We start from the raw sequence: 144179 nt of genomic DNA, 5'->3' as shown, positions 1-144179 counted from the left end.
AGGCTTCCATTCAAGAAACCAGTAGGACTTTAGTAAACAAAGAAGCAATTCTTAACTGTCTGTCACCTCAGAGCTAAGCAAGCAGTGACCAGGCAAAATCTCTTAATGCTGTTAGTTCCCTGAAAAAGGTTTATCTACTTACCTTAAAAAATACTACCTTAGGGTAAGGCTTCTCATCTAGCAGGCATCAACAGGTTGGTTGTGATCTTCCCCAAAGACCAGGGCAGACTGAAGACATCTCTCAGGCTATCTCCCTCCAGCCCACTCCAATAAAACCAGATCACCAGTATCTCCCTGAAGGAGATTGTACAACATATTTAAGGCCACAACTTTTGTGACAGCCACCCAAAGAGTAAGTCTCCAGATCATCTGGTTCTAACAGCCAACGGAACTTGCATTCACGAGTCTCAAACAAAGAAATAGTTCTTAATGACCACAGAAACATAACCCAGGGGCTAGCACAGAGGACAGGCAAAAAGCTTATCTCCCAGTTTCTTCCTAGAAGGGGCTTAAATACATACATACTCAGCTGCTGCCTGATGCTGATGTTAAATACATACATACCCAGCTGCTGCCTGATGCTACCTGATAGCAATCAGGTGCTAACTGCAATCCTAACCACTGGGACAATGATGGGTCTTGACATACCATCTACTACTAAGAAAGACTAAGAACAAAGGAGACTTGGGTAATCACAAAAGTTTGAGAGACAACTAGGAGGCAGGGCCTAGCCTATCAATGAGATTTCCTTCATAAGACCATCTGTAAAAACTGGGAAAAGAGGGAGATTTAGGGAAGATCAAGAGGTAGGATGATCCTGAGTTTACCTCTTCCCTCAGACACAGCCCTCCTTCAATCTAGCTGGTCAGATACTTGCAAGAGCCAGTTCTGACACTATATACTTTGCCAGGTCCTGACCTGGCATTCCCTTGCCAATATGCACTACCTAACCCCCTGCACCAACAGGCTCCCCTCCAAAGCAGCTCCCACTCCACCACACCCAGCAGGCAGCCCCAGCCAGACCAGTGCCACTCCGAAGCAGCGCCTGCCCCAGAGAAGGGGAAGTCAATACAAGTCATCAGCATGCCCACAGCAGTTGCAGGTGGGCCTCTCAGCCAGCCATGCCAAGGGCCAGCACTACCCACCAGTGTGCCCACAGTAGCCAGGGCCAGTCACTGCAGACAGCTGGACTGAGGGCCAGTCCAACTATCAGGGAATCCACAGCAATCACAGCCCAATCACAACAGGAAGGTACATGCAGCCACAAAGGAGACACCCCTAGAGTGTCTGGTTCTTATGACCAGGAGTAACTACACTACTGAGCTCTATAGGATCCTTCTACATAAGACCACTAGTTTCAAAACCAGGAGCTGACCTATCCAATATATATAAACAAACACAGAGTCTGAAAAAATAAAGAGACAAAAGAATAAAAGAATGAAAGAACAAAATAAAACCACAGAAAACTAAATAAAATAGAAATATGCCATGTGCCCAATAAAGAATTGAAACTAATGGTCATAAAGATGTTCACTGAACTTGAGAGGAAAGCGGATGAACTTCAACAAAGAGAAAACATAAAAAATCATCAGAACTGAAAAATAACTGAAATTAAAAATAAATCACAGGGAATCAATAGCAGATTAGAGAATGCAAAAGAAGAGACAGCAATCTGGAAGACAGAGCAGTGGAAAGCACCCAAAAACAAATGAAAAAAGAACAAAAAAAATTAATGATAGCTTAAGGGATCTCTGGAATAACATCAAAGATAAAAACACTGATATTATAAGCGTTCCAGAGAATAACATAGAGACAGAATGGAGCGAAAAACCCATCTGAGAACATAATAGCTGCAAACTTCCCAAACTTGGGGAAAGAAAGAAGACATCCAGGTCCAGGAGGCAAAGAAAGTTTCAAATAAGATGAACCCAAGGAGGGCCACACCCAAAACTATAATAATTAAAATGTCAAAAGATAAAGATGAAGAAAGAATCTTATATGAAAGAGAAAAGCAAATGCTTACATACAAGAGAAACCACATATGACTATCAGATATTTTTCTTTAAAAAAAAAAAAAAAAAACAGAGACAGAGAGAGAAACATTGCAGCCAGAAATAAGTATATTACATATTCAAAATACTAAAATAGGAGAAAACTTACAACTAAGAATAATGTGCCCTGCAAAGTTATCATTAAGAATCGAAAGAGAGGGGCGCCTGGGTGGCTCAGTGGGTTGGGCCTCTGCCTTAGGCTTGGGTCAGTCTCGGGGTCCTGGGATCGAACCCCACATTGGGATCTCTGCTCAGCGGGGAGCCTGCTTCCCCCTTCTCTCTGCCTGCCTCTCTGCCGATTTGTGATCTCTTTCAAATAAATAAATAAAATCTTAAAAAAAAAAAAAAAAAGAATTGAAAGAGAATGAGATTCCAAGACCTACAAAAAAGGAGTTCATTACACTAAACCAGCCTTACAAGAAATATTAAAGAGACTTCTTCAAGTAGAAAAGAAATGGTTATAACAAAGAAAAATAAATAATGAAGGGGAAAAAATGCACTGGCAAAAGCAAATATAAAGGAAAGACACTAGATCTATCATTATAGAGCTTGTATGAAAGTCAAAAAACAAAAGCAATAAAATCAATTATATCTACACATTAGGAGATACACAAAATAAACATCTAAAATATAAAAAAATATACGTTTTAGGTATAAAATGTGAAAAAGACTTTTAAAATATACATAAAATGTGGAGGGGGCAGTAAATGTGTTTTATGAATGTGTTCTCTTTTTTTTAAGATTTTATTTATTTATTTGACAGAGATCACGAGTAGGCAGACAGGCAAGCAGAGAGAGAGGAGGAAGTAGGCTCCCTGTGGAGCAGAGAGCCTGATGCGGAGCTGGATCCCAGGACCCTGGGATCATGACCTGAGCTGAAGGCAGAGCTTTAACCCACTGAGCCACCCAGAAGCCCCTATGAATGTGTTCTGACTTAAGTCACACCCAAATTAAGAGAGGCTACTATATATACAGGATATTATATATGAGCCTCCTGGTAACCACAAACTAAAAAACCTGTAATAGATGCACAAAGAAAAGAGAATGAAATACAAGTCCCTTTGGGAAAGTCAACAAATCACAAGGGAAGAGAGCAAGAAAAGAATAAAGAAGAAGTACAAAACAACCAGAAAACAATGAATAAAACAGCATAAGTACACACCAACCAATAATTACTTTAAGTACAAATGGACTAAATGCTCTAATCAAAAAACATAGCCTAAATGGATGAATTAAAAACCCATCTATACGATGCTTACAAAAGGACTTCCTTCAAACCTAAAGACATACACAGACTGAAAGAAGAGAGATGGAAAGATATTCCACGCAAATGGAAGCAAACAAATAAACAAAAAGCTAGGGCTGCAATACTTAGACAAAACAGACTTTAAAACTAAGATTGTAACAAGACACAAAGAAGGGTATTACATAATGATATAGGGATTGATCCAAAACCACAACATAATCATTGTTAAATACCTGCACCTAACATAGGAGCATCTGAACACATAAAAGCAAATATTAAAAGACACAAAGGGAGAAATTAACAGTAATACAATAACAGTAGTGGGTTTTAACACTCCGCTTACATCAAAATCATCCAGACAGAAAATCAATTTTAAAAAACAGTGAACTTAAACAACACATTAGAGCACAAGGGTTTAACAGACATATATATAGGGCACCTGGGTGGCTCAGTGGGTTAAAGCCTCTGCCTTCAGCTCAAGTCATGACCCCAGGGTCCTGGGATGGAGCTCCACATCAGGCTCTCTGCTCAGCAGGAAGCCTGCTTCCTCCTCTCTCTCTCTGCCTGCCTCTCTGCCTATTTGTGATCTGTCTGTCAAATAAATAAATAAAATCTTAAAAAAAAAAAAAGATATATACACAAAACATTCCAAAAACAGTGGATTCCACATTCTTTTCAAGTACACATGAAATGTACAATATGAGCAATAGAAACGATGTAAATTACAAGAAAAAACCTGGAAAAAAAGCAAGTATGCGAAGGCTAAACAACATGTTACTAACAAAAGCAATAGATCAATGAAGAAATCAAAGAGGAAACCAAAAAAATATCTGGAGACAAATGGAAATACAACAGTTCAAATTCTATGGGACAAAGGACAGGGAGTTCTAAAAGGGAATTTTATACCCATATAGGTCTACCTCAAGAAACAAGAAAAATCTCAAATAAACAATATAACTTTATACCTACAGGAGCCAGAAAAAAGAAAAAAGCTGTATATTGGTAGAAGGCAATAATAAAGCTTAAAATGGAAATCAATAAAACAGAGACTATTTTAAAAAAATACAACAAACAAGGAACTGAGAGCTGGTTCTTTGAAAAGTAAAGCAAAAATTAAAATTAAACAAAACAAAAAAGACCCGGGGCGCTTGGGTGGCTCAGTGTATTGGGCCTCTGCCTTCAGCTCAGGTCATGATCTCAGGGTCCTGGGATTGAGCCCCACAGGGGGTGTTCTGCTCAGCGGGGAGCCTGCTTCCCTTCCTCTCTCTCTGCCTGCCTCTCTGCCTGCTTGTGATCTGTATCTGTCAAATAAATAAATAAATAAATAAGATCTTTAAAGAAAAAAGCAAACCCTTAAACTAGATTAAGAAAAACAAAGGAGTGCAAAAAAAATATAATACCAGAAATGAAGAAGTAAAAACTGATATCACAGAAATACACAGGATTGTAAAAGGCTACTACAAAAAATTATATGGCAACAAATTAAAAACCTAGAAGAAATGAATAAATTCCTAGCAATATGAACAGGAATAAATAAAAATTCTGAACAGACCATTACTAGTAACAAATAAAATCAGTAATCACAAAACTCAACAAAAGTCCAGGACAAGATGGTTTCACAGGAAAATTCCACCAAACAGTTAAGTAAGAGTTAACACCTATCCTTCTCAAACTATCCCAAAAAACAGAAGAGGAAGGAATACCTCCAAATTTGTTCTAAGAGGCTAATATTACCCTGACACCAAAACATAACAAAAAAACTTTTAAAAGTTCATTAAATGAATCACTCACCAAAATCAACTGCATTTCATCTCAAGTGATGCAAAGACCATTCAATGCATACAAATTAACCAGGATACATCACATTAACAAAATGAAAGATAAAAATCATAGGATTTTCTCAATAGACGCAGGAAAAAAATGGACAAAATTCAATCTCCTTTCATCATAAAAACTCAGAACAAAGTAGGTTTTGAGGGTACATAAATCAACATAATAAAAGCCATATACGACAAACCCACAGCTAAAAACATAGTCAATGGTGAAAATCTGAAAGTTATTTTTAAAATGAAGAATAAGACAAGGACAGCCACTCTGTAACTTTCATTCAACCAACTATTAGAAGCCCTGGCTCTGGTAATCAGACAAAAAAAGACATTGAAATCAGTAAGGAAGAACACAGCCTGTCACTACATGCAGATGACCTGACACTATACGTAGAAAACTCTAAAGGCTCCACCAAAAAGCTATTAGAATAAATGAATTCAATAACTTTGTCGGATACAAAATTAATATGCAGAAATCTGTTGTGTTTCTATGTACTAAAAAAAAATAGCAGAAAGAGGAATTAAGAAAACAATTCCATTTACAATTACATTAAAAATAAATAAATAAATAAAATAGAAGCACCTGGATGCCTCAGTCAGTTAAGTGTCTGACTCTTGATTTTTGGCTCCAGTCATAATCTTATGGGCTGTAGGATCCAGCCCGACACTGGGCTCTACCCTCAGCAGGGAATCTGCTTCTCTCTTTCTCCTTCCCTCTGCCCCTCCCCCTGCTCACAGTCTCTCTCTCTCTTTCAAATAAAGAAGTAAATCTTAAAAAAAAAAAAAGACCAAATACTTAGGAATAAATTTAACCAAAGGGGCAAAAGACTTCTTTGTACTCTGAAAATGATTAAGACCTTGATGAAAGAAATTGAAGACAGCACAAATAAATGGAAAACTACTCCATGCTCATGGACTGGAAGAATTCATATTGTAAAAATATCCTTACTGGGGAGGACATTGGGAGATGGAGAGAAGAAGTGAATTGGGGGAAATCGGAGGGGGAGACAAACCATGAGAGACTGTGGACTCTGAGAAACAAACTGAGGGTTCTGGAGGGGATGGGGGTGGGAGGTTGGATAAGCCTGGTGGTGGGTAATAAGGAGGGCATGTATTGCATGGAGCACTGGGTTTGGTGCATAAACAATGAATCTTGGAACACTGAAAAAACAAAATAAAATTTTTAAAAAGTGGGAAAAATAAATATCCTTACTGGGATGCCTGGGTGGCTCAGTCATTTAAGTGTTTGCCTTCAGCTCAGGTCATGATCCTGGGATCCTGGGATAGAGCCCTGCATCAGACTCCCTGCTCAACAAGAAGTCTGCCTTCTGCTTCTCTCCCTCCCTCTGCCTCAGCCCCCTCTCTGTGCTCACTCTCTCCCACAAAAAAGAAAAAAAAAAAGAAAGAAAAAATTTTACTACCAAAAACTACCTACATATTCAATGCAAACTCTATCAAAATACCAACTGTATTTTTCAGAGAATTGAACAAATAATCCTAAACTTTGGATAGGACCACAAAAGACACCAAACAGCCAAAGCAACGTTGAGAAAGGCGAATGAAGCTGAAGGCATCAGAATACCAGATTTCAAAGTACACCACAAAGTAAAGTAATCAAGACAATATGATATTGATACAAAAATACATCACGAAGATGAAAGAGAGCCCAGAAACAAACAAACAAACCCATGTTTATATTGTCAACTAACCTACGGCAAGGGAGGCAAAATATATAATAGAAAAAAGACAATCTTTTTGATAAATAGTATTGGGATTAATAGTATTGGGACAGCTACATGTAAAAGAATAAAATGGGACCACTTTCTTATACTACATGCAAATATAAACTCAAAATGGATTAAAGATGTAGATATAAGACCTGAAACCATAAAACTCCTGGAAGAAAACAAGCAGTAAATTCTTAGACCTCGACCTCGGCAATATTTTTCTGAATCTGTATCTTTAGAAAATGAAGTAAAAGCAAAAATAAACTGGGACTACCATCAAACTGAAAAGCTTTTGCACAGTGAAAGAAACCAACAACAAAATAAAACAGCAACCCAGTTAATGGGAAAAGATATTTCCAAATGATGTCTCCAATAAGGGGTTAATATTCAAAACATGTAAGAAAACCTCCTGCAACTCAGCAACTCCCCCCCAAAATAATGCAATTAAAAAATGGGTGAAGCAAAACAAACTGAGGGTTGCCAGGGAGAGGGGGTGAGGGAGAGGAGGTTGGGTTATGGACACTGGGGAAGGTATGTGCTATGGTGAGTGCTATGAAGTGTAAACCTGGCGATTCACAGACCTGTACCCATGGGGCTACTAATACATTACATGTTAATTTAAAAATTTAAAAATTTAAAAAAAAATTTTTTTTAAATGGGTGAAGGACATGAATAAAAGTTTTTCCAAAGAAGACGTCCAAGTGGGGGAAAAAAAAAACATGCAGATGGCCAAGAGACACATGAAAAGATACTGAAAATAATAATCATCAGGAAAATGCAAATCAAAACCACAATGAGATATCACTTCACACTGGTGAGAATGGCTAGTATCAAAAACAAAACAAAACAGAACACAAAAAAAAAAAGGTGTTGGTGAGGATGTGGAGAAAAGGGAACCCTTATGCACTGTAGGTAAAAATGTCAATTAGTCCAATCACTGTAGAAAATAGTATGGAGGTTCATCCAAAAATTAAAAGTTAAGAAATCGTATGATCCAGTAATCCCACTACTAGGCGTTTACATGAAGAAAACAAAAACACTGACTAAAAAAGACATACGCACTCTTATGTTTATTGCAGCATTACTTACAATTGTCAAGATATGGAAACAGCCTGAGTTTCCATGAATATAAAAGATGTGGTACATACACACAACAGACTATTACTCAGCCATAAATAATGAAATCTTGCCATTCACAACAACATGGATAGCCTACAGGATATTATGCTAAGTGAAATAAGTCAAAGAAAGACAAATATCACTTGATTTCACTTACATAGGAAATCTAATAAAACAAATTTAAAAAATCAGAAGCAAACTCCTAATTACATAGAACAAACTAGTGACTGCCAGAGGTGTGGGGGATGGGGAAAAAGGTGAAATAGATGAAGAGGATCAAGAGGTACAAATTCCCAATTATAAACTAAATAGGTCACGGGGATGTAAAATATGGTATAGGGAATATAGTCAATAATACTGCAATGACTTTATATAGCAACACAGAGTAACTACACTTACAGTGATTAGCATTTGATAAGTATATGATTGCTAAATCACTACGTTGTATACTTGAAACTACTACAATACCGTATGTCAACTAAACTTTAATTAAAACTCTTTTAATTAAATTACAACATATTTTTTTAAACTGGGAGATGGCTATTTAAACTTATAAACAGAAGCCAAAACAGAGAATGAAGGAACATTAAGAAACAGAGGAACATATTTCAAACAAAGAAACAAAATCTCTAAAACAGATCTTAATGAAATGGAGATAACAGATTTAAATGATTGAGTTCAAAATAATGGCCATAACAATGCTCAAAATAATGGTCATAACAATGATCATAACAATGCATTTCTCTGCTGACCTCAAGGTGGTCAGCAGAGAAATGCATAAACAAAATGAGAACTCCAACAAAGAAAAAACTTAGAAAGTACCAAACAGAAATAACAGAGTTGAACAGTATAATAACTTCACTGAAAAATTCAACAGAGCAACAGAAGACTAGATCAAGTAGAAGAAAAGATCACTGGGCTCAAAGACAAAGCAATGGAATTCAACGAATTAAAAGAGCAGGTTTAAAAAAAAAAAAAAAAAGAATTGAAAACAACAGACTATTAAGGGACATACAGGTCAACATTAGCTAAACCAACCATACCCATGATAGTGGTCCCAAGCTTATTCAAAGAAATAATGACTGAGAACTTTGTTAACAAGAAAAAAGAAACAGACTCACATTCAGGAAACTCATAAAGTATCAAATAAGATGAATACAAAAATAGAAACACCAAGACACAACATAATGAAACTGTCAAAGTTAAAGACAAAGAGAGACTTTTAAAAACAGAAAGAGAAACACAACTTGTCACTGACAAAAGAACCACCAGAAGACTATCAGCAGATTTTTTTCAGCAGATGGCCTGCAGGCCAGAAGAAAGTAGCACAGTATGTTTAAAGTGCTAATAGAAAAAGACCTACCAACCAAGAATACTCTTATCAGCAAAGCTGTCCTTCAGAATTAAAGAAAGATGGAATTTTCCGAACAAAGTTTACAGAGTTTGTTACCACTAAACCAGCCTTACCAAAAATGTTAAAGGGAATTCTTCAAACTGAAATGAAAAAAATACTAGTAACAAGAAAACATACTAAAGTATAAAACTCACTAGGAAAGAGAAATATATAAATAAAGTCAGAATATTCAAATTAAATGGTTGTGGGTAATCATAATTCTCTTATAGAAGAAATATGATTATATTACTATAATAATTTGGTAAAAAACATAGAATGATAAATTGCAAATTGTGACATCAAAAAACTGTGGGGGTGCCTGTCTGGCTCAGTCAGGGAAGCGTGAGACACTTGATCTCAGGGTTGTGGGTTCAAGTCTTACACTGGGTGTAAATATTACTTAAAAGTAAAGTCTCAAACACACACACATTCACAAATATGGAAGTGGGAGAACTTTGATATACATCTGAAGTTTGTTATTATCAGCTTAAAATAGACTGTTATATTTTATGTAAGTCTTGTGATAAACACAAAGTAAAAGCCTATAGAGAAAAATAAAGAGAAAGGAATCAAAGTATACACACAGAAAATGCCAAACCACAAAGCAATAGAGTAAGAGAGAAAAAAGAGAATAGAGGAATTAAACTAGCAAAAAACACTTAACAAAATGACAACAGTTAAGTCCGTAACTATCAATAATATATATAACTATATATATATATATAGTTCTAAAAGATTTTATTTATATTAAGAACTGAAGTAAGAAGCAGCAATAGAATAAAAGAATAAGACTTCAATATCCCACATTCAACAAAAGACTGATAATTATGATACTCTGATATACAAGAAAAGTATATTTGTATACTTGGTATACAATATATTTGGCCTTCATCCCCAATCTCCAATCTTGGCACATAGCTCCTAAAACCCTTAGAATTTCCTAATGAGAGCAAAATTTAAAAATAAATAGATAGAAAGAAAGAAAGGAAGGAAGGGGGGGCTCTTTTGTTATGATAATGAAATGGTTTTTGGAACACACCTGAGGGTAGGGACTAGCTTCCAGGAGAACCAACCATGTGATTGGAGAATTGGAAATTTCAGTCCCACCCCCTTAACTTCCTGGAGGGAAAAGGAACTAGAGGTTAATCAATCAATAATAACGAGTGACTTAATCAACCACACGTATATAATGAAGCCTCCATAAAAACCAAAGAGACTGAGATTGGAGAGCTTTCAGGTTGGTGAACACATGGAGATTTGGGAGAGTGGCACTCTTGAAGAAACCATGGAAATTCCATGCTCTTTCTCCATATTTGCCACAAGTAATTCTTCTGTCTGGCTATTCCTGAACTATATCCATTTAAAATAAAACTACAATCAAGTAGGTAAAATATTTCTCTGAGTTCAGTGAGCTCCTCTAATAATTGAACCCAAGGAGGGTCTCAATGGAATCTCCAATCTACAGCTGTTGGTCAGAAGCACAGGTGACAACCAGGACTTGAAACTGGTGACTGAAGTAAGGGGCAGGAACAGTTTTGTAGGAATCTAACATTATCTCCAGCTAGATACTGTCATGAAAGAGTTTAATTTTATGACACTAACTATAGGACACCAACCTGGTTTTGGAGAATTGCTTGGGGGAGGGGGGTAGGGAGGACAGATACATCAAAATCAGATATAAAATCACTAAGAAAATATTGGCCTTAAACTATACATTAGATGAGATGAATTTAATAGGCAGAACATATTACAGAACATTCTATTCAACAGTGACAAAATTTATAGCCCGCATAGATTATTCTCTAGGGCAGATCAAATGTTAATAAACAGAATAAGTCTTAAATCTAAGAAGACTGAAATCATATCAAGGATCTCTTCCAACTACAATGGCATAAAATTAGAAATCACAGGGTACCTGAGTGGTTCAGTCAGTTAACATCCAACTCTAAGTTTCAGCTTGTAGTGATCTCAGGGTCATGAGATCTAGCCCTCTCCCACCTCATCAGGGTCCACGTGCAGCCTGGAATCTACTTGGGATTCTCTCTCCCTTTCTTTCTGCCCCTCTCCCTGTTCATGCATAGTCTCTAAATAAATAAATGAATAAAATCTTTTTTTAAATTTAATTAATTAATTAAAAAAGCTAAAATCACTTCCAAGTGGAAAACACATTTATGAGGAAACAACATCCTCCTGAACAACCAATAGGTCAAACAACAAACTGAAAACAAATAAAAACATATCTTGAGACAAATGAGAATGAAAACACAACATAAGAAACTTATGGGATGCAGCAAAAGCAGTTCATGATAGCAATAAATGCTCATATTAAGAAAAAGAGAAAGAGCTCAAGAAAACCACCTAACTTTACACCTCAAGGAGCCAAAACAAAACAAAAACAAACTAAGCACAAACTTAGCAGAAACAAGTCGATAGCACAGAGAGTGAAAATAGGTTAAATAGATACTAAAAAGACAGCAGAAAAGATCAATGGAAATAAAAGTTGAGTTTTTGAAAAGATAAAATTAGCAAACCATTAGCTACATTTATGCAAAAAAAAAAAAAAGATAAATGAAATAAAAAATGGGGGGGGCGCTGGGTGGCTCAGTATAAAGCCTCTGCCTTTGGTTCAGGTCATGATCCCAGGGTCCTGGGATCGAGCCCCACATTGGGCTCTCTGCTCAGCAGGGAGCCTGTTTCCTCCTCCTCTCTCTGCCTGCCTCTCTGCCTACTTGTGATCTCTGTCAAATAAATAAATAAAATCTTTTTTAAAAAATTAAAAATGGAAGAAAAAACATTACAACTGACATAATACAAATAAAAAGCATCATAAGAAACTACCATGAACAGTTATAAACCACAAATTGGACAACTGAAAAGAAATGGATAATTTCTTGAAACACACAATCTACCAAAACTGAATAATGAAAAAACAGAAAATCATAACAGACGAATACTACTAAGGAGACTGAATCAGTATTCAAAAATCAACCAATAGAGCATAAAGACTAGATGGCTATACTGGTGAATTCTACAAAACATTTAAAAAATAACTAGTATCACTCCCAAGCTTTTCCAAAAAACAGAAAAAGGAAAAAACACTTCTCAACTCATTTTACTAGACCAGCACTACCCTGATACAAAAACCAGACAAGGACATACAAGGAAGGAAAATTACTGGCCAATATACCTGTTGAATATGAATGCAAAAATCTTCAACATAGTATCAGCAAACCAAATTTAATATAATGGCAAAAATATCCTTCACTATGATTAAGCTGGATTCATTCCAGGGATGCAATGATGGCTCACCACATGCAAATCAATGTGATAAACTACATTAACAAAAGGAAACTTAAAAATCATACAATCATTTCAATAGCTACAGAAAAGTGCATTTGCCAAAATTCAACATCCTTTCATCATAAAAACTCTAACAAAGTGAGTACAGAAAGAACATACCTCAACATAATAAAGGCCATAGATGACAAGCCTATAGCTAATCTCACATTCAACGGTGAAACACTGAAACCTTTTCCTTCATGATCAGAAACAAGGGTCCTCACTCGCATCACTTTCATTCAACATAGCAAGGAAGTCCTAGCCAATCAGGAACAAAAAAGAAATAAAGAATATCCAAAACAAAAAAGCAAGTAAAATTGTATTTATTTTCAGATAACATGATATACATACAGAAAACTTCCCACCTCCCCCCAAAAAAACCTGTTAAAATAAACAAATTCAGTAATTACAGTACATAATAGCAATATACAAATATCAGTTGTTTCTATATACTAACAACAATCTATTAAAAAGAGAAATTAAGAGAATCCTACTTACAATAGCAGCAAAAAAAGACTTTGAATAAATTTAACTAGGGAGATGAAACACCTGTATACTGAAAACTATAGGATATTGACAAAAGAAACTGAAGGATACACAAATAATGGTGAGAAGTTTCATGCTTATGGAATGGAAGAATCAATACTGTTAAAATGTCCATACTATTCAAAACATCTACAGATTCAATGTAATCCCCATCAAAATTCCAATAGAATTTCTCACAGAAATAGAACAAACAATTCTAAAATTTGTATGGGACCACAAAAGGCCTCAAATAGCCAAGGTGATCTTGAGAAAAAAAGAACAAAGCTGAAGTCATTACACTTGATTCAAACTGTACAGATCTTCCTTGACTTACAACAGGATTACATTCTAATAAAGACATCCGAGGCTGAAAATATTGTAGTTGAAAATGCATTTAATACACCTAACCTACCAAATTTTATAGCTTAGCCTAGTTGACCTGAAGCATACTCAGAATACTTCATATTAGCGTACAGCTGGGAAAATAATCCAACACAAAGCCTATTTTACAATAAAGGGCTGCATATCTCAGGTAACTTATCGTGTGCTCTATTAAACGTGCACAACAGAATGGCTGTATGGGTACAGAATGGTTGTCCGTGTATCACTGTTTACCGCCTTAATTGCTTGGCTGACTGGGAGCTACAACATGCTACCATTATCTAGCATCCTGAGAGGGTATCATACTATGTATCACTAGCCCAGAAAAAGATCAAAATTCAAAATTCAAAGTATGGTTTCTACTGAATGCATACCACTTTTGCATCATTGTAAAGTCAAAAAATCTTAAGCCAAGCCATCATCAGTCAGAGACTATCTATATTACAAACCTATGGTTTGTATCAAATGGTATGGTATTGGTATAAATGTAGACATACAGACTGAGATTCTGGGACAAAATACCCTAGCATGCATATATAGTCACTTAATTTATGACAAAAGAACCAAGAAAACATAACGGTGAAAGGCCAATAAATTGTCCTAAAATAAATGGTAAGGAAAACTGGGTGGTCACATGCAAATGAAGGAAATGAAAGTGGACCCCTATCTTATATCATACACAAAAATTCAGTCAAAATGAAGTTAAAGACTTGAACATCAGACCTGAAAACATAAAAGTGCTAGAAGAAAACACAGGGGTTAAGCTCATTGACATTGGTCTTGGCAATAAATTGGTTTTAATTCAAAACCAATTTTGGTTTTTAATCCAAAAATGGATTAAACCAAAAACAAAGATAACAAAAGGAAAAATAAATAGAACTCTATTAAACAGAAAAGCTTCTGCACAGCAAAAGAAATCATCAATAAAATGAAAAGGCAACCTAAGGAAGGGGAGTAAACATTTACAAACGTTATATCTGATTAAGTGTAAATAGACACAATCTATAAGGAACTCATTCTACTCGATTACACAAAAAAGAAAACATTAACTCAATTTAAAAAGAGGCATGTGTCATGGACAGCGTAGCAAGACCCTTAGCTCCCTTCATCCCACAGATACAACTAGATAACACCCACATCAATGTAAATAACCCAGAAAATGATGCAAGACTAGCAAAACAGGCTCTCAACAGTTAAATGTAGAAAAGAGGGCCACATCGAAGAGTAGGAAGGGCAGAGATGATGGAGTCCAGAGCTAAATGGACCTGTGGGACTGTTGCCTAGAAGGAGGAACACAGCCCATAAGAAGAGGAGAGAGGAAATGAACCCAAACCAGGCACCCCAGGCATGAGGGACCCACACTGAGACAAAGAATCCCTAAATATTTGGGTTTGAAAACAAGAGGGGCATAGTTTCATGAGTTCTTACCATCAGGGGGTGCTTAACATATACAACTTTCAAAATGAATTGGCTCAGCTCTGGGAAAGCCAGGAGGGCAAGAGGAAACTGAGTCCCCACCCTTAAAGACACAGTACAACAGCCCAGTGATGATACAGCATAGAAGCAGCAGTTTGAAAAAAATACCTGAGGTATATGGGAGGGAGATTTGTTCACTAACCTCAGAGTGTATGCTGCAGGAATGGGACTCATTGGGAGATTTTTCTGGAAACAAACGATCTGGCAGGTGCCATTTCCCACCCCAACACTGCAGCCTAGACCCTCAGACATTCACAGGAACCAAGAGTGCCAACACTAGCTACCTACCTTGCCAACAGCATATATGCCCCTGAATTCTCCTGCCCAATTAGCCCCTCCAATACACCCTTGGCCAGACCCCCCCCCAAAGTGGTGCCACAAGCCTGGCAGTGTGCAAGCAGCCCCAAGAAGGGCCAGTACCACTCCAAAGTGACTCCTCTCTCAGGGAGAGGCAAAGATAACCACACACACCAGTCAGATTACAGCCCCAGCAATGGGCTGGAAACAGCCATCTGGTCTGACAGGCTCTGCCTACCAACAAAAGCTTCTCCAGGGACAACACAGGAAAGCACCCTGCAGTTCAGTGCTACTGCATCTCTGGAAAATGCCTAGTCTGACTCAAATCAAAGCTAAGGCAACTCCAGACAGGCCCACTAAAAACACACAGACCTAACCTACCTACAATAGGCAAAGAGAGCCATTTCACATGACTGGACTGAATGAAACACTGGCTCAACCACAACAGCAGGGGATACACACAAACACAGGAGACATCCCTGAAGTACCAGGTTCTGCTAAACAGGGAATGCTGCACTGCAGAGCATTACAAAAACCTTTTTTTCATAATGCTACTACCTTCAAGAGCAGGAGATGTATCTTATTTCCTAACACACAGAAACAGATACAAGGAGTTAGACAAAATGAGAAGACAGAGGAATATGTCCCAAATTAAAGAACAGGACAAAAATCACAGCCAGAAAGCTAAATTAAGCACATAATATCCTTGAAAGAGAATTTAAAGTAATGGTCATAAAGATAACTCACTAGATTTGAGAAAGGAGTGGAGGACCTCAGTGAGACTCTTAACAAAAAGAAAACATAAAAACGTGCCTGGGTGGCTCAATCATTTAAGCATTGGCCTTTGGCTCAGGTCATGATCCCAGGGTCCTGGGATTGAGTCCTGCATTGGACTCCCTGTTCAGCAGGGAGCCTGCTTCTCCCTCTGCCTGCTGGCCCCACTTCTTGTACACATGCACTCTCTCTCCCTGTCAAATAAATAAAGTCTTTCAGGGTGCCTGGGTGGCTCAGTTGGTTGAGCAACTGCTTTCAGCTCAGTTCATGATCCTGGTAGAGTCCCAGGACTGAGTCCCACAGTAGGTTCCCTGCTCAGCAGGGGGGCTGCTCTTCCCTCTGACCTTACCCCTCTCATGCTCAATCTCTCTCATTCTCATTCTCTCAAATAAATAAATAAAAAGATAAATAAGCTTAAAAAAAAAAGAAGAAAAGAAAACATAAAAACCAATCAGGTATGAAAAAAATCAGTAACTAAAAATTAAAAATACACTAAATGGAATAAACAATAAACTAGAGGGAAGAGAAGGACACTGCTTTTAATGGAAAGCAATCAAGCTGAATAGGAGAGAAGAAAAAAAAATAATGAAAACAGACTGTGAGAACTCAGAAACACCATCAAGTGTAAGAACATTTGCATAACAGGGATACCAGAAAGAGAAGACAAAGAAAAGAGTGCAGAGAATACTCTCTAGAAGAGATCACATGTTGGGCCACAGAATAAGTCTAAACAAATTCAAAAAAATCTCAGTCATTCCATGTATCTCTTCTGACCACAACACTAAGAAACTAGAAATCAACCAGAAGAATAAACAAAGAAATCAAAGAAAGCCAAAAAATAACAAATGAAAATGAAAACACAACAGCCCAATATCTTTGAGATACAGCAAAAGTTTTCTATGAGAAAAATTTATAGCAATATAGACTTACCTCAAGAAGCAAGAAAAATCTAAAATAGACAACCTAACTTTACACCTAAAAGAGCTAGAAAAAGAAAAAGACAAAACCCAAAAACAGTAGAAGGAAATAATAAAGATTAGAGCAGAAAGAAAAAAAAAGACTACAGCAGAAATAAAAGAAATAGGAACTAAAACAAAATCAGTATAACAGTTCAATGAAACCAGGAGTTGCTTCTTTGAAAAGATAAAAAATTGATTAACCTTCAGTCAGTCTCATCAAAAAATTAGGGGAAAAGAATGTTAAAGAAAAAGAGAAAAGTGTCAAAATCAGAAATGAAAGAGAAGTAAAAACCAGCACCATAGAAATACAAAGAATTAGGGGTGCCTGGGTGGTGCATTCAGTTAAGCATCTGACTCTTGGTTTTGGCTTAGGTTGTGATCTCAGGGTCATGAGATCAAGTCCCATGTCAGGTTCCACGCTCACCATCGAGTCTGCTTGAGATTCTCTCTTCCCCTGCACCTCCCACTTGTGTGTGCATTCTCTATCTCAAATAAATAAATAAGTCTTTAAAGGAAAAAAAGGAAACTGGCTTACCTAGGTGGTACAGCTGTCACGTCTACAACCCTTGGTTTCAGCTCAAGTCATGATCTTGTAGTCAGGGGATCAAGCCCCACGTGGGGTCCTCACTCAGCAAAGAGTCTGCTTCAGATTCTTTCTCCCTCTCCCTCCTCCTCCCCTTTTGTTCTCCCAGCTCATTCTAACTCTCTCTCTCTCTCTACATATGGAAAATTCTTTGAAAAAAATATAAAGGATTATAAGAGAATATTTTGAAAAATTATATGCCAACAAATTGGATTACCTAAGGAAATGAATAAATTCCTAGAACATATAACTTCCCAAACCTGAATCAGGAACAAATAGAAAATTGAACAAACTTTACCAGCAATGAAACTGAATCAGTAGGGAGCCTGTGTGGCTCAGTCATTAAGCATCTGCCCTCAGCTCATGTTATGATTCCAGAGTCCTTGGATCAAGCTCCATATTGGGCTCCTTGCTCAGTGGAAAGCCTGCTTCCTCTTCCTCTGCCTGCCGCTCTGCTTACTTGTGCTATCTTTCTTCAAATAAATAATATTTTAAAAAAGAAAAAAGAAATCGAATCAGTAATCAAAAAACTCCCAACAAACAAAAGTCCAGGACCAGATGGTTTCACAGGTCAATTCTACCAAATATTTTAAGAAGAGTTATTTCCTATCATTCTCAAACTTTTCCAAAAAAGTAGAAAAGGAAAGCTTCAAAATTCATTCTATGAGGTCAACTTTACCCTATCCCAAAACCAGATAAAGACAGTACCAAAAAGAGAAAACTAAGGCAGTATCTTTGATGAACACAGCTGCAAAAATCCTTATCAAAATGTCAGTAGACAATACAACAATACATTAAGAAAAAAAAAAGTTTATCACAATCAGGTGAGATTTATTCCTGGAATGCAAGGGTGGTTTCAGTATTTGTAAATCAATCAACATCACAAATCACATCAACAAGTGAAAGGCTAAAACCATATGATTATTTCAATTAAGGAAAGGGAATAAAAGGCATCCAAACTAGTATGGATTTTTATATTTGCAGGTTTTCTATATGTAGAAAACCTAAAGACTCCACCAAAAAACTGCTAGAACAGACAAATGAATTCAGCATGATCACAGGATACAATGTCAGCATACAGTTGTGTGCTGCATTTCTATACACAAATAACAAATCAGCAGAAAGAGAAATTAAGAAAAGAACTCCATTTATAATTGTACCAAAAATAATAAGATACCTAGGAATAAACCTAGCCAAAAAAGGTGAAAGACCTATACTCTGATAACTAAAACATTGATAAAAAAAAAATTGAAGATGACACAAAGGAAAAAGATTCCATCTCCTGGATTAGAAGAACAAACACTACCTACTACCCAAAGCAATATATAGATCTCATGAAATCCCTATCTAAATACCAATAGCATTTTTCACAGAATAGAACAAGTAATCCTAAAATTTGTATGGAACTACAAAACACCCTGAACAGCCAAAGCATCCTGAAAAAGAAAACAAAAATGGAGATATCACAATCCCAGATTTCAAGGTAGACCACAAAGCTGTAGTAATCAAAACAGTATGGTACTGGCACAAAAAGAGAAACACAGATAAACAACACAGAACACAGACCACAACAGCAAGTCCAGAAACACAGGCCACAACAGCAAGTTCAGAAAACAAACCCACACTGATATGGCAAATTAATCTAGGAAAAAGGAACAAGAACATGCAATAGGAAAAAGTCAATCTCTTCAACAAATTGTGTTGGTTAAACTAGATAGCATGATGCAAAAGAATTCAACTGGACCACTTTCTTACACATTCACAAAAATAAACTCAGAATGGAGTACAGATCTACATGTGAGACCTGAAACCATAAAAACTCCAGAAGAAAGCTCAGGCAGTAATTTCTCTGACATCAGCCATAACAACATTTTTCTAGATAAGTCTACTGGGCAACGGAAACAAAAGCAAAAATAAAGTACTGGTGGGGCGCCTGGGTGGCTCAGTGGGTTAAGCCGCTGCCTTCGGCTCAGGTCATGATCTTGGGGTCCTGGGATCAAGTCCCACATCGGGCTCTCTGCTCAGCAGAGAGCCTGCTTCCCTCTCTCTCTCTCTGCCTGCCTCTCCATCTACTTGTGATTTCTCTCTGTCAAATAAATAAATAAAATCTTAAAAAAAAAATAAAAATAAAAATAAACTACTGAAATTATATCAAAATTAAAAATTTCTGCACAACAAAGGAAACAATTAACAAAACTAAAAGATAACCTACTAAATGGGATATATCTGCAAATTGTATATCTGATAAAGGATTTGTATCCAAAATATATAAAGACCCCCCCCCCAAAAATTAACCTAATTTAAAAACAGGCAGAAGACATTTCTCTAAAGAAAACATACAGATGGGCAACAGACACATGAAAAGATGCTCAACATCACTGATCATCAGGGAAATGCAAATAAAAATTACAGTATCACCTCACACCTGTCAGAATGGCTAAAATCCAAAACACAAGAAATGACAAGAGTGGACATGGATATGGAGAAAAAGGAACCCTCTTACACTATGGGTGGGAATGCAAACTGGTACAGCCACTGTGGAAAACAGTATGGAGTTTCCTCAAAAAGTTAAAATTAGAACTACTTTATGATCCAGCAATCACACTACTGGGTATTTACCCCCCAAATACAAAAACACTAATTCAAAGAGATACATGCATGTTTATATCAGCATATTAACAATAGCCAAATTATGGAAGCAGCCAAAGAGTCTGTCAACAGATGAATGGATAAAAAAGAGATGGTATGAACCATCTCATTGGTCAGAATGGTTAGAACTAACAACTTAGGAAACAACAGATGATGGTGAGGTTATGGGGAAAGGAGAACCCTCTTACACTGTTGATGGGAATGCAAACTGGTGCAGCCACTCTGGAAAACAGTATGGAGGCTCCTCAAAAAGTTAAAAATAGGGATACCTTAAAACCCAGCAATTGCACTACTAGGTATTTATCCAAAGGATAAAACATAATTCAAAGGGGGCACATGTACCCCAATGTTTATAGCACCAATGTCCACAACAAACTATGGAAAGTACCCTGATGTCCATCAACAGACTGATGGATAAAGAAGATGTGATACACATACACACACACACACACACAGGAATATTACTTGGCCATCAAAAAGAATGAAATCTTGCCATCTTCAATGACACAGATGGAACTAAAGGGTATTATGTCAAGTGAAATCAGTCAGTCAGACAAAGACAAATACCATAGGATTTCACTCAAGTGGAATTTAAAAAACAAAACAGATGAACATAACAGAAGAGAAGGAAAAAATAAAAGATGAAAATAAGAGAGGAAGGCAACCCTGACACTGAACTCTAAGAAACAAACTGAGGGTTGCTGGAAGAGAGGCTGGTGGGGGGGAGGGATATTTGGATAATGTGCATTAAAGTGGGCACTTGATGTAATGAGCACTGGGTGTTATATGCAAATGATGAATCACTAACATCTATCCCTGAAACTAATAATACAGTATATGTTAACTAAATTGAAATGAAATAAAATAAATTTTAAAAAGAGATGGACTGTATATACAATGGAATATGATATAATCAAAAAATAATGAAATATTGCTATCTGCAATGACATGGATTCTTCTAGAGAGTATAATGCTAAGTAAAATAATCAGTCATAGAAAGATAAATACCATATGATTCCACTTATGTGTGGAATTTAAGAAACAAAGAAACAAAATCAAAAACAGACTCTTAACTATAAAGAACTGATGGTTGCTAGGGAAAGTAAAACAGGTGAAAGGGATTAAGTGCACACTACCATGATGAGCACTGAGTAATGTATAGAACTGCTGAATCACTGTATTGTACACCTACATTAATATAACATTACTTTATACTGGAATTAAAACTTTAAAATCATAAGGGTGCCTGGCTGTCTTAGTCAGTAAAGGATGCGACTCCTGATCTTGAGGTCATGAGTTCAAGAGGCCTGTGTCAGACATGGAGCCTACTCAAAATAAAAAATAAATAAATTTTTTAAAACATAGGAAAAAAACATAAATAGACACTTTTCCAAAGAAGACACACAAATGGCTAACAAATGCATGAAAGGTATTCAACATCACTAATCATCAGGGAAATGCAAATCAAAACCACAATGATATATCACCTTAAACCTCAAAGAATCTTATCAAAGAGAAAAGTAATCATAAATGGTGGGGAAGAAGCAGAGAAAAGGGAACTCTTCTGCACTGTTGGTGGGAATGTAAATTGGTACAGCCACTATGGAAAGCATATGGATTTCCCTCAAAAATTTAGACATAGAACTACTATATAATCCAGCAATACCGCTTCTGAGTACATATCCAAAGCAAATTCAATGTTTCAAAGAGAGTTCTACTCCCATGTTCACAGCACCATTATTTACAATACCCAAGATATGAAAGCAACCTAAGTATCTGTCAGTAGAGGAACAGATCAAGAAAATATGATGTATTGTGTGTAAATGTGTGTGTACACACACACACACACACAATGGACTATTCGCTTTTAGAAAGAAAAAACATCAAAACCACCTTTGTGGTAACATTACAGGGCATAATGATAAATTAAGTCAGACAGAAAAATATCTCACAGTATCACTTATATGGGAATCTTTTTAAAAGTCAACTTCATAGAAAAAGAGAATAGAAAGGTGACAGATGGAGGTCTGGGGAAACAGGGAAAGATTTTTTTTAAAGGTTACAGTTTTTATCAGATGAATGAGGTGAAGGATCTAATGTATAACAGGGTAGCTATAATTGATAATATTATAATATATAATTAAAATTTACTGAGAGTAGATTTTAAATGGCCTCACCCAAAGAAATTATATGTGTGGTGATGGATGTGGTAACTTGATGATGAGAATCCCTTCACAATGCATACATATATCAAATCATCAGGTTGTATACTCTAAATATCTTATAATTGGTCACTTTCACCTCAATAAAGCTAGAAAAAAATAAGATAGCAAAGGGAAAACATAGCCCCTAAATAAAGGGGGAACTGGAATTTTACATCTGACAAAGAAAAATGTGCACTTAATTAAGACAGTTTGCCATTGGGCGCCTGGGTGGCTCAGTGGGTTAAGCCGCTGCCTTCGGCTCAGGTCATGATGTCAGGGTCCTGGGATCGAGTCCCGCATCGGGCTCTCTGCTCAGCAGGGAGCCTGCTTCCTCCTCTCTCTCTGCCTGCCTCTCTGCCTACTTGTAATCTCTGTCAAATAAATAAATAAATAATCTTTAAAAAAAAAAAAAAGACAGTTTGTCATTATGTAATATGAATCCCTAGAAGTCATTTGTTACTTTGACAACTGAAATATTAAGTATGTAGCTAACTACCATAATTATATTTTAGAATTTCTGAGATTTTATTCAAATGTTCCCCAATACATTTCACTACACTGGAATCCCAATAAACACAGCTCTGGTTATCACTTAGGGACATGACTTCCATAGTCTGTCTCCAACTCAGATTTCAACCTGATTTTCATTCTTCTACTACATGTATTCTAACACCCAACCAAATTAAGGTATATGTTTCTATTCTCCTTATATGGACACCTCTCTCACCACACTTCTGAATTCAAAACTTTCAATATCTTCAAGGCCCTAATCATAGGAAAGTGTCTTCATGAAATTTATACACACTTTATAAAAAATAATTTCAAGATTTTGTTTAAATTTTTCCTTTAAATTTAAACCATTAGATAATTAAAATCTTTTAAAAATAAATAAATAAATTACTAGATAATTAGAGGTGTGGAAGTAGGAATGAGGCTAATCTTTTTTTTTTTTTTTAGTAAAGATTTTATTTATTTACTTGACAGAGATCACAAGTAGGCAGAGAGAGAGAGGAGGAAGCAGGATCCCCACAGATCAGAGAGCCTAATGCAGGGCTCGATCCCAGGACCCTGAGATCATGACCTGAGCTGAAGACAGAGGCTTTAACCCACTGAGCCACCCAGGTGCCCCAAGGTTAATCTTTTTAAAAGCAATTACTACATTATCCAGGGAAATGGATTTTTAGAAAAATATATTGCAACCATCTCTTTCAATAGAGGAATGAACAATATTAGTTGCCATTATAGCCACATACTAAAAGACAATCAGTAATAGTCATAACCTGTTCACAGAACACTCTGCAAGTTATCAATTCTGGGATGCAGGAATATAGATATTTGTTACACTATTCATTGTAAGAAAGAATACAGTAAAATAGAGAGATGTAAAAAGGTTAAGGGAGGGAACGGAGTTAAGAGATGGGAGAAGAAAGGAGGAAAAAGGATAAGAAGTGAGAAGAGAGAGACACAGAAACACCCAAAGAAATAGAAAGTATGTTGACTACAGTAATGTATCATAGCCCTTTGCTATGTTTTCTTGCAAGGAAAGATTTAAAGGAAAAGGCTAAAGAAATACTTTTTTAAAAAAAGACACAAAGGCAACAGGTTTATAAAAACAAAAAACACTAACATACATTTTACATGGAGCATGCAGGAGATATTAAAACTACTATATAAATTAAATACTATGGGGACATGCCTTAATGGTCTTGAATTGTTTTTTGTTTCTTTTGTTATGCTTTTTAGTTTGCTGCTTAGTTTATTTTTTAGTGGCATGGTGCCCTGCAAAACAAACTGTTTCCAGATTGTTAAGATCTTACAACAGTATCTTAAGTGTGATTAAAAGTGGGAAATGCAAATAAAATAAATAGAGCAATAACTAACAAATAAAAACAATATTTTATGGCTTGTATTACATTGAAATTAATTTAATCTAAAACATCATAATCTAACATTGTTAGCTAGCAAACTTATTAAGATTCAGGACAGTAACTAGCCTAGAAAAAGTACTTACATTGGCTTTCCACAAAACTAAAACAGGTCTACCTGATGTGTCAGGAATAGTAATGATATATGTAGAACATTATAGATTTTACATAACTTTTTCTCTTATTAAACAAGAAAGAAGTTTTTAGAGATGTATGAATTATAAATGGTAAGGTATTGAGAAAAGAACTGTCAAATCAATAAGGCAAAAACCTAATACTCAAAATATGGAGCCTAAGTAAAATAACTTCTTTCGGACTAAATTTTTATAGTATTTCCACTAAGAAAACACTATTTCACAGTTACAGGCTTTAATGATAAACATGAGCAGCCATCTCCTGAGTCACATAGTGGAAGAGATTTTAAAAAGTGAATGATACTGGGGTGCCTGGGTGGCTCAGCTGGTTAAGCAGCTACCTTCAGCTCAGGTCATGATCCCAGAGCTCTGGGTTCAAGCCCCATATCGGGCTCCCTGCTCAGTAGGGAGTCTGCTTCTCCCTCTCCTGCTCCCCCTGCTTGTGCTCTCTTTTTCTCACTCTCTCTGTCAAATAAATAAATAAAATCACTAAAAACTAAAAAGAAAGAAAGTGAATGATACCCCAACATGAATGTATGTTTCAGGCTATCACAATTAAATCTTAAAAACTTTATTTTCAATAATTTTAATTCACTAAAGCTTCAAATGTTGAAGTTTTCCCACTCTATTAATGGAATAAAGACTTATTTATTTTGAACAAATATTTTTTTTTCACAGAATGTCACCAAAATTTGGAGGACTTCCTTTCAAAAATGTTCAGAACAACATAGGACACATGGATTGCTTTTCAAAGTAATTCTTCAAAGACTCATATGTTAACGAAATTCAAATAATGAAAGGCAGCAAAGAGAGAAAGCTTATAATGACATGCCAAAGTAGTTTTCAACATTAGTATTGTCTCAGAAACACTGTAATTCAGTTACATTAACTGCACATATATAAAATTGTTCAAAATTTTGACAACTGCAGTTTCCGTTTGGTAAAATATCAAGCTTCTTTGGATGCAACTATGAAATACATGTAAACCACAATCAATTCAAGTTTATCTTGGTCACACAGGTTATATAATTTAGTAAGAACACTTTTTAACACATGATGCTATAATCCACCAAATGTGTATTCATATTATTATAGATATAATTTTATCTTCAATGTTCTACAGTTACATGTGTCAAATTATTGTTGGCCACTATATTTTCCTCAAAATAACTACTAAACATGAAAGTAAATCCTGATGCTTTTTCAGATTTTCTTCAGCTTCTCATGTGGTCAATGATATAACCATGAGAGATGCTAAATGTTAGTAAAAATTCTGCACATAACTTATAGGTTCATCATCAACTTAAAAACAAAATATCACTACTTAATTTATTTTTAAACATTAGTTTTCTTTTAAGTTCTCCACTACCAAATGAATTACAAAAGCATTACCAAACAATATTAAAAAAAAAAAAAAAGCTGACAAAAGCCATTACAGCAACAACATTCCTACTACTCTTTGTATGTGCTCTGACAGGACAGGAGCTTAGCTTCTATTCCTTTCAATTTCACTTACATATAACCTAAAATTTCCCGTTTCATATTGACTCCACCCCCCCAGGTATGGCAGCTATACAAATCTCTCAAACTTTAGCATGCTACAACACTAATTGGTAAAACTGGCCAGCAGGAATAGCAGCATTTAATACTTCTGCTAATTGTCCCTAGCTGCTCATGTCCCAAAACACTCTATCAACTAGTGCCCTCTATTCTGTCCTTTAAAGGACTGGTTAATTATTTTCCATCTGGAAAGTGTTTTTCCCGAGTTATCACTGGATGTCTTTAGATTTAACCACATGTTAAAAGAGAGAACTCTCTTCACTGCACACTCAGCTCATGGTAGCAGAGGTTAAAAAAAAAAAAAAAAAAAAAAAAAATGGCCACTCACGGACTCTATCTGGGCTCATTTTAACAGAAACAGTGATGGTAGTTTCTTTAGTTAAAAAACAAAAACTAACTTTGCTAACCTGGGCTTGCCTCTAGGACCACAAGCATAAGTCATGACTGCATCAGGCAAACAGAACAATGTTCACAGTGCTTTAACAGATAAAGAAAAGATGCCCAGAGACTAACTTAATTATAAAGAGAATTTATTGTAAAACTGATTAAGGTTAAGTTTCAGGGCTCTTAACATAAAAATGCCCCTTCTACACCCTGTATCTAATTTTATAGTCGTGATTTTGCATTCTTTTTCCATATAGAAAGAAGGTTCTACCCTTGTATGAAGAGGTTTAATAATTAATCCAAAATCACATAACCCATGAAACCTACAAAATGAGTTAGGACTTGTGTTGATTTGATTTGGAGAATATACAATGATACCGGAAAATGGAAAAATAGTATTTTTTCCCCCAGCAGAATCCTAACTGGTAGTATTATCTTAAAGTTTATTCCCCACCATTTCCAAACTACAGAACACTAACCACAAACAATCATAAAATATCAATTTGATTGTGTTCCTTCCAAACTTGTATGACTCAATAACAGATTAAATTTCAACTTCTCAGTCTGGCTTTCAACCTCACTATTAAAAAGACACGTATACATATTTTTAAATATTTAAATATATAATCTTATCTCCAACTACTTATGTAATGTTTATTTGCATCTTTATTTTCCCCATCTCAACTATCCTTTATTCTTGTTTCTGAATGCCAAAGCTTCAACTAAAACTATCTTATATTCTGCTATCGTTCTGAGTATCTATTCCTTAAAGCATGTATTTTGGCCCCTTATCTTAAACATTTTCAAACTTAATGACATGTCATATCCACACCCCCAATAAAATATAAATCTCTCATAAAGGGGCTAAATTTCATTATTTTTCATGCCCACCTGGCACAGTGCTTGGTACACAGCACTCAACAATTATTTTGCATAAACGTTCTAGGCCTACATTTACAAATGCACACTTCTCCCTTAACTAAATTTAAACAAAATTTTATCTGTGTCCATCTTATGACACCGGTTGCTGTATTCAATCTAAGTTGCAAAATAAATTTCCCCTAATTAAAAATAAATGTTTTCTTATACTTCATATGTAGTGCAATATAGTCCACCTATAGTCAAACTCATAAAATGCATATTATAGCCCAAAGACTGTATACATCTTTAGATTCTCCTTCCTCTCCTATCTTCCTAACACCTTCATGTCTGAGGTGGCTATGAATTTGGTGAAAAAAGTTACTGATCAATAAATAGGAAAATGAAAGAGGATCATTTCAGTGAGTATACCTGTCCTGTCTCAAATGTATACCTCAATCTAACAAGGAAAATACAGGGTCTAAGCGACTTATAAAAACTATAAAACAAGAACTAGAGTTCTACAGCAATGATTCCCAGACAAGTAAAAGAAAAAAAAAATTTTAATTGGCAAGACTGACAAATGACTGATATTGTAACTGTCAAAAAAGGACTTAAATGAGGAGCATTTTAAAATAATATATATATATGTATATATATATATGTGTGTGTGTGTGTGTATAAAATCTTTGAAAAAAAGAAAGAACAGACCATTATATTGAAAAACCTGACATTACCAATGATTAGCAAGTTTCAGAGACAGTTGATTGGGAATTGCTATTATAGCCATGTAAATTACTCTCAGCTTAGACCAAATCTCTAACCAAAATGAGACTCTTTTAAGTGAAATGGTATCTTGTAAAAATGTCCACGAACTTTAACACTAAAACCAAACCAAATAATTTTGAAAAGGAAAAAATAAGGGAAGCTTACATCTTCCCTAGCCACCAAACCTTTCCTTTTTATTTCACACACAAAACAAGACACTTCATGTATGACTGGTAGAGTCCCCAAACTGAAGAGTAGCAAAAAAATCAAATGCCAAGTTTGTTTTATGCCAAGAAAAACTGTACAGAACTTAGCCATAATAAAGATTTTCCTACTGGGGCGTGTGGGAGGCTCAGTGCGTTAAGCGTCTGACTTTTGGTTTTAGCTCACATCATTATCTTGAGGTGGCAAGATCGAGACCCTGCACAAAGGCTCCCAGCTCAGCAGGTAGTCTGCTTCAGATTTTCTCCCTCCTTCCTACCCACCCACACCCCACCCTCACTCCCTCTCTCTTTAAAATAAATAAAATCTTTTTTAAAAATTAAAAAATAAAAATTCTTCTGTAAATTAATTCTGCAATTAAACTTACATCAAGTTCCTACAATAAATAAGAATACTCTGCTTCCATCTTGTGTATACAATCAGACTGCTATGACCAAAACAAAACTGCTATAACCTGCTTTTTTAATTCTCTTATCAAAAATGTGTAAAGCCCCTTACTAGCTTCCTGTGTTAATGCAGACCCACCTGCTGTCTGACAAATAACCCATCCAATTTGTTTAATACCACCCCCATCCATCCCTTCTAAGCCTTGCTAAAAACTAGGTCTCTAATTTGACCAATTATTTACCTCACCTCCTTTTCAAATTTTAAGAACCTGTGCTTCATTGTTTCTCTGTGGTGCTTGTTCTGTGCAATACTGCTATCCTTCAAGGCTTCATGGAATTTGTTTCTCTGTTCTTTAAGTATCCACAGCCCTTTATGTGTGCCACTTTTAGAAAACTTGTTTCTATACAGCACAGCAGAGTGGTTAAGCACATTGCTCTCAAATCCTAACTCTGCTACTGATTAGCTGGGTGACCTTGAGCAAGTCACTTAACCTTAACACTGCATCAGTAAAATAGGAATAACATTTGTATATACCTCATGAGATTCTTGTTAAGAGTAAATGAGCTAATATGTGAAAAGCACTTAGAACAGTGCTTCTTTTAATAGTAAGTGCTATTTAACTATTCAGTAATAATGCTATACTATTCTCACCATTCTACCACAGATTATTTTTGTGGATCAAAATTACATCTTTTTCAGGTGCCTGGGAGGCTCAGTGGGTTAAGCCGCTGCCTTCGGCTCAGGTCATGATCTAAGGGTCCTGGGATCGAGTCCCGCATGGGGCTCTCTCTGCTCAACAGGGAGCCTGCTTCCATCTCTCTGCCTGCCTCTATCTACTTGTGATCTCTCTGTGTAAAATAAATAAATAAAATCTTTAAAAAAAAATTACATCTTTTTCTTTTCTGCATTTTCCTCCCCCACCTCATACAGAGATTAACAATGCCCTAAACAGGAAGGCATGTGACAACCTGTTTGTTTAATGTTGAATGCTCTGAGAGAGAAGTTCTGATAGAGCTCTGTAAATGTTTTCCAATTATCTCATCTGTCTGTATTTAAGTTCTTAACATTTCTCAAAATTTTCAACCAAAAAACAGGATAAGGGAGGGTAATAAACAAGTTCCAGAATGGACTGGGATACAGATTAAAATGTTTATTCTCTAACAGCTCTCATCAGCTGCTAGTAGTCATTACTAAGCACTGTCTTGGATTCTGAGGCCCTTTAGGCCCTCATGATCACAATACCATGATCAACTAATCTTTCACACCCTCGTCTACTGTCATAGTAGAAAATGGAAATACTGTTTCGTTACCAATCTGGGGTTTGACCTAAGGAGTCCATTCCCCCAAGAAAATATATTTATATTTGCAGATTTTAACTTAAAATATCACAGGATTTACGTACTTTAATCCATAATGTATCCATGTTTGTTTAAATTTACAAATATTTTTTTCCTCTAATCCCTGAGTAAAACTGTTGCTCCAGGGAGAGGTGTCATGTTACTTCTGTGGTTTCTTAAGCCCCAGTGGTACCTAATACTTCCAGGCACAGTTCTACTTCATTTTTGAAAAACACACTGCTAGACTATTCTGCCGTATATTGCTTTTGCATCCTCCCAATAGGATGAAAAATATTACTCTCTGAAGAGCCAGAAGCTTTACATATAGGAGAATAATGGCACCTACGTTTTAACAGTATTAAGCATTTGCAAAATTATTTCGTATATCACTTAATAATTTTAAAGACTGTCAGATTCAAAAACATCAAATCATAATCACATATCACCTAACTCATGTGAAGCCTGTAAGTGAATTTTCCATTTTCTACAAAGTAGAAGTGTGACGCTAGAACACCAGCCAGAAATAATTCAGAGACATTTCTAAAATACAATGCTAACATATTCTTCAACAGGATAATATGCTTCTGCTAAAATTACTGGGCATAGTTACAATACTTGGTGAACACAAAAGCTGTCTCCTTACAAAATCCTTTAGAACGCAAATGTGTTATAGTCTAACCCTATCACCACTGCTCTGGGTCTACCTGTGACAAAAATCATATTTAACAGATTAGTATTTCAATTCTAAAATTTCCTTTTGTCAAGGACTTTCATCAAATGAAATTACAGGCCCACATTATTTCTATCCAAGTGGACCGTAGGCCAGTAGTAATGAAAATGTTATAGAGAACTACATTGTCAACCAGTCATGCTTTATGATTAATGCTAAATACAAAATAAATTGCCAATTCTCTTGTAAGTTATTGCAGTTAAAAACTGTTCACTTCGGGGACACCTAGATGGCTCAGCTGGTTAACCCACAGATTCTTGGTTTCAGCTTTGGTCATTATCTCGGGGTCTTGGGAGAGACTCCCATGTTAGACTCCCTGCCTGAAGATTCTCTCTGCCCCTCCCTTCGCTTGTGAGGTCACATGCACGCATGCGCATGCCCGCCTTCTCTCAAAAAAATAAATCTTCAAAAAAAAAAAAAATGTTCACTTTACCTTCCTTTATAAAGCAAACTAAATTTATAACTGATACTGCCACTGCCCTCTCCCCCGACAATGGACTTAGGGACAGCAAGGCATGATCTCTTCCATAGTACTTTACACATTCATACAGAAGCTATACAGTACCTGAGAAAAAACTTCTCCTGAGAGATGGGCAGAAGCGGGAAGAAGGCAGAAGAGGGCTCAGGTGCTGAGAGGCCTCATTAGAGAAGGAAGACATGGGACACGGGGGAGGGAAGGCAAAGAACTTCACCCACTGTGCGCCCCACACGCGAAGCCCTTGGAAAGACTGTGGGGAGAAGCTGATTTTCTTTTGGTTTAGAACAGAGAGGTAGTGACTAAGGTCTCCCAGTTGGGCTACCAATGAAAAGACCCACGCCTACCAAGGTTCCTCCGGCTCAGGCTACGCCCGCCCCTCCAGGGCTTAGGAAAAAGGCGCCATTTTGGGAATGAATGTACGTGGACTCACGGCCTACGGTCTCAAGCTCCAGAAGCACAACTCACCGAGATCCCCCGACCCAATTCATCGCTCAGAAACTTCTGAGGCCCCCAAAGATGGGAGCTCAGACGTCTTGGGTCTGTGCCCCGCCACAGCTCCTTTAGCCTCAGCCTCCTGCGGCGTACCGCCCAGCCTCCCGACAGCCTCTGCGCCCAGGCTGGCTTTTTGTGAGCCTCCCAAAAGCCTCTGCGGTTTCTGCGGAGACAGTGGCCTGATAGGGCCGCAAGGGACGCTGTGGGAAAGCAGCCAGTACGCATAAGGGAAGAGGAATCAGCAGTTTTAACCGCTCAGGCAAGGGAAGCCTAAGTAAATGAAGTTTCGGACTGTGGCCACAGGGTTAGTGTTTCAAGCCACCTCCACCATAATTATGTTTAGCCTTGTATTGGTCTCAGCCTTCTTTTTCAGATCAAAGATCTGACTTGGGGGAGAAAAAGAAGGCAAAGACAAAGTTATACGATCCCTAATCCTAAAGATGAAGCTTGCATTCTCACTTATCACTCCCCATCCAAATCCTTTAAGTATCTTTCACATACTGTTTTCCTTTTTTAAGATTTTTATTTATTTATTTATTTATTTGACAGACAGAGATCACAAGTAGGCAGAGAGGAGGAAGCAGGGTTCTCTGCTGAGCAGAGAGCCCCATGCGGGGCTCGATCCCCAGGACCCAAAGATCATGACCTGAGCCAAAGGCAGAGGCTTTAACCCACTGAGCCACCCAGGTGCCCCTCACATATTGCTTTAATATTAAGTAAACAGTTATTAGGAATGCTGCCCTGTAGTGATTTACTATTACGTACATTTTGTGAGTTTCTGAGTGATCAAAGTTTTATTTAAGCTGCAAAGTCCCAAAGACTCAAATTCTTATCAGAAATACTCAAAACAAAAATTGGATTTTGCTGTTTATTTCTGTGTTATGTTTGTATAGCCTCATAAAGCATATATCCTACAAACTATTCTATAATATTTTGGTTGGAAACTAGAAATCTCTTGTCCCAAATAAATCCACAAAGTACCCTCCCCTCATTGTCATGACTGTTTTCCAGAATTTAACCTATTCAAATATAATATATTTTCTGTTAAGTCACTGGGAAAAAGTACATAAAATAGAATTATGTCCCAGGGTAGATATCTTATTTAATCATATAAATAATAAAAATTCACCAGAATATACCTATTATTGGTTTGAATTAGACCAGATGAATACACCATTTCAGAACAAATTAGTCTTCCACATGAACTGGTCATTTTTCGGTATCTAAATTATACAGCCAAGTCAGAAGTAACAACCTAGAGTTATTAGCCTTACTATTTTCTATATATATATATATATATATATATATATATATATTTAGGATTATTTATTTATTTATTTATTTGACCGACAGAGATCACAAGTAGGCAGAGAGGCAGGCAGAGGAAGCAGGCTCCCGGCTGAACAAGAGCCCGATGTGGGGCTTGGACCCAGGACCCCTGCGATCATGACCTAAGCTGAAGGCAGGTTCTTAACCCACTGAGCCACCCAGGCGCCCCAAATTTCAACATTTTTAAACAGGTACAAACTGACTAAATCAACTAAAAGGGGGAAATAATTTGCTAAAGGATTAACTGACTCTTTTGATATATCGTATGTGAAAGAACATAAAGAAGAGATGGATCAATTTACTGAGAAATCAAGAACATTAACAGAAAGGCAGTAGAAGTGGTAAATTAGGCTAAGGAAAAAATTAACCTATAAGACACATCTTCAGACAAGATAATCTGCTGATTTTTCCTTCACCCCAAAAGCCATTTCGTTATTAACTAGTTATTAGGTGGTTATTTGTAACAGCTGAAATGCTGACCTAAGATCTCATCTTTAGTGTTGTTTATGCCTCTCATGAATAACTAACATGATCGATAGTTAATGAGTCAAACACAGTGCTATTTTAGGGCCAGGAGGGCAATTAGGTAATCTCTTGGGTCAGGAAACAGTTCAAGAAAGGAATACAGCACAGATGAAATACTACTTAGCATTTGGTGAAAGAAAATCCAAGATTCTTAAATCTTAATCTACATTACTAAAAAAAAAATCTACTTTCTGGTGATTTACTATATAAACTCATAACATATATAGTATCTATATTATATATTTTTTATTTATATCCTTGTATATGGAGATCTATTATAAAAAATCACTTCTGATATTTTACAATTTATAATACATATGGTTTAATATGTTTCTTATATATTCTGAATATGTACAAAACCTCTTTAATCTGGCTCTTCCATAGATGTTGGTTGTGTTCACTTTGGCACTGACATTAAGAAAATCACCTAGGGGCACCGAGGTGGCTCAGTTGGTTAAGCATTTGACTCTTGATCTCAGCTCAGTTCTTAATCTCAGGGTCATGAGTTCAAGACCCACACTAGGCATCACACTGGACACAGAACCTACTCTTAAAAAAAAAAAAAAAAAAAGACGGGGCGCCCGGGTGGCTCAGTGGGTTAAGCCGTTGCCTTTGGCTCAGGTCATGATCTCAGGGTCCTGGGATCGAGCCCCGGATGGGGCTCTCTGCTCAGCAGGGAGCCTGCTTCCCTCTCTCTCTCTCTCTGCCTGCGTCTCTGCCTACTTGTGATCTCTGTCTGTCAAATGGATAAATACAATCTTTAAAAAAAAAAGAAAGAAAGAAAGAAAACCATATGAGGGGTGCCTGGGTGGCTCAGTGAATTGAAGCCTCTGTCTTAGGCTCAGGTCATGATCCCAGGGTCCTGGGATCAAGCCCTGCATCGGGCTCTCTGCTCAGCAGGGAGCCTGTTTTCCTGCCCCCTCTCTGCCTGCCTCTCTGCCTACTTGTGATCTCTCTGTCTGTCAAATAAATAAATAAAATCTCAAAAAAAGAAAGAAAGAAAGAAAACCACATGAGAACAGAGTAATTTGGAAACTATTACTTATTTTTAATTTTCATTCATTTTCTAAGATTATTCTCCCCCTTAAGAAAATTTTAACACTTTTCCATACAAACACATGTAAAATTGAGACACTTGAGTAGAAATTAGGCTGAATTTTGTTTAGTTTAGTAACAAGTGATTTTTTTCAACATCCTTTTTCTCACTTAATTTGGAATTCAAAGCAAATTAACATTATCTTTGTTTTAACTGAATATTGCCAGTATAAAAAATGAAAGAAGTATCTTGACATTCTTTGTTTCTTACTTAAATGGCATATATTTCCAACTGGAATTACCTTTCTGGTTTTCTTTCTTTTTATTTTTTTTATTAGATTTTTTCTAAATTTATTTATCCAACAGAAAGAGAGAGAGATCACAAGTAGGCAGAGAGGCAGACAGAGGGGGAGAGGGAAGCAGGCTCCCTGGCCCAATGCAGGGCTCGATCCCAGGACCCTGGGATCATGACCTGAGCCAACAGTGGAGTTAAATGGTTTTAGTTAGTCTGTACTTAAGGGGCTCAATATCAAGTCAAATCTCACAATGACCTTTTCCCCAGTTCTAGTAACTAGCTTTAAATGTTGCTTGTACACAATTCTAGCAACCAAATTTCTATCTTATTTTCCTCATACCTACATCCTCATTCTAACAAGTCTTTCACTCCACACATTAAAATCTTGCTCCTGTACCCCAGCCTCAGTACCAGTTTGTAAACTGACCTACCCATAATTATGTGTGGGCCTGTTTGGATCTCTAATGTTCTTTGCATCTAGATTCCCACTGCACTGCTCCTTCTAGGAAATGGCTGTCCTCTGCCAGTGATGTAAGCCACTTGCCTCAACTACCAGCTGCTTTCTGACCTACACCTACACATGCCTCTGTGTAACATGCTCTGCCTGGCTGAACATCCTCCTGTCATTCCCACTTAAGTTTACCCTGGCCTTTCACTTGTCCTGTCACAGTGAGGAGATGAGATGTAAAGAATTAAAATTTGTAAATGTCTGACACCCTATTTTGGTACATAAAAAGCATAAGATTAAGAATAAAACATGTTGAAAATAATCACTATAACACTATGATCTCTACATACAGACTTAGTCTTAATGAAATGATTGTGCCTGCTAATATGGCCAACCATCAAAGAGACTTGTAGAAATTTGCCACTCGTTCATTATACATTTGCTGAATGGAATGCAAACAAATGAAAAGAGACCTGTGATGATTCTTAGAATTAATATAGGTACACGGGAAAAGAGTTTTTAAAGTTTATGAATACTGTTACTTATAAAAGTCAGAATAGTTCTTTACTCATAGTCAAATGAATAATGAAGATCATTCAACACTGAGACCGGTTTTATATTCTATCAGAGGGGTTGGCAAACTTCTTCCGAAGGGAGTGAGTTAGTAAATATTTAGGCTCTGTTTCACCTACTCAATTCTGTCACTGTGGCTTGAAAAGTATAAACAAGTAAATTAAAGGGTATGGTTATGTTCCAATAAAACTTTATTTCTAGATGCCGAAATAAAAATTTCAGTAAAGTTTCATAACACAAAATATCACTCCTCTTTTGATGTATTTTCTTTTTAGAGTTTAATTCTTTATTTGAGAGAGAGCAAGAGCACAAGCAGGGGAGGGACAGAAGGAGAGGGAGAAACAGTCTCCTGGCTTAGCCAGGAGCCTCATATGGGAGCTGGGTCCCAGGACCCTGAGATCCTGACCTTAACCCCAAGGCAGACACTTAACCAACTGAGCCACCTAGGAGCACCTCTTTTGATGTATTTTCAACCACTTTAAAATGTAAAATCTATTCTTGGCTCAAGGGCTGAGTTTGGCTCACTGGTTAGGTTGTAATTTGCTGACCTCTGTTTAATGCATATTTTCCCAGACTTTCAGATGACTAAAATGTGTATGTTGTGTATGGGGGAGGAGCACATGGGAAAGAAAAAATGTTTTTGCATATTTGAGAATATACCCATCCTTACCTTAAAAAAAAAAAAAAAGGCCCTTTACATTGTTTAAAATATGTAGAATTTTCTTGACAATTTAGCAGTGTAAGTCCTCCATTCATGATGTACAGAGTTTTTCATTAACACACTTGGCTTTTATCAAATAACCAAGATGGAAATGGGAAGTAACCAGAAGATTATGTCTAAGCCTAAACAAAAGGAACAAAACGAAAGCTTGAAAAAGACAAAAACAAACAAAACTCTTGAAAAATAAGTAAGGTTCTGGAGAAGTTATTTGCACCATCTAACTCCAGTTGGATTCCCAAATAGTAACTTTTGATTATAGAGTCACATACCTCCAAGTAACAACTATCTAAAGGACACTAGGAGATGGAAGAAGTGAAATATTGTACTGGTTTAACAGTCACATTGTAAATAAATACGTTCCATTGCTAAAAATAGCAGTTAAGGGGCTGGAAGATTTTTATTATTATAAGGACAAGTAAACACTGGGATGAAAGTACAGCAAATAATTATTTTTTTTATAATACAGAAGACTTACATTTATTTACCAAAAACAAAACAAAACAAAAAACATACCCTCAACCACAGCTTGTGTTATAGGTTTTGGGACTTCACGTGCTATCACAGAGAGAGGAAAACAAAATACCCCAGGGAAGGGGAGCGGCACCAAAAAACAGACCTAAGTATTTGCTACTTTGTTCTTTCCAGTGCCCTCCAAACTTGTCACTTTCTTCTCTCTCCGTTTTAGATTCATTGCATATCCTTTTCAGATTCTTTTTCAGCTCCCTAGTTCCTTCTCCTTCATCTCGTTTTATAGCTCTTGAAAATCTCCCTTTCTTTTTGCTCTTCCGCTTATGGTACCTACTAAAACCTTAGAAAAGAGATGTAGATTCTAAAACTTCTGTGGGCTTCTAAGTGACGCTGAGCATGCTCAGTAGCTAGGTCAGGTTTTGTCGCCAGCAGCTGCCCTGATTCGACCTCTCCAAAAATAGACGTTTAACTCTTTGAACGCCTGTTTAAAGATGTAATTCGTTTTGCTCTCTCCTCATTCAAGGTTCAAAGGGAGGCAGCGAGGATTCCAAGGTCCCACCGCTCCCTCAGCCAATGAGGAGCCTGAGAGGGAGGAGCCTGGGGCGGCTTGGTGCAGCTTGAGCTTCTGAGGGATTCATCCCCGTAGATGCCGTGGAGTCTGAGCTCTGCTGCATCTGTCACAGCAGAGCAACATTAAAAACAAAAACACAAAACAAAAAAACAGAAGAGGAGAAATGCTGCAGACTATGGAACGCTGTAGGACTTTCTGAAACATTTGCCGGGGATTCCCGTGGAGCATGATCTTTTAAAAACCAATTCTTTTCGAAGCCTGTTTGGGTAACTGGGAAAATGACAAATATGCTAAATGCAGCAGCTGATCGGGTGAAATGGACCAGATCGAGTGCTGCTAAAAGGGCTGCCTGCCTGGTGGCTGCGGCATATGCTCTGAAAACACTCTACCCCATCATTGGCAAGCGTTTAAAGCAATCTGGCCACAGGAAGAAAAAAGAAGCAGTTTATCCGGCTGCAGAGAACAGAGAAATACTGCATTGCACCGAGAACACTTGTAAAAAACCTTGTCCTGGAGTTAACGCAGATTTTTTCAAACAGCTCCTAGAACTTCGGAAAATTCTCTTTCCAAAACTTGTGACCACTGAAACAGGCTGGCTCTGCCTCCACTCGGTGGCTCTAATCTCAAGAACCTTTCTGTCTATCTATGTGGCTGGTCTGGATGGAAAAATCGTGAAAAGCATTGTGGAAAAGAAGCCTCGGACTTTCATCATCAAATTAACCAAGTGGCTTATGATTGCCATCCCTGCCACCTTTGTTAACAGTGCAATCAGGTACCTGGAGTGCAAACTGGCTTTGGCCTTCAGAACTCGTCTGGTAGACCATGCCTATGAAACCTATTTTACAAACCAGACTTATTATAAGGTGATCAATATGGATGGGAGGCTGGCAAACCCTGACCAGTCTCTTACTGAGGATATTATGATGTTCTCCCAGTCTGTGGCTCACTTATATTCCAATCTGACCAAGCCTATTTTAGATGTAATCCTGACCTCCTATACGCTTATCCAGACGGCTACATCCCGAGGAGCCAGTCCTATCGGGCCCACCATATTAGCAGGACTTGTGGTATATGCCACGGCTAAAGTTTTGAAAGCCTGCTCTCCCAAATTTGGTAAATTGGTGGCTGAAGAAGCTCACAGAAAAGGCTATTTGCGGTATGTGCACTCCAGAATTATAGCCAATGTCGAAGAAATTGCCTTTTACAGAGGACATAAGGTAAGATAGAAATTAAGGTGATGAGTGAAATGTGAGACTCTTCCAGCTGCCACTGCAGTGCTAGATACCATCTGTTGTCCTGTTGATGGACCCACTTCTTTAGCGTTTTAGATTTCTATGACATCTAAACCTATATTGAAATATATGCTTCCTTACCTTTCTAATTACAAGCTGTTCAAGAACTGTGAAGTGCAAACTTCTCTGAAGATTCATGGGGATAAGATTTTCAGCAACCTGAAAAAGCAGTCTACTTCCCTCAGCTACCCAAATATGCTCAGAATTCTCTCCAAAGCATTTGCCTAAAACATAAATTCCAACTGGTTGGTCTTAGCATTAGAGGGAAATATTTGTTTGGAAACTCAGTAAACACATTTTCACCAGGATAGAAAATTTAGGATGGTATTCTTGCTGTTGTTGTTGTCATTGTTCCTTTGTTTTTCAAGAGGGGGGAAAAAACCATGCTTTTATGTGAAAGACATGTTTGACAGTTTTGCATGTCTGGTCAATGGAGTGACCTCAGTCCTCAGAATTGCAGGAGAATGTGTCTCACAAATAGCATTTGCATTAGTCTTAGTTAATGTTCAGCACCATAGTTTGAGACAAATAAAAAAAGGCAGTGAAATGAAATTTTGCCTAGCTTTGAGGGAAAAACTAAGATTATAGAAGAAATGAGGATAAGAAAAGGCGTTCCAGAATGTTATTTTTAAATATTAAAGATTTTCAACATTAAGTAGGTCCCTAAAATAGTTAGCCTAATTACATAAGCTTGCAGTGCATTAAAGTAACTTCAGAATATTAACTATGATGGAAATTTTTAGGTGATCCATTTGAAATCTTAATACAAATGAATTTGCAAATGAAATATTAGGGAATTCTAAAGCTGAAAATGGTATTTTAATTACCAAAGAGAATCATTTAATTTTTGAAGCTTCTTCAATTATCAAAAAAATTTTAAAGTAGTAGCATCCTGAAGAAGAAGATTTAAAGCAAATATAGGACTTCTATTTCCACTTGAAAATTGGCCTCATGTGTTATATTAATCATACTGATTGGTCATTCCTCTTGACTCATTGAACTCAGTGATGTAAATTACAGCATGCCGTAGGCTTCTTGCATTTAAAACAAAATCCAGTAGAGTTAGTTCAAAAGTGGAGTCTAATTACACATGTATGTGTCATGTTTTTATTTTTAGGTATTTTTGGTTCAATCAAAAAACGATAAGGTTCTAACATTGTTTATTCTTTTACAGGATATTATTTAATTTTAATATCTTATACATATCATTTTGAAATCATGATTATAAATCACTTATGTGTATTTTATACTTAACATTATATTGACTATTATGTTTTTTTAAAAATAATACAGGTTACCCAAACTAGATAATAATGCTTACTCCTGATAGTTATCTGTATTTATTACCTTTATAATCATAGATAATACTATACTAAATAAAACAAAATAGTATGTTCTTATCTTTTAAGAAAGTCCTCAAACATACACTATTTAATTTTATAGCTCATACTAGGTTAATTCTTATCTCTTTTTCCCTCCGTAGGTAGAAATGAAGCAACTCCAGAAAAGTTACAAAGCTTTAGCAGATCAGATGAACCTCATTTTATCCAAACGTTTGTGGTACATCATGATAGAGCAATTCTTGATGAAGTATGTTTGGAGCAGCAGTGGACTAATTATGGTGGCTGTACCTATTATCACTGCAACTGGCTTTGCAGATGGTGGTAATGACATTTATGCTTAATCTCAAGTATATGTTTAAGATTAGTTCTCTTGAAGGTGTCACTGCTGGTTTTGTGTGAGTGAAACTGTGTCTGCAGTCGTTATTCTATGGTCATTACTGGTCAGAAAAAACTCACAGACCTTGAACATCCAATAATAAGATCAGCTATGTTAAAAAAAAAAAAAGACAAAGAGCTCTAAACACCTTTCTAGCTCTGAAATATTTCAGAGATCTCTGATGCAGTGTTTCTAGGAGGTCACCTTGAGCAATTTTAATTATTATTCTGCCTAACACACAATGATTCTCTAGTTTGCACTTAAATTCATAACAAAATAATACCTTCAAAACGAGTATTATACAAGTTCTCCCCATGTGTTGTAAACTTCAGTTCTGCACATTCTATAACTGGATTGGTCCTGACTTGTGATTTGAAGAACTGGTTGACTACATGAAGGAACCAGGAATATTATATCAGGGAATGTTTCATGCCATAGAACAAGGTCTCCTCTACTTACAGGTAATACCAGTAGCAACCTATGTAGCATGACTTAGTGGCACTGTGGAGGTAGAAGTTAGCAAGTTGCAGGCATCTAATTCTATTCTATTACTATTTCAGTAGTTTTTCCCAACATTTTCATCCTTTGGAATAACTAAAAAAGATAAGGGCAAGAAGGACAACATTAAAATGTTGTATAAAAACCTAACATGGGAGTTCGGGTTGTAATTGGCAAGGACGGGGAGAATTAATTAAAGGAGGATTGTTTTCTCTTCTTCTTCCAAAATATTCTTCCTCCTCTTTAAAAACCACTTGACCAAAATTGGCCTTGGTGTGGAAGGCGCTAGAGAAAAGCATGGGCTTTGTAATGAGACAGAGATTTGCTCAAATCTTGGCTTTCCCTCTTCCTGCCTGTATCCTCTAAGTCATGTTAATTAAACTTTATAAAAATCAGTTTCCCCATCTATAAAATGAAAATCAGAAAGGCTACTTCAGAGAGTCATTGTGAGGATTTAGTAAAATAATATTTAGAAAGTACAGAGCATACTTTTGCTGTTCTTGATCTATGGTGACAATTGTTACCTAGAAAACAAAAGACTAATACTAATAACAGTGTGACAGAATCCACACTATATTACAGTTATTTTAGGTACAGAATTGAGAATCAGTAGTTATTTGTTTGAAGTCATCTAATAAAAACAAAGACAAAATTACCTTTTCTTTAATATATTGAAACTGTGCTTCAATGCTTTACCCAATTCTTACAAAAATATTTGTCAAATTTGAGTCATTCTTAACCTAAAATTGTTCACTTTAGTAAATTAAGATTTGTCCGTCCTTTGTGATGAGTACTATACATACACCAAATATATTCTACATCATAACTCTCTAATAGCCAATGTATTAAGACTGCTGGGAAAACTAAATTTCATCTATTTTCATACTTTATTTTTTTAAATAATTTTATTAAGTTTATATTGAAAAGAGCATTGTTAGTAATAATATTTTTAGATTTAATCCTTCCATAATGAAATGATTATTTTTTCAGAAGAGCATTAGAGAAAAAAAAGACACACTTAAAAACCTATGGTTTTAAGATTAGTTTTACTAAGAAACTTGAAAAAATCATCAGATATTCATAGTGAGTCTCTTTAAATTTATGAATAAAAGTTTCATACATAATGTATATTAGAGATAACCCCAATGACAAGATTATGGTGTAGTTATGTTATTCCTTGGAAGCACTGGTCTTATTAGAAAACCCTGAAGTATTCAACATAGAACAGAGAAAATGTAGCTATTAATGGTGACAAATTAACCCCACTGGTGACAAATTAACCCCACAGAGACAAGTTAGAAGTAAACAGTGTGTGCGAAGGATCTAAGAGTCTTACTTCTACAGGTGATGTAATAAGATGTTTAGAAATAAATCTTATAAATCCTGAAAATATCTTATTAACCTAAAGAAACATTAAAATTTTAAATAGAAATTATGATAATAATTACATTTATGCAAATGAACAAGGTAATTCTTAAAGCTTCCTTTAGAAGAAAATTTTATACAAAGAGAAGCAATAAGACAATTACATAGACAAAAAGTAAATTCATATGTCAACATTATGAGAGTACACTTCAAGATCTTTTTTTTTTTTTAAATATTTTATTTATTTATTTGACAGACAGAGATCACAAGTAGGCAGAGAGGCAGACAGAGAGAGGAAGAAGCAGGCTCCCCGCTGAGCAGAGAGCCTGATGCGGGGCTCGATCCCAGGACCCTGGGATCATGACTCGAGCCGAAGGCAGAAGCTTTAACCCACTGAGCCACCCAGGTGTCCCCACTTCAAGATCTTCTATAATTTCTTAAGTTACTACCTGTTTGCTTATCATGTTTATGTGCATATTTTTACTAAATATATTTGACCTATAATAATTTAACACATGAAAATATTAAGTTACTATTCTACTGGGATAAAATTATTTATTTTTTTAGATAATGATATGTCTTTGATGCTGTAGGTCTTGGAATTACATACCCTATATATATATTTTTTTTTTAGAGATTTTATTTATTTATTTGACAGAGAAATCACAAGTAGGCAGAGAGGCAGACAGAGAGAGAAGGGGAAGCAGGCTCGCCGCTGAGCAAAGAGCCCGATGCAGGGCTCGATCCCAGGACCCTGGGATCATGACCTGAGCCGAAGGCAGAGGCTTTAACCCACTGAGCCACCCAGGCGCCCCATACGCTATATTCTAATGTTGTCTTCAATCTTAATTTACACATATGCCCTGCGTTGTCCCTTATGTTAGAGATGAACCCAGTACATGATACTGTGTATTTTAAGGCAAAAATACATGGAAAAAAAGTGGGTGAATAAAACAGATATGGCAAAGAGAAAAGGAGAAAAAGTAGAATAGATAAAAGAAATAAAAGAATAGAGAAAGAAGCAGGCCCCTGCTCAAATTTTGACTCTGCTGTTTAATACTTATCCATCCTTGAGAAAGTTACATAAATTTTTATGTCCCAGCTTTCCCATCTTAACTATAAGGATAAGAATATATATCTCACAGAATTGTTAGGAAATTATATATAAAGCATTTAATGTGCTTTGAAACAGTCCTTGATGTAAAGTTGAAACTTAGGTGGAAGCAATTGTTAATATTTTTATATTCCTACTGTGTGGGTACTGGAGTCAGATTTTCTGGGTCAGATGCTGGGTTATTTTCTTACTATGTAAAGCTGTGACTATGGGCAAATCATTTAACCATTTTGAGCTTCAATTTTCTCAGTTCCAAAATGGGGGAAATTATAGCAAGGTAGTTACAAGGATTAAGGAAGATGGCATGTGTGAAACTTAGAATATTGCCTGCCTCATAAGAAAGGCTCAATAGATGTTTGCTGGCATGGTTATTGTAGTTAAAGGAGCAAGGCATTTGGAAATGATTAGCAAACCAGAGGTAAAAACGCCAATAGGAGGAAGAGCATGCATAATTTTTTATTTTTGGAGGAGATAAGAAAAATGGTTCTACAATAGTTTTGTAATACTATTTACCTACAACTTTAAGTGAAATCTTATGGTAAGGACAGGATTATGTTTATATTTAAGTTCCCATTATGAAATTGCAAATGGAATCATGCTATTTTCACATGAAAAGAGGAGCTTCCGAGTCATCTAGTGTGGAGCCCCAGAATTGCACAAATGGTTAGTGGAAGCATGAAGGATAGAAGACACCATATAATTCCTAGTGCACTGCCTTTTTGCCCTTCACAATGCTGCCTCCATATTACCTGCATTGGAAATTGCTCTAGAAGGTATTTAACTTAGTTTGACACTAAGTAATCATGTGACCAAATGGTTGAAAAAGAGGCACTGGAATGGTTAATTATGTATATTTTCTATTTTGTTTTTTATAAGGTATTACCCTCTTTATTTTATATTAAGAGAGAGACTGAAATTATATGAAGAAAATAGTTACCTGGGAGATATCATCTCAATTTTTTAAATTTAAAGTTCCAGTATAGTTAACATAGTGTTATATTAGCTTCAGGTGTTCAATATTGTGATTCAGCAATTCCATCCATCACCTGGAAGCCATCAAGCAAAGTGCACTCCTTAATCTCCATCACCTACTTCACACATCTCCCTCATCTGCCTCCCATCTGATAGCCATTCAAGTTAAGAGCTTGTTTCTTGGTTTCTCTCTCCCTTTCTCAGTCTTCTTCTTTTTCTTTGCTCATTCATTTTCTTTCTTAAATGCCACTTAAGTGAAATCATATAGTATTTGCCTTTCTCTGACTGACTCATTTCAATTAGCATTGTAATCTCTAACTCTTGTTGTTGCAACTCAACTGTTGTTGCAAATGGTAAGATTTCATTCTTTTTTATGGCTGAATATATTCCATTATGTATGTATACCACATCTTTTCTATCCATTCACCAGTTGATGGACACTTGGGCTGCTTCCATACTTTGGCTATTGTAAATAATGTTGCTATAAACATAGGGGTGCGTGTATCCCTTTGAATACATTTTTTTGTATTCTTTAGGTAAGTTCCCCTTACTGAAGATTACTAGATCATATGGTAGTTCTACTTTTAATTTTTTGAGGAACCTCCATACTGTTTTCCACAGTGGCAGCACCACTTTGCCTTCCCTCCAACAGTGCACAAAGGTTCCTTTTCCTCTACATCCTTGCCAACACTTGTTTCTTGTGTTCCGGTTTTAGCCATTCTGACAGATGTGAGGTGATACCTCATTATAGTTTTGACATGTATTTCCCTGATAATGAGTGATGTTGAGCATCTTTTCTGTGTCTGTTGGTCAAATAGTATCCCCTCAATTTTGTTAATGTTATAGGCCACTTTATATCAAGAACAGTTCTGGGCAAGGCGAGAGAAAGCTGTTTATAGGTCCCTCCTGCCACTATCATCACCTAGTAACATGGGTGATGTTTTTTATTCCTAAAATGTACCTCTAATAAGGCTATATCCATAACTCTTGTTGTATTAGTGTTTCATATTCTAATGTAAAATTATTGGAATATAATTTTATATTATGGGTCAATTTGAATATACTTCTCCTGTTGACCAATTATTATAACAGTAATTAGCAAAACACATGAAAGATATACTTTTAAGCTATAATTAGCTATCCCTATTACATAGCTATTGGCAGATGGAATTTTTAAAGTATAACATATAGGCCATAGGGACCCAGTTGCTAGTGTACCACTCAATGAACTGCCACAAAGTTAACACATATACATAATCACTAGTCACAAAAAATAGAAACATACCTTCATCCCAGAACCCCTAGCTCCTTCCAGTTTTATCCCCATCCTCAGTCCACTATTGCATCCCTAACTTATTCCTGCCCCAAACATGCTGCAGTAAAGGTAATTATTTTACTAACCATTGATCAGTGTTTGCTGGGTTTGAAACTTGTATAAATAGTATCATACAGTATGTATGAGAGTTCTAGTTGCTCCACAAGCATTTGTTAATGTTTGATATCAGTCTTTTTCATTTTAGTGTTTCTGTGAGTGCATAGTGGTACATCATTGTGGTTTTAATTTAAATTTCTCTGATGACTAATGAAATTAAGTACTTTCTATTTGTTTACTTGCTATTTGGGTAGCCTTTCTTATGAAGTATCAATGATTTCTTTGTTCACTTTTAAATGGACTTATCTGTTTTTTTTCTTATTGGTTTCAAAGCTCTTATGTACTCTGTTATGTGACTTTCATCAGACATAAACACACACACAAATACCAGTTTTCCCATTCTATTTATACTTTTCAGTCTGTTAACAGTGTGTAAGAGGAGTTCATAATTTTAACATAGTTCAATTTATCAATCATTTTTTTTGTGTGGGGTTAGTGGTTTTATGCCCTGTTTAAGAAATACTTTCCTAATCTAAGGACATAAAGATAATTTCCTATTTTATCTTCCAGAATTTTATTGGTTTTTTCATTTCACATGGGGATCTTCAAACCAATTAGATTTGATATTTATATATGGTATGAGGTAGGAGAAGACCATAAGTTTTTGCTGAGATTTGTCAAGGTGATAGTTTTCAATTAGCAACTGCTGCACCTGGGATAAACCTCATTGGTTAGGATACTGCCATTGCACAAAGCTTGAGATTTGTCAAGATGATAAGGGTAAAGTGTAAATGAAAAGAAATAAACTCAGGTTATAAGTCCAAAGAAAAATCACAGACGAATAACCAACTTTTTTTTTAACTTTTAAAAAATTAATACACTTAATTTTCTTAGAGCAGTTTTTAGCTTATGGAAAAAAATGATCAGAAAGAATTCCAAATGTCTCCTCTCCTCCACAGTTTCTCCCATTATTTACATCCTGTATTTGTGTGGTACATTTGTTACAACTGATGAATCCATGTGTATGCATTATTAACTGAAGTGCATAATTTACGTTAGGGTGTATTTCTTTGCATTGTACACTTGCATGGGTTTTGACAAGCGTCTAATGACATAATTTTAGTTCCTAAATCCTTTCTCACCTTTTCAGTGAGTAATAGCAGATGTCACCATTTTCAATACAATACCTTTTATTAGTGGAGCTGGAAAGTAGCGGTAAGATGGGCAGAATGTTAAATATTATATCCTCAAGTGAGAAACATTTGACAAAACGTTTAAAATATTTGGTGAGGAAAATAAAATGGGTTGACCTATGATACAAAATAAATGAGTTCCTGAGGCCATGAATTTATATTCTGAAACTAAGGAATCTGGTTTTTTCACAGAGGTTATGCAATTGACTGTTGAGTGCATGACAAAATACTACGGGCACTGTTCTCATAGTACCTGCCAAAAAACAACCAGTAGAAAAAAAGTCAGATGAAATCTGTTCACAGCGATTTGTAATTTTGTTGCTAAAAGCATGAAGAAAGCCCAGTAGGCATTAATCTGCCAAAGCAACATGGAAAGTACCATGCCATATCAAATATAAGTCCATCTGTGCTCATGTTTCTCCTTCTTAACAGAGGCTGTCGATGCAAGCTGCTACTCAAACCCCTTTTAACCCAAATTCATAAAATGCCATAATTATTTTAGATCATCAGTCAGATTCTCTGTGAGCCAAAACTATTCTTAGAACTTTAACTGACACAGCAATTCATTATTTTGGTAGTTTGCTGAGAATCATTTGGTAATTATTTTGTAGCTATCTAAATTTTATCACACACTTAAATGTATTTAAGAATATCTATGTTCTATTCTCAATCTATTTATTCAGTCACATTTTTCACTCCTCACTTCTACCAGCACTCAAAACCTTTTTTTTTTTTTTTTCATTCTTAGGGAAACTAACTAACTTCAAGGGAACTAAAGGTAGTTTGCAAAGCAGTGACTGACAGTAGAACGAGGAGGGGCCATACTGGACTATCATAGAAGGTCCCCATGAACATATGGTGATTTTGATGCTCAAACGAAACTTGTGCCTGACACCACCCATACTGTTACATGACAAGGCTATTTATCATTCAATTGACATTGCTTCAAATTTCCTTTCTCTGTGCCATTGCTTATGCTGTACTTGTAGTCACTTTAAAATTGTACATAGTCTTCAAGGCCTTTCTCATAGTATGCTCCTCCATGAGGCATTCCCTGTCTCTTGCAGCTACAAATTATTTTCTGCCTTCTGCAAACACTTCACATTAACTCTCTTCATAGGCTGCTCTCAACGGTTAGTTAGAAATTTGTCTTCTCTTTCTTACCAAACCATGAGGCCCTTAAGGAAAGAGTCTGAAAATCACATTTATCCTTATATATCTTATAACACCTTGCCTAAATTCTTGCACATCTAGTTGTTCAATAAATATCTGCTGAGTGAATTCTACCTTATATTATGCATGGATCCCTTCCCAACTCAGCTGAGCAAGTAAAGGTAAAAGTAGCTGGTAGTTCTAGGAGGGCACAAGTTAAATATCTGCATTGTTATAGAAAAAAAAAAAAAAAAACAACTTCCACACTGAGATAAACCAGAAAGAAATATATATCAAAAGGGGCCTATGGCTATCTATATCATATCATTTTAATACTTTCACTAGTTTACAGTATTTAATTTAGAACTTTGGAGACAATTTATAGAAGAACCAAATAGAGAATCATATTGATGGGAAGTTTAAAGTAATGACTGGGGAGAATAATTTAGAAGAATAAGACTGAATTGAGTAATATGCAATAATAATAATAATAATAACTAGAGAAAGTAATACTAGCTAACATTTAGAGAACTTATTATGGGCCAAGGGTTGGGCTACTACTTCATTTGTATTTCACCTTTAAGCCCCACAACAATCCTTTGAGATAGAATTGTTTCAGATATTAGTATTAATTCCCTCATTTACACATGAAAAAATAGGCATAGAGAGGATAACTGGCTTGTTCTACTTATCTTACCATTTGTCAATAAGTGGTAGAGCCTGGATTCAAACCTAGTCTAGGGGCACCTGGGTGGCTCAGTGGGTTAAAGCCTCTGCCTTCAGCTCAGGTCATGATCCCAGGGTTCTGGGATCAAGCCCCCCATCAGGCTGTCTGCTCAGCGGGGAGCCTGCTTCGTCCTCTCTCTCTGCCTGCCTCTCTGACTATTTGTGATCTCTGTCAAATAAATAAGTAAAATCTTAAAAAAAAAAAAAAAAAACAGTCTAACTCCTACTCTTGACCATAATTCTGCATTGACAGAAATTTAGGATGTTCATCTACCTACCCATTTACTCACCCATGCATTCATTCAGTATACACTGAGGAGTACCATGTGCTAGACACTCTGCTTGGTACTGGGAATAAAGAATACAAAACATAGTCTTGACTTTTAAGGAATTTATAATCCATTGGAAAAGCCAGACAAGGTTTTCCACTCAAACCTATATTAAAGAGTTAACTTTAAGGAAGAAAGAACTAGGCAAGAAAGGAAGGAAGTATTTTAAACTCAGAAGAAATGGTATATGCAAATACCAAAGGATAAACAGAATATTGCATGTTTGAGGTGCTGTGTAATGTAGGGGCAGCTTAGGTGAAACAGATGAACTGAGTCTAGATTATGAAGGTCAGCTAATCTGCAGTTCAATTGAAAGAACCACACTAGAAATATTTGCTTATATTCCAGTTATTAATATTTTTTGACCAAATCTATAGTATTTTATTACCTAACCATAAGAGGGGTAGAGAATTGGGCGCCTGGGTGGCTCAGTTGGTTAAGAGGGGTAGAGAATTGAATTTGGAAAGGGTTAAATGAATGCTAAATGAAAATAGACTTAATTTTTAATTAAGTGTATTAACTCTCCTCCTAGAAAAATAATAAAACAAAAGGAAGCTTTAAATAAAATCTGGTACAAATACTCTATTTTCAATAATTCATTAAATTTCTAGGAAATTGCTGATACTAATGAAATATTTACAATGTGGGTTTTTTAGCTGCAATTTCATTTGTAAAAAGAAAATAGTTCACCTGAAAAAACTCAATAGTTTTGTAATTTGCTTTTAGATCTAGAGGATGGCCAAAAACAAGCTATGGTTAGTGAACGGACAGAAGCCTTTACCACTGCTCGAAATTTACTGGCCTCTGGAGCCGATGCTATTGAAAGGATTATGTCTTCATACAAAGAGGTACTGGTATAATTTGTTGTCTATTTGATTAAAATAATACATATTAAAATCAAGAAAAATGTAAATTATCAGATATACTTAGCAATTTGGAAACATATCTTTTCTCTACTAAAAATTCCTAAGAGTATAATCAAGATAAAGGGCAGCAACTCCCACATGTATTGCTGCTAATACTCTAGTTTTTACACTCTTAATTGCTCTTAATTGTAACTCCTCTTTTTCTGTCTATAGTATGACATATTTGTTTTCTGAAAAAGTCTATTAGGTATGGATTCTGGAACCAGAGCACCTAAATTTAAAATCTTGCTCTAGTATGTGCAAATTATGTGAACTTGATCAAGTTTCTTAATCTGTTAGTCTCCTTATCTGTAAAATGCATATAATGTAGCATTACTTGGTAGGGTTGTTGTGAGTTAATAGATGTAGAATATTTAAAACAACACATATTTAGAACTCAATAAGTATTAGCCAATAATATATACCTTGCAGACTTTTACTCATCCTTCATGTCAAGTCAACCCTCACTGACCACATCTAAAACCTTCTTGTGATTCTACTTTCTCTGCAAAGTCGGGTCTTCCTTCTCTGTGTTCTGGTGCAATACCATGTTATAATTGCCCACCAGACCCTGAGAGGAAAGCAACATCCATTTACTTATCTTTGCATTTTAATATTTGTTTTAATGTGTGGAATATTGCATGTGGTCAAGAAATATTTGCTGAAAAAATGGTAATAAGATTTGCAGATATCAGAGGGTTAAAATTAGAAATTATTCATTTCTGCTATTATATGATATTCCCATGACCAGTTATTTTCACCATTAATTACTCTTGTGACTTTTGTATCAATATGAATCGCCGGAGCATCATTGTAAATTCCTCTGCCAATTAAATCATTCTTGAATAGACCATATAAAAGAGTAACAAAGTTTGTGATTTGCTCACAAAATTTTTAGTGTCCTTCAACAACTGATTTATCCAATTGGGGCTCCTTAAAAAAGTAAAACCAGGGTGCCTGGCTGGTTCAGTTTGTTAAGCGTTTGGCCTTAAGCTCAGGTCATGATCCTAGGGTCGTAGGATTGAGCCCTCACTGGGCTCCCTACTCGAGGGGAAGCCTGCTTCTCCCTCTCCCATTCACCCTGCTGTTCTCTCTCTTACTGTGTCTCTGTCAAATAAATAATTAAGATTTTTACAAAAAATAAAAATAATACAAATAAAAAAGTAAAACCAATTGTTTAGGGTCACATACCAAAACAACTCTGTTTTTTAAAAAATTTTTTCAGTGGCCTGGGTGCCTTATTCAGTTAAGTGGCTGACTCTCAGAGTCTGCTGAGGTCATGATCTCAGGATCCTGGGATCAAGCCTTACCACCCACCCACACCTCCCCACCCCTATCACCCCCACCCCTTGCCCAGCCCTTGTGTCTGCTGCAACTTCAACCTGAGAGTTAGATTGTGGATTCTCTCTCTCCTCTGCCCCTGCCCCTGCTTGTGCTCACACATGCTCTCTTTCTCTCTAGCTCTCTCAAATAAATAAATAAATAAATAAATCTTTAATTTTTTTTTTCAAGTAGTAATTTTGATAATCTATAGATAGAGTTTTAGGGATAGGTTTTTTTTTGATGTAACAAATCCCTTATTAAAATTAAATGACAAATCAAAATTTTATCCATCTCATATTAAAATACTTTGCTATCTAAAATATTTCACAGTCAATATTCACAGAAAGAATATTGACCCGTTTTTCTATATTTCTATATCTAATACAAGAAATAATTGCATTTTGCTTTATTTTCCCTGGGTGTGCTTGGGATCATAGAATGCTTACTTCCTAAGAATCTTACTACCACCGTGACAGCACAGGAAAGCCCCAAGCCTTCTCTCTGCTAGTTCCACAGGGAACAAGATCTCTTTTCAGAATAAGAGTCCCAGGGCAAACTCCCTGCCATGTATACCAAAGTCATTTGGCCACAGTCACATTCTCTGATTTTTTGAGACGCTCTGCCCACTCCATCCTACATCCTACTGTATTAACTCATTGCCTCCTGCCTTTCTTTGACCCGTGCATTTAGTTTTTGGATTTTTTTCTCTATGCAAATATATTTACCCCAGTTTCTTTTGAATCTGTGTTTTGTTAATTCTTAGCTGTTTTCCTCCACTAGGGAACTAAAGAGATCCTTCAAGATAACACTTTAGAAATTACCTCTTAAATTGTTACAACATTAATATATAGAAATGCAATGCTAATGACAGTGGAGACATGCAGTGGAAGGCTTTTGATAAAAACACCTACTCATTTATGGCTTCAGTCTTGCACACCCCTAAATCTTACACAAATGTCAGCATTGTATTGTATTATTCCACGGTTTGTTAGTGACATGCCTTGCTTATTGGTGCCAATTTCCTGGTAAATATTCCTAAAAGGGAATGGTTTTTGTGTTTTCCTTTTCACTGAGGAAGATGGTCTTGACAGGAGATGAGTCAGCTTTCACATTACCCTGATAACAAGGTGTTCTTGTAACAGAAAAACAGCAGGAGTTTTCTTCTAAATTGGATAACTGGCAGAATAAGAGCAAGACCCCATTCTACTGAGCCTTATGGACTAAAGCAGAGATTGATCTCATTTTATAATCTCACCTAGAATAAAAGTCATATTTAATGTTTTTCTTTGGCCGTACATCATGTTTGGCTTGAAAAGAAGCTGAGCTGTGGGATTTGGACTGAAAAGGATTTGAATCTTTTCACTGAGCTTACTCCCAATATTGATATCTACTGAGGGGTATTTCCTTTGGTAAAGTTCAGGAATGTTGACAATCAATTAGACTCAGAAACATTCATTTCATGATAAGGAAAAAAATGTGTTTTTCTTATATTTAAAATTTTCTGTTTTGTTTTTTTTTTTAAGATTTTTTATTTATTTATTTTACAGAGAGAGAGATCACAAGCAGGCGGAGAGGCAGACAGAGAGAGAGGGAGAAGCAGGTTCCCCGCCAAGCAGAGAGCCCAGTCCCAAGACCCTGAAATCATGACCTGAGCCGAAGGCAGGGGCCAACCCACTGAGCCACCCAGGAGCCCCAAATCTTGTTTTAAATTGAAAAAAAAAAAAAAAAAAAGATGTCAAAACAAAGGATCATTATGACATTAAGTTTTCACAAAATTTCTAATTTTCTGGAAACGAAATTTGTCATGTAAATGGAGCTAAATCAGAAATTTGACTGTTAGAAGTCACTAACATTCAAAATCTTTACATTTTATTTTGAACCCTGGCTTGAACGAATAATTTTTTACAGGTTTTGTAATTCCAGTCAAACTGACATCGACACCTTGCTGTGTTTCTCTCTTGGTTTCTCTCTTTTACTGTTAATTGTGATAGTTATCAAATATATATTTTTTTCATGTAGAGTAAAATAAGATCTGTAAGATTAAATCAGGAAAGCTGATAGGGTTGCCTATCTTTTTTAAAAAGTCTGTCTTGGATATATTAACTCTATTTTATCCCCTCTGTTGGTTTTAGATCACCGAATTAGCAGGCTATACTGCTCGAGTGTACAATATGTTTTGGGTCTTCGATGAAGTGAAAAGAGGCATTTATAAGAGAGCTGTTGTCATGCAAGAGTCTGAAAGCCACAGCAAGAATGAAGCTAACATAGAAGTACCCCTCAGTGATACGCTGGAGATCAAAGGTACTGAATCAAATGTTTTAAATTTTCCTATACTTAAACATTTACTTTAGCAACAGAACCAAACATTTCTGGAAGATACCTTTTATCATTTACAAAGAACAAATACTTGCTTATTTAAACAGTTCTTCCTAAAATTAGTGTTGCAATTTGAGGAGTGGTGACTAACATTACCATAAGAAAATTATGCTACTTGTATTTAGGACAAATTTCTAGAATTATTTTTGGAAACTGCCCATATGGCAGAACAAATTGTTTGCTTTTAAAATTCAAACACAGAATTAGAGCTAGCATCTTATTGTTCTTCATCCTTCCATGTTTTTAAACTTAAGTTTGGTTATCACATTTTTTAAAATTGTACTCTTCTTTGCCTTAATTCCCTTTTTGCTGTGCTGTATCTTTTTTTTTTTTAAATAAGAAAAGTCTTTAGTGAAATAAGTAATTGTAAAGAATATGGCCTGGGTTCCATCAGATAGAGTTTATCTCATCTTGCTCTCATTATGACATTGACATTAGATTATTGTAAAATCATGTTTCTGAAAAAGATTTTCCAAATATATGCATCAGAATGTCCACATTTACATTAAAATTTGCTCTAGATGTAGATGCAACGTGCAATTGCTTTTATAACTTGAACTATTCCTTAACTTTTAGGAAGAGTTATTGATGTGGATCATGGAATTATTTGTGAAAATGTTCCCATAATTACACCAACGGGAGAAGTGGTGGCTTCCAGGCTAAACTTCAAAGTAAGATGATATTCAAGAATCTTCTGATTGTTGCCATCCCACTAATACAAAACAACTCAGAATTCATGTACCTTATGTTAAATACTTGGAGGAGCGTATGGAAAGGAGGGGAAATCAAGAAAGGTATGCACAGTGGCTCAATTACAGAAGCAGTTACTTCCTCAGAAAGCAAAGAGAAAGAGAAATTTGATTTCTACTGCTTTTTTGCCAGGTTGAAAATCAAAATTTCTCAGTGCACTGAGGGCCTGTACAAGGTAACTTCTGGGAACAAAAGAAAAATTCCTCAGAAATTAATATGTGGAAATAAATTTTAATTTTTTCCTTATAGGGATGACTCAAAATATATAAGCCTCTACTGTAATATATTTACAATATAGGGAAAGAGGTCCTTAGCAAGTTTACTTCTGTTATTGTATATTACCTAAATTCAATTTATATTTCCAATAATCACATCTTCCATTTGGAAAAAAAGAGAAGATTCATGGATTGACATTTAGTTTTTAATTTTGTTGAAAATAAGAGATATCTTTTTATTTATTGTTCTATGTCTTGATTGCAAAAACCAAGATGTAAAAATTGCTTAACAAACCTGAAGCCCTAAGTTAAAGCATGTACAAATTTAAACATACATTTTGGAATTCAAGTTACAAAATAATTTGCAGATAAGCATAAATGATTATAATGCAGGCATTTAAGCGTAGTTCAAAGACATGATTGGACTTGGTAACAGAATCATGAGCATGAGAATACATGTACAAATTATTTTAGTATGGACCTCAGTATAGGTTTAATTTAAAGGATGGGTTTGCAAATGAATACGAGTGCTGGAAGATGATAAATACTGAACATAGGGAAATTCTGCGTTAATAAATATGAGAAATTGTGGGTTTTTAAAAAGATTTTATTTACTTATTTGACAGAAAGAGAGAGATCACAAGTAGGCAGAGAGACAGGCAAAGAAAGAGAGGGAAGCAGGCGCCCTGCCAAGCAGAGAGCCCGATGCAGGGCTTGATTTCAGGACCCTGAGATCATGACCTGAGCCAAAGGCAGAGGCTTAACCCAATGAACCACCCAGTCCCCCGAGAAATTGTGTTTTAACTACAACTTGGTTAGACTTTATTTTTCCATTTATAGACCTACAGACTGATTTAATTATTTGGATCTGGTCATGAGTACCTATTAGGTATAATGATGTACCATAATCTTAAGTAGATTTGAAATAAAACATTTGAAGAGCCATGCATGGAATGTTTAATTACTTATTAATAGTTTGTAATTTATAATTTATGAATTTTTATATGGAATTTGTCAGGTTAGACTTTGTAATATCAATTCTCATTGCTCCATTTATTAAGCACATTAAGTCTTAAATTCTGCCACCTACTAATTGCATTATTGTGGACTTATCACACTCTTCCTGTGAAAAAGCTCAGGGCTCAGTGTATTTTTTTATAAAAAAGTAAATTTTAGAATACATAATCTAACAAAAATGTTATGAATTTTGAACTTCTACAAAGATACACGTTATTATAGTACACTTTATGATAACTGGTATTTTTCTGACACTTATTTAAAGTGTCAGGTCCCAAATGTAATGAAAGTTCTGTTTCCTCTGTATGCATTGACAAATAAGCAGGTTTCTAGTGGAAAATGTTCTCAACCTTTTGTAGATATTGTGGAATTTAAAAACTGTTTGGAGAAGAAAATTCAATGAATGTGGGAATTATTTTTGCCTCAGACTTGCTATTTACTAAACATGGGAAAATTTATGCCAGTAAAATAATTTGAATGTGGAAAAGGCTTCAATTAGGACTCAAAATGTGTTAAATATCTGAGAATTCCTGAGAATGATGCTTTTAAAATATTTTATGAATATGCCTTTTGCCATGGCATGTACCTTTAAAAAAATCATTTGCGAAGTATTGATGCTTCTACAAATTACATTTCCTTAACTAACTTCTCTCTAGTAAAAGAGCATAGCAAGTCACAAGATTAATTCTTTTGGGGCTTTTCCCAGGATTTTCAAACTTTATTCTATTAAAATAGCTTTTCGGTTTGGCTAAAATTAGGGAGAAAAAATACCTATAGTAAAATGTTAGACTCAAGCTTACTCCCATCTTACATCCTTGGGGTAGCTGTGTCCAGTGTCTGAAATATTCTTCTAGCTCTGGGTTTTCTCTTGTCACCCAGGTTCAGGAGAAATATAACCTCCTCAAAGAGGATTTTCTGACCACTCAATCAAAAGGAGCACTGCTCACTACCGCCACTGCCACTAACCCCACAATGCCACCATCTTTCCCAAATGCATCTTTCTTCTTTTGCTATTATAATAGCATTTATCACTACCTAATTTTTCATTCATGTCTTTTTTTCCATCTTTCCCATTGAAATGTAAACCATGAGAACTGAGAGTTTGCCTTGGGTAGCCCTATATCCCTTGTGCCTAGAAGAATGTCTGGCACATGGTAAATAATCAGTGTTTACAGAGGAAATGTCTAATTATTTAGATGGAATATATATATCAACAATTTTTGGTTTACATATACTTATTATAAATTCTGTCATAGAATTCTGTTCTCTTAACCCTATCCCAACCCTATTCTTTCCCTTCCTTTCCTCCCTCTTTCTACCACCTTCTTTCAACAAAAAGTTTTCAGCTTATGTTATATACAGTTTGCCGACATGGAGTGGACTCCTTATACTGGCATAATCCAAATAATACAATGTTTTTCATCTTTGAATTTTCAGTATGATATATTCTATATCATTAATACTTAAATATTTGTATCGATATTATACAAAGCTTTATCTACAAGCATACTGTAGAGTTCTGTCCCTCATACTTTTTTTTTTTTTTTAAGATTTTACTTATTTATTTAACAGAGAGAAACACAGCCAGAGAGGGAACACAAGCAGGGCAAGTGGGAGAGGGAGGAGCAGCCTTCCCACTGAGCAGGGAGCCCGATGGGGACTTGATCCCAGGACCCTGGGACCATGACATGAGCCGAAGGCAGATGCTTAACAACTGAGTCACCCAGGTGCCCCCTGTCCCTCATACTTTGATGCTGTATTCACTTTTTAATCACCATTACAAAATATCATTTGTTCTTAGAAATGTTATCATTGTTCTTAGAGCAAATTTTTAAATGCTGTTCCTTTTCCTTGTTCTTTCTAATACTCTTCAAATACCATACTAAGACAACTTCCTGAACCTATTGGGTGGAATGGGAACTCATGAAATTCAACTGTTTAAATTTAAATGACAAAAAAAAAGGAAAATTCTAAAGAGAACCATCCAGTTGATAATGGATAAATGACTTCTGACATATATATATATATATATATATACATACACACACACATATATATATATATATAGGTTTTAAATTCATTCCTAGACATAAGACAAAATTATAATCCTGTTGCTTTCCTCTGTCTTGGTTTGGTAAATGTATTTTCTCCATCTGTGAATAAAACAGAATTAGAATCATTTCATCTGACTGATTATGGGCCTTTGTGACTGTGTAACATTTCAGACTGCTGAAGTATAAAATTAAGCTACCCAGCTGGATCTTAGAATAGCTTTGTAGCTAATAACTCCAACTGACAAATACAACAGAGTTCTATTTGAATTCAATATAAATTTAACCAAATATTAAAATAAATAAAGTAAAATTAAATGTATTTTAATTAAAAATTGTATACTTTCTTATTTCCCATGTGGCTGTGTTTCAACATATGTGTGTAGTATCTGATGACAAGACCTCAATTAAAATTTTAGAAAGGCAGTGCTCATTCCAAGAAGATTCATTTCCTTTGGAGTTGGATTATTTTATGATGCTTTTAGTTTTAGTTTCAGTTTTAGCTTCAGAGCAAAACTGGAAATTCTCCATCCTGATTTTTTTTTTTTTATCCTTGCCCTCCCTGGGTTATCATGTGTTTGAAAGTTTTTAAAAAATGAATCACTTTTAAATGCTGCCAAATGAAATTATTTTTAAATATAGCAGTTTATCATTTTATTTCTTACTTCAGGTACAAGAAGGAATGCATCTTTTGATAACTGGTCCTAATGGTTGTGGGAAAAGTTCTCTCTTCAGAATTTTAAGTGGGCTCTGGCCTGTGTATGAAGGAGTCCTCTATAAGCCACCTCCCCAACATATGTTCTATATTCCACAAAGGTAGGTATATATTTTATATCACGAGAAAATTTCAGTTTGCTTTTGAATTATCTTGATTCCTTAAGCTCCTCAGTTTATAATCTTTAAACTTGTTTTCACTGAGAGAAACTATTAAGAAAATAAAATTCAGTTATTCAAAAAAGTTTCATTATTGCTTTGATTTTGGGAGTTTCCAGGATAAAACCACTTCTTTTTATTTTCACATCTATCTAGATATATGGAGCATTCAAAGACCATAGATGTTAGTCTCAAGGAAGAGCAGCCTAATCAAAGGAATGATTTGATTGCTTTAGATGTCAGATTATCTCTTCTCACAGACAAAGCTGTATTTGTATAGTATACCAGTCTTTTCATCAAACTGTATACATTCATATGTTCTAATATTGTTCATTTGTATCTGAAGAGCCTCCATAAAATAGTCTTTATTACAGTTATCTATATTATTAATTAATGATTTGAAACTACCTTAATTTAAAAAATTACAAATGAGCGCAAAGTAAGCATAGAGATATTTTAAAAGAATATTGTTTCTTTTGAAGTCTTTAGCCATCTTTCCTTGTAATAATTTAGGAACATCTAAATACAAAGTTATATTTGAGAATTTGGAATATTTATTGTGGGTGAGAGAAAATGAAATTTGAGGAAGAGGCACACTCATGCTCATCTTTTCCATCTGTCATCACCCTGGGCTAGGTGGACATCACAGAGCACTCCTGTATTGGATGGCTATTCTGTGGAACATAATAGAGCACTTAGACTGGAAGTACAGAAACAGAACAAATATAAAACTTACATCAAGTAAGGTACTATCACATGTCTCTCTTGCCCCTTTTCTCTTGTCAAAAAGTGTTTGTACCATCCTGCTCCCTGGTCTAATTTTTAGACCACATGTTATATTTAGGAACATGAGGGTTTGTGAGGTTCTTTGCTTTAAAGTAAAACTTATGTTAGTAGTAGGAAGCTACTTCAAGTATGGGAGAATGAATTGCACTGGCAATAAGAAAATGTTGGATGTGAGCAGTGTCATGAATTCTTATGTTTAACATAAAGTAGATAACATTTTATGACACCAGAATCATTGTCTCTTCCTCTGTATGCTTTTGGGAAACCTTTTGAATCTGACAATTAAATTATACAGACAATGCTTAAGTTTCAGACATTAATGTGTTAAGTAGACTGATTTTAAATTTTTAATTTAGGTTATAAGGTATAAAATCATGAGGAAAATATTCTGTCATAGAATTCTATTCTCTTAATCCAAATAAAATCATATATATAAATTTTATATTTTTAGCTATTTTAAATTTCCTAGATAATATGAAAGATACAATTCTTGAACATAGCTGTGACATGAGCAATACAAGATATTTCCAAGGAATAGAAAAGTACATAATCCTATAAAATTATCCTTCAGAAATTAAGGAGAAATAAAGTCTTTCCTAGACAAACAAAAGCTGAGGGAATCCATTGCCACTAGACCTGCCTTATAAGACATGCTGAAAGGAGTTCTTGGAATTGTAATGAAGGTAACTTGTAACATGAAAAAACATGAAAATAGACAGATACACCAGTAAAGGTAAATATATATAGTCAATTCAGAATATTCTAATATGACAGTGTATCAACCACTTAAATATAATTATAAAGGACAAAGTATAAAAATAACTATTTATAAGTAGTATAATTCCAATATAAAAAGAGATAAGTTGTGATGTTAAAAACTTAAAAGAAGGAGAGTGAAAGGGTAGAGAGTTTGTATGCAATTGAAGTTAGGTTGTTAACACAAGGCAAAAACCCATAGTAGATTCATAAATAAAGAGAAAGTTATCAGAGAGAGAACTACTATGGAAATCACCAATTCACAAAGGAAAGGCTATAAGAGAGGAAGAAAGGGGCCAGAGAACGCAAAAAAAAAAAAAAAAAAAAAGTCAGAAAACTGGCTTAGTTTTGCATTAGTAAGTTCTTGACTATTAACACTTACTCTAAATGTAAATGGATTAAATTCTCCAGTCAAAAGGCATAGAGTGGCTGGCAAGATAAAAAAACAAGACCCAACTCTATACTGCCTATAAGAGACTCACTTCAGCTTTAAGGACACACACAGACTGAAAGTGAAGGGATGGAAAAAGATAGTCCATGTAAATGGAAACCAAAAGAGAGCAGGGGTAGCTATGATTTTATCAGACAAAATAGACTTCAAGTGAAAAATGTTAACAAGAGACAAAGAAGGTCATTATATAATGATAATGGGGTCAATTTGTCAAGAAGATACAATAGCTATAATATATATGCACCCAACAAATGGAGCACCTAAATATACTAAGCAAATACTAACAAATCTGAAGAAAGTTATGCAACTATACATTATTACCTGGGGACTTTAGGGCCCTACTTTCAACCACAAATAGATCATCCAGACAGAAAATTAACAACAAATATTGAACTTGAACCATACTTTAGACCAAACAGACCTAACAGACATATATAGTCATTCTATCCAACAGCAGCAAAATAGATATTCTCAAGCATGCATGGAACATTCTCTAGGAATATCATATGACACAAAAGAAGTCTTAGCAAATTTAGGAAGATTGAAATCATACCAAGTACTTCTTTTCCCATTACAATGGTATGAAACTAGATATCAATAATAAGGGGAAAGCTGGAAATTTTACAAATATGTGAAAATTAAGTAATACTCCTGAGCAACCAATGGGTCAAAGAAGAAATCAAAAAAGAAATTTTAAAAATTTTGAAACAAATGAGAATGGAAGCCCAAATGTATGGGATGTTACAATGGCAGCTCTTTTTTTTTTTTTTTTAATAAAGATTTTATTTTATTTATTTGACAGAGAGAGAGAGAGTACAAGCAGAGGGAGCAGCAGACAGAGGGAAAGGGAGAAGCAGACTCCCTACTGAGCTGGAAGCCCAATGTGGGGCTCATGATCATAGGTCCAGAGATCAAGCCTGGGATCAGATTCCCTGGTCAGCGGAAAGTCTGCTTCTCCCTCTGCCCCTTCCATACCTCTTATGCTCTCTCTTTCTCTCTCTCTCAAATAAATTCTTTAGGGAAAAAAAAAGACAAGAGATAACAAGTGTTGGGAAGGATGTGAAGAAAAGGGGACCTTGTACACTATTGGTGGGAATGTAAGTTGGTTCAGCCACTATGGAAAACTATAAGGAAGCTCCTTAAAAAATTAAAGACCGAACTATCATCTGATCCAGCAATACCACTTCTGGTTATATATGTCTAAAGAAAATGAAAACAGGATCTTGAAGGGATTCCTGTATTCTCATACTCATTGCAGCATTTTTTACAATAGGCAAAATGTGGAAACAACCTCAGTGTCCAGTGACAGTCAAATGGAAAGAGATATGTGTATGTGTGTGTGTACACACACACACATATATTTGTACAATGGAAACTTCTTCAGCTAAGACAACATGTGAAAAGACTTTGAGGACATTATACTAAGTGAAAATAGTTATACTAAGTGAAATAAATATATAATACATTATACTAAGTGAAATAATTCTGACAAAGAACTACAAATATTGTATGATAGCACCTATATGTGAACTCTAAAAAAAACCAAGCTTAGAGAATCAAATGATGGTTACCAAGAGCTGGCAAGTAGAGGAAATGGGGAGATGCTGGTCAGATATACAAAATTCTAGTTAGAAGTTGAGTAAGTTCTGATAATCTAATGCACAGCATTGTGGTTACAGTTAGCAGTAAAATATACTTGGAGGTTGTTGAGAGAGTAAGTCTAAAATGTTCTCGCCACAATAAAGTCATGGTAATTATGTGAGGTGATAGAGTCATCAGGTAATACTTCAGTGATAATCATTTTGCTATATAATATATGAAATCAACTTGTATACCTTAAACTTACTTGTATACCTTGTATAAACAACTTGCATACCTTAAACTTACACAATGTTATATGCTAATTTTATCTCAATAAAGCTGAAAAAAAGAAAAGAAAAAATACCACTGAACTATGGACATAGAAATGGTAGAACAAATTTTATGTGTATTTTATCAAATTTTTAAAAAGTAAGGGAAAAAAACAAAGTACATAAATTCCAATATTTGCCCTCAGAAAGACCTGTGTTATTTTGCAACAAACATAAATCACTGGGAACTTTTTCTTCATTATTAAATTTACTGTTGCCTAAGCAAAAGGTCAACTGCAACTTAGGGAGAAATGAGAATGAAAACTATTTTTTAATGTTAAAGTATTTTAAAATAATTACTGTTAAAAGTAATTTTATTTTATGTAGCTTCTAGAAACATGAAGATTTATATTTATGTTTAAAATTTAATTAAACTTATCTTTCAAAAAAGCATAAAATATATTTAAATGTATATATAAACCAAGAGAGTCTAAATGTATATTTCTTATATTCTAAATGCTGTTTTCTTCAAGAAAGCTTGAAAATAATCTTATAAGTGTTTATGATTTCAAAGAAAGCTGCTACAACCTCCTTCAAAATATTTGTCAGTAGGCATTCTTAAACACTTCTTTAAATATTCTCATTAATGACTTATCTAATGGTTTATTGCATTAATTTATAGTAATATAGAATGGTTAAGTACTAGTTTGGTAGGAAAAAAAATTGTAAAGTGAATACAGAATTGAGTCTTATGTACCTACAGAATAAGTATATAATATAATAAGTATAAATTCATAAGTTATAAACAGACTTTATAATAATCTCCCTGCTTTCACTTTTTATAACTGAAAGACTTCTTGATAGAGGATGTTGTCTTCATGCAGTGATCAAATGTACATTAGTTGTTATCTTCATGGGGAAAAAAGGAGTAGATTTTGTTTAAATGGGTTCCCAGTAATGTCATTTGTATACAAAAGAAAAAAGAACCACTGAGGAAAAAAAAGTTGAAATTAAGCAAATTAGGACACTTATATTTTAAACCATGTCTTCAGAGAATGTAGCTATGGCTCATTTTGCAAGCTGGAAAACCTGAATTCCTAAGAAATTGTGAAATGTCCTCAGTATTATCCTACTTAATGTCTCCTAATACTTTAACAATGTTAATAATGAGAACCAGATAAGCAAAAATCTGGGCCTTAGTTCAAGGATACAAATAAAAAGTTGTGCTAGATAAACTAGTTTCAAAACAGTTTCCTGTTAGCCTGTTTCATTAATTGGGTATGATAACTATTAGAACATTTGATAAGTTTTAGCAAAGAAAAATTTCATCTCTAATGTAGATTTAACTGCTCTAAATCTATGGAATAATATATGGTAAAATGCTTAGTGTTGCTTAAGTGTGACTTTAAAAAAAATATTTGGGCAATTTGTTCAAGACCGAATTTCCTCAGCAATGTGACTGTACCGTACTCTTCAAACTGATGACTAAAACTTGTTGTTTCTTACTATTAGCTATCTTAACCCTCAGGAAAAGTTTTCCAGTTGGATACAGATCCTGAATATCTTTTGTCAATTCTTGATGTAGTTTTTCTTGTTTTCTCAACCACCTAAGAGTAGATTGTGATTTCCTGCTTTTGGATTCACTAATCCACTAATTTAGGATCCATTAGTCATGTAGTAACTCAGTAGAATGTCTCTATCTTCAACCATTAAAGCCTCAAAAGCTCGGTCCTTTATTTGTTTAGTTCACCTGCTAACAAAACATTATTTTAGGGGCGCCTGGGTGGCTCAGTGGGTTAAGCCGCTGCCTTCGGCTCAGGTCATGATCTCAGGGTCCTGGGATCGAGTCCCGCATGGGGCTCTCTGTTCAGCAGGGAGCCTGCTTCCTCCTCTCTCTACTTGTGATCTCTCTCTGTCAAATAAATAAATAAAAAATCTTAAAAAAAAAAAAACATTTTATGCTAACATTCACCACAATAGGCAATTGAAATATCCTGATGGGGGTTGAGGACAAAGAGTGAGGAGAGGAAAGGAGAAAGTGGGGAGGAACAAAGAAGGAAGGACTGGAGGGAAGGGAGGAAGAAAAGAAAGAGAAGAAATAGTTGTTTCTTGACAAAAGGTAGCGAAATCTTGTGTTCCTTTATATTACTGTGTTGTTGGTTGTTTTTTTTTTTTATATATATATATCATTCAGAGGATCATTTGTATACATATCTCTCCTCAGCAACAGTCTCCAGTTGGGCACCAACCCACTGTATAATTCTGTTTCCAGAGCTCTTGCTCTCACTACCCTTTCTTGGTACAAATATCTTGGGAATGAAAATTTAACCATGATCTTCTTACTACTCAGTCCCTATGCCTTAATACACCTTCAACAGATCTGAAATAGATTCAGACTTCCCATAATTTTGTATGAAAAGGTAACTTGTGCAAATTTCTGACCATCCTTGACTTTGGAATTTAAGAAGTAAAAGGTTAGGAAAGTGAGAGGATTGTATTATAAGGGTTGAATTAGATTTAACTAAACATTAAAAAAAAAAAAAAAAACAAGAGAAAAGGGATGAGATGGCTAGGATATGGTACTTCATATCTTGGGAACATTAATGTACTTTATTCTTTGTTAAGACTCGACTCTTTTTTTAAAATTTTAAGTATTTATTAAAGTCCTGCTATGGGGCACCTGGGTGGCTCAGTGAGTTAAGCCTCTGCCTATGGCTCAGGTCATGATCTCAGGGTCCTGGGATCGAGTCCCGTTATTGGGCTCTCTGCTCAGCAGGGAGCCTGCTTCCCTCTCTCTCTCTGCCTGCCTCTCTGCCTACTTGTGATCTCTCTCTGTGTCAAATAAATTTTTTTAAAAAACTTAAAAAAAAAAAAGTCCTGCTATTAGATGCTACGGAGGATAGACAATGAAGAAAACACAGTAACTTTCAATGTGGAACTTGTTAAATTTGATTAGGAAAAAAAATAAGCAATCAACTTCAATACAAGTTAGAATAAGTGGCTCAAGAAAGGCAGGAATTGCTGTAGATGTTCAAAATGAGAAAAATCACAATATAACACTGTGTCTTTTGATTTAGGTTTTGAAAGTTAGTGAGGATTTTAATAGCTGTCATGATTTGGATGTTTCTCCAGTGACTAAATAGATCAGAAATGCCTCAGATTCAAGTAGGCATGCAATTTTTGTTCTTGCTTTTGGATGCTGCTTCTAAGCAAGGTTTTCCTATTCACCCTCTCTCTAATACACCAATTTCAGAAAAGCAAATATTTATTAATTCAACTCCATGAATATTCTGTCATTGGTACATACTGGAAATAATAGTGCCCATTAGCTAGGTCCTTAAACATTGCTAAAGCTTTTCATGTTGAAGTTCTCTGAATTACTTTTTAAAGTTTTTAAAACTTTTAAAAGGTTTTGTAACTTTAAAAAAAAGAAAAAACTTTTTAAAGTTCTCTGTTGCTTTGTGGATCTGCTATTTGTCCAGTTTCCACCCAAAGAACTTATCTCCTCTCTATAAATAAATGACACATTTTTCTTATATTCAAATATATATTATTATATTTATATCATATAGAGATAGCTTAATATGTTAAATTTTAGTCTATTAATGCTCCTCAAGAAACATACCAAAAGATGACAATAACTTCTCTTACACTCATTGATTCTCATTCTTTTTTGCCAGAAGATATTCTGAAATCATAAATAACATTTCATTTATCAACTCAGTATTTGCTTGCCACTTCATTCACAGTATAGTATGTTCAAGTACCATGCAGTTTAATCTTCTAGGCTAAATGTGTAATAAAGTAGTTATGAACTACATTTTTAAATTAAATGAAACATGAAAATCCTAAATTTGATTGCATGCAGGAATGATAGCACAACTAATTAGACTATAAAGAAAATTAAATATAGATAAGGCTACTTCTGTCTTTTAATGTAGCAAGAGTATATATTGATCATGCTCTGAATAAACCATGTTAAATAGAATGTTTTAAATAATTAAACTGGAGTTCAAAGAGACCAGAGACTTTAATACTTTGAGTTACATAGCATTTCAGAGCCAGGGTTAGAATTCATCAAATCTCTGGTTCTAAACCCTCTACATTCACTGCTTCTTATTTTCAGATTAATAAAATAATCGTATTAAAAACATCTACCTGTGATTGAAAAGAAAAAAACAAACCACTGTTTGACCTTAAATGTTTTCTCAGACAATCATAGTAATTAAAGCCTCTCCAGCATTGTCCCAAATTTATGGGGGATAACAAACTATGGTTCTTGTATAGTTTGCATTCACTTTCCAAAAATTTCTGTATTTGTCTATTGCTTTTCTTAGTCAGAAGAGCTTATGACATGAAACCTCAGCTTTAGCGGTGCCAGCATTTAATCCATGCTCCCTTTGTTGGCATTTCTATTCATGCATGTAATGATACAGCTTGTGCATTTTTTTAACTGAAGTATAGTTGATCAGCCTATGTATTTTTAACATAAAGTGAATTAATATTGATTTTTATGTTGGGAATCATATGACCTCTTAAAATAATTGATGGATCCTGGAGCATCTTTAGCAAGAGCTAAACATCTCTGGTCTTATTACTTTGTTTTTGTTTTGTTTTGATATTTTACAAGGTGACAAGTGATTGCTGTGCATTACTCAACTATTCTACACATATGTTTCTAATTTTTCTGTATGAAAACTCATAAAGTTGGTGTTAGTGTCCCTATCTTTAGATGAGAAAACTTAGGTTGAAGTCATCCAGCTGAGTGGAGCTAACATATGAACTTAGGCAAATCTGACTCTGAAGTTATTTTGTCTTGATGGTTGTTGGCAGCAGGGCACATTTCTCTGAAAAATTACTACTCCCTTGCAAATACTCCCTTGCTAAGGTTGTTTGCTCGGTACGCTAAATCTGTACTAATATCAAGCTATTGTTTGGAAGCAGAGGTCATTTATAATGCTGGGGGGTGAGGAAAATCCGAGACAATTTTAACATAACAGGAACTGGTGGGCCTGGGTGACTCAGTCACTTAAACGTCTGCCTTTGGCTCAGGTCATTATCCCAAGGTCCTGAGATTGAGCTCTAAACTGGGGCTTCTACTTCTTCCTCTCTCTCTGCCTCTCTTCCCCTGATTGTACTCTCTCTCTCTCTTCCTGTCTCTCTCAAATAAATAAAACCTTTAAAAAGAAATAAAATTTAGCATAGGTACTGGCTATCGTTCATTTATGCTAACGTGAAGAGAGATATTCTTGTTTAACATTGAAATTCATTTAAACTAAGTTCAAATTACTTTCAAATTAGAATATGTTCACTAGTCCTTCTAATCTTCCAAAACCCACCTATCTATAAAATTTTATATAATCTGTAAAAGTATTTCCTTAATTTAATATCAGGCTTCTGGTGTACCTGGGTGGCTCAGTCAGTTAAGTGTCTGCCTTTAGCTCAGATCATGATCCCAGGGTCCTGGAGTTGAGCCCCGTGTTGGACTCCCTGCTCAGAGGGGAGTCTGGTTCTTCCTCTGCCTCTCCCCTTCAGCCCGTCCTCTCTCTTTTGCTTACTCTCTCTCAAATAAATAAGTAAAATCTTTAAGGAAAATTAAAAAATAAAATCAGACTTCCTGCAGAGATATAAATTTTAGTTTTCATAATGCATTATGACATTAAAAAATCATCAGTTAACCTCTATGTTGTCAAAAGAAGAGACTGTCTCACAACAGAATAAAGACTTTTGGTTCAAGAAGTACATTAGAATGAAATAAACACATAACACCAATAACACCAACATTGACACAACTGCATTGCAGAATGTATTGTGTCAAATGAGTTTTGTAGATACTTAAAAGTTTGAACATCCTTTTGAATTGTTTCTATATAAATACTTTCCAAATCCAGGATTTCCTATTTGGAGGGGTAGAACTGTTATTGAAGAGTGTTGTTTAACCCATACATATAAAACCAAATAATGACTATTAAAGAACCAGGAGTGCATGAGATCAGGACCGAGGTTAGAACACCCTAGTTTGCCTCCTTGAGAGGCAACTTGAAAGGGTGCTCTCATAATCAACCAAGTATTGTTAGTGAGATCCTTGATTTGCTCTTCCTTTCTTTCTTTTCTTTTCTTTCTCTTCTCTTCTCTTTTTTTTTTTTTTTTTCCCCCTTAGTCTCAGATCTCAAATTAGAAAATGATGATGTGGCCTGGAAAACAACCTAAGTAAGAATATGGAGGAATGCTAGTTTAAATATCTTGATTACTGTTTTACTCTTGGTCTCTAGTTTTTGGGTTTTTGATTCTTAATGGAACTCTAGGTACAAATATGTAGAGTACACCAATATGGAGAGCCTCTGAAGGACAAAGAGTGTGTTTATTTAAGTAAGATGCAGGCTTCCCTGGGGCCATTGCCTGAGTGGAATGTTGGTCTGAAAGGGCCGCTGGAATAAAGAATGTGATATGGCTTAATTCAGGCCTACTCATGGAGCCCCATACACAGTCAGTTACACATACACTAGTCTTGCTGCCCCCAAATTAGACAAATCTTAGGGAGTGTGATTTGTTACTAGAACAGACTTTGCCTATGTTGACTCACTGTTGCACAAATTTTCATAGAATATAAGCTAGAAAGGGCATCTGAATATCTGTACCACACTGGTAGTATACTACTACATCTATAGAATCTCTAGAATGTTATATTACAACAATGCAATGAACAGACAATGAATGATTGAACAAGTGAATGAATGAACATCTCCACAGATTTGGTTTCTACTGCCAAATCAGTCTGGCCCCATATACTAATTAGGAAGCAAACTTTTGTTTCTTGTACTAGATATGTTATCTAATCCTCTTTATGATGGGGATAAATATTTGTCATTTAACATGTCCTTTGTTTGTTTGTTTAAGATTTTTATTTATTTTATTTACAGGCAGAGAGGCAGGCAGAGAGAGAGAGAGGTGGAAGCAGGCTCCCCGCTGAGCAGAGAGCCCGATGTGGGGCTCAATTCCAGGACCCTGGGATCATGACCTGAGCCCAAGGCAGAGGCTTTAACCCACTGAGCCACCCAGGCGCCCCTAACATGTCCTTTGTAAAAGAAATTATTTTAGCCATGAGGAAGGCTAAGTAATATGCTGTAACTAAATTACTTCTATTCCTTTGCTTTCTGTAATATGCTGTAACTAAATTACTTCTATTCCTTATGCAGCAAGTGAGCTGCATAAGTATCTTCAAGGAATTGGCTGACAGAATTATAAATTATACATTTTGGTATCTCCTGTGTAGTAAAGGGCACATTCATTAAAAACAAACAAACAAACAAACAAACAAAAACGCTCTCTTAAAGAAATCTATCAATGTAAATAATTTCCTTTAGTTTCCTGTTACTTGGAAAAAAATGTTTAGGATGCATTTTTTTTCATATTTAAGTCTTCTATTTATATATAAAAATAACTTCTATTCTTTTATAAAAATAGCAATGGTGAAAAGTCTTCCTTTGCATCTGAAGTTTCCTTATTTAATGATCAGTTATTAAGTTGAATCATATGGAATTAGAATTTTCATAGATCAAAAAGTCAAGTAACAGAAATTTCATATAGTAATCTAATGATAAATAATACTTTTAACAAAAGTTGAGTTTTAAGAGGTTTGCATTTTTTTTTAAAGATTTTATTTATTTGACAGAGAGAGATCACAAGTAGGCAGAGAGGCAGGCAGAGAGAGAGAGAGAGAGAGAGGAGGAAGCAGGCTCCCTGCAGAGCAGAGAGCCTGATGCGGGACTCGATCCCAGGACCTTGAGATCATGAACTGAGCCGAAGGCAGCGGCTTAACCCACTGAGCCACCCAGGCGCCCCAGAGGTTTGCATTTTTATCAGGTTAATGATACTTTGATTTTTCCACTAACATTATTCTTATTACTTGAAAATAAATATAGTCCCTGCTCTTCAGAGGCTCTACACATCTCCGTTTTGGCACCTAGAAATAAGACCCTAAAAATAAGATTGCAGTAATAGTAATATCTCTTTTTAGTTGAGTACTTCTTATTTGCCACATATTTTTTTAAGAATATTAGGAATGACTAATGCATTGAAAACTCAGATTTAATTCTTATTATTCATGAAAGGATCTGATGACATGATTGGTCCCATTGTGTACATTTATTTGAATTATTAATAGCTAGATTTTGTGGCTTTCTGATTGTCAATTTCTTATCACTATGGTAACACAGCAGTACTTAGCTGTACCTTAAACTTAACACATCTCATGCTTAAAAATAGTTAGTATTGCTGTGAAATTTTTGTCAACATTGTTGACAATTAAATTCCAGATGACAATGAAGCATTTAGCATTTTGGATGATCATTCCAAAGACAACAAGCACAAAAGATAGCCAACATTTCTCAATACTTTATCTTTTTTTTCTACTTTTATCTCTATTAAAGAGAAAAATACAGAACAATATACAAATATATGAATATAAACTCTAATAGTTGCTAACATATTTTACTAAAACGATCATAAATTGTCAGATTTTTTTCTATTTTTTTATTTTTTAAAAAAGATTTTATTTATTTATTTGACAGACAGAGATCACAAGTAGGCAGAGAGGCAGGGGGGGGAAGCAGGCTTCATGCTGAGCAGAGAGCCCAATGCGGGGGCTCAATCCCAGAACCCTGGGATCATGACAGTGGCTTTAACCCACTGAGCCACCCAGGCACCCCAAATTGTCAGATTTTTAAACGTTAACACAGAAAAGTAGGGAGTAGAATACAAATTATAGAAGTTCCCTGCGACATTCATATATAAAATAAAAAGCCATAATCATTGGGAATGGATATAATCTGAAATAACTTTCATTTTACTTATAATTAACAGGTTTTTTAAAAAAATATTTTATTTATTTATTTGATAGAGAGAGACAGAGAGATCATAAGTAGGCAGAGAGGCAGGCAGAGAGAGAGGAGAAAGCAGGCTCCCAGCTGAGCAGAGAGCCCTGTGCAGGGCTTGATCCCAGGTCCCAGAGATGATGACCTGAGCCAAAGGCCGAGATTTAACCCACTGAGCTACCCAGGCGCCCCTATAATTAACAGTTTTAAATGTAGGTACATTTGAAGTAATCTCAGATTATAAAGAAAAATAATTATGGTAATTGTTCAAATAAAAATAATTATTTAAATTGTAATGGATACCTAGGAGTTTATTCGGGTATCTTTTCTACAACAAACTGAGGTGATTCTGGGTTTTGCTTAGAGAAGTAAATTAAAATTAGTTAGTGTTTATTTTCTGATAGCTGCTAATTATAAGCAATCTGTTTCTTTTGTTGCTTGTAGGAGGTATGTTGCGTTATTCCCTCTCTGATGGGCCAGAGCAAGTAAGCTAATGATATTCTGACATGGTAACTGATCTACCTAAAATATTTAGAAGATAATCTGAATAGTTCTATATATTTAGAAAGGAACGCTTAGTAAAGGGTTCTTTAAGTGCTTATCCATTATGTATAACTTTAGTAAGACTAGAGGAACTTGAGCTCGCTTAAAATGTAAAATTCTAGGCCTTTGAGCTGAAAAGGATCACAGGCAAACTAATTATATAAATATTGGATATAGGGTCCTCTGTTTCCTGTGCTTTCAAGTAGATTCAGCATCATCCCAATTTTTTTGACATAGCTTTTCAAAAGAATTTGTGGTAACCACAATTTTATAATATTTTAAAATGATTAAATTAATAAAATCTATCAAAGTGTCCTTGGTTGGGGGTGCCTGGGTGACTCAGTTGGTTAAGTGACTGATTCTTGTATTCAGGTCAGGTCATAATCTCAGGGTTGTGAGGAGCCCCACACTGGGCGTGGTGCTGAGTGTGGAGCCTGCTTAAAATTCTCTCTTTACCCCTCTCCCACTGCCCCTCCCCCTCTTAAATAAAGTACCCTTGTTGCTATATACCACATTAAACCCATATAGAATGTGTTATTTTTATCATTTTACATGATGGTAAGACAATTGAGAGAAAATGGGACTCTAATAAAGCAGCATTTGTTGAGTCCTTATAAATTTATAATTTTATAAATATTTCTTGTATAATTTCATTTGTAGTCCCTTCACATAAATTTTCAAAGTAGCAATTTTCATATTCTATTCTATCATTTTGAGTAATGATAGCTCAATAATAAGTTATGTGGATACATATGCAGTTCTTCATTTTTGCATCATAAAATGTTTAGGGTTTGGCATTTTATTTAAATTTCATGCTGATTGAATTTTAAAAACTTGATAGCTAAGCGCCATGTTTTTTTGTTTTGTTTAGACTCTTATTTCAAGAGTGCATATTCAAAATGTCATGAGACCTATAAACTCAGTAAAAACTTTAGCATTGCAAAAATGTAACTATATTTTTTATATTGCTTCTCCCTCTCTCTTCGCCTCTGCTCTCCCTGCTTGTAATCTCTCTCTGTCAAATAAATAGATAAAATCTTAAAAAAAAAAAAAAAGAATATCTTTTTTAAAAGGAGCCCCTAAGAAATAAGTTTCCTTATCTATTCATCAGAGAATTGACAGATTTCAAAAATCATAAAGAAATAATAAATAACATAAATTAGCCTTTTATTTTTTAATTTTATTTTATTTTTTAAAGATTTTATTTATTTATTTGACAGAGATCATAAGTAGGCAGAGGCAGGCAGGAGGGAAGGGAAAGCAGGCTCCCTGCTGAACTGAGAGCCCTATATGGGGCTTGATCCCAGGATGCTGGGATCATGACCTGAGCCGAAGGCAGAGGCTTTAACCCACTGAGCCACCCAGCCACCTCCTAAATTAGCCTTTTAAAGAAGTTTTGAAGTTTTGCTCTTCCAAGTTCTTACAAAGAAAGCCTATGGCAGTCTTATGTGCACTGATCTTTCAGACCCTATAAATTACTCCAGTGAACTAAATGGTGCTAGAGTTACTGAAAAAAGTACTTCTAGGTAAACCTAAGATGCTTTCTTTAGTGTTTAACAGAATATAATCACTAAAATTTACATAATTAGGTACTTATTATTTATTAATCTTGTGAAATAATAAAAATTTACTATGTGGTATAAAACCACACATCTCTTAGCTGGTTAAATAGAAATTCTTTTGCATCTGTTCTTTTTTAAGATGTTGCCTTTTCTGGGCACCTGGATGGCTCAGTGGGTTAAGCTTCTGCCTTCGGCTCTGGTAATGATCTCAGGCTCCTGGGATGGGACCCCACAGCAGGCTCTCTGCTTAGCAGGGAGCCTGCTTCCCCCCCTCTCTCTGCCTGCCTCTCTGCCTACTTGTGATCTCTCTCTCTTTCTGTCAAATAAGTGAATAAAATCCTAAAAAAAAAAAAAAAAGATGTTGCCTTTTCACATAAGTAGCAATCTTAAGCCTAAGTAGAAATGAACTTTTGTTTCTTTAAAAATTTATTGGGTGCCTACTGTGTACCTATACTTACTAAGTGCTCTGACTACAGTGGTTCATTTATGCTTTATAGAAACCCACTGCTTTGTTTAGTTTTCATAACAAATGGAATAAAGTAAGTTACTTTCCAAATGAGGTAGCTCTAGTTCAAAATTTGGGTCACATGGCTAGTAAATAGTGAAACTGGAATTCCAGCCCAGAACCATCTCTCCAAAGTGTATTATCACAACCACAACTCTTTACTATCTTCCTTGCAATATATATATAAAATATGATTTCATCAAATATTGCTAGTTAATCAAGTCTTATGGTAGAATCCTGTAGAAACATTTCTGAAATGAATGTTCAGATGTAGTCTCCATTTTATATTGTATCATGTCTGTTTGGAAGATCGAATTATATCTGGAATTTATACTAAGGTGTAGGATATATCTGTGCTTCTAATTTACATTAAATTGGAGCTGGTGTCACTTTGGAAGTTAGCAGAAGTACTGCCCACTATGGTTTCCTCATATTTCTTCTTTAAGTAGTCTCAGAGTACCAGTTGAAAAACTCCTCATTGGCTCTGATAACCAACTTCTTTATGCTACTATTATTATTACCAGATAAAAATCTAAGATATTGTCACATTATATGAATGTTTAATATAATATAAACAAAATAACTGTGTGTCCTAATTCTATTTTCTTTAATATGGTTAGCCTAAAGGGGGACAGGTAAAGAAAAAGGCAGGAGAGGAAGATATAGGGATATGGCAGAAGAAATGTGACCAGAAATGATATAGTCATTTCAGAAAACAGTTGGGCAGTTCCTCAAAAAGTAAACAGAGTTATATGGTCCAGCAATTCCCCTGTTAGGTGTATGCCCACTGTTTATAACAGCCAAATAGTGAAAACCACTGGAATATCCAGCAACAGATGAATAGATTAACAAAATGCGGCATATTCATACAGTAGAATATTATTCAGCCATAAAAAGCAATGAAATACAGTTACATGCTACAACGTTAATGAACGTGAAAGCATTATGCTAACACAAAGAAGGCTGTCACAAAAGACCACGTATTATATGATTTTGTGTATACAAAATGTCCAGAATAGGCAAATCCGTGGAGACAGAATGTAGATTAGTGGTTGCCAGGGATTGGGAGAATGGAAGAATAGACTGTCGGCTATTAGATATAGAGTTTCTTTTCAGTGTGAAGAAAATGTTCTGGAATCAGATCATGGTGATGGTTACATGAGCCTGTGAATATACTAAACATTACTGAATTGTGCACTTTAAAAGGGTGAATTTTATGATATGGGAATTATATCTCAATTTTTAAAATAGATTCATTTGGGTGCCTGGGTGGCTCAGTTGGTTAAGCAACTGCCTTCAGCTCAGGTCATGATCCTGGAGTACCGGGATCGAGTCCCACATCAGGCTCCCAGCTCTGCGGAGTCTGCTTCTCCCTCTGAACTTCTCCCTCTCATGCCCACTCTCTCTCTCTCAAATAAATGAAGTCTTTAAAAAAATAAAAATAAAAAATAAAATAGATTCATTTATTTGATAGAGAGAGAGAGAGAGCGCACCTGAGCAGAGGAGGGACAGAGGAAGAGAGAGAATCTCAAGCAGCTCCCCGCTGAGCATGGAGCCTGACTTGGAGCTTGATCCTATTACCCTGAGAACATGATCCCAGCTGAAATGAAGAGTTGGATATTTAGCCTCTGAGCCACCCAGGCACTCCTATATCTTAATTTTTAAAATATGACCAGGGATTCCCATGTTTGTAAAGATCCCATTGAAAATCTTTATATGAGTGTATATATGCATCATTAAAATATAAGTATTTTTATTTTCAAATGTTAGTTAAGCCTGTAGTAAAATAATCTTATGTTATCTGTCCTTCAACTGAATCATTTTCATATTATGGAAAAATAGGTAGACAATTGACCACAAAAAAACATTTATATTTAAAACCTTCAACTTACTCTCCTTTCTCCCACCCCCGCCTTCTAAAGTAAATTTCAGCAATCATAAATCTTCATCCCTAACTACACTAGGATGTATTTCCAAAGAGCAAAGATATTTTCTAGCATAACCATAATATAATAGTTAAATTCATGAAAATTAACACTGCTTTAATATTTTTACCTAAACATAATTTTGGTGGTTCACAAACTGGCCCCTGTACACGGAGAGTGAAAGAAGATGGAAGAGACTACTCCAGATTGATAGGTGGCAGATTTGAGAAGCAGAGGCATTAACATAAGTCTTGTCATGGTTGGCTACAAGGTAAATGGATCTCTGCACTTGCCCACCAGAATCTTAAATTTGTAGAGAGGCCTTAACTGGGTTCAGTCACATCTAGCGTCCAGATGGTCCCAACAACACAATGTTCTCTCAAGGCTGCTTCCTTGGAAACAGTTTCCAGCAATGGGAATGGCGGTCAGAGTATACACTCCAAGCACATGTGAGGGGGTGAGGAGCCTCCAGTTGTCCCAGTCTAGCTCATGGTCAAATGGCAGTCATGTCCTGTCAGTGACCCCCAACAATTCTCCATATTTTTTTATAAATGTATTTTTTAAGATTTATTTATTTTAGAAAGAGGAAGAAAGAGTGTATGCGGAGAAGTGGGAGAGGGGGAGGAGGGACAGTATCCTGAAGCAGACTACCCACTGAACACAGAGCCCCACTTGGGACTTGATCCCACGACCCATGAGATCATGACCTGAGTCACAACCAAGTATCGGACGCTCAACCCACTAGCCACCCAAGTGCCCCATCAACTTTCTATATCTAAATATTGCCAATTATCATAATACTATCCTTTATAATAATTTCTTTCTCTCAATTCATTTGCATTTTAGTTGTCATGTTGCTCTCGTTTCTTTTAGTATTACCTCCTCAGCTTCTCTTATTTTTATTTTCTCTTCTCTTATTTTATTTTTATTTTTATGACATTGATATACATAGAGTGCAGAACTGTTGTTATTTTAAGAAAGTTCTTTAAGTTAGATTTGTCTGGCAGTTTCCTGATGCTATGATTCAGGTTACGCCCTTTTTTTTTTTTTTTTTTTGGTGTAAAAGTTCTACGTCTTTCCGAAATCTGCTGGGTAACCAAAAACTTGGTAGTTTAAAACAACAAGAATGTATTCTCTCAGAGTTCTGGAAGTCAGGAGTTCAAAATCAAGGTATTGGCAGGACTTTACTTTTTAAAAAGCTCTAGGCTAGAGTCTTTTCTTGCCTCTTCCAGCTTCTCTTGCTGCCAGGCATTCCTTGCCCTGGGACAGCGTAACTCCAATCTCTGTCTCCGCCATCACATGACTTTCTTCCCTTCCTTTCTCCTCTTCTTATAAGGGCATTTACTAGACTTAGGGCCCATCTCTGTAATACAGGATGATCTCATCTGGAGATCCTTAGCTTAGTTAGATCTGCAAAGACCTCCCCCCCTCCCCCATAAGGTCACATCCACAGGTACATGTGGTTTAGGACACAGTTCAACCCACTACAACACTGCCTAAATGATGTTGGGTCTTTCTCAGAGGATAATGTCAGGATACACCGAGTGTAGACAGAAAAGGAAATAGATTTTTTTAAAAGCATGAATCATACTGACATACGAATTAAAATGAAATATTATAGTTTTTCTTACCTTCTCACCCATCATGTTTGTAAATTCTTTCTTCAGAGGGAGCGTACTAATTCCTAACATTATTAAGATGTTTACTTCTTCTGTCAGTCCTGTAACATAGGTAAAATAGTTTCAGAATTGCTACTCCTGAATCATTACCAACAAGAAACTTGCCAAATAACGTTTAAGATTTCTTTGTGGTTCTTCTGGTCTTCAACTGAAATTGTGTGGCCAGGTTCAAGTAATTTAGACCAGTATCTCCTCCCCCTTTTATGTGGTTGTCACTCATTTGATATACCATTCAGTTCATTTACTCTGTTTGTATTTAATTTAAGGTTCCTACCCTCACTGGTTATTGGTTTTTTGTTGTTTTTTTTTGAATAATAACATATAACATGATTCTAAAAGTAAAAACATATAGAAAGGATATTTAAAGAGGTCACTCCCTTCCCTATCCATTCTCCCTTGTTCCTCCAATCTCCAATAGGTAACCAATTTCATTAATTTCTGGTTTACTGTGTTTCCTTTTATAACAGGTAAATGTACACTTTCTTATTTCGCTTTCATTTTGCATAAAGATAGTATACTATATATTAGAGATTCTCAAATGGAGGTGGTTTTGTCCTGTAGGGGGTGATATCTGGAGACTTTTTATTGGGTCTACTGTAGTAGACACTTTTAGCATCTGGTGGGTGGAGACTAGATATGCTGCTAAACATTTACAGTATGTAAGATAGCCCTCACCTGCAAAGGAGTACTGGTTCCATACATCCATAATGCTGTTCAGAAACCCTGCTATACATCTACTTCTGCACTTTACTTTCCAACTTAGAAGTATATTATGGAAAATCACTCTACAGAGAACATCCACATCCTGTTTTACAGCTCCATAATGTCAGTGCTATTGTTTATTCAGTCTCCTCTTTATGGACACTTAGATTGTTTTCAGTATTTTGCGATTATAGATAATGCTGCAATGGATCTTATGTACTCCTATTGTTATTTTTGGAAGTATATCTTTAAAGTTAATTGCAAGAGGGTCAGAGGCCAAAATATTTGATGCTTTGCAAAATCCCCTCCAAAAGGTTTTTGCATTTTTCACGAATGTATGAAAGTACTGGTTTCTCTATATTTGCTAGCTGAATTGTCAGGTTTTTGAACTTTTACCAATTTGAAAAGTAAGAAACTCAGTGTAGTTTTATTAAAGATATTTATTTATTTATTTGACAGAGAGAGAGGGAACACAAGCAGGAGGAGTGGGAGAGGGAGAAGCAGGCTTCCCGCTGAGCAGGGAGCCGGATATGGGGCTCGATTCCAGGACCCTGGTATCATGAGCTGAGCTGAAGGCAGACGCTTAACGACTGAGCCACCCAGGTGCCCCTCAGTGTAGTTTTAATTTGCATTAATTTTATTATTAATGGCATCTTAATTATTTATTTGTTAAAGTTTTTATTTATTTATTTATTTATTTGTCCTAGAGCAAAAGAGAGAGCATGTGTAAGCATGGTCCCACACACAAGTTGGGGGGAAGGGCAGAGAGGGAGGGAGAAAGACAAGCAGACTCTGCCCTGAGCCCAGAGCCTGACGCCAGTGAATCCCACCGCCCATGAGATCATGACCTGAGCTGAAACCAAGAGTCTGTGCTCAACCTACTGAGCCACCCAGGTGTCCCATTAATGGCGTTTTCAAAAAGTTTTTGCTTTTTCACATCCCTGAATCAAAACCTCAAATTTTATATTTAAACCAAATAATTTTAGATGAAATGCAGAAACAATGTTTATAAAATACAGTGAAACAAGGTATGTATTTTTGCACTGAAAATATCCAACTTTTTCCTCATGGCTATGTCTCAATGAATTTTTACGTGAACATATCAGAGTGTAATCCTATCATGCCTGAGAGAGAAATACTCATCACCAGGTAATGAATGTAACCCTAGACATATGATATTTATAGTCTCCTCTGGAGTTTTCAGACCATGAGGTCTGAGTAAACTAAGATGGCTTTGTACTAGGATTCCTTGTGTGCTTGGTGTTTTATAGGCCATACATGTCTCTTGGAAGTCTTCGCGATCAAGTCATCTATCCTGATTCCGTGGATGACATGCATGATAAAGGCTATACAGACCATGATCTGGAATGCATTCTACACAATGTCCACCTCTATCACATAGTTCAAAGAGAAGGAGGTAAAGTCTATCACTTTTAAAATGCATTTGTTTCCAAAAAAATAAACTTGGGTAAATAGTCTATGGTTTAATGTGAACATATGCTACTATTAGAACATAAATACAGAAGACAGACTTTATAGCATTTATTGCTTTTCTATTACTGACATCCTCTTTTCTGCTTGGATTAAATTTCCTGCAGCACACTAGGCTTTTTATTGTCTGCTACTAGCATTTGAAAACAGTTTTTCCTTCATATTTGAGTATACAATTGTCCCTGAGGCCACCATCAGTCTAGATGTATGTAAAGTCTGTGACAGAAATATTATCCTGTCAAGTTCTCAGCTTATATTAAGCTTAATAATTTGAGAAGTAGATATCACAGAATTAGTTTTTTCTTTTCTTTTTTTTTTTTTTTTAAGGATTTCATTTATTTATTTGACAGACAGAGATCACAAGTAGGCAGAGAGGCAGGCAGAGAGAGAGGGGGAGGCAGGCTTCCCGCTGAGCAGAGAGCCCAATGCAGGGCTCCATCCCAGGACCCTGGGATCAGGACCAGAGCTGAAGGCAGAGGCTTTAACCCACTGAGCCACCCAGGTGCCCCTACTTTTTAATTTTCAGACCCACAGTCTTACCAACATGTTTTTTTTTTTCTCTTTCAAGTAGCACATAGAGAATCAGATAAAATACAAACTTCTATAGTATGTGATTTATGCATAAGATATTTTTGAAAAAGTAGAATTAACACTTATACATATGAACCTAAAAAGGAATTATTTCCTAATAGTCAAATTTTTAAAATATTAATGTTTATTTAAATTCAATTGATTTACATATAATATATTATTGGTTTCAGAGGTAGAGGTCAGTAATTCATCAATCTTGTATAACACCCAGTGCTCATTATATCACGTGCCCTCCTTAAAGTTCATCATGAAGTTATCTCATCCCCCAGCACCCCTCCCCTCCGGCAATCCTCAGTTTGTTTCCTATGATTAAGCAACTAATAATACTCTCCAAAGAGTCCCACAACTATATGGCCAATTAATTTTTTTTTAAGATTTTATTTATTTACTTGAGAGAGAGAAAGAGAGTGAGAGAGAGCATGAGAGGGGAGAGGGTCAGAGGGAGAAGCAGACTCCCCACTGAACAGGGAGCCCGATGCAGGACTTCATGCCAGGACTCCAGGATCATGACCTGAGCCGAAGGCAGTCACTTAACCAACTGGGCCACCCAGGCGCCCAGTCAATTAATCTTTGACAACACAGGAAAGAATCTCCAATGGAAACAAGGCAGCCACTTCAAAATGGTGTTGGGAAAACTGGACGGCAACATACAAAAGAATGAAACGGAATCACTTTCTTACACCATACACAAAAATAAATTCAAAACGGATTAAAGACCTATATGTGAGACCTGAAACCATAAAAATCCTAGAAGAGAACATAGGTAATAACCTCTTTGACACCAACCTTCGCAACATTTTTTCTAGATATGTCTCCTGAGGCAAGGGAAATAAAAGCAAAAATAAACTACTGGGGCTACATTAAAATAAAAAGCTTTTGTGGGCAGAAGACATGAACAGATATTTCTCAAAAAAAGATATCAGATGACCAAGAGACATATAAAAACATGTTCATCATCACTTACCATCAGGGAAATGCAAATTAGAACCACCAGGAGGTAATACCTCACACCTCACAGAATGGCTAAAATCAACACAAGAAACAATCATTGGTGAGGATGTGGAGAGAAATAAACCCTCTTGCACTGTTGGTGGGAATCCAAACCAGTGCAGCCACTCTGGAAAACAGTATGGAGTTTCCTCAAAAAGTTAAAAATAGAGCTCCCCTGTGACCCAGCAATCACACTACTGGATATTTACCCAATGAATTAAAAAAACACCAATGTGAAAAGATACATGCATCACTATGTTTATAGCAGCATTATTTATTTATAATATCCAAGATATGCCAGCTGCCCAAAGTGTGCATCTATTGATGAATGGGTAAAGAAGAGGTGGTGTGTGTACATACATATAATGGAATGTTATTCAGCCATAAAAAGGAATCAAGTCTTGCCAATTGCAATGACATGGACAGAGCTAGAGAGTATTATGCTAAGCAAAATAAGTCAGAGAAAGACAAATACCGTATGATTTCACTCATATGTGGAATTTAGGAAACAAAACAAATGAGCAAAGGGGAAAAAGAGAGAGAGAGAAACCAAGCAACAGACTCTTTATTATAGAGAACAAACTGATGGTTACCACAGGGGAGGAGCTTGGGAGGTTGGATTCAGGAGTGCACTTGTGATGAGCACCAAGTGTTGCATGGAAATGTTGAATCACTATATTGTACACCTGAAACCAATATTACACTGTATGTTAACTAACTGGAATTAAAAACTTCTTGAAAAAGACTCTCTGTAGAGCATTTAGAATAATGGCACATAGTAAATGCACACAAATTAGTAGCTAATGGTAAAATTACTACTCATAATATTAATACTATGATATTTTGTCTTTTTGTGATGGTACTTGATAGTTTATATGGATATTTCATATATATTATTTCATTTGATTCTTATAATCAGAAATGAGGCAGACAAGAGACGTTATTCTGTTTATTTTTGTGACATTTCTAAACATGAGTCACAAATACTGAAAATATGGAAAGCAGATTGTCTTTTTTTTTTCACACGGTCCTCTCCCTCCCAGTTTTAAAACACCAGGGCAGAATAAATGCTGCATGTTAATCTCGAGGAAATTATTTTGGGTAAATTTGAAATCCAATCACCTAAATAGAAATTTATAATAAACATGGACCATTCTATTCTTGTAGAAATCATCAAGAAGTTTAAGAACTTTTTAGAAGAATGTTCCAACCTTAATAATGTAACAGTAATTGTTAGGCTTATTGAGTGCTCACCTTGCAAAACACATTAAGCAATGTACATTGTCATCTTAGTTAACATTTATAACTGTCTCGTGATGTAGGTTTTAATAACCCCTTTCACAGGTGAAATTCAGAAGTTTAGAAACTTCCCCAGGGGCTTACTATTGTTATGACAGGGACTCAAATACAGATCTCACTTGAAAGTCAGTGTTCTGTACTAGGCCATGCCACTGTGCTATGCTATCTTCTAGCTTCTTAGATACTAATAAGAGCTGTTATATCCTTACACATAAAAACAAAAACAAAAACAAAAACAAGGGGGCTACTCTTTACTCACTTAATCATGTTTTTAAGCAAAGCTTGAAAGCACCTAAATTTGAAATGACATCACTTACTTTAGAAGAAGCCTACAGAAGTTATATTTAAACTAGCTAATACTTTGCTTAGAGAAATGCTTTGCTTTAAAGATGGAATTAGAAACTACCTTTGATTCCATGCACAAGGTTACATAATAGACAAGAGTAAAAGTGTTAACAAATGTTAACATGAACTAGAGCAATACCTACATCTCAAGGAAGCAGGAAAACTGTTTTCTTTGCTGGCTCAGCTCACTAAATCAGCATCAGAGGTGAAATTATAACTCAGACTTTTGATTTATATGTTCTATGATCAAGCAACATTGCCTACTAAAACTTTTGGGTTGAGTGGAACAGAGGACATGATTTATTTAAATATGTAAAGCTAAAGTTTCCTTTGACCCAAATACTTTTCTCTTGTGCTTTCTCAGTTGGCAGGAAAAAAAAAAAAATTAAGCCCGGACTATTTCTCCACTGTGTAGCAATCTGAACTTATTTTTCAAATCCTTGCTTGTGTTTCATAAATGCTATAAAATTCAGTTACAGAGAGAAATTGTATTTCAACAGTTTTCACTAGAAGCAAGAACTTTATTTAAATCAGATGACATTTTGAGATTTTTTTTTCCTAATATAAAACTGTAAGGATATGTTTTTAAAAGAACAGAAAATTCCTGGAAGTTTATCCAAAAAAAAAAGGAACAGTGGTACCCACTGGGGAGTATTATTAGGAAATAGGGAAAATCTTTTTAACCTAGTGCACAAAAACAACAAGACTCTACACTTCCTATTTTCTTTCCCTTTGTCCAAGTTTATTTAGAAAGTTTAATAAAGGTGAAAATTCAGCTGATGGATAAAGAGGAGGGCAAAGAGCCTGAATTTTTTCCAAATGGGAGAACTAAGCCTTGAATACTTGGGATTTGGAATTGTTGTACTGAATGTATATGTCAAGTTTTGGCAGTCATTTTGCTCTCTGAATATCAGACATTCCCTACTCTGCTTTATTTTCTGATATTCTCACAGATAATATTTGATATGGCCATCTCTCTCATAGGCCCCCCCAAAAAGATAAGCCATAAAAATAATAAAAACCATCAAATTTTTAAATATTATAAAAATGTGTAACTTAGAAAATAAAAGTCTCATAATTCCATTCCTGGAGGGGTTTGTGGGGTGTGTGAGTGTGTGTTTATAGAAATGTAAGCATAATTTATATAAACATGTATGCGTGTATATATCTATACATACTCATATAAAGTACCAGGCACATGGAAGCCATTTAAGTTAGTTTCTGTCTTACTATTTGTAGGCTTTGCAATAGGCCTGTATAAATTGTTGGCTTTTCTCCTACCACTGTCCAAAATAAGCATAGGTATATCAACTTTTTAGAGATATTCAGAAACGAATTTTAAAAGTGTCTGTATTTTATATTCTTAGGACATGTTTTATCAGCACAAGGAATTATTAACATTAAAAAATACGAAATCTGGAGGTGCCTGGGTGGCTCAGTTGTTAAATGTCCGCCTTCTGCTCCAGTCATGATCCTGGGACCCTGGGATCCAGACCTGCATCTGGCTCCCTGCCGAGCGGGGAAGCCTGCTTTTCCTCTCCCACTCTCCCTGCTTTTGTGCCCTCTCTCACTATCTCTATCTCTGTCACATGAATAAATAAAGTCTTTTTAAAATTTTTTAAAAATAAGAAATCTAAACCAAAATGCTTATAAATGAGGCTTTCTAGTATCCAAGCATATGTTCTATAAAATACCAGGTCCTTTGGTGTTAATAACTTAAACTTGCCAGGAATCAATTGTCCAGGGTAAAATATATGTTATATGTTATATGTAAAAATGTATGCTATATATTTTTAAGGATGGGATGCTGTTATGGACTGGAAAGATGTTCTGTCTGGAGGGGAAAAGCAAAGAATGGGCATGGCTCGCATGTTTTATCATAGGTAAGTATGCCATCGTTGTAAATAAAAAAAATCTTTAGACAAGATTCAATGTCCTCCTCTTTAGTTTAAAATGATCTTCCTGGGGGATGGAGGGATGGACAAAATGAGTGAAAGAGACTGGGAGATACAGGCTTCCAGTTATGGAATGAATAAATTGCAGAAAAAAGGCACGGCATGAGGAATATAGTTAATGACGTTGTAATAGTGTTGTCTGGGGACAGACACAGCTACATTTGTGTGAACATAGCCTAATGTGTAAACTTGTCCAATTACTATGTGGAATACCTGAAACTATACAACTGTGTGTGTCAATTATACTCAAATAAAATAGAAAGAAAGGAAAAAAGGAAAAACTAATGCTTAGAATTTACAGGTCAGTATTCTTGTTATTTCATTTCATGTGTTGGAAATCTCCCAGTACTTTTTCCTATTTTTTAGGTTGAGTAATGTTGGATGACAGAATTAAATTCACATATATCCTCTGTTTGAAAGGATTATTACTAATTTTAAAATGTGATGAATACATAACTACTATTTTACTGGGGTGAACACAGTAGGTAGGCATTCAATACTACTTCTGAATTAAATTATTAAATTCAAACTAAATTAACTTTTCAAGCAGTCAGTAGCCTATTAAGCTCCTCCTTAAAAATCAGACACTTACTTAATGCAAAAAGGAACCAGCCAGCACAGGTCTTAATAGACTCAGAAAAAGAGAGATACAGGAAATAATTTCTCCTGATAAAACTTCTCTCTGCAACCAGCTTCATAGCCTTTTGAGGTTCAAGGATACCAAACACAAGAAGCTGGTAAGAAATATTAAAGCTATTCTGAAATATTTTTACTTGTCCTATTCTTCTCTGAAAAAAGATCTCTCTGTCTCTGTCTGTCTCTTTCTGTTAATCTTAGGCCTCTGGCAATGAGAATCAGAGTTGTATGAAAAGCAGGAGGCAGACAAGAAATACATTACTCAGTTTTAACAAACCATGTTGGGAAAAAAAGAACTAGAGTTATGTACACGAACGCCTAAATGGCACCGTTTATGGCTATAAACTGGGGCAGACGTGACACTCTGAAGGAGTTACAATAGAAGCAGAAATACTTTTATAGTGAACTTTAATAAAAGATAATGATAAAAGGAGCCATAGATGTGTGTGTGTGTGTGTGTGTGTGTGTGTGTGAAGGAAGCCTCATTAAATACTTAGCAGCTAGTTACCCCTCACTTAGTGATCAGTTGGCTATCATTTCTTTAAAAAAACCTTTTATTATGGAAAAAATATTAAAACTCCATCAAAGAAAAAATTGTAAGTTGAATCCCACGTCCCCACCACACTGATTCACCAAGTGTAGCATTTTACCACGTTTAACTTTTTGATTTTTTTTTTAATTCTGAAGTATTTTAAAGCAAATCCCAAATACCATGGCATTTTTCCTCTAAAAACTGTGGCATCAAGAAAATATAGGAATATTGTTTTACATAATAGCTACCATTATGTAGCTATTCATAACTAATAAAACTGATAAAAATTGAAGTCATCTAATACCAGGCTCATATTCAAAAAGTTTCACTAGTTGTCTCAAAAATATTTTCATAGTTGATTTGTTCAAACACGTTGAATTTTGTTGTTATATCTTTTAATCATTTTCAAACTAAAGTCTCTGCTACTCTGTGACCCACCACCACCACCACTCAGCTGTCAATCTTGTATGTCATTGACTTGCTAAAGAAATAGGGTTAGAGATAGAGAACAAACTGAGGGTTGATAGAGGGAAATGAATGGGAGATGAGCTAGATGGGTGATGGGAATCATCACTTGTTATGATGAACTGAATGTTGTATGTGAATGATGAATCACTGAATTCTACTCCTGAAATCAATATTGCACTATGTGTTAACAAAGAATTTAAATTTATATATATATATATGTATATATATATATATATTTTCATATATATATATGAAAAAAAAAGAAATGGAGTTAGTTGTACCATAAGAAAAGTGCTCATTCTAGATCCTCTGACTTCCTCATGGAATCTTTTACCTCTTTCTTTAATCTCCAATTTTTCTTGTAAACTAGAAATTAGAGCTAAAAGCATAATTACATTTTACTTTAGACTTTTTATTTATTTATTTATTAAAAGATTTTATTTATTTATTTGACAGAGATCACAAGTAGGCATAGAGGCATAGATGCATAGAGGCAGGCAGAGAGAGAGGAAGAAGCAGGCTCCCTGCCAAGCAGAGAGCCCGATGTGGGACTCGATCCCAGGACCCTGAGATCATGACCTGAGCCGAAGGGAGTGGCTTAACCCACTGAGCCACCCAGGCGCCCCTACTTTAGACTTTTTAAAAGAATATAAGATATTTATCTTTGAAAAAGGAACATATTTAAATAATTTTATTAAAACATAATTATACGTTCATTTCATAAAGGTAGAAAATTTAGATAAGTAAAAAAAACTATTATCTCATTACCTATGTTAAATAATAAAAATTCAGGTAAATTTTAAAGAAAAAATTGGCTTTATTGAACAATTTATGAATAAGACAGCAGCTCATCTAGCAAGTAGAGAGGAGCTCCAAAGGGATACAGAAAGAGAATAGTTTTTAAAAGCAGGACAAGGAAGTCATGAACAAATTCACCTCCTATTGAGAGTCTAAAGGGTCTTACTAGGTTGATTACCTCACCAATGTTGACCAAGAAAATCTAGACTGACCAGTTCAGATTACATTCCTGGGGAAGGTTTAACCAGCAGTCAAGTTAGATAGTAAGCCCCAGTTTGGTGACATGGACCTAGCACAAGTGACTATTTTGGGCCTGTAGGTGTCTGGCTAGAGTTTTTTTAATGAGAAAATATATTGTGTTAATAACATGGTGTTTTGGAATTTAAGAAACAAAACAGATGAACATGGGGAAGGGAAGGAAAAATAAAATAAGATAAAAAACAGAGAGGGAGGCAAACCATAAGAGACTCTCAACTATAGAGAACAAAGTGAGGTTGCTAGAGGGGATGTGGGGGGAGAGGAATGGGTGATGGGCATTTTGGAGGGCATTTGATGGAATGAGCACTGGGTGTTCTGTACAACTGATGTATCACTAAGTTCTACCCCAAAACTAATAATACACTATATGTTAACTAGATTGAATTTACATAAAAAATCTAAAGAAAACGAAAAAAAAAACATGGTATTTATAATAATGTGCATGGTTAGCTCAAAAATATAGCAAGCTAATTTGCATTGACATGGATGGGGCTAGAGAGTATTATGCTAAGCAAAATAAGTCAGTCAGAGAAAGACAAGTATCATATGATTTCACTCATGTGGAATTTAAGAAACAAAACACTGGGTGCTGGCATTAAGGAGGGCACATGGTGTGATGAGCACTGGGTGTTATATGTAGCTGATTGGTAACTGAACTCTATATCTGAAACTATCGATGTACTATACGTTGACTAACTAAATTTAAATAATAACAATAAAAGAAACAAAACAGATGATCAAAGGGAAAAAAAGAAAAAAAAGAGGAAGAGGCAAACCAAGAAACTGACTCTTAACTACAGAAAACGAAGTGATGGTTACCAGAGGAGTTGGGTGGGGGGATGGGTGAAATAGGTGAAGGGGATTAAGAAGCATTTATTGTGATGATCAACAGGAGTTGTGTGTGTTGAATCACTACATTGTATACCTGAAACTAATATCATACTATAGGTTACCTAATTAGAATTTAAATAAAAACTTTTTTAAAAAGAGTATGGCGAGCTAAAAAATTACAAACCAGAATTTGCTACCTCAGAATTTTTAGTGCAATGTATGTTAGAATGCCCCTTTCTTAGATGATGTGGTGAGATTCAAGAGTAAATTCAAAGAGTAAACTCTTTGACATTTATGACCAGCTGTTACCCACTATCACCATGAATCTGTTTGAGCCTTGTCCGTAAATATTCAGTAATATGATCACCAGCATACTTGGTGAAATATAATATGATGGGATGTAAAATGTGACCATAAATTTCCCACTGTGTTGGTGTGTTAATAAAATAAACCCTGTAACAAAGAGCAAGAGGCATTAATCTCAACCCAAAGAGATTTTTAAGTACTTGTAACTGGAAATAAATAGTCGATACTTGGTATTTAAAATATTTTGGATACAATGTGAGACTAAATGAACATCAAGTTTCAAGCATACCAATAGAAAGAAAATTTAGTGACCTATGGAAAGATCCATGGAGATGAGCAAGTTGTTGAAAAGCAGAATCTGTTGAGGGAAATCAAAATGAAATAGAAATTTTAAACCCAGTGAGAGAAAAGTAAAATAATGAGGAACTGCCTTTCCTCATCCTCAAAGGATTAGCAAGAAGATTTGAATTGCAGTATGAAAGACCTAAACTAGCTAAAATGGAGAATTTTGGCAGGGATTATTAAGTGTCATAGTAGTATACTCTTTTTGAGAGGATTTTAATTTTAATGTTTAATGAATGATCAGAAAAGTTCTGTCCTAAGAGGAATAGATTAGGTCCTTCACAAAGATTCCTCTTCTGATGTTACACCAAAAGAAAAAGAAAGGAAAATCAGAAAAACAATATTCTCTAGTGTTTTATTTAGTTATGTCAGCCCAGATTCCAGCTATTGCTTAAGTACAAACACACACACACGCGCGTGCACGCACTCACACCAGTTCTGCCAAGATAACAAAACTATGGAATCTATCTTGCATCTGCTAGCCTAAGAATTACCATGACCACTGAGTGTAAGATATATACTTTATTTCTAATTCTAAGATGCCATCTCTTCTCTGTTTAGCTCAAAGCACTCTGAAAAATGACACAGTAAAAAAAATAACTAAATTGCTAAAAAGAGATTTACACAGAAAAGGAAATATTTATCCCAAATTGTTCTCTTTTATTCTTTCTTTCTTCTCCCTTTTTTCTACTTAAAAAAATTATACACAAAACCGTAACCAAATCTGAGACAAAAAAATAGTGCTTAATACTTAAACAGAACAGTAACCAAAAGCCAACAAGTACAACTATTTCTGTTGATGCTAGGGGGACTCTCCAAGTGGTCTTTCAGTTCTTTGCATGGAGAGCAGTTACTAAAGTCAAAGCGGGTGTTAAAGCTACCTTGATTCCTGCGTCTACTCGCCTTGACTATCCTCCCTGGAATAGGTAACAGGATCCTATTAGTAAACAAATCCAGCTTATAAAAACAATTTAAAGTGCTAAATAAGTATGCTGAAGGAGAAATTATTACTGGCTTTAATGTTTACCTTCTCATTGTCATTTATTTTTAAAGATCAGAATATCTTCATGGAGGAAATTGTACTGGTAAATACTTGATACTGATTTTCAGCTCTGAAATAAATACTGAATGACAGTGCATGAGCTGACCTTTGGTCCCATTAACAAAGCTAGTCACGTTGCTGAGTACCAAATATGTACCTAAAGTCCAGATAGGCTTGAAGGAAGACAGGGAAAAGAAAAAAGAAAGATAAGAGCAAGAGGGGTTGAGAGGAAAGAAAGAAAATAAACAGAAGGAAATGGTGCCTGTGACTGTAGTAGATAGTCATTTCCAAAGTAAAAATCAAGCTAAAAAAAAAAACTTACTGAGTATAATCAGAAAAATATTTATTGATTTTTTTTTTCCCTTAAGAATTTGATTGCAGGGGTGCCTGGGTGGCTCAGTGGGTTAAGCCTCTGCCTTCAGCTCAGGTCGGGATCTCCGGGTCCTGGGATCCAGCCCCGCATCAGGCTCTCTGCTCAGCGGGGAGCCTGCTTCCCTCTCTCTCTCTCTGCCTGCCTCTCTGCCTACTTGTGATTTCTCTCTCTGTCAAATAAATAAATAAAATCTTAAAAAAAGAAAAAAAGAATTTGATTGCAAAGCAGGGTCTCAGTGTTACCAGGTTAAATGCCTACTCTGCATTTGTCAGATTAGGCATACCATTTTTGCAGAATCTTGTAGCAGTGTAATTCCATTAATCATGCTCTGGTACTTACATGGTTGGTAAACTTATCTTCTCAATAAATCTTTGCTAACAGGGCTTTTGGCCTGTTTGATAATTAGCTACTGTAATGTATTTTTCATGCAATTAGTCAGAACCTGTCACCAGGAATGAACTTGCCTTCTGTGAGAAAATGCACTCAGTGACCTGCCTCATCTTTCTTATGTCTCACACCCATGATTCACTCATCTGCATAACAATAAAGCCTATTGTATAGTGAACAGGCATCCAGAAATCTATTTAAAATTTAAAAAGAATGTAATATTCTAATCCAAAGAGGGAAGATGACTACTCTTTTGCTTTATCATTTATCACCTTTAATAATGTCATATATTCTTTTGCTCCTTTAAAGTTAACATTGCAGGGTACCTCGCTGGCTCAGTTGGTAGAGGATGTGACTCCTGATCTTGGGGGTTGTGAGTTCAAGCCCCTATGTTGGGTAAGCCCCCATGTTGGGTATAGAGCGTACTTAAAAAAACAAATTAATGAAGTTAACATTACAACTCATATTGTCCATGTAAAGATTTATAATTCAAATAGGAAAATCATTCATTTATTTGTGTTTATTTTTTTCGAGACCAAAATATGCATTGCTGGATGAATGTACCAGTGCTGTCAGCATTGATGTCGAAGGAAAGATATTTCAGGCTGCAAAAGGTGCTGGGATTTCCTTACTATCTATAACACATAGGCCTTCTCTGTGGTGAGTGTTCTCAATGTTAATTTGCAATAGACGGCTTTTCTTTATATTTCTCAGAGAATAACTCTGCCTAAACTTTCACTATAGAGCATAGACTATTTCACTTATTTTCTACCTATATTTCTGTTAAATTGCTCACTGGTAGTGTAGATACCCTAAAACCTAACATTGTAAGATTAATGTGCTATTTGAAAATGGTTATCACATTCCAATAATTCTGAAAATAAATTGAAAAATTGAGTGATATTTTTAACTGAAAATATTCATAATGTATAGCATGTACTGGGAAAAATATATTTCTGTAATTTTATATCATCTTTTTAGCCCTTTTTCCAAAATCCAGGAAAAAAATTCCACAATTTAATATTCTCCCAAATGATTAAGTTGGAGAAAACACAGGGGAAAAACTTTTCTAGAGGAGGAGTTTTGTTTTAAGGAAAAATGAATGAAAATATTTTCTAAATAGCAGCTCATTAAACTCAATGGGATTCCCCCTATTTAAAAAAAAAAAACAACACTTTTTACCATTCCCCTACTTTTCTACTGATTCATCACATAATAATAGTTGCTATTGCAGATTTAGCACCTATTCTGTTCCAGGTTCATTTTATTTAAGTATCATAACAACTCTATATTGAGTATAGAGTATAGTCTAATTAGACCCTTACAGATGAAGAAACTGAGAATTAGAAAAATGAAGTAACTTCCATGATCACACACTCTATACTATAGTATGCTGCTCTACTTATTATAAGGAACTCAAAATGCACTGTATATGTAAGCCATAAAAACACTTGTTCATTCATAGTACACTCGTCTACTTGGATATTTCTGTTCTTTCAATCAAAATCTTTTCTTTTGATATATTAGTAACTACAGTGGACTCTGTACACATTAGTCTCGTCTTTCCCAAGGGACAGAAAAGACTTCTTTCTCTCCATAGCAGGTGGCTAATCACATACAATGCCAAAGCTCTCGTCATGTACATGATTTCAAACCAAGGCTGAGTAACAAGCTTTATTGGAGTTAGTCCTGGAAGCCATTCTAGACTTTTCACTGTATAGGGAATGTTTACTTTAAAACTATGAGTTAACTGAGTATGCAGTTCAGATCAGGCTTTCATTGTTTAGCATTCTTTGATTCTATGTTCTACTTCTGTTGAGTAGATAGTAATCTATTTTTACTCTTTACTTAAACATTCGAATTTTTCATAATTTTTTCCCGCAGAGAGGTGACCTGAAAATAGAGCATTTCATGAAGTGACCTTTTCTATAGAACTATGGAGTTTGTCTCTCTGTCATTAAGAACTAATTGGCATATGAAGTGATAAGAGCCTGATTTACTAATCTCTTCAGAAGCAGTCTGGATATAGTCCAGGATGAGTACATGGCAGTGAGTGTGATTCCTCTGACTTTTCCCTGGAGAAAATCAAGAGGAACTGGATCTTTACAACACATTACATTGGTCTATAAATCCCCAAATCAGTGACAACATAGAATCACACCAGAAGAACTCTTGAGCCCTTTCTGGTATGGACTTGTCATTTCCAAACATGCTTCCTAATTGATCACATGTTTGGATAACATGGACCTAGTCTTAGTTCTGGAGCTTTTCTGACTTTGTCAATAGATTTACTATGCTATTCTGTCATTCAGTTCCTTATTCAAGTAACCTAAAGAGCCACTGAAAATATATTCAGCCATTTTTTTTTTTTCTCATAAGGAGCAAATAGGTTTTTGTTGTTGTTGTTGTGTTTTTAATTTATAGCAGTTTTATGTTGTTGTTGTGATTTTATTTATAGCAGTTTTATGGTCACAGAAATATTGAGAGGAAGGAACAGAAATATCCCATATGCTGTGCCCCCACAACATGCATAACTGTATTATCAACATTGTCCACTGGAGTCATACATTTGTTATGACTGATGAACCTACATTGACCCATCATTATGACCCAAGGTCCACAATTTACATTAGGGTTCACTCTTGGTAGTATACAATCTAGGGGCTTAGACAAATTAATAGTTGCATATATCCATCATTATAGTATTGTACAGAGTATTTTTACTGTTCTAAAAATTCTCTATGCTCTTCCTATTCATTCCTCTCTTCCCTCAAGCCCTAGAAACCACTATCTTTAATATCTCCCTGGTTTTGCCTTTTTTCAGAATGTCATATAGCTGGAATCATATAGTATGTAGGCTTTTCAGTTTGGCTTCTTCACTTTAGTGATAGTCACTTAAATTTTCTCCACGTCTTTTCTTAGCTCATTTCTTTTTAGCACTGAATCATATTCCATTGTTTGGATATAAATAGTTTATCCATTCACCTACTGAAGGACATCTTGGTTGCTTCCAATTTGGGCAATTTATAAATAAACCTCCTAGAAACATTCCTATAAATGTTTTTAGGTAGACACAGGTTTTCTCAGCTCCTTTGGATAAATATCAAGGAGTGCCATTGCTGGATCATATGGTAAGAGCGTGTTTAGTTTTGTAAGAAACTGTGAAATTGTCTACCCTAGTGACTGTACCTTTTTGCAATTCCCACCGGTAACGAATGAGTGTTTCTGTTGCTCCACAGCCTTGTTGGCATTTGGTGTTATCAGTGTACTGGATTTTTGGCCATTCTAATAGATGTAGAGAGAACCAATTTCTAAAGCAAATTTTTAAAGCAAGTAACAAAATCTGTAATTTTCTGCCTTTTAACAAGAGAAATGTGTTCTTAATTGTAGCTATTTAGAGTACATTTTCCCCTAAAACTAAAAATCATGTCACTTCTGCATTACAAATTAATTTAGACATTGTACATTCAACACATCTATCATTTCTTATTTGGCTTTCTCCCTAGATGAAATTCTTATTTTTCCTGAAAAGATTTCCATAGAGAGAAAAAAATATATTTTCCCTATGACAACAAAGCGGTAATTGTGGATTTAAAGATTAAAATCAATCATCAGTATACAGAGAGGTCAGAAGTTACAGACGCTTATTAAATTATTTGATTCTTGGATAGAATTATACCCCTGGGGAAAATAATACATTATGTGTTAATTAAATTTTTTTTAAAAAAAGAGTTATAGCTTTATACCTACCACTTTCCTAAGCTTGATCCTATTAATACAGGAAGCCTACAGATTATTTCCAATGAGCCTCAGTTAATATAGTATCTTCCTTGAAAATCCTCTAAGTCAAACCCTGAAATATTATTATAGCCCATTGTATAGAACATACCTTTGAATCTCAGGTCATGAAACACCCATACATTTTCTTCCTCCCATGTAGAAATCAAATAATGTTGTGGGACTGGAGTGACGAGCCAAACCTTCATTACACATTGAAGATAGAAGTTGCCCAAGATCAGAACTATTGCATTCTAAAATTACTCCCAGTTGTAATACGTTAAGAAAGTCCAAGAATTTTAAAAACAAGATCATTAATCTCTGTCATATGTTATCAAACACATGAACTTTCAACTTGAGAGTGATTTTTAGCCTTTTAGACACAGTTTATTACAAGGTAATGTCCTCCTCTTACAGCATGATCTATCCAATCAGAATAAGATGAAACCAGAGGTCCTTCAGTCAATGAAGAGATAAACAAAGTGTGTAAGATCATGCAGTGGAATATTATTCAGCCATAAAAATAAAGACAGTACTTTAAGCAGCCATAAAAGGCATAAAAGCCATAAAGGCAGCCATTAAAATAAAGGCATGTATTAGTAAATACATACTAGATGAACTTTGAAATAATTTTAAGTGAAAGAAGTTAGTTACAAAAAGTCACATACTATATGATTATATGTATATGAAATGCCTAGAATAGACAAATCCAGAGAGAGAGAAAGGAAACTGATGGTTGGCAGGGACTGAGCAGGGGATGGGGCTGCTAATAGGTATGGGGTTTCTTTTCGGGATAATGAAAATATTCTGGAATTGGACAGTAGTGTGGCTACATGAGCTAGTGAATCAACTAAAAATTTTTCACTGAAAAGAAGGAGTTTATGGTATGTGAATTATATCTCCAGTGTAAAAAACGAGGTAAGTCTACTTGAAATAAACCCACTGATCATAGTAAATAATGACAGATGAGAGCTTAAAAGGGATCAAGAAGCAGGAAAAACTATAAGGAAAAGATAGGAAAACTGGGGACACATAAGAACATGGGCCACTTCAGCATAGTGACAAGATGGAGGGGCTCAGCCATGCAGGGCCAACTCTGCTAGCATTATTGTCTCCATGCATCCCCCACAAATCCCCGAAACCAGAGTGACTTTAGCCTCTCCTTAGGACAAGATGGACTGTCTCCTGTCTCATCAATAAAATTATCTCTAAAAAAAAAAAAAATTATCTCTATGCTTCCCTGAAGTTTCTAATTATGAATCAGAGCCATGAGAAAGAAAATTACATTATAAGAAAGCATGGAAGTATCTTTAAAAGATTTTTATCGAAGAGTAAATTTTTTTAAAGTGTTTTAAAACTTTTTTTTTTTTTAAATATGCTCCACACCCAGCATATTACTCACAACCCTGAGATCAAGACCCAAGCTTAGATCAAGAGTCTGACGCTCAACTGCCTGACCCACCCAGGCACCCTTGAATTTTCTTTATTTTTATTAGCCCCCCCCCCCCCGTATAACCTTTAAAATTTTTACTTTCTTTCCTCAGCTTCCTTTCCATATTCCCATTCTAACTAAGCTTTGTTATTTACTCAGGAGTCATACTGGGTTTGAAGATAAATTAATTAGATACAAATAGCATGACTTCCTTAGCAATTCATATATATTCAGGATATAAAAGAAATTTAAGATAAGCAATAGAATTTCCAAGAGATCAATGACTTCTGGGGTTAAAAAAAAAATCACAATATTCAACCTCTTAAGGGATTCTTTTTTTTTTTTTTAAAGATTTTATTTATTTATTTTACAGAGAGAGATCACAAGTAGGCAGAGAGGCAGGCTGAGAGAGAGAGAGGAGGAAGCAGGCTCCCCACTGAGCAGAGAGCCCGATGCGGGACTCGATCCCAGGACCCCGAGATCATGACCTGAGCCGAAGGCAGCAGCTTAACCCACTGAGCCACCCAGGCGCCCCAACCTCTTAAGGGATTCTTGAAAATCAAATGTAAAATAGGCACCTTACTTAAAATTTGCCTTTGAATATCAACTGGAATGATAAACCTAAAATGGCTTTTCACAATTATTGCTAATAATATTATTTCATTTTTAATTATGCAGGAAATACCACACTCATTTATTACAGTTTGATGGCGAAGGAGGTTGGCGCTTTGAACAATTGGATACTGCTATCCGCTTAACACTGAGTGAAGAAAAACAAAGGCTAGAATCTCAGCTAGCTGGAATTCCCAAAATGCAGCAGAGACTCAATGAACTATGTAAAATTTTGGGAGAAGACTCAGTGCTGAAAACAGTAAAAGACAAAGATGAGACATCCTAATTTGTTTTGACATGTTTTAAAAGTTAATTTTTAGCTGAAGACTCAGTCTGTTACAGTGCATGCATTGTGTTTAAGCTAAGCACGGAGAAAAAAGAAGAAGAAAGAAATGTTTTATAAAACTTTAGCATCAAGGAAATACATGATCTGACTTTTCAGAAGAAAATAAACAAATGCATTATGTGAGATTAGTCATTTTGGCTTATACTAATTCCTAGCAAAAGTCTAATTCACCCTGTCAAACAGGATTTTCTGGGTGAATTTATGAAGAATACCAGATTTACTATGTGTATGTGATGTGTCTGAGGTGCTTAACAAACATGGGAGATATCTTGAGAATGGAACAACTTAAGAACAGCATATGGTTTGAAACAGGTGCATAAAATTAGAAATTTGAGTAATGTTTCAGTCCATTTATGGTTATTAGTTTAATAGGTAGAATTCATGTTCATCATTACTCGCCAACTAAACCCTGTATACAAAATAGCTGACAGTCTGATAAATAATTTCAATATGAAAAAATTATTTAATGGCAGTGGTTGAAAGAAAGAAGCATGGCTTTACATGTATAAAATGCCATATTCTTAAATTTTAGATTTTGAGCATCTTACTATGGGCACATGACAAATTAGTTTTAATGAGAATCTTACATATTCGTTAATAAACTCGTTCATTTTAATAAGAGAATTGCCAATACAGAAAAGGAATATCCCAACAATGTATGTCTTAGCCTATTACTTTGCTCGGCAGCATTATCTACTGCAACTTCTGTCCATAAATACTCAGCTTGGTTTTGTGCTCAAAGGAGGAATCCATCACATTTTTAAATAGCAGTGCTGTAAGAGAATATAGAGATTCTCAAAATCACAGTAGTAATAAAATGCAATGAAATAGCACTTTATAATTTACAATCCTTGTTTATATCATTTCATTTTAATTCTTGTAACAGTGTTTGAGGCAACTATTATTTACCTCGTTCACTTTTGAGAAAATTAACACTCAGACTTACCTTTATTATGCAGTTTATTTAGGGAACATCCAAGATCAAATGAAGTTCGGATTCCTTATCCAGTTCTATTTCCACTTACCACTATCATCCTTGAAATCTAACTGGGCTATGATATCAATAAAACTTAGATGAGATGTTGAAAAAAAATAAATTTGGTAATGTTAGTGGTATTATTATTTGGTTATTGATTACAAGAAGTGGAAATTAAATACAAAGTGGAAAGAAAGGTCATTGGGCTTTGATTTAAAAAGAGCCAAGAAAGCAAAATTTTCAGCAACAATGCACTCATATTGAATATTAACATACCTCTACAGCTAGCAATCAGAAGGGAAATTCATAGTGTTATAGGTAAATTTAGTATTTATTGAACATAATGAGAAAGAATCTGCATGGAACAGTCCATATAAAATAAATCTTACCTATTCATGTGCCCTGACGTTGGAAGTACACAAGCCAGAACTGCATTTTAATCTCCTATATTGCCTATGCCACCATGTTGATAGGCCAGGAAAAATGAGAATTATTAGTTGTTAGTGGTTTGGGGTTTTATTTACATATTTAGACACAACCATAATCAATGCTAAGTCAGTGATTCCCAAACTTTCTCAAGTGTAGAGGACCTAGAAGTCATTCATTCATGATGACTGTAGTTGAACAGCATGACATTTTCACATTTTCAACTCTGCCGTGCTAATTAAGACATTGTTAGTTATCAATAAATGTAACCATCTCAAGTGAAGGAATGCAGGATAAAATCCTGATCAGTACATCTGTCTAGGTTTTTCTGTTAGTATCTCTAGGTACTCATATTCTTTTGTCAGTTACTGCTTCTTCCTGTTAGAAAAGTGAAATGGGTATCCCCTGTTTGAAAAAATGCATGGAGCCAAAACTTAAACATGAAAACAATGATCCATTGATCTTAATTTCTATATTAGCAGTTACTCAGTTTATACTGCTGTAGGGAACAGCGTGAGGCAAGCATCTTACGTTAACTTTTCAAGGTACAAAAAGAAAATGAAAAGTCCTCATTTGAAACATGTGCATAACTTCCATGCCTTAATTTTCACAATTTGAAAAAGAAAGCATTTAGGACTTGATATATTGTGTTTTGAAACCTAGAAACGAATGCCAAAACAAATATTAGATTTGTGATTAACCCTTATTTGATACATCCTACCAATGAGCTGAAGTGAGTAGGATTCATTACAATGTACGGGATTTAAGAATGTTTACAATTCTGTACTAAAACTGTACACACTGTAATTTAAATGTTACAGTTCTAAGAAAAACATGTTTTACATGAGCTTTTTTGTGCCTATTTTCTGAATTTTCATCAAGGACCAATATCCTCTAATTTGGAGGGGAGATATCTGTGATTTGAATTTGTACTGATGTACCATTTAACTATTTCCAAAATGGTCCAATGAGTATACCATATTTTACTATTCTTGTAGTTGTATTTTATGAAAAAAGGTGAACAAAACTGAGAAACTAAAGAGGGTAGATGAGGAAAGGAAAAAGAAAATATTTCCATTTTCCAAAGTACTTTTACCATGTTATCTATTTGCCCAAATTTTTGACTTCTAGGATTTGGGTGTTTTGTCAAAGAAAGCTATAAGTTTAATGGAACTTAGATTTGTAAATGGGCACTCTTTGGCTAACTTCTGAACTTGAAAAATAAGTTGCATTCTATGAAAATGTTGCATTTTATTTCTTCAGCATGTATTGTTAGGCCAAGCATGAGTCTAAAATAGTGTGCGTTCTTGTATACATGACAATGTTTAAGAAAATCCCTCTCAAGGAATCTCAAGGAAAATGATACATCCTGATATTTAAAGCAGGTTTATATTTGTTACAAAAGGAATGGTTTTCTTGATAATAATTTGAGTTTTGTGTCAAATTTTGCTCTGTCAGTAAAGGAATAAGTGAATATGTTAGTTTTTTATTTGAGACCTTTGTCCCAAGTATAATTTCATAATTGGCAATAGGCTTAGCCTATTAAAGTTGTTTGGAACAATTTTTTGATTCCATAGCCCAGAAAAATTTGTTACTTACTGGAACCTAGACCTGGAGAATGTTACACACTTCTGAGATGTGCAGAAAATGGTAATGATTATTAAATTATTGATTAGGAGATGTCTTTGATAGAATTACTTTATGGGCAAATAGTATTCTCATTTAGAAATGTAAAGTACTTTCATATAACCCAGGGTATTGACATTTCTGCTGATATACCTTTAGGTATGTGAAATATGTTTTAGAGCTGTACTTGTCATGTTTGCGACATGAGAACTTTCAGATGGATGTATAAAATATTTTTATTAAAAGCAAATCCCTTCTTCCATTGTCGGTGCCTTTCTTGACTACCAATTACTAGAGTGCTTTACAGATTTTATCGTGAAATTTCCAAAACTAGTTATCTACACTTAAACACAGGGCCTGTGTTAATGAAAGCAAGTGAGAAAAATGTCCTAAGGGTAAAAGTTACTATATAGCTAAACTAGAATGTGGCTGTGTGTGACTACTCTATAGTATAGTCTCTTTCCAATGAGCAGTTACTTGAAGGCAACATTTCTTGTGAATTCCTTAAATCCTCATCAAAACCATTTGATTAATCAAAGGAATTACAAATTGTTCCAGGGGTAGAAAATGTCCTATTTTTATATTTTAAATGACTGTTGGCTATGTGTCTACAGACATCTCACTTACAAGCTGTACAATATGCAATCTTTTTTTAGGTAAATATTTTTAAATTATTTTTATTAACATATAATGTATTATTTGCCCCAGAGGTCCAGGTCTGTGAATCATCAGGCTTACACATTTCGTAGCACTCACCATAGCACATACGATATGCAATCTTATGTAGTACTATGAACAATAGTTCCCAAATAGTTGCTTAAACATTTATTTTCTTTATTAATTCAACACACACTTACTTATTAAGTACCAGCCTATGCCAGGCACTGTGCTAGGTTTTACAAATAAATAAAATATGGTCCTTGTCCAAAGAAGTTTACTGTCCAGTAAAACTTAGGAAAATGAGTACCTTGAGAGGAAAAAGTCGATAGCTACTATGTATTATTTACCAAGAAGGCACAAAGCATTGCATATACTTGACTCACCACATCTTCACTAAACTGTAATTTAATAAAAGAGGAAGGTGAGGACAGAAAAGTTAAGTAATTCATCCAACCTCATACAGCTATTAAACTGTAGAACTGAAATCAGAAGCTAGCAACATTTGATTACGAAGTCTATGCAACTCCCTATCACTTTCCTTTTAATTAGTTTAGGTCAATTTTCATTATAACTTTTAAACTCTAAAGTTATAAGTATATTTTTCACTGGCTCAAAGTTTCTGATTAACCAAACATGCATTTTTTTTCATCTAAATAGGAAATGCCTCAGAAGTTATATTTTCATTGTTTTTATTACAAATGTAGGATGCAGTCATATGGGAGAAGAACCAAAGGCAACTTTTCAAATGTTTTGAGGAATAAATGTCCAAACTGGTTAACATTCATTCATTTAGTAAATATTTATTGATGCATTCAAGGCACCATGTACTGTGTTAGGGATTCTAGGTGAACAGCACAGACCCCGTCTCAGTCCTCATGAAACGTTTTAGTATGCCAGTACTAAACAACTGTATGCCCGTTAGATGTTGTGGTCCTGTCTAAATGCATCTTTGTTTTGTAGTATCTTCTCAACTCTTGTTATTTCATGCCTACAACCACTCTGTTGCAACATTTAAGCAATTAGCATTTTTCTGACACCGGGATTCCCTTGATTACACATTTAAAGGCTTCATAATCCTCATGCCCTCTAACTTGGTCTAAATGACAAGATCCAATAGAACCAGTCTGCAAGGCAGTATCATCCTTCACCAGGAGGTGCTCCCGTATTTAGCATGTTGCCTTGAAACCTGAGAAACATTATCTTCTCAAGTTCAGGTCATGTAAAGTGAACCAGTTTGGGACAATGAAGAGTATCTCACTAGTGTTTACACAGAATACAGATAACTGTAGCAGTAAAGTTCCAAAAAGCAAAAATAAGATTGAATTTAAAATAAAAAATAAGTAATTATAAAAGTGAGTACACAAGTCTTCTAAAGTTAAGCACATTGAGAATTACACGCTCTAACTCAGTACTTGTTACCCCATATAGAAGTTAGTGATTAAATATTCACTTCATGTGTTATGTTATTTAATACCTATAGTAAAGATTACGCAACAGTGAAATAATGAAATATTAAACACTAATGACTTGTCAAGTCATTTAATTGTAGTTAGTTTAATCCATATAAAATAGGAGGCAACCCTATATATCAAATATATTATTTAACTTTCATCTCTTGAATATATTAAATTTAATAATTAAAATGTATTGGGTCTACAAATCCCTTTTTAATTGAAAAATATAAAAGCTTATTCTAATGAATATATGTAAAATGAATGTGAATAATATGGATATGTATGTACATATGTAGTTACACACATACAAAAATAGGATAAATACTTTTTTAAATCCCAAATGGAACATTTACAAAATTTGATCACTTATCAGGCCACATAATAAGTCTTGATAAAGTTCAATCAATTTCTATCTGGAAATAAAAGAGGAATTGGGCCTGAACTTCATGTAAATGTATAAAACTACAAAAGTTTATGCTAGAAAAGTGCCTTGGGACTCACATAAGGATGGGGTAAAAGGAGTCCTATAATAAGATCTCATTTTTTTGGAAAGCTACTATTAAAAAAAAAGAAAAGAAAAAGAAAGCTACTATAAAGTGACATTTTACAACATGCAGATATTGATAACACAAGTGTGATAAACAATGATGAAGCAAGTGTCAAAGCCCCTTGTTCAGGCTAGCTGCTTCTTCCATACGACAGCCTTCCATTCACAAAGGTGATGTGTAGATAAGTGAGGTTAATGCAGACCCAAGCACAAACATATATTTTTCTGCAACCTAACACACACACACATACATGCACACACACACACACAAATTCTAAAAGTTTAATACAGGGATACCTGGGTGGTTCAGTCTGTTAAGTGTCTGCCTTCAGCTTGGGTCATGATCTCAGGGTCCTGGGACTGAGCCCCACATCAGGCTTCCTGCTCAGTATGGAATCTGCCTCTTCCTCTCTTTCTGCTCCTCCCGGCCCCCCACTCCCATTCTCTCTCAAGTTAAAAAAAATTAAAAATTAAAAAATTAAAGTTTCATACAAAAACAGCACAATAATTTTGAGGACTTAAGTAGCAAATGATTTTTTTCTATTGTGATTAAAAAAACATAAAGTTTACCATCTTAAACATTTTCAAGTGTACAGTTTAATATTGTTAAGTACATTTACATTGTTGTGAAACAGCATCATCTTACAAGTTGGAAGCTCTATACCGATGGAGTAATAGCTTTTCTTTGTTTCCCTCTCCGGCCCCTGGAAACTATAATTCTACTTTCGATTTCTGTGAATTTGACTATGTGAGTTACTTCACACAGTGGAACTGAGCAGAATTTGTCCTTTCGTGATTACCTTATTTTGTTTAGTATAATGCCCTTAAAGTTCATCCACACTGTGACATGTAACAGGATTTTCTTCCTTTTTAAGGCTGAATAAAACCCATTGTATGTTTGTATCACATTTTGTTTATCCGTTTTTCCATTGATAGAGCGGGTTGTGTCTGCCTTTTGGCTATTGTGAATAATACTGCTATGAACATGGGCGTGCAGATATCTCTTTGAGATCCTACTTTCAATTCTATTGGGTACATAGCCAGAAGTGGTATTGCTGGATTGTGTGGTAGTGCTGGTTTTAATTTCTTGAGGAAACTTCATGCTATTTTCCTTAGTAGCTATATCAATTTACATTCCTGCTGACAGTGGACAGTGGTTCCAATTTCTCCACATTCTCACCAACACTTGATATATTTTAATAGTAACCATTTTAATGGGTGTCAGGTGATATCTCATTTTGGTTTTGATTTGCATTTCTGATGATTAGTAACTTGAGCATCTTTTCATATATTTCTTGGCCATTTGTATATCTTCTTTGGAGAAATGTCTACTCTGAATATTTTTTTTTTAAATTAAGACTTGTTTCATAATGTTCAAGGCCCTCCATGATCTGGCCTTAATCTCTTTCCTCTGCTTCCAAAAAGCTGTCTCTCCTTATCCTTCCTCCATCCCTCTGTTCCTCATGAGGAACAACAATGGCCATGGCAGGTAACCAAAACCAAAATGAGATACCACCTCACACCTGTTAGAATAGCTAAAATCAACAAGTCAGGAAACAACAAATGTGGCAAGGATGCAAAGAAAGGGAAACCCTCCTACACTGTTGGTGGGAATGCAAGCTGGTGCAGCCACTCTGGAAAACAGCATGGAGGTTCCTCAAAAAGTTAAAAGTAGAGCTGCGCTATGATTCAACAATTGTACTACTAGGTATTTACCCCACAGATACAGATGTAGTGATCCAAAGGGGCACCTGAACCCCAATGTTTATAGTAGCAATGGCCACAACAGCCAAACTATGAAAAGAGCCCAGATGTCCATTAACAGATGAATGGATAAGGAAGATATGATATGATACACACACACACACACACACACACACACACACACAATGGAATAGTACTCAGCCATCAAAAAAATCTTGCCATTTGTGATGACATGGATGGAACTAGAGGGTATTATGATAAGTGAAATAAATCAATTAGAGAAAGACAATTATATGATTTCACTTCTATTTTCAATTTAAGAAACAAAACAGAATCCTAAGGGAAGGGAGGGAAAAATAAAATCACAGAGGGAGACAAACCATAAGAGACTCTTAATCATAGGAAACAAACAGGGTTGCTGGGAGGGAGTGGGGTAGGGTAACTGGGTGATGGACATTAAGGAAGACACGAGATGTAATGAGCAATGGGTATCTTTATGTAAGACTAATGAATCACTGAACTCTACCTCTGAAAGTAATAATACACTATATGTTGATTAATTCAATTTAAATGAAAAAATTAAAATAGCCCTCAACCAGTACCTCTGGATCACATTGGTCAGTATTATTTATATAGCTTATTTCTCCATTTATCTTATTCACTTATTTGTTACTTGATTCTCTCTGCCTATGACTCCTACCCTCCTTAGATTGTAAACTTTGAGAACCAGGAATTTTGCTTACGTTATTTACTGCAGTATTCATAGCACCCAGAGCAATAAATAGTAGATACTTTTAAAGTATGTATTTAATAGGAGCATTAATAAATGAGTGAACAGGGGCGCCTGGGTGGCTCAGTGGGTTAAAACCTCTGCCTTTGGCTCAGGTCATGATCTCAGGATCCTGGGATCGAGTCCCACATCAGGCTCTCTGCTCAGCAGGGAGCCTGCTCCCCTTCCTCTCTCTCTGCCTGCTTCTCTGCCTAATTGTGATCTCTGTCTGTCAAATGAATAAATAAAATCTTTAAAAATAAATAAATAAATAAATAAGTGAACAAATAAATAAAAATAGAGCAAAAGAACAAATATATGAATAGAGAATTAAACGATTTAATGAGGATGAATGAAATCACTGAGGGAGAAATATAAAATGAAATGCACTCTTTCCTTAATATTCTTGCATATTAAGCCCACACTGCTAGGTAGAACTATAAAGTGCAGTTTGTTTTGTTTTTTTTTTCTTTTCTGCGGAAAGAAAAATTGAGCATCTTGGGGATTTCATAGTATTTGTTTGATCTGCTTTATCTCCTCTTCTCTAGAGTAAGTCTAAAAATAATACTCTGATTTTACTCTTCCCAACAGGATGCTTATTATATAACTTTTTATTAACATTTATTTATTTATTTATTTATTTTAGAGCGAGAGCATAATGGGGAAGAGCAGAGGAAGAGAGAGAATCTCAAGCAGACTCCCCACTGAGCATGGAGGCAGGGCTGGATTCCATGACCCTGAGATCATGGTTAAATGGGAAACCAAGAGTCAGATGCTTAATGGACTGATACAGCCAGGGGCCCCAGCATGCAGATTATAAAAGTTTCACAAACATTTCTTCTAATTCACTGATTCACTAGAAATTGGATATCCCTTTAACTGTCTAACTGGACCACCTCTCTAACTGCTATGTGTTTTCTCTTTCTGTGATCACAAATGTGTATCTTTCCTCGTTCTGCTTCCCTGGATAGGTCCAACACCCCTCAAGTTAAGTAGACCATGCCCAGGTTCAAAGACACCATACCCTCATCACTCTCAATCCCAGTGCCTGAGTGGCTCAGTGGATTAAAGCCTCTGCCTTCAGCTCAGGTCATGATCCCAGAGTCCTGGGATGGAGCCCTGCATGAGACTCTCTGCTCAGCAGGGAGCCTCCTCTCTCTCTGCCTGCTTGTGATCTCTGTCTGTCAGGTGAATGGGTAAAGTCTTTAGAGAAAAAAAAAAAAAAACTTTCTTTAGATTAGTCATGAATGGACTTTTACTTTCTTTGATGTTTATATAAAATCCAATACTAACAGAGCAACCTTATCCTAATGACCACTGGACTTCTGATGATAAGAACAAAAGGGTCAATTCAAAGCAGAAAGCAAATTTCAATTCCAACCTATAACAAAGCCTGTAAGAGCACAGCACCTCTTATGGCCTCTGTAAGAGCCACGGCAGGCTGTCCCCACTTCAGCATGAACATTATTTTGAGTTAAAAGCAATTAAAAGCCAGCAGATTCAGGAAAAACTTTTTACCTCATCCTCAACTGCCTGCTGGCACAAGGAGGAAAGCTATTAACAGAGATTCTTCTTAAGAAATTTATCTACAGGGGCACTTGGATGGCTCAGTGGGTTAAAGCCTCTGCTTTTGCTCAGGTTGTGATGGGATTGGGCCCGGCATCAGGCTCTCTGCTCAGCAGGGAGCCTGCTTCCACCTCTCTCTCTCTGCCTGCCTCTCTGCCTACTTGTGATCTCTGTCTGTCAAATAAATAAATAAAATCTTTTTAAAAAAAAATTTATCTACATCAGCGCACTCTGCCTTCGGCTCAGGTCATGAACCCACAGTCCTGGGATCCAGCCCTGCATCGGGCTCTCTGCTCGCCAGGGAGCCTGCTTCCCCCTCTCTCTGCCTGCTGCTCTGCCTACTTGTGATTTCTCTCTCTGTCAAATAAATAAATAAAACCTTAAAAAAAAAAAGAATCTACATAATAGAGCAACCATAGTTTCAAACACCTCCTTTCTCCTTCCTGCTAATGATCTTCTTAGACCCGTCACCTTCTCCTTAGCTCATAAACATCATGTTGCCTAAGGAAAACAAAACAAAACAACAAAAAAACACATACACATCATGTTGCCTGACCATCTTTGGAATTTCCCTGTCTGTGTGGAGTCCCCACACGTATTCAATTAAATTTTATTTTCTCCTGTTAATCTGTCTCATGCCAATTTCATTCTTAGCCCAGCTAAAGGACCTTGAAGGGCAGAAGAAACTCTTCTTCCCCAAAGCCTCACTATAAGCCTCAGGTGTAGGCTTTGCTGGGCAGTAGTAATCAGGAACACAAACTATGGAGAAAGACTGCTTGCTTAAGTCCTGCCTCTGCCACCTCCTTACTGAGCATGTTACCTCATCTTTCCATGCCTTCAGTTTCTAGTTTTTAACATTAACATAAGAGTAGTACTTCCTTTATAGTATATTGTGAAGATTCAAAGAATTTACATTTATAAAGGGTTTAGGAGAGAGTGTGGCATATGTTTATTAGCTATTGTCATTTACACATAATATTGATATGAGTTGTTGAAATAAATACCTAGTCAGCATCCTTCCACAGATGGTTGAATGGTCATGGAAAATAGAGGGCTAATTTAGGGGGAAGGGTGATCCTTTGGGGTGCGAAACCCCTACTGTGAGTTGCTAGAGGACAACTAGCTCAGTACATGATGCATAGTGGTTCCTCAATACATGTTTGTGGGACAAATGACTGAATGACTGAACGACTAAATTAGTGGCATGTTGGCAGGAGAAAGAGAAAGGGAGATAGGCAAATGTCAAAGATAAAACTGCAATTCTGCTATGCAAAATGCTAGCTGGCTTATCACTGAAACTGCATGGACTAGCTATCTTTGGGCCCATCAGTTACTGGAGCCTGCAACTATGTAAAAACTGCTGTATCCAAAAGTTGAAGCACTAATCTTCTTTTCAATGTCCTATCTCCAGTCCCAAATCTGCTAGGCTCCCAACACAATTTTAGTGTGTCCATTTCATGCTTATTTCTTCTATACAATCCCCCAAAGGGACTTGGAGAAAAAGAACAACAAAGAGAAAGTGAAAGAGAGGAAATGGAAATATCCCGGTGGTGACTGTGGTGACCATGACTGTAGAAGTGTGCTCAGACAGAAGAGAGTAATCCTGAGCCCTAGAAGTGCCCATCTTCTCTCTTACCTTCTCGGGAGAACTTCCATATTCCCAGAGAACTCTAGAACAGGTGCCCATTAAAGACCATCTCCCTTTATGAAAAAGATGGAAAATTGAGATTTATCACAACCTCTTATTCGTCTATTTTGAATTATTTTAATGCCCCCAAACTACTGATCACAGCCACCTGAACTCTGTGTGTGACCCTGATTACCCATTCTCTTCACGCCTGGGCAAAGAAGGGATGAGCGATGCTGGTGCAAGGCATAGTGCAGGGTAAAATGTTCACTACCAATTGGTGACGATCAAAAGATGCCTCGGCGTCACTCAGCAACCCACTGTATTCTTCAGTTCACTCACTTTCTCCTTCTCCACAACTACTTTCTCTGCTCTCTGAACAACTCCAACGTCCTTCTCTTTTTCTCACAGCTGGTCTCTGGCTGACCCTTTACCTTCTACCACCCAAGATGAAAACTAATCCTCATCCTCGTCCATTTCACCCTGGTCCCTGCTGACAAACAGAGGCCTGCCTATTTGTTTCTTAAATCAGTGGCTCCTAGGAATCACCCTTGCTACCTCCTCACTCCTTACACTCCATATCTACTTCACCACCACATCCTGTTCATTTTGCCTTTTAAATAATCACTTTCAAATAAGTCTCCTTTCCATCTTTCCCATGTTAGAAAGTTTGAAGTAAAATCTCCCATTTGGACTACTGTCATTGCTTCCTGACTGATCTTACTGTATCCATTCAGTAACTCCATCTGTTTTCTTTTCTAAAAAGATTTTATTTTTCAGCAATCTCCACAACCAGCGTAGGACTCAAACCCACAACCCTAAGTCCAGAACTCCTCTGCTCCACCAGCTGAACTAGCCAGGTACTCCTCCATCAAACTGTTCTTTTTTTTTTTTTTAAGATTTTATTTATTTATTTGACAGAGAAAGATCATAAGTAGTAGATGGAGAGAGAGGCAGGCAGAGAGAGAGAGAGGGAAGCAGGCTCCCTGCTGAGCAGAGAGCCTGATATGGGACTCGATCCCAGGACCCTGAGATCGTGACCCGAGCCGAAGGCAGCGGCTCAACCCACCGAGCCACCCAGGCGCCCCATCAAACTGTTCTTAAAAACAAAAAGTTTAAAAAACGTTTTCAAGTGTGTGATATCACACATATACTGAAAACTGCACAAAACATAAATGTGCAATGTATACACATTTTCACAAATTGAACACCTGCTTAACCACCATTCAAGTTACTAAACAGGGTGTTGCCAGCTTGGAAGCCCACCTAATACCACCTTCTGATAAAGAGCCCCACATTCCCCACTCCTAATATAAGCACTATCCTGACTTCTAACACCGCACATTAGTTTTGCCGGCTTTTAACTTCATGTGAGTAGGATCCGTACTCTATTTATTCTTCTATGTCTGGCTTCTTTCATTTAACATTATATGCATGACGTTTATTCATTTGCAGTGCACAATCATAGTCTGCTCATTCCCATTTTTATTTTTATTTATTTATATTGATTTTTAAATAGGCTCCATGCCCAGCATGGAGCCCAATGTGGGGCTTGAACTCACAACCCTGAGATCAAGACCTGAGACGAGATCAAAAGTTGGATGCTTAACTGACCGAGCCACCCAGGCACCCCTCATTCCCATTTTTATATAGCAATCTTTTGTATATTTATAGCACAATTATTAATTCCATTCTCACTGAACACTGAGACTGCTTCTAGTTTAGGACTATTCAGAACAGCAAACTGCTGTGAACATTATTATACACGTCCCGTGTTACAAATGTGCATAACAGCTACAGTGACTATTTCCTAATGCAAACCTAACCCTATTACTCTTTAAATGGTTTTCAATAATTTGGGGGAAAAAACTAAAACCCTCGATTTGGCCTGCAAAACCCTGAATGGTTTAGATTCTCTCCTTCCACAGCCTTTTCTCAAACCTTGGCCTTTTTTTGCTCCAGGTCCTTCTTTTCTTTCTTGAGACAAAAACATTCCCTCCTATCATGGGGGTCTTTTGCAGTTTTTTCCACGTGCCCAGGGAGCTACTCTTTTGCCTCTCCACCTAGTTTGTTTATTCTTTCTTCAGATCTCAACTCTGTCTTTAGCTCCAGAGGGAAGTTCTTCTAATGTTCCTCTCTGGTTAAATTTCTTAAATACCACATGTGTCCTTCCTATCATTTGTTACATTTGTAATTTTACCTTTCTTTGATTAACATCTGTATCCAATCTGCACACACACACACACACACACACACACACACACACGATCATCAGTTTTAAGAGGACAAGGACTACGGAACTTGCTTCTGATTGTTAGGTTGGGTGGTTTGGTTCAAAATTTTACCCTAGCCTTCTGCCTGGCCTATAGTAAGAAATCAAGAAATATTTGTCCAACGAACAAATAAACTAATCAATCAAATTACTACACCTTACTGGGTGTAAGGGTCAAGTATCAAAGAATTGCTGTTGGAGTCACTAAATCATTTTGTGAGAGGATTATTAAAACAACAACAACAAAACTCTGTTCTCCATTTTCTAACGTCAAGAATCTGTCACCATACTCATTAGCCTCACTTAAAATCAGGATTTGGCTTGTTTCACATAGATAAAAATGTTAGTTTAATTTTGTCAATTATAGATGGCATTTTATGGACAGATTGATAAGTGTCTTTTCTTAAAATATAACTTAAGCATGAGAATATATTTAAATACTTTCATATTGATGAAATGTTAATTATGGAGCTTCTGGCTATTTAGTTCTGCTCAGTGCAGCTCTGAACACGGAGACAACTCTCACCACTCCCAGCATGTGTGGAGTGGAATTCTGTGGGGTCTGGCTTATGCTCAAAAGTACAGAGCATAAGTGAAAGAATAATGAAAAAATAACAAACAGAAATATAAAGCACTTTCTCAGACATAAGGAAAATGGGTATATGTGTGAAAAGTAAATGAATAAATATAAAGGGTACCATCTGGACTGTATAGTTTATAGCGATATTTCATTTCTTTATTTAATTGTTTGCATTTTTATTTGATACTTTTAATAGTATAGGATATTTGCGTAAGGCTACTTTTCAATGATAGCATCATAGCTTCTACTAGTTTCTAGGTAGGTTTGAATATTTCTTGACCTATTTTGCATATATTTTAGAATAATGGGTGTTCAAAGTTAAGAGATTGCCTTAATACTTGAAGTTTACTTGGATATCTAAGGACAGACTAATTTCAATTTGCTGAATCATAAAGCAAAAATTAAAACCTACCTGAGATATTTCAAATGTAGACATTTTACATTATTAATTAAATGCATGGATTTATTTTGCATTTCAAATTATTTAAATTGAGTTAAAGAAAATATTTAGGGGTGCCTGGGTGGCTCAGTCAGTTAAACATCTAACTCTTGATTTCAGCTCAGGTCATGATCTTTGTTAGGGTCACCAATATCGAGTCCCACATCAGGCACCATGCTGGGTGTGGAACCTGCTTAACATTCTCTTACTCCCTCTCTCTCTGCCCCTCCCTCCCCCGCTGGCACACTCTCTCTCTTGGAAAAAAAAAAAAAAATATATATATATATATATATACACACACACACATATATATGTGTGTATTTATAAATACATTATGTATTTATATATTTATATATATTTATAGATATAATAATATTTATATATAAATAATTAAGGAAAATTAAAGAAAAAATGGCTTTGTTGCTAAGGGATGTTTATTTGTTCTCACACGTGTCTTCTTTCTTTTCATAAAATGATTTAAAAATTAGAAAACTTTCAAGAGAAAATGAGATTTATTTATTAACTCTAGATTTGTAGAGGTAGTGATTTAAAAACCATAACAATTACATGTTCATATTTGTTTAACTATCTAGTTCCCTCATCTTTAAATATGTGTTGTATTAAATTTTTTCTAATGTCTCCTCAACACTACAATTATTTGACTCCTCTGATTTTTTTATTTTGTTCTCTAATTTCCTAGTGTGGTCGGGGTGAGTGGAATTGTATCCTGTTATGTAGCCCTCTAGTGGCTAAAACTTAAAATATTAAGGAAGAAAAAGAAATGATCATTCCAGAAAGAAGACCACCCATTTAGAGAAGGAAAAGAACCAGGCAGGGCAGAAAGTAGGTGATAGACAGTGAATGGAAAATTAAATGAGAGGTCAAAGATAGCCATTTTGAAATAGGTAGATGAGCAGAAGATAAGGAATCAACAGTTTCTGAGCAGACTTGGTATTAGGAACTTTTTGTGTATTTTCTCACTTTATCTTCACAAAAGCTCTATAGGTATAACCCCATTTTACAGTCAAAGAAACTGAGGCTCCGAGGATAAAATAAATGACATGCCCAAATCATACAGTTAGGAGCTAGAGAGCTGGAATTTGATTCCAAAGTCCATGGCCTTAAATCAAGTGAAGGTGGGAACACTGAAGATCGGCTGAATGGAAGTTTTCCCTCATTCCTTATAGGACTGCAACTTCCTGCTGGCTCAACAACCAGATTAGCAGGAGTATGATAGATGGCTGGGCCAGGGGCACCACCCTATCACATACACACCTATCCACATACTTAAGGTTCTTGTGGAACTGGAAGTAAGGGGTGGAGTTCACTGATGACACCCAGGCGCCGAGCTCCAACCACAATGCATTAGCTCAAATGGGTGGAGGGGGGAAACAGCAATACCATGACAACTTAAGCTAAAGAAACAGTTTCTTTAACCCAGTTCTGCATAACACAGTATTCATATGCAGCATGATAGTAAGAGAGATAATAGCCTCCATCTTTCATATAAGCCTTCTGCTTATTTTTCTTTATCTATTTTCATGACATGTAATACTGTATCTATAGCCAAAGGCTAGGGATGGGCTGTGTTTTCTAAAACACTACACTAGTTCCAGGCAATGTCTAGAGACATTGTGTCTCAGACAAGGAAACAAGACTAGCACCAGGGAGTAACTAACGACCTATTAAACTCTCACCACTATTTGTCAACTGTTACAAAAGTAGGGATTACTACTATTTAAAGAATGAACTTCCAGCACATATAAAGAAGAAATTTTCCTGTAAGGTAGATCTCATTATAGTAAAAATGGCTGTGTTGCTGAATGACATATCTATATGTACTTTGAGGAGAGGTTAGTAAGGTGACTATTAGAATTCAAAATTTGAGCAGGTTGATCTTCTTAAAAATATTATTAGGTATGAGAAAATTCATAGAGTGTTTTACTTAAACTGTTCTCTACCTAGGTAATTTATTGATCTTTCAAGGTACATCAGTTGTTCTGCCTCTTAGTGCTATTTGCATACTTCTCTTATCCCTTTCAAGACTGTAATTTCTTTTGAGTAAACAGATGATTTTGCTCATCATGGTAGTTTTGGTTTTAATAGTAAAAATAATCCTAGTTAAGCTAGTCAAAAAATTCAAGGTGTATAAGTAAAGCACTCATAATCTCTGTCTTCTCTCTTCCATTTCTCTCCCATGATATATATCTCATGTGAACAAACTGGTGGGTAATCTCCCACATTTTCTCTATTTTCATACTAACAAATATAGGATTTGTTTTTTTTTATTGTTTTTATTGTTTATTCCACATATAATTCTTGTAACTTGAAACAGTTTTTACATATTATAGATATTTTCTCTTAAAATATTTATCTCTAACTTGTTTGTTTTAGTAGAAGCAAAACATTTCATACTATAAATGCACTATCCATCTACTGACAGATATTTCGTTATCAGTTTTTTAACACTCCCATCAACACTACAATAAACATTTGTGCATTTGCCTTCTATATTGGTAGCTCTGTTCCTATAGGACAGCTTCTCGAAGTGGGATGGAAGAATTAACAGATATTTCCAACTCTCTAAACAAAAAGATAGTAGCATTCCACTCAGGGATACATAATATATTTTTGCCTATTCAGTTTCCAATACTGAATATTATCAACCTTTTAATATTTGTCAAACTGGTGAGAAATAATATCCAATAATTTTCCAATACGCTTTTTCCTGACTATTAGAGGTGTCAAATTATCTTTTCAAAAGTGAAATGTCAGGTTCCCTTTTAAAGTTCTATTACCTAACACTCCTCATCACAAGTCCTACCACTAATTGAGCCTTTTCAAAGTACCTTGGATACCTCATTGAACAACATGGCCATTTTGTTCCTGGACTATAGAAGAATGTCATCAAAAAGACATGACCACTGATTGACCTGTGAGCTGGACCCAGGCACTCAGAGGCTCCTCAACTCCTTCCCTCTCCTTGGAATGTGGGTTCTGCTTGCCTTACCTGCTCCCACAGGCTGCTCCAAGGATATCATAGCCTTGAGATGGCAATGTGGTGTTGAAAACACCTACACAGTATGTATCTTACTGAGCCTGTCAGGACCTCTTTATAAATTTTTAAGTTTGGAGAGTGGGTGCAGGGATTCATTTGTCTTGCTGCAGCCCAAAACTAGCCTCATATGTTGGGTCCCTTTGTTGTTATTAATACTACCACCTACCAGCTTCTTTCTGCCCTCCACACATGGGGCATGTTTTCAAATTATACCAGGAAAGCTCCCATGAGGGCTGGGAACCAACGTTGACCTCTTCATCGTCAATGATATTCACCTCCACCCACATGAGCCATCCACTTCCATGGACACAGATGAACTTGTCATCATCTGGAACTACTTGAACTTCTGAACTTAAATTCAGACACCTCATTCTGACTACTGCCTTCTTTCTACTTTTTCGCTTCTCTTTCTCAGATGTTCTCATAACATGTGTTAATTCATCTAATTGAGGTTTCCAGTCCAATCTGCCTGTTCTCTGCAAGATCATCATCCCACAAGCGAGAAAAGACTTTTCCAAAAATGAGGCAATCAAAGCTTTAGAAAACCATGCTTCTTTGATCTTCCTTGGGATTATATAATATCCAGTGATTCTTCAATTCAAGAAGTCCTCAAGGATGGACGGGAACATGGGGGTTGTTTGGGGTTGTCACAAAGATTAAGGAGCCATTCCTGGCATTTGATGAACAGGCTTCCAAGGGATGTTATATGTCCTTCAAAATCTGGCACAGTCCCTAACAAAGAAGTATTGTCCCAAGTAGAATACCAGTAGTGGCCTTAGTTAAAATACACCAACCCCCCTCAATAATCTGATTATAAAGAGTTATTCAGATGTACATAAATTTTCTTTATGACTTACAGGGTTCTGCTGACCCCTGAAGTCCATTAATGGGGTCCAGATTAAAAACTCCTGCATCAGATTAATGAAACCTTTATAGCATTCCATGATCTTGAAACTTTGTGCCCACTTGCTGACAGATTTCTTAGGAAAGTAATTCAGAATAGTTCCTAAACATTAAGATTGCATCTCCTGACAGCTTTCATTGAAATTTTAACTGTTGAGTTCAGACTCAGGGTCTCAAATAGAGTCCATATAGCATTGAGAAGCAGGAGTAACAGTTATAGTCACATCAGAATAAAGTCAAATATGCAAGGTTTATTATAGTGAATTTCTAATATAAAAGGAAAATAAACTATATATGAATATTAATCTAATATTTCTAAAACTTAAATGTTTTACTTAAGAAGTACTTTTGGGGTGTGCCTGGGTGGCTCAGAGGGTCAAGCCTCTGCCTTCAAATGTTAAATATGCTCTCATGCTTCCTTCACACAGTGTTCATTTAGAAGAAAACAATACTAACGATCCACAGAAAGCCCTATCAGTGCAGTAATTCTAATTAATCTATCCGATAATGTAATTATGCTTCATTTTGTAAGGTACACAACAGTGATCTCCTATTTTGCTGTCATTTTTTCAATAATGTTTTAATTATGGGCCAAAAAAACTCCCAACTTCAACATAAAGTAGATAGTATTTAAAAATATGATTGGCAGCATTCAGCTTTTAAAACTTCCTTTTTGTTGATATTTCTTATCTAAGAACTATTTTGTTTATATCTCTTTTTCCTTCAAAATGATATGTTAAGGGGCACTTGGGTAGCTCAGATGGTCGAATGTCTGCCTTCAGCTCACATTGTGACCTCTGGGTCGCAGGATCAAGCCCTGCAGCAGTCTCTTGCTCAGCGGGGAGTCTGCTTCTCCTACTCCCTCTGCCTCTTCCCTGTTCATGCTCCTTCTTTCTCTGTATCTCTCTGTTTCAAATGAGTAAATAAAATTTTAAAAAATAAAAAAATGATATTTTAAACAAAATTTATAGGTGATTTTAAATTAACATTTATTTACTATACATTAGGGAATAATCCAAAGATGAATTATGCATTAGTCCATAATTTCAAGGAGTTGACAATCTAGAGGCAAAAGTAAACAGCTATTGATTAGTTCCTATTTCATTTGGAGAAACAATGCTGATTAAAATAGACATGATCACTTCCCTCATGGACTTTACATCCTAGTGAAGGGTTCAGACAATAAGTTTGTATATAGATAGAGAAAATAATTACAACTTCTGATAAACACTAAAGAAGAAATGAATATTGAGTGTTTTTTAAAGAATTCTATTAAATTGTTTTTTGAGTTCTCCAAGGTGCTTCTCCAAGGAGGAGGAAATGTTAAGAATGAAATGTGGTGATTTCAATGTTCAGAAAGATTTATACAGTCTTACTTCTAATTATTATTATTATTATTATTATTTTGACAGACAGAGAGATCACAAGTAGGCAGAGAGGCAGGCAGAAAGAGAGTGGGGGGTGTGAAGCAGGCTCTCTGCTCCATGTGGGGCTCGATCCCAGTGCCCTGGGATCATGACTTGAGCCAAAGGCAGAGGCTTTAATCCACTGAGCCACCCAGGCACCCCCTTACTTCTAATTCTTACAAATAAGATAGTATATTACTTTTTTAAATTATTGGATTTTATTCATTTATTTGATAGAGAGAGAGGGAGAAAGAGCTCAAGCAGGGGGAGTGGGAGAGGGAGAAGCAGTCTCCTCGCTGAGCAGGGAGCCCAGTGTGGGGCTCAGTCCCAGGACCCTGGGATCATGACCTGAGCTGAAGGCAGATGCTTAACTGACTGAGCCACCCAGGCACCCTAAGATACTACATTTTGAAGAGTCTGAACATCAACCTCAAAATAGGCTAAGGAATAATCACTTTCAGACAATTCTTTATGTAAGTAGCTATGAGTGATTTAACTTGTAACTTCAGACTATAAGCCTTTACAACATGAAAATAACATAATATAATGTTATTTATACACATTCAGAGGTACCAAATAGTGTAACTTTCAAAGTAGTGTTTTAGTTATTTTGAACAATTATTAGTTAGGTCTCTAAAGGAAAAGTTGTATGAAAGATGAAAAATAATTTTGTGACTTCTACTGAGTCAGAAGAAAACTAAATTAACTAATTTACCTTAGTACAGTCTTTGTCTTCATTATCCAGAAAATTGCTCTATTCTTTACTGATAGTCCCATTAATATCTAAATATTAATAACTAAATACTAGACACTAAAATATCTTCATGTAAAAAAGTTACTTTTGACATAAATCAATATTTAATTTGTGAACTATTTCCTCATCAGCTAAAAAAAAGACATAAAACTGTGACAGGTCATAAATATCCCCATAAAAGTTATCAGTAGCACAATAATTTAAGGCAGTTTCTATGTTTAATTTTATTATAGATGCTATATTAGTCTGGGCTTTTATAATGAGAATACCATAAACTGGGTAGCTTATAAATAACAGAAATTTTATTTCTCACAGTTCTTGAAGCTAGAAAGTCTTAGATCAAGGTTCCTGCAGATTCTGTCTTGTGAGAACCCATTTTCTAGTTTAGAGACAACTGTCTTTTTTTGCTCTTACACTTAGAAGAGGCAAGGGAGCTCTCTGGAGTCTCTTATGGGGGCACTAATCCCATTCATGAGGGTTCTACCCTGAGGACCTAATCACCTCTCAGAGGTTCCACTTCATAATGCTGTAACCTTGAGGGTAATAAGGACTTATTTGGACTTAATAAATTGAGAGACAAACATTTTTATTCCATTGCAGTGTCCCAAATCACTGGCTTATGTTAATATTCTTTATTTTACCATCCATAACATTTAGCACAAAATAAACAGACCTGCCCACATGGTCATAGAAATATCATGGCTAGACTGAACTACCGATTTTTAAAGTTACCTTTTTTTCCAACCATACATTTGATATATCAGTTTGACAGATTCTTTGTACAAGAATCCTTCCATCGAAGATGTTAATTATTCGAAGACCTCATCCAAGGTCTTTGAATCCTCATACATTATTAGAAGACTTACTGTTTTATTTTTATTTTACAGCAAAATATACAGAGTAGACTTCTCTCTTAACTCAGAGAGAAGGACATCTGTTTTAAAATATTATAGATTAAATATTTAAAATATTAAAGATCTAGGAAAGCCTAGGTGGCTCAGTTGGTTAAGCATCTGCCTTCGGCTCAGGTCATGATCCTGGAGTCCTGAGATCGAGTCCCCCATCAGGGCTCCTTGTTGGGCAAGGAGCCTACTTCTCCCTCTGCCTGCTTCTCCACCTGCTTTACTCCACTCTGACAAATAAATAAATAAAATCTTTTAAAAATATATATTAAAGATCTAGGGCACCTGGTTGGCTCAGTTGGTTAAGTCTCTGACTCTTGGTTTTGGCTCAGATCATGATCTCATGGATCATGAGATCAAGCGCGGAGTGGAGCCCTGTCTCAGACTCCAAGTGGTGCCCTGCACTGAGCCCTGCACTGGGTTCTGCACTCTGTTCTCAGCTGGGAGTCCTCTTAATATGCTCCCCCACCCCTGCTCACACATGCAGACTCTCTCTCTAAAAAATAAATAAATCTTTAAAACAATATTAAAGACCTAAGCTGGACCTTTAGTTATGGCTGATAAATTTATCTAACCTCATTACTTTTTGGGTGGATCCCTAAATTAAGTAGCTTCCTTCAGAGAAAACTGACTTAGAACCACAGATTTAGAACCACAGATTTAGAACCACAGATTAGATAAGAGAGTACTATCAGCTCAGACAAGCCCATCCCCTATAGTCAAATACCATTTCATGAGCACATGCTCCTAAACCGAGTCAGTAGTTTCATTTTAACATATAAAAGTAACCCATTTTTCATGGACACCTAACACAGAGCTGACCACTCCTTAGATAATAGACAAATCCAATAAAATATAACATTTCCCACCAAAATAGAATGCTTGGAACTGCAGCTGATAGGTATTTGTTGTAAGAGTTAACAATATATGTACTTAAAATGGTGCTTAAATATATATTACAAAAAGAAATCTTTAGCTCACATTCAGAAGTAACTGAATTGTAGATGTTATACTATAAACAGTCCAATAAAACTTCGTTTTTAACTTTTCAGAGTGTTAAAAATACTTTGACATGACTTTTAAAAGTACTAAGAAAAATGGACATTTAAAGACTTCAACAAGCCATAAAAATCCTATTCCAAAGGAGGAGCTGAGTAGTCAAAAACATGGAGAGTTTTCTCTAACTCAGAAATGTAAGATATTACTGAAATTTAAAAACTTAACTCTTAACTCCTCTGTCTAAATTATACAAAAACACCAACATGAATACTCTTGAGATTGAGTGGCACAGTAAATCCTCTAAGTGAAAGTGCACCTTAGAAAGAAGACAACTGAATCAAGGAATTTATTATGACAATGAATTGTGGTATAATCAGGCTCGGTTGGTTCTGAATCCCATACAGTACTTTCTATTTTTTCCTTTGTAACTGAAAGTGAACATCACTGATAAAAAATAAATTATTGACCCCAAATTGCAAAATACCTTTATAATTTTTTAATAGGTGATCAATAAAAAGACTTTTTTTAACCAAATTTTCTAATATACTCATGGCATTTTCAGATGTGAATTTTCAAAGACACCCTGATGAAGAACACAAGAATTTCCTTGTCCTTGTGTTGGCTCATTGGAAATGCTCTGTGGAGAGCAATGGGTTTGGGAAGGGGCACAAGATAGGGGTCAACTACCTCTGCTGTTCATCATCTGCTTACTACCACCCAAAGAGGAAAGTAATCTGGAGGAAACATGGAAAAATGTTAACATGTATCAGATTTTGAGGTTTAGGTTCTCTTTGTATAAAAGTAGATGGTATTGGGAACTGGTCAAGTCTAGTCTTTGGAGCCAAAGACTTGCATTCAAATCCCAGTTCAGCTGTTTATTAGTTGTGTGGCCTTGAGCCTCACTTTCCTTACCTGTTATATGCGGAAAACTAATATGTTTACCCCAAGATGTTACTGTGAAAATTTAATGACTCAACACATGTAAAGTGCACAAAACAGAACCTGGCTCAGAACCCTTGATAGAAATATTAGTTACTATTATTAATTTCCTGTAAGTTTGCAATTTCTTCTAACTTGAAAAATAAAAGGAAAGGTAATGCCATATAAAGTTAAATTTTCTCCATTTATTCTGGTAACTGAAGACAGAAGTTAAATTCTTAGAGGAAATTCTGTGGCAACTGATAAACACTCAGAGTGTTTTGCGCTGTATTACTGGAGATTTTAAACAAAGCATAACATAGGTCTTAAAAAATAAAGGAAAATAATTTGTATACTGCATCTAGAAGATGCAAATTTCTACTAGAGGCTTAAACATATTCCAGCTAGGTCACATTCAAGCTTAATTAAAATATAAGCTCCAACTTAGAAGTTGCAAGCATTGTGGTGATTGCTGACTAGCTTCTCATCAGCCATCATGGGCATGATTTTGTATCCCTTTCAGATTTTATCTACTTTGTTCCATTTCACCTTTGGTAACAATAAATATTTACTTTATTCCTCCCTTCTCAACACCTTTTCCCATATTTGAATTTTTTTAAAGATCTTTATTTATTTATTTAACACAGAGAGAGAGATCACAAGTGGGCAGAATGACAGGCAGAGAGAAAGGGGGAAACAGGCTCCCTGCTGAGCAGAGAGCATGATGCAGGGCTTGATCCCAGGACCTTGAGATCATGACCTGAGCCAAAGGCAGAGGCTTAACCCACTGAGCCACCCAGGAGCCACCCATATTTGAATTTATAAAGAATTCCTGGGCACTGTCCTACTTGATCCTTACACAACATGATGAGGTAAGCTGGGTAACTGTAGCAGCGATGAAGGAGTAGAGAATTTGGACTAAAGACTGGGCCCAGTGGGTTGGTAGGAGCTTCAGGTGCAACTGCGTTATGTTTCAGTTGGCACAAATCCTGTGTGAGAATTTTTGGCTGAACACACATTGTTGGGGACCCTAACATGCTTTCGTTTTCACTCTGAGGAAAATGAGTGGTTAAGGGGTTTCCTCAAGGTTACATGGTAGAGTTGGGTCTTAAACACCAGATCTTTGGACCCTAAAACTAATGTTCTTATAGTATACAATGTTGCTTCTTCAGATAGTTATCAGTATCGGAAGAGTTTGTTGGGGCCAAAGGACTATGCTAACAATGGGACCAAGACCAAAATTGATTTTCCGTTGTACCTAGTTCAGACTAAGGTAGCTGCTATCTCTTGTCTAATTCATTTCTATAAATAGTTTGGGTGCCTCCATTTTATTCCCAATAATTTCAGTTCAAAATGGCCATTCTGAGAGACATTATGGGTTCCCTAGGGTATGTATACATGTGTATATGTGTTTGCAGAATTTAGGGTAGGTACACCCGTACACACACAAACATTCATATATGTATACATATCCTATAGTGTAAATCTCTTTTTTGTGTACCTCTCCTGTCATCCATCCCAATCCACTCCAATCAGAAAATGGACACATGGCTATAAGATCGTGACAGGGAGCCTAATAAATAATGTCTACCAAGTTATTTAAATTAGTCCAAAGAAGGGCGCCTGGGTGGCTCAGTGGGTTAAGCTGCTGCCTTCAGCTCAGGTCATGATCTCAGGGTCCTGGGATCGAGTCCCGCATCGGGCTCTCTGCTCAGCAGGGAGCCTGCTTCCCTCTCTCTCTGCCTGCCTCTCCATCTACTTGTGATTTCTCTCTATCAAATAAATAAATAAAATATTTTTAAAAAACTAGTCCAAAAAAACAGGGTTATAAATACGAGGGGGGGGGGGTGGCATTACTCTTATGAAAACATTTACTTGGAAATGATATTCCAAACCATGAAGAACAATATTTTAGCATTAAACTGGGAAAGAAGAATAGCAAGTTCTAGAAATAACAGAGCTGTGGGTTCTAATCTCAGCTTTACCATGACTCACCTGTATGACTAGACATGTCATGGAACCAATCTGCATTTTTATTTCCTTATAGGCAAGACAGGGATGACAATACTCACCCTACCTCATAGGGAAGATGTTTGGACTATCTAATTAGTGATTGTAGAGTGTTATTAAAACACACTATGTAATTATTATTGGATCTGAGTCTCATCCTATGTAATTCAATTAGAATTACTCCTTTAATTAGAGCTGTGGATTTTATATAAGGGTTCCCATTCCTCTACATTATTTCTCACAGAAGAAACCGCAATAGATCTCTGTGCTAAATATGGTAGTTCTCCTCTTTAAAATTAAAAAAAAAAAATTAAATTATTTATTTATTTATCTACTTATTTATTTATTTAAGAGAGAGAGCACAAGCAGGGGGAACATCAGAAGGATAGGGAGAAGTATGCTCCGTGCTAAGTAGGGTAGGTCTCTTTTTCTAACTACCTATTGAGGAAGCATTATTGAAACCAATGAATAATACCTCTGTGTAGTCACAGAAGATATTATGAAAGACTAAGGACTGTGATAAGAGCTCATCTTTTGCCTGAGGAATCAATAAATTAGCTCCTTGACCCAATTAGTAACACCTTCTGAAAGAAACTATTGTACTTAATTTTAGAATGAATATTAAAAAATTGCAGTGAGGGCGCCTGGGTGGCTCAGCGGGTTAAGCCGCTGCCTTCCACTCAGGTCATGATCTCAGGGTCCTGGGATCGAGTCCCGCATCGGGCTCTCTGCTCAGCAGGGAGCCTTCTTCCTCTTCTCTCTCTCTCTGCCTGCCTCTCTGCCTACTTGTGATGTCTCTCTGTCAAATAAATAAATAAATAAATAATCTTTAAAAAAAAATTGCAATGAGCCAGTATTTCTTAACTACATACAAATTGTGATCAAGTCAACTTTTTACAGTGAACATAGTTGACTTGAAGTCATGAACATCATTTAGTAAATAGAGTATTATAATTAAATATCTAACTCCAGCTATTAGTTTCTACATATTTGGGCAAATAATTCCTTAGTGTTGCTCTCTTTTTCTTCTCTTTTCTTTTTTTTAAGATCACTTATTTATTTATTTGTCAGAGAGAGAGCGCAAGTGGGGGGGTTGGTGAACAGCAGGCAGAGGGAGAAGCAGGCACCTCATTGAGCAAGGTGCCCGATGTGGGACTTGATCCCAGGACCCTGGAATCATGACCTCAGCTAAAGGCAGATGCTTAACTGACTGAGACAGCTAGGTGTCCCTCTTTTTCTTTTATTTTTTATTACAAAAATCAAGCTAAATGAAATAGAGTTTCTCAAAACTAAAAATGTAATAGTATTTGCTTACTTCTCTAAATTATAAAGTGTCACATAAATGTTACATTATTTTTATTATTGTTACTATCTTGCCATTGATATACCCCCCCAAAAATGCTGCTAAAGGATTATTGTCTATATATCTACTGACAGGGATGTCAGTCCCAGAGGTCAAAGTGATTCTTTTAAAACTCTTTCATATGATGGAACCATCTTGACCTACGTGGTAAGCATGAGTGTATCACAGTAGGTAATGCTCCAAAATAGATTATATCTCAGAACACATGAGTAACCTGAGTCCAAAGAATACAAATTATTGCAAAAGACCTAAAATAAATACATTGCATGGACTGAAGATGAAGAGCAAATGCTTGGATTTCAGGAAATTTTCCCATTTTTATATATTTATTTATTTATTTTTAAATATTTTATTTATTTATTTGACAGACAGAGATCACAAGTAGGCAGAGAGGCAGGCAGAGAGAGAGGGGAAGCAGGCTCCGTGCTTAGCAGAGAACCCGATGTGGCACTCGATCCCAGGACCCTGGGATCATGACCCGAGTTGAAGGTAGAGGCTTAACCCACTGAGCCACTCAGGCGCCCTTCCCAGTCATTTTTAATAAGTAAAGCAATTTCATTTGCTTTCTCTAGAATCCAGTTATCATTCATTGGTATCCTGAAGCTTCATCTTTTTTTTCCTTCCCCAGTTTTATTGAGGTATAACTGACATATAACATTGTGTAGTTTAAGGTGTAAAACCTGTTGATTTGATACAGTTATATATTGCAAATGATTACCACCACAGCATTAGATAACATAACTGTCCTGTCACACGAATATCATTTCATTTTGTGGTAAGAACATTTAAGATTTACTCTCCTAGCGACTTTCAGGTATATATTATAGCATTATTGGCTATAGTTACTATGCTGTACATTAGGTGCCAGAACTTGTTAATCTTATAACAGGAAGTTTGTACCTTTTGACTAATATCGCCCACTCCCCTTATAGCCATCCCCTGGTTACCACCACTTTACTGTTCCTCTCAGTTTGATTTTTTTAGATTCCACATATAAGTGATATCCTACAATATTTGTCTTTCTCTGCCTGAGTTTTTCACTTAACACAATCCCCTCAAGTTTCATCCAAGTTTTTGCACCTGACGGAATTTCCTTCATGGCTGAATAATAGTCATAGCTGAGTAATTTATAGTTATAGTATAACTATAAATATTATAAACACACATATATAATACTTATAGTTATATATATGTTATATATATAGTTATATATATGAAGTTATATATATGAAGAAGATGTGATATATATATATCTTCTTCATTTATCCATTCATTATGGACACTTGGGTTATTTGCACATGTTAGCTATTGTGAAAAATGCTGCAATGAACACTGGATACAGATATCTCTTTGAATCCTGTTTTTACATTCTTTGGATATATTTCCCAAAGTGGATGTATTCCCTAAGAGGGATTGCTGGATCATACATATGGCAATTTTATTTTTATTTTTTTGAAGAACCTCCATACTTTTTCCACAGTGCCTGTACCAATTTGCATTCCCACTGAAAGTATACAAGGGTTCTCTTTTCTCCACACCCTTGCCAACACTTACTATCTCCAGAGCTTAGCTTACCACTTAAGGATACAGAGAAATGTCTATGGGTTCACCTTACCTGCCAGAGCAGAAAACTGAGGGGTCAGAATTAGGGTTGTAACTCATGGTGACGTTTCACTTTCTAGAATAGAGTTAGAGAACCACTAATGGGAACATAAAGGCAAATGAGGTTTGAAAATTCTGTCTCAGGTCTCACTTGAGTCCCAAACAACCCACAGCTGATACCTTCAGAGATTAGAGATTCATGTATCAACATAAATACAGTTATTTGCTTTTTCAAATCTGCCTTACAGAGAATATCAATGTCTGTTTATTTACTTATTTTCTTAATTGAAGAGACTATTTAAATTAGCACCCTGGCATAACTTGTCACCAGAGGGTAGTCTCACATGAGGTCTAGAGACACACAGGACTGTAAAGGAGTGAGCTCACTTAATGATTCACTCACAGTTCTTTTCTTGGTTACTTTTAGACATTATGAGATTGTGGTTTCCCTCACAAAACAAAAGTCAGTAAGATGCCAGCAACTTTTACTGAATTTCAGTAGTATTTAAAATCAATTTATTAATACAATCATCAGGGATTTCTAAAAATATGTATTTCTGGGTCCCAACCCCTGAAGTTCTGCTTGAGTAGGTCAAAGATGCAGCCTGAGCATTGGTGAGCCAGTTGTAGAAAACATAGCTCTACTCTTGCCTACTTTCCTCAAAACAGTATTGTCATCTTCATTGTCAGTGCCATTGTCACCATTTACTGACAGTTTATTAAATGCCATGTACTATGCCAAGTACTTTACATTTAATACTTAAAATCCTGGAAAGTAAGTATCTTAATCATTTAGTAATGTGAAAACTGGAGAATAGAGAGATTTAATTACACCGATGCCAAATGCTCTCACGTCCTCTCTCTCTCTCAAATAAATAAATTTTTAAAAAATGTTTTAAATGCCCTCTACCTTGGAGAACAGGCCCCAATGCGGGGCTCAATCCCATGACCCTGAGATCAGGACCTGAGCCGAAGGCAGAGGCTTAACCCACTGAGCCACCCAGGCGCCCCTGTTGAAAGTTATAATAGAAATGATTAATAAAGGTTACCTTAGCCTGTCATGATTATGGTTAAAGTTAAATTTTAGTCACTGATATTTACTAATCTGTTCTATTGGGCCTTGAGAGGCTTAAGCCTGGTCTCAAAAAAACTTTCCCACTTAATGAATTATATTATAAGCAAAGATAATATGAGAATTCTTAAACTTTCTGCCTTCATCTTTCATAATTAGAGACCAAATTCTAGTTCTAGCTTTTTAAAAAAAGGAAATAAATACACACATACAAATATATAGAGAATAAGAATTTCAAAGATTTTTTTTTTTTTTTTATTCTGACAGAGATCACAAGTAGGCAGAGAGGCAGGCAAAGAGAGAGAGGGGGGAAACAGGCTCCCTGCTGAGCAGAGAGCCCGATGCAGGGCTTCATCCCAGGACCCTGGGATCATGACCTGAGCTGAAGGTAGAGGCTTTAACCCACTGAGCCACCCAGGCACCCCGAGAATAAGAATTTTTAAATTATCCTTTTTATAACATTTTAATCACTGGAATGTTTGCTTCTCATTGTGGTCCTTCCAATATGTGAGTTCAACAAAATTCTTAAAGCAATGGTACATTAAATTTGGCTACTGTGATAATAAGGCCCATTGAATCAATGAAAACTTTTTTTAGATGGGAAGACGTCCTTTCTATTCTGGCTTTCATGATTCTGAGCTCTGCTTACTAAATATTTATTCTTTTGGTTAAAAAATATTTATTGATTTCTGTGTTTCAATCATTACATTAAGTTCTATTTTTATAGTATCTGTCAAATAAATCAGGTCAATAAAAAAGAACACAACTTCACAATTTTTATTTTGCTTTTAATGTTAAAGGACTATAACGAACAGAAAAAGGAATGCCATATTTTTATTTTTTCCATCTACTTATTTACTTTATAACTCTAGACTGTTTTTCCTCACACACAGGAATGGAATCTATTAATTAATGTAAACCCAATAATACAATCTCATCCCAGTAGAACAAAAGATGAAAAAAGTAGTAGTTATTTGAGCAAATGGCAAAGAAAGTGCTGCCTTACATGTCAAGGCTTCCATTCTGATTTTCAGTATATCATCTTTAAGACCCCAAACCAAATATCATTTTTTAAAGATTTTATTTATTTATTTGAGAGAGAGAGACAACAAGCAGGGGATAAGCAAGGGGAGAGGGAGAAGCAGGATCCCCGCTGAGCAGTGAGCCTGATGTGAGACTCGATCCCAGGACCCTAGGACCATCACCTGAGCTGAAGGCAGACTCTTAACCCATTGAGTCACCTAGGCACCCCACCCAAATATCACTTTTAAGTAAAAATTAAATAAGAGCTTTCAATCATTGCTTTCTAGCTTTCCTAAAAAGAAAGTATACATAGGTGGGTATTAGATGACAGATGTGGAATAACTGCCTGACAACACCAGATGATTGTGCCATGGTTTTCCCATCTTTGTTCATATAGTATAATTTGAAGGAAAGAAGGAACCTGTATCAGTTGGGGTTCTTAGTCACAAAACAAAACTCATTCTAACTAAAGACCAAAAAACAGATTTACAGATACAAAAAAGACCACAGAATTTCTATGATAGTTAGGAAGTCAGGTTTGTAACCAATGAAACCAGAAAGAAAGCCCAAATCACATTGCAGAACCACTCCAACAAAGATCTCATTGCTCTCCTTCTGGGCACAGACCTCCCAGCCCACATCACTGACCTTAGACACTAGACAAAGACTCTATCACTCCTCCCTTGAAAACCATATATCTCTGCAACCATTTTCACCAGAAAACGTATCTGATGTGGGGTCTGTCTTGGTCACATTGTTCTCTTCCAACTGAAACTCACCTGGGTACATGTGAAGAGTAGAGCTGAGGTTACCTGACTGTAGCTTAAAGGTTTACACTGAGGGAGAATGTCAAAAGATGATGAAAATCCAAGTATGAGAAACAGGTGTTACGGATCTTTTCCTGGCCTGTCATAGATCTACTCACTCTTTTGTGTTAAAGATTCTTCCAGACGGTCCTAGGTCTCCTTTCAAATGCAAATACCCATTGAAGAGGCAACGGTTAAAGTCATGTAAGACATAGTATATATTTTTTTCCAGATTCCTTTGCTCAGATAAGAAGCTCTGGACTAAACTAGAAGGTAATATACTAATGACATAGAGAAAGATAAATGCCATGTGATTTCACTTGTACATAGAATCTAAAACACAAAATAAATGAATAAACAAAAAACAGAAACAGATCCATAAATACGGAGAATAAGCTGAGGTTTGTTGGGGGGTCTGTGTAAAGAGATGGGTAATACAAGTGGAGAGTGGAAGATATAGGCTTCCAGTTATAGAATGAAAAATTCATGGGGATAAAAGGTACAGTATAGGGAATATTGTCAATGGTATTTTAACAGCTTTGGATGGTGACAGATGGTAGCTACATTGTGATGAGCACAGCAAAACATATGCACTATGCTATACACCTAAAACTAATGTAACATTGTGTGTTGGTGATATGTCAATATAAAAAGTAAAAAAAAGTTCAAAATTAGAAAAATAAATTCTGGACTATATTAGAGCAGAGAACATATAAGAAAAGATGCAGACTCAAGAACTGGTTAGAGTCAATAAGCAAGATAAAATTTGACTTCTCAAATTGTTTAGAATCTTGGATTCTAGAAGGTCAAAGAAGGCACTATAATCTCTTCACCTTATTATTTGGAGATATATCAATATATGTGAGTTTTCAGTTGTCATAAAATGTTCTTCTAGTGGCTTATATACATTAATAATCTTTACATCAAAGATCAAGTAATTGGTTTCTGGTTTAGGTACAGACAATAGGATCTTGAGGAGCTCCATAAATCACACAAATCCTGCTGTACTAAACTTTAATAACTACAAAAAATTCTATTCACTACAATTATAGAAGCAGAATCTCCATTTCTCCAGGAACCTGCTGAATAGAGCTTGGTGCCAAAGTTAAGTTTCCCCAGAGGAAATCAGGGTTGCTGAGAATAGCCACAAAAGAAACTGGATTGTTTGATGCTCTCATCTCCCTTTCCACATCCTCAAATCCTAAGGATTTCCCTTTTGTCTACCTGAAGCACCCAGTATCCACTAACAAATATCTTCACCACAATTTAAAAAAACACATTTTAGGGGTACCTGGGTGGCTCAGTCAGTTAAGTGGCTGCCTTCAGCTCAGGTCTATGATCTCAGGGTCCTGGGATTGAGCCCATGTCGGGCTCTCTGCTCAGGAAGGAGTCTGCTTCTTTCTCTGCCCTCTTCCTGCCCCCACCTCCCCCCCACCTCATGTGTTCTCTCTCAAATAAGTAAATACAATCATTAAAAAGAACACACATTTTAGGATAAGATCTAGTGTGTGTGCTCACAGTGTCACAGTAGTTTTCGAACTGTTTTTGGCCATATCCTTATATAAAGAATATTTACCTCATGTCCAAATAAATGCATAAATGACTGAAATAAAAGTACCATGAAACAATACCTTACCTTACTAGGAGGAATTAACTCAGATTATTTTCTATTCTTTTCAATTTCATTTATTTTTTATTCAAATCAAGATTCAGTATATTGATTTCACAGACATAGCTTTAAAAGAATTGGCTTCTGGGGCACCTGGGTGGCTCAGTCGTTAAGTGTCTGCCTTCAGCTCAGGTCCTGATCCCAGGGTCCTCAGATCCAGTCCCGTGTCGGGCTACTTGCTCAGCAGGGACCCTGCTTCTCTCACTGCCTCTGCCTGCCTCTCTGCCTGTTTTTGTGTGTACTCTCTCTTTCTCTCTCCACCAAATAAATAAAATCTTAAAAAAAAAAAAAAAGAATTGGTTTCCTATGGTACAAATGCTTAGCAAGATTACTAGAAGAAAACATAGGGGATAAGCTCCTTGATATGGGTTTCAGTAATGATTTTTTTTCTTTGATTTGACATCAAAAACAAAGGTAACAAAAGCAAAAATAAACAAGTGGGACTACTACATCAACCTGAAAATCTTCTGCAAAGCAATGGAAATAATCAATGAAATGAAAGGCAACCTACCAAATGGGAGAGAATATTTGCAAACTGTATATCTGATAAGGAATTAATATCCAAATATATAAAGAAATCGTACACTTAAAAACAAACAATCTAATTTTTAAAATGGGCAGAGGAGGGGCACCTGGGTGGCTCAGTGGTTAAAGCCTCTGCCTTTGGCTCAGGTCATGATCTCAGGGTCCTGGGATAGAATCCCGCATTGGGCTCTCTTCTCGGCAAGGAGCCTGCTTCCCCTTCTCCCTCTGCCTGCCTCTCTGCCTACTTGTGATCTCTGTCTGTCAAATAAATAAATAATAAAATCTTAAAAAAAAAAAAAAAGAAAAGGGCAGAGGATCTAAATAGAAATTTTTCCAAAGGAGACATACCACAGCCAACAGGTACAAGAAATGGTACTAAATATCCCTAATTAGGAGGGAACTACAAATCAAACCTACAATGAGATCACCTCACACATACATGATTGGCTATTAGCAAATAGACAAGAAACAGAGCATGGTGACTATAGTTAATAATACTGCATTGCATATTTGAAAGCTGTTAAAGAGAGTAGATGTTAGAAATTTTCATCATGGGACGCCTGGGTGGCTCAGTTGGTTAAGCAGCTGCCTTCGGCTCAGGTCATGATCCCAGCGTCCTGGGATCGAGTCCCACATCGGGCTCCTTGCTTGGCAGAGAGCCTGCTTCTCCCTCTGCCTCTGCCTGCCACTCTGTCTGCCTGTGCTTGCTCTCGCTTCTCTCTCTATGACAAATAAATAAATAAAATCTTTAAAAAAAAAAAAAAGAAATTTTCATCATAAGAAAGGTATCTATGTATGGTAGCAGATGTTAACTAGACTTGTTATGGTTATCATTTCACAATATATGAAAATAATATTATTTTTTTGAAAGCAATATAATGTTATATGTAAATTATACCTTAATAAAGCAAAATTTAGTTAAAAGACAAGACATAACAAGAATTGGTGAGGGTATGAGGAAATGGAAATCCTTGTGCACTATTGATTATAAATGGGGCATCCTATGGAATCCAATATGGAGGTTCCTCAAAAAATGAAAAATAATGCACATTTTTTGAAAGTGACACATTAGTCCAGATGGACTTTATGGATATATATACAGAACATTTCACCCCAAAACTGCAGAATATACATTCCTTTTCAAGTACACATGGAGGGGCGCCTGGGTGGCTCAGTGGGTTAAAGCCTCTGCCTTTGGCTTAGGTCATGATCCCAGGGTCCTGGGATCGCGAGCCCTGTGTTGGGCTGTCTGCTCAGCAGGGAGCCTACTTCTCCCTCTCTGCCTGCCTCTCTGCCTACTTGTGATCTCTGTCAAATTAAAAAAAAAAAATCTTTTCAAGTACACATGAAACATTCTCCAGGATAGATCACATGTTAGACCACAAAACTGGAAACCAATTACAGGAAGAAAACTGGGAGAAAACATAAGCACATGGAGCCTAAAAATGTGTCTAAACCACCAGTGGGTCAATGAAGAAATCAAAGAGGAAATCAAACATACTTTGAAACAAATGAAAATGAAATGACAACATTCCAAAACTATGAGATGCAGCAAAAGGAATTCTAAGAAGGAATTTCATAGTGATACAAGCCTATCTCAAGAAACAAGAATAATCCCAAATAAATAATCTAACTTTATATCTAAAGAAAGTTTAAAAAGAACATAGTACAAAGTTATTAGAAGGAAAGACATAATAAAGATCAAAGCAGGGGCGCTTGGGTGGCTCAGTGGGTTAAAGTCTCTGCTTTCAGCTCAGGTCATGATCCCAGGGTCCAGGGATGGAGCCCCGCATTGGGCTCTCTGCTCAGCAGGGAGCCTGCTTTCCTTCCTCTCTCTCTGCTTGCCTCTCTGCCTACTTGTGATCTCTGTCTGTCAAATAAATTAAAAAAAAAAAAAAGATCAAAACAGAAATAAGTGAAATAGAGACAAAAGGTCAATGAAACTGAAAGTTGTTCTGTAAAAAGATAAACAAAATCAATAATCCTCTAGCCAGAATTATGAAGAAAAAAAGGAAAGCGGCCAAAATAAATAAAATCAGAAATGGAAGAGAAGTTACAACTGATATCATAGAAATACACAGGATTATAAGAATACTACAAAAAATTATACACCAACAAACCAAAAAACCTAGAAGAAATAGATAAATTCTTTGAAATATACAAACTTCCAAGACTGAATCACAAAGATGGAAAATCTGAATAGACCAATTATAAGTAACAAAACTAAATTAGTAATTTTAAAATTCCTAAAAACCAAAAATCCAAAACCAGACATCTTCACAGGTAAATTCTACAAATACTTAGAGAAGAATTAGTACCTATTCTTCTCAAATTCCAAAAACTGGAAGAGGAAAAAGTACTTCCAAATCATTTTACAAGGCCAGAATTTCCAGGGCACCTGGGTTGCTCTTTTACGTGGCAGACTTGATTTCAGCTCAGGTCATGATTTCTGGGTTGTGAGACTGAGCTGTGCATCAGGCTCTGGACTCAGCCAGAGTCTGCTTGAAATTCTCTCTCCCTCTGCCTCTTCCTCTGCCCCTCCCCTTGCTCACATTCACTCTCTCTAAAACAAATGAATACATGAATGAATGAATGAATGAATGAATGACTAAAACAAGGTCAGCATTTCTTTGACAGTGAAACCAAAGACCTCCCCAAAAAAGAGAAAATTATAGGTCAAAACCTTGATAAACATAGATGCAAAAATCCTCAACAAATATTACAAACCAAATTCAACAATACATTAAAAGGATCATATACCACAGTCAAGTAGGATTTATTATAGGGATGCAAGGGTGCTTCAACATTTACAAATTAATCAACATGGTATACTACATCAACAAAAGAAAAACCCTACGATTATCTCAATAGTTGCAGAAATAGCAACAGACAAAATTCAACAACATATCATCAAAAACAAAATCAAAAACCTCCTAACAAAGTGGATGTACAAGGAATTCACCCAAGTGTGATAAAAAAAAAAACTCACACACAAAAACAAACTCATAGATATGATAAACCAGTTAGTTGCCAGTGTTGGGAAGTTGGGGATGAGAAAAATAGGCGGGGAGGTCAAAAGGTACAAACTTCCAGTTATAAAATAAATGAGTTCTAGGGATGTAAATATTTAAAAGTAAACAAACACACACATAAGTAAAACAAAGTTCACTATAATCTTATTACCCAAAGATAACCACTGTTAATATATTTTTTAAAGATTTTATTTATTTATTGGACAGAGAAAGAGATCACAAGCAAGAAGAAAGGCAGGCAGAGAGAGGTGGCGAGGCTCCCTGCTAAGCAGAGAGCCTGATGCAGGACTCAATCCCAGGACCCTGAGATTATGACCTGAGCTGAAGGCAGAGGCTTAACCCACTGAGCCACGCAGGTGCCACCACCATTGTTAATATTTTACTTTTCTTATGCACATAATGACATGCATAAAAAGTAGCTAAATAACACATATTTTTTTAAATAGATGATAAACATGTTATCATAATAATAATAATAATGCTAATATCCCATTACAACTTGATTTTTAACTGACAGTATCCATTGTATGACTGTATCATCATTTACTTAAACAATCTCTCATGTATAACTTTTAAGTTGTTTCCACAGTTAACAAAACAAAGAGGCAACCCATGGGATGGGAGAAGATATTCACAATTGACTCTACAAAGGGTTGAAATCCAAGATCTATAAAGAACTCCTCAAACTTAACACACACAAAACAGATAATCATGTCAAAAAATGGGCAGAAGGCATGAACAGATACTTCTCCAAAGAAGACATACAAATATTTAACAGACACATTAAAAAATGTTCATCATCATTAGCCATCAGGGAGATTCAAATCAAAACCACATTGAGATACCACCTTACACCAGTTAGAATGGCCAAAATTAACAAGACAGTAAACAACAAGTGTTGAAGAGGATATGGAGAAAGGGGAACGCTTTTACATTGTTGACAGGGATGCAAATTGGTGCAGCCACTTTGGAAAACAGTGTAGAGATTCCTTAAGAAATTAAAAATAGAGCTACCCTATGACCTGCAATTGCATTACTGGATATTTACCCCAAAGATACAAATGTAGTGAAAAGAAGGGCCGTCTGTAGCCCAGTGTTCATAGCAGCAATGGCCACAGTCACCAAACTGTGGAAAGAGCCAAGATGCCCTTCAATAGATGAATGGATAAAGAAGATATGGTCCATATATACAATAGCATATTATGCCTCCATCAGAAAGGATGAGTACCCAACTTTTGTAACAACATGGACGGGACTGGAAGAGATTATGCTGAGTGAAATAAGTCAAGCAGAGTCAATTATCATATGGTTTCACTTACTTGTGAGGCATAAGGAATAACATGGAGGACATTGGGTAAAGGAGAGAAGTGAGTTGGGGGAAATTGGAGGGGGAGACGAACCATAAGAGACAGTGGATTCTGAGAAACAAACTGAGGGTTTTGGGTGGGGAGTTGGGTGAGCCTGGTGGTGGGTATTAAGGAGGGCCCATATTGCATGGAGCACTGGGTATGGTGCATAAACAATGAATCTTGGAACACTGGAAAAAATTAAATTAAATTAAATTAAAGTTGTTTCCAATTTTTTGACATTATAAATGAGGGATCAATGTGAGCATGTTTATGAATATTTCCTTACGTTAAATTCCTAGAAGTGGAGTCAGTGGTGACGGGTTTGTACTTTTAAAATACTCTGGCTTAGCTATTATACTTAGTCTGTGGGGTCACGGACAGAACTCACCATTGCAAATAGACTGTCTTGAGAAGGGTTCAGATTTCAGAAAAAATAGTACGTTTGCTGACATTTGAAATGTGATTAATAATTCACTGTCAAAGGAGTCGTACAAGGTAAAAGGAAGAAGAAGAAAAAAAAAGAGATGTCACAAATCCTTTACGAGCAACTGAGACAGTGCTGTGGAACAAGTATCATAGCTAAGCAACTATCAACAATCCAAAGCTCATTGGAGGGGTTGGGGTGGAGAAGCTATAAGCTGCCTCTGTGGGTGCACTTAGAAGTTCATGTTGGGTCATCTAGGTGGCTCAATTGGTTAAGTGTCTGCCTTCAACTCAGGTCATGATCTCAGGGTCCTGGGATCAAGCCCTGAATCCGGCTCCCTGGTCAGGGGGGAGCCTGCTTCTCCCTCTGCCTCTGCTGCTCCCCCCGCAACCTGCCTGCTCATGCTCGCTCTCACTCTCAAATAAAAAAGTAAAGTCTTAAAAAGAAAAAAAAGCTCATGTCTGTTTTGGTATATACTGGTCTTACATCTCCTTCCTACTCTTCCAATTCCTTTCCTTGCTAAGTGCCAGTTTAGCTTCCTGACTTTGAAGTGGTGTGTTCTCTTTCAATGATCAGGCTCCAGGTAATTTCTTAATGGATGGTGTCAGTTTTGCTTGTAAACTGGAATCTGAACATTGTTTTCAGTAAATATCCAATAATGTATTGGGGCATGCCGGTGAGTAACTCATCCCTTTCACATGTGAGATCAGCATCTTCTGTAAGCTTTGCAATTCCCTATAATCTTGGGCCATAACAGAAAAGAGATACTTTCTTTTGAGAAAGAGGTGAAGAAAGAGAACTGGAGTTAGGGAAAGGGCAAGGAAACATAGATCACAAAAGAGAAAATTGTCTTTAGTATATAGTATTAACAGCATTGTCTTTGTATGGGAGGTATTTGGAGCATTCATTCATTTCTTATTTATTGATTTACTTATTGATTCAACATTTATTAAGTACCCACAAAGAATCAGGTGACTAGTCACTGGGAAGTCAAAGTTAAATACTTCATAGTCATCGCCCATGAGGAGCTCATAGTCTGAAAGATGACCATGTAATATTTTTAGTTATATCTGAACTTAGAAGTGGGGAGAAATGGTAAATATAGTTTTCACTGTAAAGCTCAAGTTGGGACTGAAGAAATAGCATAACTGGTAGAGTACAGGATGCAGCTACATAACAAGCTGTAATGCCTGTTGGGTGCCCCAGACCGTGGAGAACCTAAAACTGTATTCTGGGATTGTATTTGGGTTATGTTCATCACATGTGCTTAGACTGTTAACACTTAATGGCATACTATGGACATGTCACTGAACTAAGTGCTGCTAACTAAGAATAATTATGCCTTGATTTCATGAAGTTTACATCTAAATCCATTGGTCACTGGAGGACCCAAGAGAAGAAAAAGATATTTATTTAATGTTTAGCTAATGAGAAAAGCTGGTACAAGATCTTGTAAGACAAGTTATCATAATGGATTTGGCTCAGTTGAGTTTATTCCAGAGGGCACTTACCAAGGCCAAGAAGGAAAGCTACACAAAAAGCAGAGAGTTAAGAGGCAACTATCTTAGGTAAGCAGTTAATCAATCTCAAGTTTCTTAGTAGTTCCTCCAGGGAAGTTGTACCATCTTGTTTGAAAACCGTGTGCAGTGGTTAGTCAGTATTGGAAAGGAGGACAGTGACGAATCAAAGGAAAATGCAACCGTTAAAATTACATTGCAATTATGATAAGAAACAGATTAGCCAGGAGAGATTGTGCTGTCAAAACCTAGATATTGAAAAAAAAAAATTTAACAAACCTGGCATCTGTGAAGTTTGTGATTAAGTACAAAAACAAAATGCATTTTTAGGAATTTCAGTTAAGTTCTATGCTTCTCTTTGGTGATGATCCCATCCTTAGTTTTACGATAATCCAGGTATCTCCAGCTATCTCAATGTATGTTGTGAAATTTTGTAAGCAAAATAAAGTTACAAAGATAAATAATTTTGTATAGGAAAATATACTTGACTAAACTCATAAGATCTGAATTCCATTTTAGTTTGCCAATAACTCGTGTGGATTTGACAAAAATAATTCTCTTTCTGATTCTTAATTTCTTCACTTCTAAGTTATGGAATATGACTGGTTTATACAGTATCATCTCATCATCTTTTTGTACACCTTGGGCCTCATGTATGTATAGGGCTGGGTGGGAAGTGGTATTAGTGACTTGGAAATCCGAGTTTTGTACCTCTCCAAAACTGGGGGCTCATTTACATGCTAAAGAACCTCACCCTTTGGGAAGAATGGGATGAAAATTTGTCTTGCAGCTGGGAGGACACTCAGAGCACACAACTAAGCACATGCAAAGGGAAAATTAATACTTACTGGAGGCTTCAGTCTGGTAGCGAAGACAGGGGATGGGCCAAAGAAACCTATAATGGGACCGTTTCCTACCTATCTTAATATTTATTGAGAATCTCTGTTTTATAATTTAATTTTATTATGTAATGTAATTTAATTATTTTATTCTTTGTTTCACACTAATATCTGGATCAAGAAAGTGCCATATTATTCCTTTTCTGGGATTTTGCAATCGCTGAAGTCATCTTGCTGATTGCTTTACTTTAGTCTTGGCAGGAGCAGGTAACATACCCCTGCTTTTACATGATTTATAGCTGAACAAAGCCTTTTGTTTTCCCCACTCAGTTCTTAATAGGGCAGAACAATTGTTTTTTTGTGTTTTGTTTTTAATTTGAAGGAATAATTCTGAGCGGCAGTCAACACCCATCCCAGGCATGTAGAGTCAAATGTTTTGGCCAGTCAAAGGTGACTTTTGGGTCAGGTATTAACCATGGAGAGACATTCAGATATTTTGCCTATTGAATTTTAAAAGACTTATTTGTGAAAGACTTAACTTCAGGACATTGTGGCTTTAAAAAGTGTGCAAATGTTTAGGTTGCCACCACTCCGAGTGGTTGCTCACAACACAACCAAGGTGTGGCATTTGTACCACACAGGTTCTATCTTGCTGATTATTTATGGTAATTACACAGGAGGTGAATGAACACACTGTGCAAGCTGGAAAAATAAAGAGAGATTGTGATTTGAGGGGAGGGGAGGAGAGACGTGAAGAGAGGGATATTGAATAAAATGGGTGTGGTGTATGTTCTGGTTCTGAAACCTTGGTATCTGTCAACCATGCAGTAGATACAAAGATCTCTGTAGCATTAAAACTAATAGAAATCCCATTTAAATTTTTGTTCCTGCTGCTTTTGAAATATATCCTCTTAAATACACATGAGAATTGTAAAAGAACTATTTTCCAATTTAAAGCAAAACAAGCCTTTTCTCTTATCTGAATCTTTATATGCTTATCAGAACATTGTTGTTTGTACAAAACCATTAGTTGATATTTCCAAAATTTTTATTTATTATTCTTCTGCTATGCTGCTGAGTAGTTCTTTCCATAAGCATCTAAAAAATTTAAAACATACACTTCCAAATGTTTCTTGTTAAAGTATTTCAAAACTTTTCATTTATAGTATTCTGATTTAAAAAAAAAAAAAGAACCTGGGGAATATTTTAGATTCTGTTTTTCTTTTATGATTCATACTGGTATCTGTACTTCAGCATTAGTAAATATCACGTCATTTAGTGAATATATACACGAAATACTAAAATAATATATAATTACAATTAAAATAGAATATTATAATGTATAAAATAATTATACTTAAAATATATAAATAATCTATTATATAACTATATATAAAAATAATACAAAGTAATATATACTAAATATATTATGTAATTGGTTTATATTTGTTAAACTGTCAAAGCTTCAGTTTTCCCAGCAATAAAATGGCATTTGAACACTTCCTAAAGATTACTGAAAGGATGAAACAAGAAAATTAGACAAACAACTAGCACAACTACTCTGACAGTAGTAGTTAATGAATGAATATATATTATTAGCCAGATAAACAGTTAAATCTTCAAGATACTTATTACATATATATCAAATAGTCCAAAGGATGATTTATAAGACACAAATTCAGAGATCTTGAGAGTCTCATTATTCAAAACTCTGCATCTATTCACATACATTATTTCCTGAGGTGAAGAAAGGCTTCCCTGATAAGTTGTCATATAAGTAAGATGAGCATAGGCTAGGCAGCTTGGAGGAAGAATCAAGAATAAATAAGGGGTGGGGGGCACCTGGGTGGCTTAGTCCATTAAGTGTCTCCCTTTGGCTCCAGTCATGATCCTGGGGTCCTAGAATCGAGTCCCATGTTGGGTTCTCTGCTCAAAAAGGAGTCTGCCTCTCCCTCTCCCTCTGCTGCTCTTTCTCTCTTTTTCTGTCAAATAGGTAAATAAAATATAAAAAAAAAAAAAAAAAGAATAAATAAGGGTGATGGTGATTGGGGCAGGGAGAGGAAATTAACATATGCAAAAATTTTCAGAGGCTCCCAAACTGGGCTGCGTATTGGAATCATTGGGGGAGCTTTAAAAACATGAATCCTAGCCCTGGGTCCCACCCCCAGGAGTTCTGATTTCACTGGTCTGGGGCAACCAGGCTAGTAGGATGTTTTTAAAGCTCTCCAAGTGATTCTAATGTGCAGTCAAGGTTTAGAACTATTGCACTGGAGGCAAGAAATCTGGGAGCCACAAGAAAATAGAAAGGGTAATGAGTAAAGAGGATAGAGAGGCTAAGATGGAAGAAGTGGACAATTTATAAAATGCCTCATCCACTGTGTGATCCCTATCCTGTGCTGAGCTATGCTAAGAACTTCCAGCTTTTCTGAACAGGGAACAGCTGCAAAGAAAGGTTTTGCTCTCACAGCTGCAGGGTCAAGAACTGATTGTAGAAAGTAAGACTAGAGGCAGGAGAGAAGTTTGGTAAGGTAGAGTTTGCAGTTGTGCAGGCTAGAGAAGACTGTAACCTAAACCAGAGCAATGCCCATGGATGGAGGAAAATGGAGTGATTTGAGAGCCCTTAGAGGAAGAGCTGACAGAAGCTGGTGACTAACTGGAAAGCAGGGTGAGATGCTTTTAATTAAGGTTAGCCAGAACAAGTAGAAGTCTGTGAGAAAAAGGTAAATTCAGTGTTGGAAATGCTGGTTTGACATGTGTAATGCATGTCTAGATGCAGGTGCTGGGAAGCAGTTGGGACATATAGCTCTGGAACTAGAGAAAGCAAGGGTGGGGACCCATGTATTAGATACTGAAAGCAAGGATTTAGTACTCGGGTCTCACACAGACTTCCTTTTCCCTCTCTTCTTTGCAGCTTCACTGGGCTGGCCCCACCAGACCTGAACTTCGGGGGCTGGCACATAAATCATGTTTTGATTTAGAATGTAATGTCGGTAAAATACTAAAGTAAAGGGGAGAAATGAGAGCAGCACAACTTATTACAGAGAGCTACTTTGTCACAACTCTTCCCGTGGAGATGGTAAGACACTGTGGAAGCACCAGAAAGAAAAAATCAAATATGACATGGGCTCTGCATCCCACCTCAGATGTAGGTTCTTGGCAGCCCTGTTTTTTCCTACCTGACCCTGGCCCCTTGGCCAGACCTAAGTGGACCAAATGTGGCACCTGAGTCCAGTTGGACCAATATGAAACTCTCTGGACAATGTAAACTGAGAGACATCTCAGAGCTCTGGAAGAAAAGTTAAAGGATTCCTGCTGGGGAATTGCCTTATTTCCTCCATTCCTGCTGAAAGTTGGTTAACTTTTCCTTGGATTCTGTAAAACAGATTTCACTGATAGTCCCAGTAAAATATCCATAAATTCTTGTAAATAAATTGGAAATATTCTAAATGTCAATGAACATAATACCGCCATTACAAAACTGGGAAGCCCTCTGACTTACTCTTCAATATTGTCTTGTAAGATTACTCATTAAATGAAAAAAACACGGGAAGAGCAACACAGATGGTATCATTCCATGCAAAAAAAAACACTATATGTGTAGGTATGCATAAAATCTGAAATCTGAGCCACAGCCAAATTTTAAGAGTAGTTACTTTTTTCTGGATTTGGAATTGTACAGAAAGTATTTGCTAGTGTTTTATTTTTATCTTTTTTTAAGTTTTAACAAAATTTTCATTTTTTGTTAACCTAGCTTGAGTTGATTTTTTTAACTTGTAGCCAAGAGAGTCTTCACACAACAGATGAAGCCACATAAATACAAAACTTCAAGAAGCTTAATATTCATTAACTCTATAGTGAGATTTGGAGAAGAGCATTAAGTTGGAAGGACATTAATAATTAGAAAGGATATAAATTAAGAAAGGTAATCAGGATCCAGATCATGACAGTTCTCATATATATACATCTCCAGGTTCCCCACCTTATAAATAACAACCTCAGGTTCTAAGAATGATTGAGTACAAGCCATCCTTCTTGCTGTACAAGAATCTAAAGATAAAGCCTCTGAACCCTTCCAATTTATAGTAGCACAAGAGATTGTTTTGAATATTTGAAGAATATACAACTGAAATCTTTGAACCGAGTCTGGATTTAGTGGTAGTAGGAAAATATTTGTGCTAACTTGTCCTTAATAAATACTTCAGTATCAGTATCAACTTCTAAATCTACAAACACCTCCATTAATCTTTTATTTGACACGACATCTCAAAGAAAATGACAGCAAACACAGCAAAGATATTTAAAATATCTGGCCACTTAAAGAATAAAAATATGCCATCTGGTTTATGCATACCCCCAGGGAAAAAAAGTGATGTTGTTTTTGTTTAAGTATGCTTTCCATAATCTACTGCCAACATTTCTCAAATAACAATTTCCCACCATCACTAAAAGGTAACTCTCTAGCTTGTACACTAAAAAATCTGTATACTTCCATCTACATTCCATGCAATTATGAACGGTCACTCAGTTTTATCAGTTTAAACAGGATTTTTTATTTTCAAAGATGGAGGCCTGTTCAATGAACTGTGACAGTGATTTTTAGCCTATTTTTATTGCAAAATATAATATGTTGAGAAGAATTTATAGGAAAATGCAGATATTACCAATGCACAGGTTAGGAGATAGAACACTGCTGGCAACCTAGAAGTCTGCCCATGTTGTTGATGTGGGCCTTCCAGAACATATCCTTCTCCCTTTAGCTTAGACATAATCATTATTATGATTTTATGATAATAACTTCCTTATATTTTTGTTATAGTTTATTTTTTTTACCAATTATGTATGCATCCCTTTTTCTGAACTTCATATAAATGGATGTATACTAATACTTTTCTTCTGTATCTCATGATTATAATGTTTATTCAAGGGTGCCTGGGTGGCTCAGTGGGTTGGGCCTCTGCCTTTGGCTCGGGTCATGATCTTGGGGTCCTGGGGTCAAGCCCGTGCCGGGCTCTCTGCTCGGCAGGGAGCCTGCTTCCCCCCCTCTCTCTGCCTGCCTCTCTGCCTACTTGTGATCTCTCTGTCATATAAATAAATAAAATCTTTTTTAAAAAATAAGGTTTATTCAAGTTTGTATAAACCTGTAGTTTGTTCATTTTTTAAAAAAATATTTTATTTTATTTATTTGTGAGAGAGAGAGAAAGTGAGAGCACAATTAGGGGGAGAAGCAGGCAGGGGGAGAAGCAGGCAGAGGGAGAAGCAGGATCCCTGCTGAGCAAGGAGTCTGATGTGGAACTCAGCTCCCAGGACTCTGGGATCATGCCCTCAGCCAAAAGCAGACACTTAACAAACCGAGCCACCCCGGTGTCCATGTAGTTTGTTCATTTTAAATTACTGAGTAATATTCGACTATAAGAACACAGCATTTTTTTATTATTGTTATTCTATTTTTGATAGACAAAAAAGTATAAAGCCTCTTGAAGACCTAAGGTAAATATAATTTGGAGTGACCCTAATAATTGTATCCAAAATTTTATTTGAAATTGAATGTTTATAAAATATGGATCTCTAGTCTAGCAACATTGCTCAATAGAAATTTCTGGATAATGGAAAGGGCTCAAAAATAATTGTCTTGGGGCGCCTGGGTGGCTCAGTGGGTTAAGCCGCTGCCTTCGGCTCAGGTCATGATCTCAGGGTCCTTAGATCGAGTCCCGCATCAGGCTCTCTGCTCAGCAGGGAGCCTGCTTCCTCCTCTCTCTCTCTCTCTCTCTCTCTCTCTCTGCCTACTTGTAATCTCTCTCTGTCAAATAAATAAATAAAATCTTTTTTAAAAAAATTAAAAAAAAAAAGACTGTCTTTTTCTCTTCGTTTTCCCTTTTAAAATCTTTCAT

General features: G+C 35.8%; 1 protein-coding gene across 2 annotated transcripts; it reads left to right on the top strand.

Annotated features, from left to right (window-relative positions):
- Nucleotides 1–37863: 37863 nt before the first annotated feature.
- Nucleotides 37864–100756, top strand: ABCD2 (ATP binding cassette subfamily D member 2). 2 transcript variants are annotated; one of them, XM_059402896.1, is made up of 10 exons: nucleotides 37864–39006; nucleotides 40565–40742; nucleotides 50248–50369; nucleotides 53882–54050; nucleotides 54702–54796; nucleotides 58829–58974; nucleotides 79935–80080; nucleotides 85178–85262; nucleotides 91842–91967; nucleotides 97195–100756. In XM_059402896.1, exons 1-10 carry the CDS (start codon nucleotides 38068–38070, stop codon nucleotides 97412–97414), a joined length of 2226 nt encoding a protein of 741 aa, XP_059258879.1. In that variant the 5' UTR covers nucleotides 37864–38067; the 3' UTR covers nucleotides 97415–100756. The 2 variants fall into 2 exon arrangements, with proteins under 2 accessions (XP_059258879.1, XP_059258877.1); XM_059402894.1 differs by having other exon boundaries at nucleotides 40565–40745.
- The last annotated feature ends 43423 nt before the right edge of the window (nucleotides 100757–144179 follow it).

This window comes from Mustela nigripes, chromosome 6, assembly GCF_022355385.1.
Source record: "Mustela nigripes isolate SB6536 chromosome 6, MUSNIG.SB6536, whole genome shotgun sequence".
Taxonomy (NCBI): domain Eukaryota; kingdom Metazoa; phylum Chordata; class Mammalia; order Carnivora; family Mustelidae; genus Mustela; species Mustela nigripes.
The sequence above is the reverse complement of the archived record's forward strand: the minus strand, read 5'-3'. Positions and strand labels throughout refer to the sequence as shown.

Excerpts from the sequence above, each read along its gene's own strand:
- ABCD2 (XM_059402894.1), top strand. The coding sequence starts at position 38,068 with ATGACAAATATGCTAAATGCAGCAGCTGATCGGGTGAAATGGACCAGA. Across the intron at positions 50,370-53,881 it reads TTATGTCTTCATACAAAGAG|ATCACCGAATTAGCAGGCTA; the intron begins GTACTGGTATAA and ends TGTTGGTTTTAG. Across the intron at positions 58,975-79,934 it reads ATGTTCTATATTCCACAAAG|GCCATACATGTCTCTTGGAA; the intron begins GTAGGTATATAT and ends GGTGTTTTATAG.